This window comes from Spermophilus citellus, assembly GCF_964194105.1.
Source record: "Spermophilus citellus genome assembly, chromosome: 17".
NCBI lineage: Eukaryota > Metazoa > Chordata > Mammalia > Rodentia > Sciuridae > Spermophilus > Spermophilus citellus.
This window is the reverse complement of record NC_138199.1, coordinates 51,886,381-51,990,381: the sequence shown is the minus strand read 5'-3', so window position 1 is coordinate 51,990,381 and position 104,001 is coordinate 51,886,381. Positions and strand designations below refer to the sequence as shown.

At 43.7% G+C, this 104,001-nt stretch overlaps 5 protein-coding genes across 6 annotated transcripts; 4 read left to right on the top strand and 1 right to left on the bottom strand.

Annotated features, from left to right (window-relative positions):
• Positions 1–13,265: 13,265 nt before the first annotated feature.
• RPL23 (ribosomal protein L23) lies at positions 13,266–17,796 on the top strand. The gene is made up of 5 exons (XM_081271307.1): positions 13,266–13,336; positions 13,886–13,969; positions 14,267–14,395; positions 17,404–17,517; positions 17,657–17,796. Exons 1-5 carry the CDS (start codon positions 13,324–13,326, stop codon positions 17,737–17,739), a joined length of 423 nt encoding a protein of 140 aa, XP_081127433.1. The 5' UTR covers positions 13,266–13,323; the 3' UTR covers positions 17,740–17,796.
• Positions 17,797–20,684: 2,888 nt separating this feature from the next.
• SPMAP1 (sperm microtubule associated protein 1) lies at positions 20,685–23,297 on the top strand (the record flags this gene model as incomplete). The annotated part of the gene is made up of 3 exons (XM_081271306.1): positions 20,685–20,891; positions 22,231–22,330; positions 23,140–23,297. 3 exons carry the CDS (start codon positions 20,685–20,687, stop codon positions 23,295–23,297), a joined length of 465 nt encoding a protein of 154 aa, XP_081127432.1.
• Positions 23,298–30,620: 7,323 nt separating this feature from the next.
• CWC25 (CWC25 spliceosome associated protein homolog) lies at positions 30,621–53,936 on the top strand. Its single transcript, XM_081271284.1, has 10 exons — positions 30,621–30,789; positions 34,576–34,748; positions 42,185–42,421; positions 45,154–45,223; positions 46,072–46,199; positions 46,858–46,921; positions 47,911–48,122; positions 48,428–48,526; positions 51,404–51,565; positions 52,364–53,936. The coding sequence occupies exons 1-10, from the start codon at positions 30,772–30,774 to the stop codon at positions 52,476–52,478; spliced, it is 1,278 nt and encodes a 425-aa protein (XP_081127410.1). The 5' UTR covers positions 30,621–30,771; the 3' UTR covers positions 52,479–53,936.
• Positions 53,937–54,817: 881 nt separating this feature from the next.
• PIP4K2B (phosphatidylinositol-5-phosphate 4-kinase type 2 beta) lies at positions 54,818–87,647 on the top strand. Of its 2 annotated transcripts, XM_081271285.1 has the most exons (10): positions 54,818–55,125; positions 67,333–67,430; positions 69,163–69,259; positions 71,896–72,048; positions 73,112–73,258; positions 74,218–74,256; positions 74,777–74,890; positions 82,028–82,286; positions 82,835–82,938; positions 83,583–87,647. In XM_081271285.1, exons 1-10 carry the CDS (start codon positions 54,967–54,969, stop codon positions 83,661–83,663), a joined length of 1,251 nt encoding a protein of 416 aa, XP_081127411.1. In that variant the 5' UTR covers positions 54,818–54,966; the 3' UTR covers positions 83,664–87,647. The 2 variants fall into 2 exon arrangements, with proteins under 2 accessions (XP_081127411.1, XP_081127412.1); XM_081271286.1 differs by lacking the exons at positions 54,818–55,125; positions 69,163–69,259.
• Positions 87,648–92,931: 5,284 nt separating this feature from the next.
• PSMB3 (proteasome 20S subunit beta 3) lies at positions 92,932–102,299 on the bottom strand. The gene is made up of 6 exons (XM_081271303.1): positions 102,180–102,299; positions 101,663–101,847; positions 99,449–99,556; positions 95,758–95,935; positions 94,117–94,211; positions 92,932–93,049 (listed from the first exon to the last, which is right to left on the bottom strand). The coding sequence occupies exons 1-6, from the start codon at positions 102,180–102,182 to the stop codon at positions 93,001–93,003; spliced, it is 618 nt and encodes a 205-aa protein (XP_081127429.1). The 5' UTR covers positions 102,183–102,299; the 3' UTR covers positions 92,932–93,000.
• Between the last annotated feature and the right edge of the window lie 1,702 nt (positions 102,300–104,001).

Sequence of the window (104,001 nt, the reverse complement as noted above, 5' to 3'; positions counted from 1 at the left end):
CAGTGAGACCCTGTCTCTAATTAAAAATAAATAAAATTTAAAAAAGGGTTGGGGGTGTGGCACAGTGGTTAGGTGCCCCTGAATTCAATCCCCAGTACCAAAGAAAAACAAACAAACAAAAAAGAATGTGTTGGGTCAGTCAGAGATGGACAGAGATTTATTTAGGAAAGCAGAGACACATTCAAGGAAGAATGCAGTCTATCACAAGAGTGAGATGCAATTTGGGGGCTGGGACTCTTCTTATAAAGGAAACTTGATGCCAGGTATGGTGGCTGTAATTTCAGTTGCTCAGGATGCGGAGGCAAAAGTATTACAAGTTTGAGGTCAGCCTGGGACAATTTAGTAAGGACCTAAGTAATTTAGTGAGAACCTGTCTCAAAATAAAAAATAGCTTAGTGATAGAAAATCCCTGGGTTTGGGCTGGGGATGTGGTTCAGCGGTAGAACGCTCACTCGCCTAGCACATGCGAGGCCCTGGATTCCATCCTCAGCACCACATAAAAATAAATAAATGAAGATATTGTATCCAACCAAAAAATAAATATTAAAAAAAGAAAAGAAAGAAAAAAAAGAAAAAAGAAAATCCCTGGTTCAAGCCCCAATACTGCAAATAGATGAAAAAAGAAAACTTGGTTGGGTATGGGAAGGCATGTGGGAATATCAGTCTGGTGGTCTGTTCTCAGGATCTTTAGGCTGATATGGTCTCCATTATCTGCTGTAGATAATGTTGGAAAGATTTTTAAATATATTATGTCTGCTTTGCTTGATCTTTTTATTTTGTGGGCTAATTATCAGTACAGAAAGGTAATTTTCGTAAGTGAGTGAATTGATGGGAACTCTAAGATTTACTGATTTCCCAGAAATTTGGGCATGACAGGCCTGGGAGAAGAATGAACTTGAGGAATGACAGGCATGGAAAGGTATGCACAATTTCAAGTCAAAATTGTATTTCCTAGGAGAGAAATGAATTACAGTACATGGGGTAGAGAGAGAAGATGTGAGGGAAGGGGAGGGGGGATAGTAGGGGATAGGAAAGGTAGCAGAATACAACAATTACTAATAGGGCATTATGTAAAATTGTGGATGTGTAACCGACGTGATTCTGCAATCTGCATTTGGGGTAAAAATTGGGAGTTCATAACCCACTTCAATCTAATGTATGAAATATGATATGTCAAGAGCTTTGTAATGTTGTGAACAACCAATAAAAAAATAAATAAAAAACAACAACAACAACAACAAAATTGTATTTCCTGCAGGGCATGGTCACGCACAGCCTGTAATCTCAGCAACTCAGGAGGCTGAGGCAGGAGGATCACAAATTCCAGGCTGGCCTCGGCAACTCTGCAAGGCCCTAAGCAATTTAGCAAGAACCTGTCTCAAAATAAAAATATATTTTTTAAAGGGTCTGGGGATGGGCTGGGGATGTGGCTCAAGCGGTAGCGTGCTCACCTGGCATGCGTGCGGCCTGGGTTCGATCCCCAGCACCACAAAGATGTTGTGCTGCCGAATAACTAAGAAATAAATATTAAAATTCTCTCTCTCTTAAAAAAAAAAAAAAAAAGGAGTCTGGGGATGTAGCTCAGTGGCGAAGCACCCCTGAGTTAAATACCTAGTACTAAAAAATACAAATAAAAAATAGATAAAATTGCATTTTCTTGTTCTTCCTTTTGCCTCTTTTCTACTCCCCCCCCCCCCGCATCTTACCCCAGTAGTATGTGATGTCCTGGATTAAATCACCAGCACCAGAAAAACAGTTTGTTTTTAAAGTTCTTGTACAGAAAGTAATAAAGCACCGCCCCTGATCTTTATAGATTCCACACACTAGTATCACAGTTACCTTTATTTTCTTGCAGTGCTAGGACTGAGCGGAAGACTTCCCACAAAGTGAGGCAAATACACTACCATTGAGCTACACCTTTGGCCAAGGTACCTAGTAGACATTTAAGAGAAGAGGAATATGCAGCTGGAGCTCCAGGTAACCAGTGTTTATGGGAAAGATTCAGGTTGGAAGTAAAAATTTGGGGGTTGTCAGTGGATTGATGATACTTGCAGAAAGAGGTAGTTATCTCAGATGTGTTGGAATTGGTTCAAACTAGCATGGAAAAAACCAGTGGCTAAAATTTCAGGAAATTTTAAAAGTTTGATTTCAATTTGGTAACTTGAAATCAGCAGGGGTGTATATGCACCACTGGAATTGGCAAACACTAAGACTCAGGTTCCCCAGAGTCAGTTGGTAGGCATTTATCAGCACAATACTGTTTCCTCCAAAAAGAGGCAAGCTGTTCAGCTGAATGAGAGAGGAGGAGAGAGAAAATGTGGGGAGTTTGTGACAGGAGAACGTTCATGAGATGATCATTTAGGAGCGTGAAAAAGTGAACATATTTGAGCAGTGGGTCAGGAATGCTAAGCAGAGTCTGTTTGAGATTGGTGGAGTGACATAAACTTGTGTGCTTTTCTTCTACAAATGTCATCTGCTTGGGTAGGTGCCATATTGATGCAATCCATTGGTTGAATTTAATTAGGTTGTGGGTTGGTAGGGGAGTACAACCTGAGGCTTACAGTGAACCAGTCACAATGCCCAGTACTTTGGGGAATGCAAAAAAGAACGCAAAAAGATGCCTTCCTCAAGAGACACACTGTGTACCCAGCAACTCAGGAGGCTGAGGCAGGAGGATTGCAAGTTCAAAGCCAGTCTCAGCAATGTAGCGAGACCCTGTCTCAAAATAAAAAAAAATAAAAAGGGCTAAAAGGGCTGAGGAAATATATGGCTCAGTGATTTAGAGCCCCTAGGTTCAATCTCTGGAAGAAGAAGAAGGAGGAGGAGGAGGAGGAGGAGGAGGAGGAGGAGGAGGAGGAGGAGGAGGAGGAGGAGGAGGAGAAGAAGAAGAAGAAGAAGAAGAAGAAGAAGAAGAAGAAGAAGAAGAAGAGAAAAGAAATACACCGTTTGGTTGGAGAAATAAAGATACATATGCCAAGCAAACAAGCACTCAAGCCCATCATGGTGGCACATGCCTATAATCTTGGCAATTTTGGAGGCTGAGGCAGGGGCATGAAGGGTTCAAAGTCAGCAGTCAGCTTCAGCAATTTATTGATGTCCTAAGTAGCTTAAAGAGCCAGGGATGTGACTCCAAGGTTAAACACTCCTGGATTCAATCCTTAGTACCAAAAGAAAAGAAAATAAAACACCCAAAAGTAAAAAAACAAATGCAGAAAGCAGAACTTCTTAGACAAGTAGTTGATAATGGGGCTGGGGATGTGGCTCAAGCGGTAGCGCGCTCGCCTGGCATGCGTGCCACCCGGGTTCGATCCTCAGCACCACATACCAACAAAGATGTTGTGTCCGCCGAGAACTAAAAAATAAATATTAAAAATTCTCTCTCTCCTCTCTCACTCTCTCAAAAAAAAAAAAAAAAAAGTAGTTGATAATGAGAGAAATGAGAGTAGCTCAGTGGTAGAGTGCCTGCCTCCCTAGCCTGCTGGAGAAACTAAGTTGTAGACTTTCTTTTGCAGTACTAGGAATTGAAATCAGGGGTGCTGTACCACTGAGTTAAATCCCCAGTCCTCTTTTTATTTTATTTTGAGACAGTGTCTCTTTAAGCTGCTACCCTTGAACTTGAAATCCTCCTGCCTCAGCCTCCTAAGTAGCTTGGGATCATAGGTGTGTACCACCATCAGGCCAAAGTCATAGACTTCCTAAAAACTGAAAAAATGGGAGTTCATAACCCACTTGAATCAAACTGTGAAATATGATATATTAAGAACTATGTAATGTTTTGAACGACCAACAATAAAAAAAAATAAAATTAAATTAAAAAACTGAAGTGAGAAAGAAGAAATGGGCAATCACCATTGCAAAGAATTAAGAAATTTCCTATCTTGAATAAAATTTGATGTTTGAAGGAGCCAGCGGAGGGGGATTGATGAAAAATGCTGTAGAGAATGGAGAAAATGGGGACAAGTCTGCCTGGGAGCAAAGAGGGTCTAGGAAGGACAGGGAAACACTCCCTCTTGTGAGCACAGCATTGGGCTGGGTATTCAATACAGTTGAGGCTGCAGGCAGGGAGGAGAGAAATTAGACTTGAAGAATCCTCAGAAGTTGGAGGTAGAAAAAGTAGTAGTGATGGAAGAGAGGCATCCTATCGAATGTACCCATGGGACTTTCAAACCTTCAAGCCTGAATAGGATTCAACTTTCTCCTCTTTGGCTTGGGTCAGGCTTGCCTCTGCAATCTTCTCTTGGTTCTTTGGTATCACCCCAGAAAACCTAACAGAGTGTATCATAGATACTAAAATATCTTATTCACTGGAGGCAACAGCTGGTTAGTAAACACTGCATTTAAGATATAAGCTCCTCCTTTGAAGCAAAGGGGGTATAGCTCAGGGGTAGAGCATTTGACTGCAGATCAAGAGGTCCCTGGTTCAAATCCAGGTGCCCCCTAGTACCTTCACTTTTAAAATTGAAGGCGAGACCAAGAATACTACTTCATATTCTAGTAGTCAGAAAAACATTGGGACATTAATTACATATGTGATAGCACCTTCCTCTGAATCAGTGGTTTGTGGATTATGCCATGAAGACCCTCAGATGTCTGTGAGATCCTTTCAGTGCAGAAAAAGTGGGTTATTCTCACATTAAGAGTAACATGACTTACCTGTTATACTCTTTAGTCCATGAGAAAACAAAGTAACTTCCCAGAGGCTACATGGTATACATCACAATAGATTAGATGTTGAAATAAGGAAAAATAAAAACAACAACAAAAAGCCTGTTTTTCATTAAGCCAAATGTCAAAGGGATTTAAAAAATAAATAAGACAAAGCCACTCTTGTTACTGTATCATTTGTCTTTGGGAAAATACAATTACTTTTCATTTTTAAAGTGTTTATAAAGTGTTATTTAAAAGCAGGACAAGGTGATACACAACTGTAATTCCAGCAATTTAGGAGGCTGAGGCAGGAGATTTGCAAAATCCTTTTCTCTGCACTGAAATCCACTTTTTTCTTCACTAAAAGGGTCTCACAGTCATCCGATGGTCTCCATACTGGAATTCACCAGCCATTGGTTCAGAGGATACTCTTCTCAATATTATCACATTGTAGCTAATTTTCTTGCCCCGTCTAGGTAATTTAGCAAAACCTTGTCTCAAAATAAAGTAAGAAGGGCTTGGGATATAGCTCAGTGGTGGAGCACTTGCCTAGCCTTCACTGAGGCCCTTGGTTTTAATCCCCAGTACTGCAAACAAACAAACAAAAAACTTTTTCCTAAAAAAAGAAACTAAGTAGAATAGTTTGGGTGTATGGCTGAGTTGTGGAGTGCTTACTTAGCATGTACAAGGTCCTGAACCTAATCCATAGATTTAATATCCAGTAACAGGGCTGGAGTAATGGCTCAGTGGTAGAGTGCTTGCCTAGCATGTGTGAGGCACTGGGTTCAAACCTCACCACCACATAAAAATAAACAAACAAAAAATAAACAAGCAAAATAAAGGCATTGTGTCCATGTTCAACAATAATAAAAAAGTAGAAAAAATATCTAGTAACAGACACATATATAAAGAGATTTTTTTTTTTCTTTTTTGGTAATGGGTATTGAACCCAGGGGCACTCAACCACTGAGCCACATGCCACATCCCCAGCCCTCTTTGTTTTTTATTTTGAGACAGGATCTTGCCAAAATGCTTAGGGCCTTGCTAAATTGCCAAGGCTGACCTCAAACTTGCAATTCTCCTGCCTCAGCCTCCCGAATTGCAGGGATTACAGGCATGTGCCACCACACCTGGCTACAAATAAAAATTTTTTAAAAAGGAAAAAAAAAAAAAAGTTCCTCCATAGTCTTCCCCATCTTGGTTGAGTGTCATCTTCCAAATGCTCAAAACTGAGGTCTTGAAAAGATTTCATTTGGAGAGGAGTACATCCTGGAGTTTTAACCCAGAGGGGCTACATTCCCACTGAAAGGAAAGTGACCACAACACTCAGAGTGACCAAAAGATCTTTATTGCAGCAGTGCAACAAAGAGAAAAGAAGGAAGGAAAGAGAGAGAGAGAGAAAAGAAGAGATGAACAGGGAGAGAGCAAGAGCAAGAGAGAGACAGAGAGCGCGCGCAAGAAAGATAAAGAGAGCAAGAGAGAGAGAGAGAGAGAGAGAGAGCAAGAGAGAAAGAGCAAGAGAGAGAGGGGCCTGGCAGGAGGGAGTTTTTATAGCCCAAATCTAATGGGGCCTCTGGGTCTGCAAGCTGCCTTGTTGGCCCAAAGGGGGGTTGAGCGCTCAGCCTTGAGCGGGACTTGACACAAACAGGTGATAAAGGACCAGATAGAGGGGGGTTTGAGTGTGTGGGCTTTCTTGCAGCCAACATCTGTTCAGCCTGCCCTGCAGACAACACAGTTCAGCCTGCTCTGCACCCAACATTCCTCCCTTTTTGTTTTTCTAAGTGACATGGGGGATGGCGTAAAGTCCTCTGGCTACTTCGTGCTTAATGGTGGGCGGCGTTAGACCTAGAAGGGGAAGCGGAGGAATGTTCGGGGGACAGGTCTGAGAACACCAGGGCAGCCAGAAATAACACTCAGTGGCTACAGACAACTACTGTGGTAGGGGTAAAGTCCATAAAAGTTTCTTGAAGCCACAAGTCCTCGATGGCATCAAACCAGTCCTGGACGGAGGAGATCCTTGGTATCAGCCACTGGTCCTGTAGCAGGGACTCTAGGATGCATTGGAGGTGGCTTGGTTGAATCCAGTAATGTTAAGGGTGACAGACCGATTGCAGCCAGTGGAAGGGCAATCGCCTTGACCCCCATAAACTGGGAGTGGGTGGTGTCATCCTGGTGTCATGTCGCTTGGATGTAGAAGCAGTATCTGTGGTTTGAGATAAGAACTTGAGAGAGAATAATGATTAGTAAAAGAAGAAGAGGGTAAGCGAGAAATTTTGAGTTTGGTGGGTGTGGTAGAAGTCCAGGACTGGACATTTGGAACAAGTGCCTTTTTAAGACATGGTGGTACCAGGGGGAGTTTAGGTTTGATGCTTTCTTGTGGGGATACTGTAGAGCAGACAGAATAAGCAGAGTGGACGTGCTGGAGAGTAGTTATCATTCCTAGGAAGTGAAAGAGGGGTTGTGAAAACTGGAAAAAGGGGTTAGAAAGGGTTTTAGAAGGGCACAGAGTCTCTGGAACCAGAGGAGTTGGTCATGAGTCTCCATCTTGGGCATCCGGGCTGGTAGTCTTTTTTTTTTTTTTTTTTTTTTTTTTTTAAGAGAGAGTGAGAGAGGAGGGAGAGAGAGAGAGAATTTTTTTTTAATATTTATTTTTTTTTTTAGTTCTCGGTGGACACAACATCTTTGTTGGTATGTGGTGCTGAGGATGGAACCCCGGCCGCATGCATGCCAGGCGAGCGCGTTACCGCTTGAGCCACATCCCCAGCCCCTGGGCTGGTAGTCTTAAAGAAGTAGTTGATTGACCAGCTTGTTGGTGAATTTGTGTATCTAATCTTGCAGGAACTTCTGTAGGCAATTTAATAGACATGGTCCTATTAGGAGAAACATAGAGAGGACTAATAGGGGTCCTGTGAGGGGGGGGGAGCCAAGGCCATACTTGATTGAACATTCCCCATGGAGCCTGTTGGCTTAGTTGCTGTCTCCTCTTTTCTAACTGTTCTTGTCTTTCATTACTCCCAGGAATGACTGTGTTTTGGCTTAACTGGTTTTGATAGGTGTTTAGGATCAAGCTGGTCAAAACTGACTTTGTTTCTATCTATTGTTAAGAGTCAGCCGAGTTCCCATAGGGGTCACTCGTGGGGGAACTTGAGAGCAGCTTCTTAGTTCTGCTAGTGCCATTCGCGTTAGGATGGGTCCAGGTCTTGCTTGACCATGTGGCTTCCCTTGGAAGCATCAGGGATGTCTCCTGTCTCCAATGACCCTCCTATTCACAGCAAATGCACTGATTGGCTTTCCATTCTCCATTGGTCTCAATAATCTCCCTGATCAGGAGGTTATGTGACCCAGAGTTGCAGAGCTCTTTAGAGAAGTTCCCTGTTCCCTGGATTCAGACTGACTCAGAGGGCCAGAGCCAAATATTGGTTTTCTTGGCCATTTTAATTTAACTTTAAGTCTTGATCATAAACATCCAGCAAAGTCAGTTTCACCCTAAATTAAGAATATTGGGCTTTAGCTGAAGTCTGGCCTACTTTGGAGTCATTCTGACATGTAGTAAGATGGGAGGCATAGCCTTATCTCAGGTAAGCCAGGGCTCTTTATAAATCTTAGGTAAAGTGTTCTAGTATTGAAGCTGATCTTTTTTTTTTTTTAATATTATTTTATAAAGTTTACATATATGTTGTTGCTTGATGTCACATGAATACTAGGTAATACAGTATATTACATTTAAATTGTTCCCAGTGTATAGAACTTTATATTAATCTTATTGATAACAGGTCCAGTTATAAAACATTAAATGACATAAATAAATCTCCAATAAGTTATTTTTATAAGCCTAAAATAACCATGCAACCTTTTGGAGAACAGCAGCTTGATATAATTTTTTTAAAGCTTCTATCTTAATGACTTATATACCTGGAAAATATGAACACATTTAATATACAGAGAAGAGTAATAGTACCACAATTACTATTGATGTTTTTATATTAATCAAGTTTAGCTTTTAAAGAAATAACATATTACAATATTGCAAAATAACAGTTGTTGTTTAACCATAGTTGTATATACAGACCTTCTTTAGCACTTAAACTCTCTTATTTACTTAATAGACTCTCTTATCCAGAAACACATTTTCCTTCTATTAAATCCATTCCTAGAACCTTCTAATTTCTCTTTCCTATCTGTTAACTCTTTTTTTACATCTTTAAATAATCCTTGTAAATTTCTGAATTTAGGCAAGTTATTCCATTTTAATAAGAGATATTTTGTTATTTGCAGCACACAATTAATCACATCTGTTGACCATTTCATGAAAACATGAACAATGTTTAGGTATATAGAATTGTAGGGACAGACAAGGCAAGGCACCTAAGATAGCACCGAAGATAGGGAAACAGTCTTATTTGGTTGCAGCCAGATTCAGAGCGCACTGCTTCTGTTGTAATCAATTAATCCCCTGAACCCCAAGTTTAGGTTGTTTCAGAATTTTGTACCCAACATGTAAGGGAAGGGGCTCAGAAGTTCACAGTCTGCAGAAGTTCACAAAAAGCAGTTTTTTTTTTTTTTTTTTTTCCCCTCTGTTCTGGGCAAGTTAACCCTTCAAGGACACTTGGGAGGGGGAGAGCTTTTTCTTCCCTTTCTCTCCTCTTCCCTCCACCCTCCCTACCCCTGCTAGCTGTTATCATGGAGCCCAGTTGGGCTTCCTTATCTTAGACATGTAGCCTTCTCTGTGAAGCCCCAGCTCAAGGCCAGAGGCCTTGTTTTACATATTTTGTGAAAAACTAGTAAGGGGGTGTCCAGCTTTTTTTTTTTTTTAATATTTATTTTTTAGTTCTCGGCGGACACAACATCTTTGTTGGTATGTGGTGCTGAGGATCGAACCCGGGCCACACGCATGCCAGGCGAGCGCGCTACCACTTGAGCCACATCCCCAGCCCATGTCCAGCTTTTTGAGTGCTGATTTTTCCAGTGACCAAGTAAAACAGGGCAACATGAAAATAGGAAGTTTATCTACATTCAACTTTTTTTGTAGAGATTCTTTTGCTGAAAGTCCTAAAATCAGCCACGGTGAAGATTTCTGGAGAAGATCAGTTAAGCCTTTTCTGTGGGCCTGGGTAGGGAGGGGGAAGACAGGAAGGCGGGGCTGAGAGCAGCTTGGTGGATCTGAGAATGAGGAAGGAGTGATGTAAAAGAATAGGATTTTCCCTAGCAAGGAAAACTTGAGCAGTAGAACAGGTAGAGCAGAGGGGAGGATGGGAGTGAATATCCCAAAAAGCCTGTAAGGGACAATTCTTAGTAACCTGTTTTCAGTGATGACAAAGCAACTTTAAAGGCCATTTTCACCAGATCTCTGATAGGGGCCCAAGGGCTCTCTTCAGCTTGTTTGAGCTTTGGGTTTGCTGGTAAGAGGACCTGGTGGGACCTGGTGTGGGCGCTGACAGAAGAAGAGAGGAGTGAGTGGGTGAAGGGATTCCTTCAGTACCTGCTTCCTCAGAAAAGAGGCAATGGTTTGAGGAAAGGCGGTTGTTTAGTTTTTGATCTAGTGAGTGGAGAGGTGAAGTCAGGTTGTTCAGGTGGGGGAGACAGTGGAGGGGCTGGGGCAGAAGGTTGAGGGTGAGGACCTATTTGAGCCAGGCGATAGGGTGGAAATTCATCAGTAGGGTCAAAAGTAGTGGATGAGTCCGGAGGAGGAGAAGATTGGGGATCAGTGGTTGTGGGTGTTGGTTTGCAAGCTAGAAAAATTTGCAGAGGTCTGCAAGAGGTGCAGAGAGCAAAAGCAAGAAGAAAGCTTTGATGCAGCAGCTTTTTACCCATTTTTTCGAATGCTCACAGTAATTGTAGAGATCCCTTAGAATGGAGGGATCCAGGGACCCAAAAGGGGGGCCTCTACCACGCGGCCTGCGCAGTGGTTTCATTAATGAGGTTCTAGGCATAAAGTTAGTTAGAAGAGATCGAAATAAAACACACAGACCAGTTACCTTATTTATATTGCTAGGTCCGAGCCGGCTCCCCTCTCTGGTTCCCACCTCTAGCCACCCAGCAGGGCAGCAAGGATTACTCAGGGCTAGCAGGAGAGAGAGAGAGTGAACACGCCGGGGAGTAGCCTTTTATTGGGGAACAAGAGATTCAGGGAAGAATTCCATCCAATGAAGTTGGAGGGGGGGGCTGCACTCCAAGGTCAGGGTCAGTGATTGGGTCCCCCGGGGTCAATAGTCAGGCACACCCCCACACGGATGGGCTCTCTCATCAGGAAAGGGTCGGGAAAGCTTCGACACAGCCAAAGCGCCTCAGGCCCTTAACGGGAGCCACCCAATCACGTGTTAGAATGGCTTCCCACAGGGGCCATCTGCTTTGGTTGTCTAAGGGATAAGTAGGTCAGGCCTGGGTGCTATATTTGATCAATTTTGGGGGTTTGATGTCTGGTGTCAAGGAGAGGGTTTTGAGGTTATCCAAGAGGCATTGTAGGGGAGAGTTGACCGGCAGAGAGGACACATTACCCATGTCGCAAAGTAGTATAAGGAGGAGGGAAGGGGACGCAAACTTGGTATAGAGGAGAAGGAAGGAGATGCAACCGTAGTATAAGAGAGAAGGAGGTGAAGGACCCCAGCCCCATAACCTAAGGCCCGATTATGAAAAGTAGAAAGTATGCAGTAAACAGATGAGCTCACCACATAACCTGTTAGAAAGGGCACCCTGCCCACATCACAGGACATGCTTGAGCAAACTGGGATCATAAGCAGGAACAGGGAGGAAACACAATGTAAACCTATGAGATTAATGAGTTTTTCGGGAACCTATAGTGAAAAATAAGTTTATCATAGTGAAAAACAAGTTTATCATAGTGAAAAACAAGTTTACCCTTTAAGTGACGTGTATGCTGGATTCAAAAACACCTGTTATTGTGCTAGGTGGAAAACAACTCCTTTTTCCCTATAAAAGATCTGTACCCCAAAGCCCGGTGTGCCAGTTCACCAAAGCTTCGGCTGAGGTTTTGCTGTGCACCCGCAGGCGCCTGTGTATTAATAAACTTGCCTCTTGCTTTTGCAGCCAGTGTGACGCTAGTTCTTTTGGACGGGGGATTTGAGGGTCTGGGGGTCTTTCACGTCTAATATCTATTTGACTAGGGTTAGGATTTTCTGCCTCCACCTCCACCCTGTCAGAATGAAATCTCCGTAAAGGCAAGAATGTTGGTCTAGAGAACATTGAATCATGTGAATCATGTGAAATAGGTCTTGACTTCTTCATTTCTAGATAAATCATTGCATTTAAGATTTTTAAAAAGCCCTTCAATAGTCAATAGATGAATTGATAAAAAAGAAAACATGGCATATATACACAATGGAATATTACTCAGCAATAAAAAAGAATAAAATCATGGCATTTGCAGGTAAATGGATAGAGTTAAAGAAGAGAAGTTAGCCAATCTCAAAAAGCCAAATGCTGAATGTTTTCTTTGCTATAAGGATGCTGATTCATAGGGCATAGGGAGAGGGAGCATGGGAGGAATAGAGGAACTCTAAATAGGACAGAGGGGTGGGAGGGAAAGCTAGAGGACATGGGGTTAGAAATGATGGTGGAATGTGATGATCATTATTATCCAATGTACATGTATGAAGACACAAATTGGTGTGAATATACTCTGTGTACAACCAGATATATGAAAAATTGTGCTCTATATGTGTAATAAGAAGTGTAATGCATTCCGCTGTCATATATAAATTTTAAAAAAGCAAGAAAAAAGAAAAAAAAAGATTTAAAAAAAAAAGGAAGAAGAAAAATTTTGGTCTACTATGTTCCCTAATGTAATCTGATGTATGCCCTGGCCTGAATCTGGCATAAATTAAGCGTTCAATAAACATCTGAATGAATGAATCCATGGAAGAAAAAAAAGTCAAAGAAAACTGGAGGTTGAAGTTGTGAAAAGATATAGTTAATAAAGCAATACATGTAAAAATAGTATGATACCAAATACACTGAGACCCAATGATCTGTAGTGTGTTAGTAGCACATCTCAATTGTACTACATCCCAGTGAAACCTTTTGGAGCTTGCTTTTGCCTCACCCTCAGCCCTCTCCGTTCCTGGGTTATCCCTACACGACACAAACTGCTCTAATTTCTTCTTCTTCTTTTTTGGGGTTACTGGGGATTGAACCCAGGGGTGCTTAACCACTGAGCCACATCGCCAGCCCTTTTTAATATTTTATTTAGAGATAGGGTCTCGCTGAGTTGCTTTAAGGCCTAGGTTAAATTGCTGAGGCTGACTTTTGAACTTGGCGATCCTCCAGCTTCAGCCTCCCCGGAGCTGCTGGGATTACATGAGTGCACCACCGCGCCCAGCGCTTTAATTACTTTTGAATCCTTACTGTCCAGAAAAGTTCTCGGTATACACGAAGTGCTCAAAAGCTGAGTAAGCTAACAAATCTACGTGTCCGTGTCCTCAGCTACTTTGGAACTCCTAGACCGGATACCGGGTTTCACTGGCTCCTGCACACCTCAACCTCACCACTGCCCACTTATCAGCTAAAGTTGCGGAACTGATTACGTAATCAGACAGCGCCAGAGGGAAGAAGCTGGTTTAACTAGCCCTCACTTCCCAGGGCGGGGATGGGCGGGGCTTCGAGTTCATATCCCAGTGTCCTTTGTATCTACTTCCTTTCGGTCCTTTTCCGGCGTCCAAGATGTCGAAGCGAGGTGAGTTTTGGACTTTAAGAAATCCTATTCCATCCGTCTCGAGGCGGCTGCTGGCCTTTCCGGGAGCGGCGGCCTTGGACAGCGAGGGCACTTTGCTCTCCTCCCGGCCAGGGAGAAAGAGGCGGTGCGCCGCGAGAGCGCTGGAAGGGTCTTCTAAGTGGCCGGAGGCGGGGGGAGCTGGATCGTTCAGCTGGCAGGATCCGGACATGATTCTAAACCGAACCCGGTGGACTCGCTCCACGAACTGAGCTTAAGTAGTGGGGTGACAGTTGACTCGGGTTAGACCCGGGCTTAGGCGACCTGTGCAGTTCCTCGCCTTGCCGGAGGAACGGCGTGTTGAGAAAGGTGGAGCGAGGATTGGGTCGTCCAGGCCCCTTGGTCTCGACCTAAAGATGGTAATGGTGAGGAATCGGGCATGTTCCGTGAGAACCGGGTAGCACGTGGGGAGGGCGTAAGTGGAAGGAATCCCAGGTGAGAGAAAGTGTCAAGGGAACTCCGAAACACGTCTAGACGGGGACCACTTTGTCCTATTTCCCTTTTTATCCATAGGACGTGGTGGATCCTCCGGTGCGAAATTCCGGATTTCCTTGGGTCTTCCGGTAGGAGCCGTGATCAATTGTGCTGACAACACAGGTGAGGCCTTTGGCTGCGTCCCCGCTACACTCCCCCTTTTAAAAGCACTCACTGGGCCTTTTGATAATGACCCATTGAGCCGTCAAGAAGGGGCAGAATAAAACACCGCTTTTGGGTGAAGTGGCAGCGTGTTGTGTTGTTTTGCTTCAATCGGTGGTGTGACAAGGTATTCCACTTTGGGGACTGACTACTTTGGGAGCGTGCAGGGAGAATCTTTGGAAATACTTGAATTTTATATGGGTGGTTGTGCCCAATGGGCCCTCAAAAATTTGGCTTTTTGTTTATATCCTTTTGTAGGAGCCAAAAATTTGTATATCATCTCTGTAAAGGGAATCAAGGGACGGCTGAACAGACTTCCTGCTGCTGGCGTGGGTGACATGGTGATGGCCACAGTCAAGAAGGGCAAACCAGAGCTCAGAAAGAAGGGTGAGTAGATGTGGAGACTTACCTCTTTGTGAATAGTTGAGGTTCTTCACTTAACTGGAAAATGGAACATCAGTTTTATATTTTATATTCCGAAGGCCTCTAAATGCGTACTTTCCTTTCAGATACAGTTCTCGTCACTTTCCTACTTAAGATGTTTAATTTTTAATTTTTTTTTTAGTTGTAGACAAACACAATAAATATCTTTATTATGTCGTGCTGAGGCTTGAACCCAGGGCCTCACACATGCTAGGCGAGCACTATACCACTGAGCCACAACCCCAGCCCCTAATGGGAATAATGGGACTAACATTTTTCCAGGTGGTTGTGAGTTGCTGAGCATCTGTTACTATTACCAGCACTAGATGAAAACAAAATTTCAGCTATGCTTTACAGCCTGCTGCTTGAGTTGATTATACTTGATCATGGCCTGCTCTCCAAAATCTTTCCGCAAGGTGTAGGAATTAAAAGGACAGACCTCAGAGCGCTTTCCACTTGTGCTGTCTTGCTGTAGAACTTCTGATGGTCAGTGCACTTTCTTTCAGTTGTGAACTTTCTTTCTGTGTCACCTTAAGTCTGTCTGTATTCTGGATATCTTGCTCTTCCAGAGAAGTCCTAGCCATCCCTTGGTATCTGGTACAAATGTGCTGTGGTGGGTAATGGTAACATTTTATAGTTATTTCTTGTGCGCCTGCATCCATTCCTCCATAACCTCCAGTAGATCTGGGGGAGGATACTGGAGATTGAACCCAGGGGCTCTTTACCACTGAGTTATATTCCCTGGCCCTTTTTATTTTGAGTCAGGTTCTCACTGAGTTGCTGAGGCTGACCTTGAAGTTGGCAATCCTTGTGCCTTTGCCTACAAAGTTGCCTGGATTACAGGTGTACACTGCCATGCCCAGCTAGATTTTGTGTGTGTGTCTGTTGCTGAGGATTGAACCCAGGACTTTATGCATGCAAGGCAAGCACTTTACCAACTGAGCTATATCCCTCAATTTTTTTTTTTTAAGAGAGAGAGAGAGAATTTTAATATTTATTTATTTTTTCTTAGTTCTCGGCGGACACAACATCTTCGTTTGTATGTGGTGCTGAGGATCGAACCCGGGCCGCGCGCACCCTAGGCGAGCGGCCACATCCCCAGCCCCCAATTTTTTTTTTTTTTTTTTTTAAGAACTGTGAATACCGCTTGGGCATGGTAGCACTCAGGTTGTGATTAAGTGTTGATTAATTTTGGGGGACAAAGATGCATCTGCTAGGGCATTTTACTCTCCTCAGAACACTTCCTGGGTCTGACTGGTGGCCTGGGGAGCTGTCAGAGAAGAGCAGAGCATACAGCCCTCACTGGTTGGGTGAGAAGGCATCTATTCCTATTACTAGGTGAACACAAAATTTCAGCTATGCTCTAAAGTTTGCTTCTTGAGTTGATTCCTTGATCATGGCCTGCAGTAGGATATAATGTTGATCTCAAATCAGTGAGGGGACAAACCAGAGATGAGCACATAATGGTTTTTAACAATAATTGTGAATTTATAATTCTGTCAATGTCTTCTTTGATTATACACAATAGGTACAAAAATATAGAAATGGAGGGCTGGACTGGAAATCCAACTTCTTCAGTTTCTGGTCTTATTAAATGGTTTATAAGCAAAAGAGGCTCTTAATAAATAAATATTAATTTATCTTTGTCTGGTACTTGGCCTCAAAATACAGAATCTGTGTCTCATATTTTCAGTGTTTCTGATTGATTGTGGTACTAGAGATTGAATTCAGGGCCTAATGCCTGCTAGGCAAGTGCTATACCACTGATCTTCATCCCTAGTCCTAATTGTTCCTATTTAAAAAAAAAAAAATGAACTCTGGAATATTAAGTAATTTTAGGGACTGAACCCAGGACCTGATATATGCTACGCCTTAGTGTGTGTAGGTGGGTTTTGTTTTTGTACTGGGGATTGAATCCATGGTGCTTAACCACTGTGTAACATACCCCTTCTCTTTTTTTTTTTAATCATTCTTTTTGAGATAGTTTCCCTACATTGTTGAGGCCTAGAACTTGAGAGTCTCCTGAGTCACAGTTTATAGGCATGTGGCAGCCTAAGTGCTGGGGATAGAGCTCAATGGTAGTGCACTTCCCTAGCATGTATGAGGCCCTGGGTTACATCCCTAGTACTGGAAAAACACACACACACACATATATATATATATAAAATCTCACATATATCGCCTACAGTTGAATAGATACGAGTCATAGGGTAGAGTTTAGTCAGGATTCTGGATATACTTAATATGTTCAAGGAGTGTGTGCACGTGCACACTGGCAGTTGTAGGTTTTCTTTGGGATTATTGGGACTTAAATGAGTTTATATTTGTAAAAGCTGACACATGGTAAGTATATCTTTATTGCTGGGCACATTAGTAAATGACTAATACCAGCAATTCAGGGGGGCTGAAAATAAGCCAGGCAGGGTGGTACATGCCTGTAATCCCAATAACTCACAAAGCTAAGACAGGAGGATGGCGAAATTGAGGCCCTGTCTCAAATGAAAAGAATTGGGGATGTAGCTGAGTAGTCAAGTACTCCTGGGTTCTGTCCTTGAGTTCTTGGAAGCAATTTTTAGATCAAGGTATATATACATTTAAATTTATTTTGGGGAGACACACACACTGGAGTAGAATATTGTTTGATAAGGGTCCAATTGCTTGGACTTAAACTATATGTGTGTTGTCCCTGATACTTTTGATTGGGATCTAAATAGTAAACACAGGTTAGGTAAAGTATAGATAGCGCTTAACAAGTTTGTTACTATTTGTCCTCCCAAAAGAGTACAAATTTAATGTTTCGAGAAAATGCTGGCAGTTTAAAAGGGTGATTGTGTATGTACTGTCTCTTGCCCTTGCTTTTAGGAATTGGAAAGCTGATGATGGGTGATACCTTCTGCCTTGAGACATATATGGCTTCTGTGCTGGCACTGGGATTTGACAGGTTAATGACTGCTGTTCTTTCTCTCCCTTAGTGCATCCAGCAGTGGTAATTCGACAACGAAAGTCATACCGGAGAAAAGACGGTGTATTTCTTTATTTTGAAGATAATGCAGGGGTCATAGTAAACAATAAAGGCGAGATGAAAGGTAGGAAAACACTCCATGACATTCCGTAGACAGCTGAGGGTGGGATGCTGGGGGATTTAACACTGGTCTAGGCATACAGGCAAGGGACCCTCTGTCTCACCTGTTTTCTTTTCTTTTTTTTTTTTTTTTTCCAATGCAGGTTCTGCCATCACGGGACCAGTTGCAAAGGAGTGTGCAGACTTGTGGCCCAGGATTGCTTCCAATGCAGGCAGCATTGCGTGATTCTCCAGTGTGTTTGTAAAAATAATAATACCCATTAAACAGTGCTTTCTCCCACTGCTTGCTTGCCTGTTTATTTCTTTGCTTTTCTTGTCACCTTGTAAGAAGAAATTGTGAAGTTCAAACTCCTGGCATGTGTGAAGATGCAGTCCTTGCTCTCTGTGTCCTTGTTGAACTTCTGGCACTTTTCCAGTTGCTGTATTTCCTATTTTGTTTTTGAACCCAGGGACACGACTATCACTGAGCTACATATCCAGCTCTTTTCAGTTTCTACTTTGAGACCAGATACCACGTTGCCTTGGCTGTCCTTGAACTTGCTATCTTCTTGCCTCCCAAGTCATTTTAGATTATAGGCTGTTGGCATCACACTTGGCTTAATGTCTTTGTGGACTACTTGATTGTAGTTCTCCCATGTATGGTTTTATTCAGTTTTTGAGGTGCTGGGGGTTCAAACCCAAGGCTTTAGCACACTAGGAGCCTGATTTACTTCTGAGCTTCAGTACTCCTGACCCACCATATATTCTGCCACCACTAGGGATTGAACCCTGTGATGTTTGTTCTGCAGAGCTAATTACCTGTCCTTTTTTAAGACAGGTCCTTGAGCCAGTCTGGTGCATTCCTGTAATCCCAGTGGTTATGAAGGCTAAGGCAAGAGGATATCAAATTTAAAGCCAGCCTCAGCAATTAAGTGAAGCCTAAAGCAACTTAGCAAGAGGACCCTCTCAAGAGTGGGGATGGTGGCTTTAATTTTTTGAGGCAGGATCTCCCTAAGTTCCTAAGGCTGGCTTTGAGTTTCACAATCCTCCTGCCTCAGCCTCCTGTGTTTCTGGATTGCAGGCAACACCTTGCCTGTACCACTCTTTCAAAGTGACCTTTTTCTAATGTGAAAAGGGTACAGTGACGCATGCCTGTAATCCCAGCAGTTCAAGAGGCTATGGTAGTAAGATTGTAGGTTCAATGCCAGCCTCAGAAATGTACCAGAGCCTTAAGCAATTACTAAGACCCGTCTTGACAATTTAAAAAAGGCTGGGAATGTGGCTCTGGTTAAGCTCCCTGGGTTCAACCCTTGGTACCAGAAACAAAACCCAGTAAATGCATTCTTGTGTGTTTCATCCACCAAATGAGGTTAGTTAGCACCCTATGGGGCTGGTGTAAGGAGCAAAGAAGTTTGTAGAAGATGCTTTGATGCATGAGGGTTGGTTTGATTGGGGGGAAATTGGGGTTATTAAAAAAAGTATTATCGGTAGCAGAATACAACAGTTACTAATAGGGCATTATGTAAAATTGTGGATGTGTACCGACGTGATTCTGCAATCTGCATTTGGGGTAAAATTGGGAGTTCATAACCCACTTCAATCTAATGTATGAAATATGTCAAGAGCTTTGTAATGTTGTGAACAACCAATTAAAAAAAGTATTATCAGGGCTGGGGATGTGGCTCAAGCGGTAGCACGCTCGCCTGGCATGCGTGCGGCCCGGGTTCGATCCTCAGCACCACATACAAAGATGTTGTGTCCGCCGATAACTAAAAAATAAATATTAAAATTCTCTCTCCCTCTCTCACTCTCTCTTTAAAAAAAAAAAAATTTAAAAAAGTATTATCACCTGTAGTCTTAGCAACCAAATGTTTTTTTATATCCTATAAGGTGAAAAAATATGTCAATGTGTCCACATTGTTGTTTTGTCTTTTTGTACTGAACCCAGAGGGGTGCTTTACTATTGAGCTATACCCCCAAGCCTTTTATTTTTTGAGACCGTCTTCACTAAGTTTCTCAGGGCCTCACTGAATTGCTGAGACTGGCTCAGTACTTGAGATCTCTTGCCTCAGCCTCTGAAATCCTTGGGATTACAGGTATGAACCACAGGCCTATTGCCATTTTAAGAGAATGAATAAGAATAATTGGGGCCGGTTTGGGTGGCCCATGCCTATAATCTCAGCAATTCTGAAGGATGAGGCAGGAGGATTGCAAATTTGAGGCCTCCCTTTGCTATTTGGCAAGACCTTGTCTCAAAACAACTGGGGATAGAGCCCAGTCGGAAAAGCAACTCTGGATTCAATTCTCCCTACCAAAAAAAGTAATTGGGGTGCCAAGTGGATTAGCCAGAGGTCAGGAGACAGGAATTGTGGTCTGGCTATGGATTTGGAAAAAGCTTTTTTTTTTTTTTTGAGAGAATTTTAATATTTATTTATTTTTTAGTTTTCAGCGGACACAACATCTTTGTTTGTATGTGATGCTGAGGATCGAACCCAGGCCACACGCACGCCAGGCGAGCGCGCTACCGATTGAGCCACATCCCCAGCCCATTTGGAAAAAAGCTTTCTAAGCTTCAATTTGTTCCTCTGTAAAAATGAGAGTTGTAAGTAGATAGCTTTCTGAACACTTCTGGTCTGTTATGGGTACAAGCTTTGCAAGAGACCTCAGCTGGGGAAATAGTATGTTAATAAAGTTTGGGAGGGGCTGGGGATGTGGCTCAAGCGGTGGCGAGCTCGCCTGGCATGCGTGCGGCCCAGGTTCGATCCTCAGCACCACATACAAAGATGTTGTGTCCGCCAAAAACTAAATAATAAATATTAAAAATTCTCTCTCTCTCTCTCTCTCTCTCTCTCTCTCTCTCTCTCTCTCAAAAAAAAAAAAAAAAAAAAAAAGTTTGGGAGTAGAGAACCTACCTACACTTAAAGCTTAGGGAGCTAGTACCCTAAACCTCCCAAATCCAAGCAATATTCTCCCCACTTCGGTGTCCATCTCCTCTTGCATAATCCATGCTAGGGCTATGCAAGCAACTCTCCCCACTGCTCAAGGACCTACACTGTCAACGCAGGGTGAGGGGGACAATAGGGTTTGTGTCGCAGGGGTAGTCCTTGACACCACGTAACAATGCGCAGGGCAACCCCCATCAAGGGCCCTCATCTCCACCAGAAAGACCTTCAAGAATCCACGGAGGTTGGCATGGCTCACTTTTGCGAGTGTCCTCTGCGATTGGAGAAGGGCTTTATATTGGATGGGGTAGCCGTGAGCACCGTGGCCCGTGCCTATGGCTACACTAGGCCCAAACTCTGGTCGGCTATTCCGCCCTACAATGCACAGCAGGACTACCACACCCGCCGGTACTTTCAGAGCCACGTGGTTCCGCCCATTTTGCGGAAAACTCAACAGGTACGAGGACTTCTTGGAGGAGCCCTTGATTTCAGCCCACGTGGCGCACTGACTTTCCAGATTAGCACCTCGGCAAATCAGGGAGTCTTATTGCAGCGCGCTCAGCCCAGAGGCGGCCTCCGCTTCCACCCCTGGGCCTGTGCTAGCCAAGTAGTCCGAGAAGTGGACAAGGGGAAGGCAGGTACTGAGCTGCGAGCTCGCTGAGCTCACAGGACCTTCTCCTACCCCTGAGTCGCAGGATGGTCTCATTTCAGGTGTCTGACTAGGGGCTAGGCCTTTCAAAGTCTTCCTCTCCTCAGTGAGTCCATTTCACTCTTTTGTGACTCCACAGGCCCATCCTTTAGAGTGACCTCAGGTTGCAAATCCTCCCAAACCGCAAAAAACCCTTGTGACCTGTGAGCAAGACAAAGGGAACAGTCTTGACCAGTGGGCAAGGAGGCTGTGGTCCTGGGGTCACAGTTGCAGGGATGGGACTCACTCTCCTGACCTTTGCGCAGAAGGAGAGGAACACCTCACCCCCACCCCGTGCATTCTGAGGACTTGTTGCCTCCCCAAGTCTACCGAATCAGCAGTGATTTCCAGGGACAAAAGATTCTTAGGCAGGGGGCTGATAGTTCCATTTTTTTTTTTCCCAGCACTGTAATTTTGAGGTGGGTGGGGCGGGGCTCCTCACTCACTATGTTTCCTGCTGAGCATGTTTAATGTGTAAGGTATTCTTTAATCATCAAAACCACCATTTGTATGCCGGGTGTGATGACACACACCTGTAATCCTAGTGGCTCTGGAGGCTGAAGCTGGAGAAGGATCACAAGTTCAAAACCAGCTTCAGCAACTGAGAGAGATCCTAAGTAACTTAGTGAAATCCTGACTCAAAGACTGAAAGGACTGGGGATGTACCTCAGTGGTAAATTGCCCCTGGCTTAAATCCCCAATACCCCCAAATAAGCTAAAAACCCCCACCATTTGTGGTTGGCATTATTTTTATTTAAAACATAATATGTATCAAGTCTTTGTTATGCCAGGCTATTTACTTTAACTAAATAACTTAAATTTCATAGCAACCCTCCTTTTAGTGATAAGAAAACTGAGGGTCCTAATGAAAAAGCTGCATAATTGACCCAGGGTCACAGCTTGCTAGTGGCCAAGCTAGAGTTGGAATCCAGTGTATGGCAGCACACACTGAGCCCTGCAAGCTGTTGCACGGCTTATTAACTATATTTAATCTGTCTCCAGTTACCTCGGGCTCTAACGTCTTCCCCAACAAGTCCCAGGGAGTTTGCACTGTGTACTTCTAGATATGGTTTCTGACAGTCTTCTATATTTTCTTCCTCATTTTCAGGATCATGGCGGTACAGGAAGGGATGGCTGGATAGTAGATTATTTCCACATTTTCGGGCAAGGACAGAGATATCTCAACAGAAGAAATTGGGCAGGGGCAGGCAAGTGCCATCTCGATGTCCAGTCTCACATGATCCCACTAAGGAAGAATAGTATGCATCTCACAATTTAGAGAAAGAAACCAGGCTGCAGGGAACCCCAGGAACTGCATCCTCCCAGGTTTTCTTTTCCTATGTGAGCACTTCCTCTATACCAGGTGCCTTTTTCCCTCATACTATCCCCAGGTTACTGCTGGGGAAACAGGTATGTTGCATGAAAATGATTTGCTGAGAAGGGCTGAGCTGGATTTGAACTTCCTCTCTGTCCACCCAAATGCCCAAGTCCCCCAGATGCCTCCCGCACAGACTGTGTCTCATTGTCCGGGCTTAATTTAGCAGCAATGGGAAGACCTAAGAGATTTTTCTGGCAGTGTGCACCCTACCTCCACCCCTACTCCACCATCCTTTGGCCTCATGCTGCTCACGTGATCCTTTGCAACATTTGGCTAAATTGACCTCATTCATTTTTCTCCATATGGGTCAGAGGCAAGGATAAAAAATTCTCGCATCTCTGGGGAGCAAGGCAAGTTCAGCTAAGCTGAGAAGTTTCTGGCACTTCCTGTCCCAATACATATAGTCATGATCTCTTCCTGTCAGTATTCCTGATGTAGGGCTTGATTTCTAGAAAGCTGCTGTCACCTGGACTTCACCAGTCCTTGTCTTTTCAATCAAGAGGATCAGGACCCTTGAGAAGTGAGCATTTAGCTCCAGGCATGGGGAGTGTAGTGACTATGGGCACCCCTTTCAGCCTGTGGGAATGGGGAAAATGAGAGGGTGTTGCATGCTGGCTCAGCCTCTATCTCTGCCCGAAGGGCATTCCATCCAACAGGTGACCGGGCATGACCACTACAATGTTGATTTGAAGCCAACCACAGGGTTCAACGGTAGGTTTGGCTACCGCCGTAACACCCCATCCCTCCGTCATCACACATCCGTGTTTGGGGAGATCACTCAATTCCCTCTCTTCTGACAACATTGCTTCCTTATTACAGCCATTGGCCTGAATTTCTAAGAAAGGTGTTTATATGAATTCTCAATGATATTTTATATTAAAATTTATTTGTGTCTCCAAGTGTGTAGTTTCTCCCCTATTGTCAGGGACAAGTGAGCTTTTCTACCCTCAGTTTCTCTACCTCTGGAGAGAAGAGGAGCCACGGCTTCTCAGGTCTACACCCTAGCACTCCATGCCAGTGAGGGGCCTCAGTTCTCATTTGTTCGCATGATCCGAAGGAACTACATTAGGTTTGTTTTGGAATAACCCAAGTGTCCTGCACATGCTAGACCAGTACTCTGCTACTGAGCTACCCACCCCCATCCTGGGAACTTCACTCTTTTTTTTTTTTTTTTTAAAGAGGAAAGGGAGAGAGAGAGAGAGAGAGAGAGAGAGAGAGAGAGAGAGAGAGAGAAAGAGAGAGAGAGAATTTATTTATTTATTTTAGTTCTCGGCGGACACAACATCTTTGTTGGTATGTGGTGCTGAGGATCGAACCCGGGCTGCACGCATGCCAGGCGAGCGCGCTACCGCTTGAGCCACATCCCCAGCCCCTCTTGGTTGATTTTTTAACCCAAGGATTCTGACAGAGAGTATCCAGAATGCTTTGCTTATGCTCTGTCACTTTCCTTTTCAGCTAGTTTGTAGGATGTCAGTTTTAAAGGTCTCCACTCAGTTTACTGGCTTTCAGAAGTCAAATCAAATGATGGATTCTAAGAAGGTGAGGCTTCAGAACACAAAGCTTGCCAGAGTTCTAGCATGGTGGAACCCCATTGTACTGAGTCACCATAAGTGGATAAGGAAAGAGAATTATGGGGGCTGGGGATGTGGCTCAAGCCATACCGCGCTCTCCTGGCATGCACAGGACACTGGGTTCGATCCTCAGCACCACATACAAATAAAATAAAGATGTGTCCACCGAAAAAAACTAAAAAAAAAAAAAAAAAAGAAAAAAATTATGGTAGGGTGTGGGGATATAGCTGAGGGGTAGAGCACTTGAGTGGAGATGAAGAGGTCCCTGATTCAAGTCCGGGTGCCCCCTTCCTTCTCTAGTATTTTATATCTATAAGTGAGACTAAGAGCCCATTCTTGTCCTGAGATATTTGTTTTTTCCATTTTCCAAGGGACTGCTAAGAGGAATTCCTCAGAAACTCCCATCTTGGGCTTCAATTAAGACAAAGACTCCAAGGAAATTCTAAATCTCAGATTAGGGTTGACACTGCATGCAGGGGCGAATGCCTATAATCCTGACAGCTGTGGAGGCTGGAAGTAGGAGGAGTGAGTTCAAAGCCAGACTCAGCAGCTTAGTGAGCCCCTCTCACAAAACATAAAAAAGCTGGGGATGTGGCCCAGTTGTTGAGCACCCCTGGGTTCAATCCCAGGGCTGACAGCTGTGAACACAATTTGTCAATATGAGTGACAGATAAAAGGCAAAGATGTACGAGTAACATATTTTTGAAAGCTTAGTGCATGCAAAGCTGCTGCAAATTAAAAGATGAAAGAAAGGGCTGGGGATGTGGCTCAAGCAGTAGCGCGCGCTCGCCTGGCATGCGTGCGGCCCCAGTTCGATCCTCAGCACCATATACCAACAAAGATGTTGTGTCCGCCAAGAACTAAAAAATAAATATTAAGAATTCTCTCTCTCTCTCTCTCTCCTCTCTCACTCTCTCTTTAAAAAAATAAATAAATAAAAGATGAAAGAAGGTTCCTGTTCTCAGGGAGCCTTCAGTCTGGCAGAAGCTGACTCATTCATATCAGTCAGAGGATGAGTACTTGTTTATAGCTATATAAAAATATATAAAATTGTTCTATTTCCCCTTCTTTGGTACTAGGGATTGAACCCAAGGGATGCTTGACCACTGAGCTACATCTCCAATTCCTTTTATTTTTTATTTAAAGATAAGGTATCTGTAATTTGCCCAGGCTAGTCTTGAACTTGTGATCTTCCTGCCTTAGCCTCCCAAGTAGCTGGGATCACAAGTGTGTGCCACTGCTTCTGGTTTATGGTAGAAAATTCAAAGAAAAAAATATATGGGAGGTAAAAAGTTTTGAGTCCTTGCATGTCTGAAAATACTCTATGTTGCCTTTGAGCACATAAGAGACAGTTTATCTTAGAATCGATTTATCATTGAAAAATGTTTAAGGGGGGCTGGGGATGTGGCTCAAGGGGTAGCGTGCTCGCCTGGCATGCATGCGGCCCAGGTTCGATCCTCAGCACCACATACAAACAAAGATGTTGTGTCCGCCGAGAACTAAAAAAAAATAATAAATATTAAAAAAAATGTTTAAGGACTTTAAGAATTTCCATTGTCTTCTGGTTTCTGTTAATTAGACTTAATGTCATTCATATTCCCATGTGTGATCCATTTCTGTCTTAGGATTTTTGTTCTTTTTTTTTTTTTTTTTTTTTGATATTTTTTCAGTTGTTGGCAGACCTTGCTGAGAATTGAACCCAGGGCTTCATACATGCCAGGCAAGCACTCTACCACTGAGCCACAACCCCACCTTGCAGGATTTTTGTTCCTGATGTTCTGAAAATTTTCAGAAATGTTCATGGTGATCCTTTCCAATATAGACATTAAAATTCTATTTTGAAAAGTTTTGGACTGAAGGTATAGCTCAGTGGTAATGTGCTTGTCTAGCATGCATGAGGCCTTGAGTTTAATCCCTAGTACCCTTTATGCAGAAAAGAAGTTTTCTTGTGTCTTTGATAATTATTTTTCCATTATTTGCTCATTTGGGGACTCACATTTTCTCTCCTGTTCACTTGTGTTTTTGCTGTACTTTATGTTTCCTTACTGTCAACTTTCAACTTTTTCTTTTTTAAAAAATTTCTAAAAGATATTTGTTTATATTATAGACCTAAGAGGTTTTTCTCACTTTTATTTATTTATATGTGGTGTGGAGGCTCGAGCCTAGGGCCCCACTTTGAGCCTAGGGCCCCACGTGAGCTAGGCGAGCGCTCTACCACTGAGCCCCTCTCCCAACTTTTTCATTGGTTCTTTTAGTTCTCTCATGTGTGGCAATTGCTCTTTTGCCTACCTGCCTTTCTTTCTTGTACTGGGAATTTAAGCCAGGGGTGTTCTATCACTGAGCTACACCCCCAACCCTTTTTTTATATTTATTTTGAGACAGGGTTCACTAAAATGCTGAGGCTGGCCTTGAATTTGCAATCCACCTACTGAGTAACTGGGATTATAGGCATATACACTACCATGTCCCAGTTGTTCCTGTTCTCACATTCTGTTTCATTCATTATATTCTTTAACTCTTTTTTTTTTTAAAAAAAAAGAGAATTTCAATATTTATTTTTCAGTTTTCGGCGGACACAACATCTTTCTTTGTATGTGGTGCTGAGGATCAAACCCGGGCTGCATGCATGCCAGGCGAGAGCACTACAGCTTGAGCCACATCCCCAGCCCTTCTTTAACTCTTATTTAATTAAAATTATGATTGCTGCTGGGCGTGGTGGTGCAAGTCTATAATCCCTGTGACTAGAGAGGTTGAAGCAGGAGAATCGCCACGTTCAATATTAGTTTAGCAATTTAGTGAGGCCCAAAGCAACTTAGTGAGATCCTTTCTCAAAAAATAAAAAAGGCTGGGGATGTAGCTATTGGTAAAGCCCCTTTGGGTTCAACCCAGTAGCAAATAAATGAACAAACAAATGGCTAGGATCGTAGCTCATTGGTAGAGCTCTAGTCTAGTTTGTGGGAGACCCTGGATTCAATCTCCAGTATAAACAAACAAACAAACAAACTGCACTTCATGGTTAATTCTTCTGCCTCAGCCTCCTGAGTCACTGGGATTACAGGTGTGAGACACTGTGCCCAGTCAGGGAGTTGTTTTAATTTCCCTTCCCTTCCCTCCCTCAGCTATGGAGAAGACACTTCCTTACAATATTCAGAAAGTCAGAACAGACAGATCATCAGTGAATCAAGGACTGGCGGGGCGGGCGGGTGTGTGTGTGTGTGTGTCTTAATTCTGTTTTGAAGCATTTCACTATAGGGCAGCTAGTCCCTGCACTAATTTGATGTTTCCCCCAGCAATCCCCCCCTCTATTTCTAATAGACTTCTTAAATCCAATTGACATCAATTTTAGGGCTTTGTAGAAATTGGATTTGTGGGGTGAGGATAAAGATCAGTGGTAGAGTGCTTGCCTAACATGTGCAAGGCCCTGGGTTTCATCCCTATCACCACAAATGTTGGATTTCTGAAATGTTTTTATGTCCCTTCCTTTGCCACTTAATAAACATTGCTTTCATGGATGGGTCACAGGTACATTCCTGGGGGTACTGCAGCTTCACATCTTGTATGTCAGTTTGCCCCAAGTGTTGGGGATAGGTACTTAAGGAATTTGCAAGTTGAATATAGCTATCAAACAGGCCATGAAAAACTCTGAACCTGAAAGTAAAAAATATGTTTTCGTTTTTCAAGTCTCTCTCATTCCTGAATAACTTAAGGAAAAGATTTTATTTGGTGCCAGTTCCTTAACATTTTAGAATCTCCCCTTTCTCAATCAAAGGAACTTATGTAAATATCTAGCTAGTGTTTAATAATATTATATTTACTTTTACATTCTTTTTATGGCAAGTGATGTGACTTTTTTTTTTGCTGGGGGGTTCCAGGGATTGAACTCAGGGGCATTTGACCATTGAGCCACATCCCCAGTCCATTTTTTTGTATTTTATTTAGAGACAAGGTCTCACTGAGTTGTTTAGTGCCTCACTTTTTGCTGAGGCTGGCTTTGAACTCATGATCCTCCTTTCTCAGACTCCTGAGCCACTGGGATTATAGGCATGTGCCACCACGCCTGGCATGATGCCAATTTTAATACAGCCTTATTGATCTAATTCATGTATCATGTAATTGGTCCATCAAAAGTATAGATTTCAAGCCTCCGGGTATAGCTCAATGTAGAGCATTTGCCTAGCAAGGCCTTGGGTTCAATCTCCAGTCCCACAAACAAAAGTGTAGAAATCAGTGTTTTAAAAAGTATATTCTGGGGCTGGGGTTGTGGCTCAGTGGTAGAGCGCTCGCCTAGCATGTGTGGGGCCCTGGGTTCAATCCTCAGCACCACATATAAATAAATAAAATAAAGGTAAAAAAAAGTATATTCAAAGTTGCACAACCATCTAAAACAATTTTAGAACATTTTAATCACCCCCAAACCAAACTCCATACCCATTAGCAGTAACTCCCCATTTCCTTCCAATGGACTCATGCCTAGGCAACCAGTGTTCTTTATTGATTTGCCTATTCTGTTTATATTCAGACATTTCATATACATGGAATCATAAAACATGTCATCTTTTGTGGTTGGCTTTTTTCACTTACCATGCTGCTTATTTAATATTATTATTATTTTTTGTGGTACTGGGGATTGCCACTGAGCTACATCCACAGCCCTCTTTTTTCTTTATTTTGAGACTGATCTCACAAAGTTTCTGAGATTGGCTTTGAACTTGTGATCCTCCTGCCACATCTTCCTTAGTCACTGGGATTACAGGCGTGCTCCACCTCACCTTGCTCCAAACTGTTTTTAAGGCTCATCCATATTGTAGCATGTGGCAGGACTTTATTCCTTTTTATGGACAAATAAGAATCCATTGTGTAGATACATTACATTTTATTTATTCATTTATCAGCTGCTGCACATTTTTTGGCCATCATGAATAATACTGCTGTGAAATTAATGTACAAATTTTGTTACATATGTGCTAAATAAGTATAAAACAACTACAAGATCTAATAAATGAATTTCACAATGTTATAAAACACAAGATTAATCTAAAAATTGAGTCTTATATGCCAGCAGGAAACAATTTATAAACTAAAAAATATTCCATTTAAAATAGCATCATAAAAATAAAATATTTAGGAAAAACTTAATGAAGTTGTGCAAAACTTCTAAAGTTACAAAAAAAATGAAGAACATCTAAATAAATGGGATAATGTGTCATCTTCAAATTGTGAAAACTTATTAATGATAGAGAAGCCAACTCTCAAATTCATAGATTCAGCACAAAACCATGAAAATCTTAGCAGGCTTTTAAATTGGCAAGCTAACATTTACATGAAAATACAAGACAGACTATTCAAAATAATCTTAACAGAAAGGGACAAAATAGAAGGACTTAATACTACCTGCTCTCCTTACTTTCTATAAAGTTAAACTAATAGGTGGGGAGAAAAAAGTCTTCAAAGAACTGAGCTGGAGCTGGAGGTGTGGTTCAGCGCTAGAGCACCCTGGGTTCAATCCCTAGCACCAAAAAGGAACGAAAAAGTCACGCGGGAGTAACTGTGTTTGCATATGGGAAAAGTGAATCTCACCATACACAAAAGTTAATTTGAGAAAGATTATAAACCATGAAGCTATTAAGAAAACAACAGATTATCTTTCGGAAGCTGGAAGCTGGAACCGCCCCAGCTGTTTTTTTTTTTTTTTTTTTTTTTGAAGGCTTTTTCTCCCCATTGAATTGTTTTGGTGGCTTTTTGAAAATCAAATGGTCACCTAAGTGTAGATCTGTTTCTAGGCCCTCTATTCTCCTCCACTGATCTACCTGTCAATCCTTATGCCAGCACTATTTGTCTTGATTAGTATAGCTTTACAGAAAATATGGAAGGCAGGCAGTAAGTCCATAGAAGAGAAAAAGCAATAGGCATAAAGGAAAATATTGATAAATTATACTTCACCAAAATTTCAAATATTTGCTTATTAAAAGACACCGTTAAGAAATTAATAAGCAAGCCACAGATTAGGAGAAACTATTTGCAAAATATGTATCTGACGAAGAACTAGGGTTCAGAGTATGTAAACACCTCTTATAATTCAAAAGTAAAAACCCAATTAAGGAAATGGGGAAGCTGGCCGACTTTTTAAAGGTTTGGCTCAGTAAGATAAACCTGGAGTGAGGTTGGCCGGGAGTGAAGGTTTGAAGAGCGCGGGATCGACAGTCAGTCGACAGAATGGGGTGTGGGCCTGGGCGCGGGGGAGGTACCTAGGCTGTTCCACACAGAGGTCCAACCTGGGGGATGCAGACTGGACCAGCTAGGACCCTGGCACGCTACCATGGCCACAAGCCGTACCGGAGGCCGGCCGCAAGCTGTAACTGCACTCAGAAGCGGTATCGGGACCTCAGGCGAAGTGCCGAGCCGAGGTAGCCAAAAGGAGACCACAGAAGATAAGACTATGAATCCTGAAACTTTGAGGAAACGGCACGATAGGCCACCGTCACGTAGCGCGACAGCTAGGATTAAACGTCATGACTCTGCGACGTCGACGCGGCAATATGACGCCACTCCCGGAAGTGTCCTCGACCGGGCGATGAAAGTGGCCGCCAGTGCCGGTCAGGGCCAGGTTCGGAGAGGTCGTCCCTGAACTCTTCCCCTACGTTTTTTCTTGATATTCCCTGAATCTTCCACATCCGCGTAGCGAGAAGACGTCTCTGTCATCATGGGAGGCGGAGACCTGGTGAGTGGAGGGAGCCCGGAGCCCGACTGGCGCTGGGGACGGAAATTGGCAGGGAGTCGGGTGGGGGCGGAGAGGGTAACTGTGGCGACGAAGCCTCGCAGTGGGGGAGGAGGGGGCGGTAACCCTGGAGAGGGGAGGCATCTTTAGGACCTTGGAGTGAAGAATTCGAGGTGTGTCGCGAATGGGGCTGGTGATGTTTGTGTGCTCGTTGATGGGGGCTCTCTGGGCTGGAAATTCTGGGTAGACTGGGAAGAGGGAGAGATGTTTAGGAAAGAAGGCAGATATTGAGGAATGGCACACAGATTTGTTTGTATATCTTGTCTTGGGACATGTCTCATCTTCTTACCTAGGAGTTCAGAGCCCTGCCCTGGGCTGTAGTGTGAGTAATTTGTGCCTGGTTCTCCCTGTTCCTTAGCCAGGCCTTTTGAAGGAGAGCCATTTTAAGCCTGAAGGAATCTTCATGTCCACCTCTCTTTCATGTCTCTGTCATTGCTCATTCTGATCTGTAGTTACAGAGCTTTGGTTGGATTCATAGCACTTATGTAAGTTAAGTGGCAGTTTCTCCTAAGTTGTGTCGTTGATTTGCAAGGGACTAAGGCCTTAAATAGGGCAAAGGTATCCAGAATTCTGGGCACAGTGCAAGATTAGGAAAGTACCAACCTCCTGAAAGTGGAGCTAATTGAATCAGCAAATAGGTCAGCTTAGACACCTGTTCAGTAGCCCTAGTATTTTTCAAATGTTCTCAGTTAGACTGAGTTCCAGGACTCCATCAAGCTTCCTGTGAAAATTTAGTGTATTCTTCAGGTAACTGAAGGAAAACTCTAAGCCAGTGTTTCTTAATCTCAGAGCTCTTGACAGTTTGGGCTAGATAATTCTTTGTAGATGGGGGAGCAGAGGGGACTTGGATTGCCCTGTGAATTGTAGGATGTTTAATAGCATCTCTGACCTCTAGCTGCTAGATGCCAAAAGCACCGTCTTCCCTTCATGTGACAACTAGAAATGTTTCCAGACAATTCCACCCATCCCTTGAGGGTGGGGTACACATATGGTTGAAGCAGGGAGGAAAGGGATAACTAGTAGGGTAAGTGGGGGAGATGAGGAAGGAAGGATGGATGGATAGACTGAACAAAGGAAAGACTGAAGAAAGGAAGGAATGACCTGACACAGGGGAAAGGCACTTAAGGAAGGAAAGAGAAAAGCAAAAAATAAGGGAGCTCTCATTGATTGCACATTTTCTACCTGCCAGGTATTTTGTGTACATTTTATCTTTGTAACTGGTCTTCAGTCTTGGCCCTCTGTGGTCCACATTTCACATGATAGCGGGTTATGCCTCTTTCCTGCATATAACTAAGTGTTTCCTGCCATTAACAGGATAAACTCTAATCTCTTCACATGGCTTGTAAAGCCCTTAATCTTCTGTTTTTTTTTGTTTTGTTTTGTTTTTTTTAAGAACTGGAGATTGAACCCCAGGGGCATTTTACCACTGAGCCATATACCTAGCCCTTTTTATTTTTTATTTTGAGACAGGATCTCACTAAGTTGCTTAGGGCCTCTTTGAGTTGCTGAGGCTGACCTTGAACTTTGACAGTTCTCCTTCCTCAGCCTCCCGAGTTGCTGGGATTATAGGTGTATACCACTGCACCTATTGATCTGCTTCTTAGTTGACTTCATCTTGTACCCCTTCTCCATCAGTTTGCATCCCACCTCTAGCTACACTGAATTATTTGTGCTGTGTTCTTTCTCACCATTGGGGCTGTAGTTGTTGAGTGCTGTTTCCTCTGTTTGAAAACCTGCCCTCCTGCCAGGCACAGTGGCACATTGCCTATAATCCCAGTGGTTAGGGAAGCTGAGGCAGGAGAATCACAAGTTCAAAGCCAGCCTCAGCAATTTAGTGAGGCTCTAAGCAAATTAGTGAGACCATGTCTCAGAATATAAACTAAAAGGGGCTGGGGATATTGCTCAGTGGTTAAACATCCCTGGGTTCAATCACCAGTACCAAAAAAACAAAAAACAAAACAAAACAACAAAAAAAAATCTGCCCTCCTATTGCCTACTTCCCACTCCATCAGGCTAATTTAGAATTGTCCTTAGATGTTACATCCTTGGAGAAACTCCTGATGGGCAGTTGCTAGCTAGGGGAATAGCTGATGGAGAGAAGAAAGAGAAGTAACATTCTTTGAGGATAAAGGATTTTAGTTTTTTTTTTTTTTCTTTTTTGTGGTGCTGGGGATTGAACCCAGGGCCTTATGCATGCAAGGCAAGCACTCTACCAACTGAGCCATATCCCCGACTCCTCTTTGAGGGTAAAGGAGAAGATCAGAACCAAGGGGAGTTTCCTGGGAAGGAACATTGAAGGAAGTCCTAGGTAGGTTATAAAGTAAGTTTAGGGATTTGGGTTGTAAAATAACTGAAGAAAAGGAATGTTGTATTCCTAAGAAGGAATGCTTAATGCCAGTGAGTTCTGTTGCCTTTCTAAATACATACCATCCTCCCTCCCTCCCTGCCCCATTCCTCCTGTCTTGCCTTCACCAACTCCCATTTTAGGGATGGCCAGTGAAAGTACAAGATTAAAACTGTTTGAAGGGAACTCAGGAGGGGCCAGGTCCATCCTGCACAACTTTATGTACTGTTAGAAATATTGGGGTGTTACAAGAAATCTGATATGTGCTCAAAAGCTACTGGGCAGCCGGGAGTGGTGGCTCACATCAGTAATCCCAGCAGTTTAGGAGGCTGAGGCAGGAGGATGGTGAGTTCAAAGCCAGCTTCAGCAACTTCCAGGTGTTAAGCAACTCAGTGAGACCGTGTCTCTAAATAAAATGCAAAATAGGCCTGGGCATGTGGCTTAGTGGTCAAATGCCCCTGAATTCAATCCCCGGTACTCCTCACCCCCCAAAAAAATGCTGCTGGGCAAAGCAAACTTTACTTCTTCAGAAGGGTATGCTACCAGAAAGAATCTGGCAAACAAGCACATTGGGTAGGAAGTCTGCCCAGATTTTTATCCCTAATGCAGCACTGCCCCTTACTCTGATAATAGGAGTTCGGGGTTACAGTCTGTGTGATTGACTGATTTAAAATTGGGAAGTGCAAGGGGAAGGGATATAGTTATGTTTGGATTACCTACTCAACTACCTGCAGGCATTATGATTGGAAGACTGAGGACAAAGGGAGATATATTGGGGGGGGGCTCTAAATGGCTACATTGCAACCTCATAGTTTTGTGACTTAAAAAGAGCTCCACCTAACTACACACTATGCAATTTAAGTTTTAAATTACAGCAAACACATTTTTGTTAACTCAGACTATAGGTTTAACTTTGTTTTTTTTTTTTTTTTTTTTTGATACTGAGGATTGAACCCAGGGGCACTCAACCACTGAGTCACATCCCCAGCCCTAATTTTTTTTTTTTTTTTTTTTTTTGTATTTTATTTAGACACAGGGTCTCACTGAGTTGCTAAATACCTCACTTTTGCTGAGGCTGGCTTTGAACTCAGGATCCTCCTGCCTCGGCCTCTCAATCCACTGCGGGTATATAGGTTTAACTTTGACAGAAAAGAGAACATTAATCTTACAGTACTTAAACACCCTCTCCATGTGAGAAATTATTGGATGTAAATCTTGTCATTGCAAAATATATCTTCTCCCCCACTGTTTTTTTTTTTAATTTTGGGGGGGGGTGTTGGGGATGGAACCTAGGACCTCATGTATGTAGGCAAGTACTCTACTATTCTACCATTGAGCTATAACCCCCAGCTGAATTATTTTCTCCCTACTTCCATTCACCACAGAATTTGAAGAAAAGCTGGCACCCACAGACCCTTCGCAATGTGGAGAAAGTGTGGAAGGCCGAGCAGAAGCATGAGGCAGAGCGGAAGAAGATTGAGGAACTGCAGCGGGAACTGCGAGAGGAGAGGGCCCGGGAAGAGATGCAGCGCTATGCCGAGGATGTTGGGGCTGTCAAGTAAGTGAGGAGTTGGGTGTCCTGATGTACAGAAAATTGCAGGACTGACTGCAGATGCCTAATCCAGATGTTGCATGATGGCTTAATGATTAAGTGCATGGGTTTTGGAGTGGGACTGACCTGGATTCTAAGGTTGGCTGTGCCTTGCTGTGAAACCGGGAGCCTTGGTTATTTTAGTAGAACCAGTTCTTAAGGCTTATTGAAGATCAAATGAGATTACATATTTAGGACTTAGTGTAGGCCACATTCCTGGTAGACTGTTGACCAACAAGCATGGCTGAGGATGGTTGTCTTTTCCTTGTTTCTTTTTTTTTTTTAAAGAGAGAGAATTTTTTTTTTTAATATTTATTTTTTAGTTTTTCGGTGGACACAACATCTTTGTTTGTATGTGGTGCTGAGGATCAAACCAGGGCCGCACGCATGCCAGGCGAGCGCGCTACCGTTTGAGCCACATCCCCAGCCCTCCTTGTTTCTTGATATGTGTCCACATCTCAGTCCTGCCTTTGTGTGCGAGCTCTTTTTATTGGGGCAATGAGGTCCCATGGGAGGAGGTAGATGGTGTGTCTGTCAACCAAACCTGTGTGGTTGTGGACAGTCCTACTGGATCAGTCAGTCAGTTTCTTATATAGTACATGCTAGGAATAACCGACATCATAAAAGGAAATGGGAGTAAATTTATGTTTTGAGACAATAAAAAGCATAAAACCTGCTATTCATTCCTAAATCAGGATGACATTAAAAATATCAATAGAATAAAGTGAGTAATCTGTACTGACATTCCCCTTGTTCGTGTCTTCATGGACAAAGTTTTCAGAGTAGTCGGTGGCTCACTTCTGTTATTGGATATGTGGGCTTTTCCTTAATAATCATGATAGGTTTGTGACATTGATGATTGTATGCATATGGTACCAGGTGCAGTGGTGCATACCAGGGGCTTGGGTGGCTGAGACAGGAGGATTACAAATTCAGGGCCAGCCTTAGCAATTTAGTGAGGCCGTAAGCAACTTAGTGATATCCTGTCTTGAAATAAAATTTAAAAAGGCTGAGATGTGGCTCAGTGGTAAAGTGGCTCTGGGTTCAATCCCCAATACTAAAAACAATAACAATAACAAAAAACAAAATAACATTGATTATAAGTTTCATATTCATATGAAACTTAGTTTCAGTTTATGGAAATGCTGTGATGGAACTGTAGCAGGAAAATAGATTGGGGAAAAGGCTGTTCTGATTTTTTTTTTTTTTTGGTTGGTTTTATTTTATTTGGAATTGAACCCAGAGGTACCATTGTGCTCATCTTGCCCAGCTCCTGATATTTTTTGATCCCCGCCCTTGTGTCCTTCAATATTATAAAAACAAAGGTCAGCATGTGGGTCCCTTCCCTCTTTTTTTGGTCTTTAATGAAGATATATTTAGATAATCTTATCTCCCTTACCATTTGGCTTATTTGTATAGTTTTTACACAGTTTCATGCTTTTAATGTAGCCAGTAAAACATCTTTTCTATTTAACGATTCACTTCTGTGGTTCAGGTAATCTTTTCCATGTATGAAATGCATCTCAGAATGAAGAAAACCTTTAATACTTAATGTGGATCTCAAAATACCTCTCTAAAATAGAATGTTTCTTTAATATTTACTGATAATATTGGAAAATTACATTTCCTAAACAATGGTCTATACTGGTGTTTCTCAACCCTTGCACTTTAGAATGGGCTTGGAAGATTAAATAAAGATGGGATGAGGGGCTGGGGTTGTGGCTCATTGGTAGAGCACTTGCCTTGCAAGTGTGAGGCACTGGGTTCAATCCTGAGCGCTACATAAAATAAAAAAATAAAGGTATTGTATCCCTCTACACACACACACACACACACACACACACACACATATATATAAAAGAATGATAGGTTTGTGACATTGATGATTGTATGCATATGATACCAGGTGCAGTGGTGCATACCAGGGGTGCTTGGGAGGCTGAGACAGGAGGATTACAAATTCAGGGCCATGTGTATGTATGTGTGTGTGAGTGAGTGTGTGTGTGTGTGTGTGTATATGTATGTATGTATATATAAAAATAAAGATGGGTTGAGTTCCACCTAAGTCTTTTCCCTTGGAATATAGGGGTTGTGTGAAGCAGGGCAACTATGTGTTTTAAAAGGCCCCCTTGCACAGTACACTGGCACATGTCTATAATCTCAGCAGTTTGGGAGGCTGAGACAGGAGGATCACGAGTTTAAGGCCAGCCTTCGCAACTTAGCAAGATACTGTCTGAAAATAAAAATATGAAAAAGGGCTGGGGATGTAGCTCAGTGGTAAAGTGCCCCTGGATTTAATCCCCAGTATCAAAAGTAAATAAATAAATAGTCCCCTATTGTTGTACAGCTTTGATTGAGAATTGGATCTGTGTCCTTAATGATAGCAACAACAGCAGAAACTTTGTTTTCACATGCTTTGCCCCCCAAATCTTTCCTTATTTAAAAACTCATAATAACAGTTTGACAACAGTAACTGACTACATTTTAGAGATGAGGATATAAGTTATCCAGCTGATTTCTGGTAGAATCAGATGCCAAGCTCTGTGCCCCTGGATTCTAACTCTACGTGTTCTCTTCCCAGGGCCTGAGTAAGGCTGATATGAATTGAGTCCTTTTGAGATTAGGTGGAGCCAGGCAGTTACTACTACTTTATATAAGTATCTGCCTTCATTTTTCATATCCTTTCTTCTATATTTGGCCCAGTTGCCTTTCCCCTAGAAGCTCTTGAATTTTATCTGCAGTCTCCTCTTCTTCTTTTTTTTTGAGTACTGGGGATTGAACCCAGGGGCGTTTAACCACTGAGCTACATCCCCAGCCCTTTTTTATGTTTTATTTAGAGACAGGGTCTCACTGAGTTGCTTAGGGACTCACTAAGTAGCTGAGGTTGGCCTTGAACTTGCAATCCTCCTGCCTCAGCCTCCCAAGCCAGGTATGCGCCACTGCACCCAGCTCCTCTTACCTTTCTTTCTTTCTTTTTTTAATATCTTTATTTTTTAGTTGTAGATGGGCAATGCCTTTATTTATTTATTTTTATGTGGTGCTGAGGCTCGAACCCAGTGCCTCACACATGCTAGGCGAGTGCTCTACCACTGAGCCACAGTCCCAGCCTTCCTCTTACCTCCCCCCTCTTACCTTTCTTTTTTTTTTTAAATTAATTAATTATTTATTTTTTCTTTTTTTAAGAGAGAGAGAGAGAGGATTTTTTTTTTTAATATTTATTTTTTAGTTTTCGGCGAACACGACATCTTTGTATGTGGTGCTGAGGATTGAACCCGGGCCACACGCATGCCAGGCGAGCGCGCTACCACTTGAGCCACATCCCCAGCCCCCCTCTTACCTTTCTTAATTTCCCTTCTCCTTTCTTCCCTTACATAGCTCCTTGCTCTCACTCTGTACTGCCCATGCTCCCTGATTCCCTCTATCTGAGCTCTTTTGTTCCTCTAGTACCAATATTTGCTTCATGCTGATGACCCTTAAACTTATCCCACACAGACTCTGTGTCATTGTATATTCAGCTGCCTAACAGGTAGTTCTACTTTTTGACCCAGAAGTTCAAGAGTCACCTCAACACATACTTAGCTCTCATCAGCCCCATTTGGTGATTTGTAGACCTATGGGCCTTACCAGTAGCCAGTGAATCTACTTCATCCTTCTGGCCTTTTCATCTTTCTGACACATAGGAGATATTTTTACAGATTAATAAATGAGTCTTTATTCCCAACTCCTCCTCCTGTTAGTGTCAGGTACACACAGGCAAACTTCTGATTATCTTTTTTTTTTTTTTTTTTAAAGAGAGAGTGAGAGAGGAGAGAGAGAGAGAGAGAATTTTTAATATTTATTTTTTAGTTCTCGGCGGACACAACATCTTTGTTTGTATGTGGTGCTGAGGATCGAACCCGGGCCGCACGCATGCCAGGCGAGCGCACTACCGCTTGAGGCACATCCCCAGCCCTCTTTTTATTTATTTATTAATTTATTTAGTTGTAGTTGGACACAATACCTTTATTTTATTTATTTATTTTTATGTGGTGCTGAGGATAAAACCCTGCACTTTGCATGTGCTAGGTGAGCACTCTAGTGCTGAGCCACAACCCCAGCCCATTTATGTTTTATTTTAAGGCAGGGGCTTCTAAGTTGCTGAGGGCCTTGCTAAGTTGGCTGAGGCTGGTCTTGAACTTGGGATCTCCTGTCTTAACCTCCTGAGTTGGGATTACAGGCATGCCGGGTTTCACTATGTCCTTAATTTCTGTCAAAAAGTACTTCCTAGCTCAAGGTTCATTGACTATGAAATTGTCAGACGTTGAATCCATGATTGTTGGGCATCTGTCTAGGAGACATAGCCATAGTCCCAGCCATTTAGGAGTTTAAAACTTGATGAGAGAGAGAAACACATACATAAATAACACAAAGAACAACCAGCATTTATTGATACTTACTTTGTGCCATGACTCTGCTGAGTGACTTAAAAATCCATTAACTGGGCAAGGGATGTAGTTCAGTGGTAGAGTACTTGGCTAGCATACACAATGCCCTGGGTTCAATTCTCAGTACCATAAAAACAACAACAACAAAAAAAATCTAAAAATCCATTGACTTGACTTAATTCCCAGCAACCCTGTGAGGTAGATAGTATTATATCCCCATTTGATAGGTGAGGACACCAAGGCTCAGAGGACTTACTTGGCTATAGAGCCAGGATTCAGGTCCATGTTGCTTGACTCCAGAACTTATCCTCTTTTTATTTATTTATTTTTTCTGAGACAGGGTCTCACTACGTTGCCCAGTGGTTTTGAACTCCAGGACTTAAGCCATCCTCCTACTTTGGCCTTCCTAGTAGGTGGGATTATAGAACTTGTACTCATAATTGTCATGCTATATTCCCTATCAGGAAATGAGCCTCTGAGAATATTCTAGTTACCATTGACCTTCCTGCTCAGACCTCCTTATGATGTGATATGGTCTGCCCTATACAATCAGTTCTTTTCCTCTCAGACCCAGGAGTTTTCTATTGTTTGGATTATAGAATACACAAAACTAGGCAGGGGCTTGGAGTTGTGGCTCAGCGATAGAGAGCTCGCCTCTCACATGCGATGCTCTGGGTTTGATCCTCAGCACCACATAAAAATAAATAAATAAAATAAAGGTTATTGTGTTAAATAAATATTAAATAAATATTAAAAAAAAAACTACACAGGAAAATTCCCAAGGAAATGATGTTCATGTTTCATTGTTATTAGCCTTTTGGCCCTTTATCTTCTAAGCATTTATGGTATTTTCTTGTAATTTTTTTTTTTTTAAAGAGAGAGTGAGAGAGGAGAGAGAGAGAGAGAGAGAGAGAATTTTTAATATTTATTTTTTAGTTCTCGGTGGACACAACATCTTTGTTTGTATGTGGTGCTGAGGATCGAACCCTGGCCGCACGCATGCCAGGCGAGTGCACTACCGCTTGAGCCACATCCCCAGCCCCTATTAAACATTTATTTTGATCACAACTGCAATAAAAATATAAATAAATAAATGTATTATCTTCAGATACCTCCCACTTCCCATGCTGTTTTAAATAAAAAAGATTGTTTAATGTTTCTTTATAGATTACTTGATCATAGTTGTCCCGCCTATAATTTTATTTATTATTTTTTTGAGGTGCTGGGGATCAAACCCAGGGCTTTGCACATGTTAAGTGCTCTGCCCCTGAGCTACTGGTGCCCCTAGCTCAACAGTATGTTTCCCTGCTCCAGTACTGGGTATTGGATCCAGTGGTGCTTTAATATTACTACTTCCTAACCGCCCCTGTCTTCCCCAGATAAGGTCTTGCTAAAGTTGCCCAGGTTGACCTCAGATTTACAGTCCTCCTGCTTCAGCCTCCCTAGTATCTGGGATTACAGGTGTGTTACCTCACCCAGTGCCATATACAATTTAAAAACAGACTATAACTTGTTCTAAAATTCTTCTTGAATTGGTGTCTGGTCCATTTTGTACTGCCAGTTTGGCTCTTGTAAGACACCAGGGATCTTCTTTCCCTCTAACTTGGAACATGACTTCCCAAACTGCAAAGTTCCCTCCTTTCCAGGAGCCCTGATATATCCAGGGCCTTGTATATGCAGGGCAAGCACTCTACCAACTGAGCTGTATCCCCAGCCCTCTGGAGCCCTGGTTTTAATAGTTGTCAGCCTCCTTCCTGGTCTCTGATTTATTTACATGAGAGATTTAGGAAACCCTTTGTTTACATGAAAGACACCACTACCTGTGGTATTCCTTTTAAAGTCCCACTATAGTCTTCCATTATCCACCAGGGTGCAGCTCTCCCTTGTGCTCCTAACTCCAGTGGTGTGAGCAATGCCAGGCAAACCACATGGAACCTGACCCATGACCACAATCGTTTCTTAATTATAGACTATAATGTTTCTCCAACCAGTGCTTTTATTTTTTTACTAATTTTTTTTGTAGTTGTAGATGGAGAGCATGCCTTTACTTTATTTATTTTTATGTGGTGCTGAGGATTGAACCCAGTGCCTCACGTATGCTAGGCAAGTGCTCTACCACTGAACCCCACCCCTAGCCCCATCAAACCAATGCTTTTAATAGGAAAACATTTTTCTAAAGTGTTGTTGGTTTATTCTTATTAAAAATGTCCGTGGGAGTGGCAGGGAAAGAGTGGCAGAGCACGTGCCTAGTATGGGCAAGGCCCTGGGTTTGATCCTTGGCGCTGAAAAAAAAAGTCCAAACATGCAAGTAAGAAGATATCCTCCCAGTTATTATGTAACCTCAAAACAAACAAATACACAAATTAAAGTCATATTCAAAGCACTTTGAGCATTTTGAGTTTAATGCTACAAATAATACTGTTTGGATGAAATGAATTGGCTGTGAGCTGGTATTGGCTGCTTCTATACACCTTTACTATTTGTGATATGAGGGTCCATTTTCTCACCATGTTTCTCCCTAGAATCACAGGGAAATATTTGCTTGACATGATACTATGACATCATTTGTGCCCTGTGCCATGCTCTACCTTTGGCTGAAAAACATCATTTATGTATTAGGTTATTTTTGATCTTATTATCTCCTCAAACATGTAGTGTTATTACTGGTTCTAATGTGTCAGGCACCAAAACAAAATAAATACGAGTGATTATGTGATCACTGACATTATTTTTGGTGATAAGACAATGATGTAGAATGAGCCTATTAATTGTTTTAGATTATCTTTTGAAATTATGCTTTAAGTATATGAAAATGATTTCTCCACTTAATGGTAAGCTCCACAAGGGCAGGCACCATTTCACCATGCTTGCCATGTGGTAAGCACCTATAGATTGAGTCCTGCTCTCATTGGGTTTTCTGTGCAGGTTTGCCGGAATCTACATTTCCTTTGAATTGTATATATTGTTTTCTTCAACCAGGAAAAAAGAAGAAAAGTTGGACTGGATGTACCAGGGTCCTGGTGGGATGGTGAATCGTGATGAGTACCTGCTGGGGCGCCCCATTGACAAATATGTTTTTGAGAAGATGGAGGAGAAGGAGGGGGGATGTTGTTCTGAGACAGGACTCCTTCCAGGCTCTATTTTTGCTCCGTCTGGTGCCAATTCCCTGCTTGACATGGCCAGCAAGATCCGGGAGGACCCACTCTTCATCATCAGGTGCTGCTGAGGGTCTGGGAAGGGGGTTTGTTACAGGATGCTTGGAGACCCTGCAAAGGCAGTGGGTTGCTGACTTTGCAGTTGGTTTTCCCTTGACTTTTATCTGTCAAGTAAAAGGATTTGTCTCCATTTGCGCTTCCTGATGTTGGGAAGGAGGCTCCATTAACATTGTCAGTTCTTGGCTGTACGGGAAGGTATTAGCAAATGTACCAAACCAGACCAGATTTATTCATTTGTCCCTTAAACAAAAATAGGAGGTTGAAGCAAGGTGACAAAGATTGGCAACTTCTTGGAAAACTGGGGATCTGTGTGAAGTTGGCTAAGTGGGTGAACAGGCCTTCTTATCTTCCACTTCTTTTTTGTGAGGTGGGCAGCAGCACCCTTTAAAAAGAAACTTCAGATGGCAGATGGGTGCGGCCCGGGTTCGATCCTCAGTACCACATACAAACGAAGATGTTGTGTCTGCCGAAAACTAAAATGTAATTTTTTTTTTTTAAAGAGAGAGAGAGAGAGGAGAGAGAGAGAGAGAGAGAGAGAGAGAGAGAGAGAGAGAGAGAATTTTCAATATTTATTTCTAGTTCTCGGCAGACACAACATCTTTGTTGGTATGTGGTGCTGAGGATCGAACCCGGGCCGCACGCGTGCCAGGCGAGTGCGCTACCGCTTGAGCCACATCCCCAGCCCCAATATTTTTTAAAATATTAAAAAAAAAAAAAACACATTACAGATCAGGGCTGAGAATACAGCTTAGTCAGTAGAGTGCTTATTTATTTATTTTTTTAAAATTTATTTATGTTTTTTTAGTTTTTGGCGTACACAACATCTTTGTTTGTATGTGGTGCTGAGGATCGAACCCGGGCTGCACGCATGCCAGTTGTGCGCGCTACCGCTTGAGCCACATCCCCAGCCCCTAGAGTGCTTATTTAAAAACAAAAAAGAAAGAAAGAAAAAGAAACTTCAGAATTTTGAAACCCCAATGTGTGACAGATAAAAGTAGAGCTACTTTTCGAGTGTTAAATGAGACCATACTATACATATTTATTTTGGTTTAGTTTGCATTATTTTCTTTTCAAGTGTGTAAGAATAAACATTGAAAAATATTTATTTTTATTTAAAAGTTTTTCTTTTGCAAATTTTCTTTAAAGTTATTTATCTATTAAAGATATTGTATGTGTTACAAATGTTTTGTCCCATATTGTTAGCTTCCTAATTTATTATAGTAAAATATAGGTAATAATTTACCTTTTTAGCCACTTTTAAAAAAAATATATTTATTTTTTAGGTGTAGATGGACACAACATAATGCCTTTATTTTTATGTGGTGCTGAGGATCGAACCCGGGTCCCACCTGTGCTAGGCGAGCGCTCTACCGCTGAGCCACAATCCCAGCCCCTGTTTTGTTTGTTTTTATTGGTGTATTTATATTATCATTTTTAATGTCTCTGTTGAATGGTTCTGCCATGACTTATCTTGTTAATATTCTATCATTGAATCCCTAACTTGTTTCCAAATTTTCATTGTTATAAAATGAAAACTTCATAGCGACCTTCCCTGATTTTTCCTTATAGTAATAAATTCTTTCTCTCTTTTTTTGTACCAGGGATTGAACCCAGGGGCGCTTAACCACTGAGCGACAGTGCTTTTTTGTATTTTATTTAGAGATAGGGTCTCATAGAGTTGCTTAGAATCTTGCTAAGTTACTGAAGCTGGCTTTAAACTTGCAGTCCTCCTGCTTCAGCCTCCTGAGCCACTGGGAGTACAGGTGTGCATCACTGGGTCCAGCTAGTAGCAAATTCTTGAATTTGAAAATACAATTCTAGAATTTCTGAAATGAAAGAGTATGAGCTGACCAGGCATGGTGGTGCACACCTGTAATCCCAGCTACTAGGGATGCCAAAGCAAGAGGATCACAAGTTTGAGGCTATCCTGGGCAATTTAGTGAGATCTGTCTGAAAATAATAAGAAGGGTTAGGGATATAGCTCAGTGGTAGAGCATTGGGTTCAATACTCAGTACTACCAAAAAAAAAAAAAAAAAAGTTTGTGTTGATTGTGATAAGTGTTGTCAAATAATCTTTCAGGAAGGTTGATCAATTTACCCTCCTATTGAGAGTATATGAGAGTAAAATTTCTTAAAAGAAGAATCAGGGTGGGCATGGTGGCACACGCCTGTATCCCAGTGGCTTGGGAGTCAGAGACAGGAGGATTGTGAGTTCAAAGCCAGCCTCAGCAACAGCAAGGCGCTAAGCAACTCAGTGAGACCCTGTCTCTAAATAAAAGTACAAAAGGGCTCGGATATGGCTGGCTCAGAGGTTGAGTGCCCCTGAGTTCAAGCCCCAGTACCTCCCCTACAAAAAAAAGAGGAATCAGTGCATTGACTTTATTTTCCAGGTGATTATTATGATAAAAGATGGAGGTAGTTTTTGAAATGTTGCAATCAATCAATATATAAGGTGACACCCATTTACTTGACCAGGTGGGAAGCCTTGAGTATGATGCCCAATGAGAAAAAATTTTAACTCACTGTCTTGCATGGCAGTGTCCCATAGTAGACTTTCCCCACAATATACAGTCTCTTATGCAGATTTGGGGGAGATTTTTGGCTTCCATGCCATCCTGTAGATTTCAACAAAGCATTTCTTACAATGGTGGTTATATAGAATTTGGAGAGGAGAATGATTTAATCTTCCTTCTAAGAGAAATATTAATGATTTTTATAATGTCTTCCATTTAGGAAGAAAGAGGAGGAGAAAAAAAGAGAGGTATTGAACAATCCTGTGAAAATGAAGAAAATCAAAGAATTGGTAAGTCATGCATCAAATAAGCATAAAGTTGCCTTTAGGTTCTTTTTTGTTTTGTTTTGGTATGGGGGATTGAATCCAGGGGATTGAACCACTGAACTACATCCCAACCCTTTTTTAAAATTTTATTTGAGACAGGGTCTTTCTAAGTTGCTGAGGCTGGCTTTGAACTTGTGATCCTCCTGCCTCAGCCTCCCAAGTTGTTGGTATTATGGGAATGTACCACCACATCCAGCTGTCTTTTAGCTACTTAATATAAGATCTTCCCTCTGTTTCTTCCTACCAGGGAAAACAGAATGATGTTTAAGACTTTTCTTTTAGACACCATCTCTTGGTGATATTTATGCAATCTTAATAAGTTTAAGTAAGCTCAATTTCCTTTTTTGTCTTCTGGTTGGAAAAAGCACCCCTGTACTCACATATTTTCAGGAAAAGAGGGGTGTAGGCCATGCCTATGGAATCAGGTATGTAGTATGCACAGGGGATTGGAGTGTCCTCTGTTATGGCTCACCATTCACATAATGTATGGTTACTCTTTGAGCAGTTGGTAATTTTTGCAGTCTCTGATTACTTCCAAAGGAGTTAGAGTTTCTTTGAGTGGAAAGAATGGAAACTCCTAGGTAGTGGTTCTGGGGATGTTTAAAACACAGATTCCTAGCACATTCACCAGAGGTTCTGTTTGGGAATCTAGGGTGCATTGTGTACAACCAGGTTTGTTGACACGGAGCTCCTGAGAATGCCCTGGACCCCTGTAGAGGCATGGCATCAGTTTGTACATGAACCAGTCCCCTCAGAAGGGACTGACAAAGGTTTCAGTAACCTTGAAAGTTTATGTTCTGGACACTTTTTAGTTGCAAATGAGTTTGGAAAAAAAGGAGAAGAAGAAAAAGAAGGAGAAGAAAAAGAAGCACAAGAAACACAAACACAGAAGCTCGAGTAGTGATCGCTCCAGCATGGACGACGAGCCCAGCCGGGGGAGGTGAGCGAGTCAGGCATCCTCCAGCACTGACTCACTTGCCCATTCATTCTTTCATTCCACAACAGGAACTGGAAACTGCCCTGCACTGGGGTTTCAGTGGTGAACACTTGGACGTAGGCTTTGTGCCAGTTTGTTTTCTAGCATTAGAATTCCCTGGAGATGCTATATGTGGGTGGGTCTCCTGGTGTGCTACTGGAGAGACACCCCTAAGAGAACTGATCACAGATCTTAGGTCGACTTCCTGGCATGACTGTTTCATCTTAGCTGAGTCCTCAGGACTGCCATGGGATTCACATAGGGTTTTTTTGTTTTGTTTTGTTTTTTTTAATGGATGAATGGGCCTATGACTGCCCCTTCTGTGTCTTTCCATCTTCCCTGTGGGAATAGTCAGCTCTGCTCCTGCTGACTCACCATGAGTCTCTGGAATAGAAACATGAGGTGAGAGGAGAATGTGTTTAGGCATTGGGGCTGAGAAGCTAGGCCCACGGCTTTTCACAGGGAAAGCTTAACTGTGCTGATGCATCTTCCAGCAAAGATAGTCCAAATAGAAGTGGGGAAGGTCACACTGGAACCAGGACGCATGTTTCAGCATGAGAGATTTGAAGTGCACCTGTATGCATTTTCTTTTTCAATGAATGTGTGTTTTTTAATCTCTTAGATCTCAAAAGAAGATGGCAAATTCCTTTCCTGTTTTGTCTAAAGTCCCTGGATATGGCTTACAGGTAGGGATGTGGGCTTCTCAAAGGGAGTGACGGTGGGACTGTGACATGTGCCACCTTGTCAACTGCAGATAGCAGGGAAATTGGACAGTGGAGGCTGGGGTTGCTGGGGAACAGGCCCACTTCTTATCCCTGAGCTTCTTACATGCCTGAGTGTTCTCTAAGCAAACAGAATCACTTTAGATATTCTGCCTATCTCTCTGCAGTCAACATGAAATATATGCATTTTAAGTGTAGAGGTTAATGGCTTTTTACCTGTGGACATCCCTTCGTGTTTTTAACTTTTGATGCTGCCCTCCCTGCTGTCTCTTACTCTTCCTTAGGCTCTAGTGAAGACCTAAGCCAATTTAAGTGGTGGGGTGGGTACTTTCTCTTAGGAAGTTTTTTTTTGGTGGGGGGTGGCGGGTGGTGGCGGTCCTGGGGATTGAACCTAGGGATGCTCTACCACTGAACTACATCCCCAGCCCTTTTTATTTTGAGACCAGGACATGCTAAGTTGCAGAGGCTGACCTCAAACTTACAATCTTTCTGCTTCAGCCTCTTGAGTTGCCAGGATTACAGGCATGTGCCACCATACCTGGCTGTTTTAGGGGATCCTGAGATAACTGTTCAAATATTTTATGCTTTTCTGTAATTATTGTGAATTCCTTACAAAATTGATTATTTCATTTTTAATTTTTCTTGGTCCTGGGGATTAAACCAAGGGGGTGTTTAGGCGTTTAACCACCAAGTGACATCCGCAGCCCTTATATTTTATTTTGAGACAGGGTCTCACTAAGTTGCTCAGAGCCTTGCTAAATTGCCTAGTTTAGCTTTGCACTTGCGATCCTCCTGCTTCAGCCTCCTAAGTTGCTGGGATTTCAGGCATGCGCCTCTGCGCCCAGTTGATTTTATTCTTTTCCTTGTTTTATTGCATTGCCTTTTGAACTACTGGATTTTCCTATGAATAGCTTTTTTTCACGCCCCCCCTCTTCCTTCTCTTAATGATACAGGTCAGGGACTCTGACCGTAACCAGGGACAACAGGGTACTCTGATGGCTGGGCAGAAGGGAGCGTATGGGATGAAGAACCGTTCCCGGTCTAGAAGCTCCTCGAACTCACCCCTTAGAAACACCGGCAGGAAGAGCAATAGGGAAGCAGGGTCCCGGGACAAGAGGTCTCGATTCCTAGGCAGAAGGTCACAGTCCCCAAGGCCCAGCAAACTGTGAGTGTGGAAATTCATTGTGGTATAAACTGTGACTGCAGGGGCCTGGTCACAGTGGTATTTTCTTTTGGTGATGTCCACCCATCAGCTTTCCTAAATGTCTTTGCTTTATTACTTCCTTCATACTATTTTTTAAACTTTAATGTAAGCTTTCAGTCCCTACAACCACATATTTATAGGAATATATTACACTGGTACAATATCATCTCTCTCATCTTTCTTATGGACTAGTTTTAAGATGGCTAGCTCTTTTTTTCATTATTTGAAGAATAATCTCTGGAAAATAATCTCTGTGTCCATTACAGGCACAACTCTAAGGCAAACAGGAGAGAGAGGGACCAGACTAAGAGCCCATCACCTAAAAAGGAGGTCTATCAGAGGCGGCATGCTTCTGGATATACCAGGTAAGTTATGAGGGCAGTAGATTAACTTCATATTCTGTAGGCCCTAACCTAGGAGTGGCCCACAGCAGGGCAAGTGGGTAATCTATATGACCTGTTTGCCACACCAACTCTTATTTATCTGGTCAGCTTTTAATAGTCTTCCCCCACTCTCTCATACCTTGTTAGACACATTGAAAGGACAAAGTCAATAGTGTTGATCTAATAAAAACTTTAAGTGAGAGTCTTTCATCATATATTGGTCTGGCAGTACTCATAGAGGTTTTCACCTAGAAGTCTATTTTTTAGTTGTCAATGGATCTTTTCTTTTCTTTTCTTTTCTTTTCTTTTCTTTCTTTCCTTCCTTCCTTCCTTCCTTCCTTTCCTCCCCCCCTCCCTCCCTCCCTCCCTGAGGATTATTGAACCCAGGGTCTCATGCATGCCAGGCAAACACTGTACCATTGAGCCACAACTCCAGCCCTCACCTAGAAGCCTTTTTAAATATTTTGGCTTTTTTACTTTTCTTTTCTTCCTTTTTTTTTTTTTAATAACACGTTTATTTTATTTATTTTTTATGTGGTGCTGAAGATTGAACCTACAGCCTCGCGTGTGCTAGATGTGCACTCTACTGCTGAGCCACAACCCCAGCCCGGCTTTTTTACTTTTCATACTGGGGATTAAACCCAGGGCATTTTACCACTGAGTATCTTCCCAGTCTTTTTTTTTTTTTTTTTTTTGGTACTAGGGATTGAACTCAGGGGCACTCAAACACTGAGCCACATCCCCAGCCCTATTTTGTATTTTATTTAGAGACAGGGTCTAACTGAGTTGTTTAGCACCTCACTTTTGCTGAGGCTGGCTTTGAACTTGTGAGTGGAATTACAGGCATGCACCAATGTGCCTGGCTTTTTGAGACAGGGTCTTGTTAAGTTGCCAAGGCTGGCCTTGAGCTTGCAAGAGGTCTTTATGTTATTTGATTGTTCCTTGTTTCTCGTTTTTACTTTGAAGTGCTGGGCATATAACCCAGAACCTTGTGCATGCTAGACAAGAGCTCTACCATCCACCTCTGATTGTCTCATTTTAAAAACCTCCTAGCCTCACTAAATGCTGTAATATATTTTATCTGAGTGAGATTTTATTTTATTTTTTTTTGCAGTACCTGAATTGAACTCAGGACCTCACTCAGGCTAGGCAAGTGCTCTACCATGAGCTATATCCCCAGCTCGAGTGAGATTTTTTGGGGTATTAGGGATTGAATTTGGGGACATTCAAACATGGAACGACATCCCTTGCCCTATTTTGTATTTTTTAAATTTAGAAACAGGGCTGGGGATGTGGCTTAAGCGGTAGCGCGCTCGCCTGGCATGCGTGCGGCCTGGGTTCGATCCTCAGCACCACATACAAACAAAGATGTTGTGTCCGCCAAAAACTAAAAAATAAATATTAAAAAAATTCTCTCTCTCTCTCTCTCTCTCTCTCTCTCTCTCTCTCTCTCTCTCCTCTCTCTCCCCTCTCTCTCTCTCTCTTAAAAAAAAATTAAAAAAAATAAATTTAGAAACAGAGTCTCACCGAGTTGCTTAGCATCTCACTTTTGCTGAGGCTGGCTTTGAACTCTCAATCTTCCTGCCTCAGCCTCCCAAGCTGCTGAGATTACAGGCATGTGCCACCACACCTGGCTTTGAGTAAGATTTTTAAAAGTTTTGTTTTTGCTTTGTCTTTTCCTAATTTCCCTTTTCTGTTTGTTTTGGTGTCTGTCATTCATTTTTTTTTTTTTTTGAGGCTTTCCTGAACTGTCTGGTGCTATTTCACTTTGCATTCATATTTAAGAGTGAGGTATAAAAAACTGAAACACTGCACCTACAGGGGTTTGTCTATTGGTAGGTGATTGGGTAGAGTTGAACTGTTTTTTCATCTGGGACTCTCAGCTGTCAGTAACTTTGATTCTTTTGTTAGGGACTGGTAAATTTCTCCAGAAAAAAAAAAAAAAATCCTCTAGTTGCCTGATCCTGGCTGTTGGCATTCTGAAAGAGGCACAGATCCCATCAGGGACTGGGAGTCTCAGTGTGGAGCATGAGGGCTTCACTTCATCCTCTTTGCAGTATGGTGGCCTTGCCAACTTTCTGTGCTGTGCCTGATGCTTCTGAATCTTTTTTCTCCTGTATGGTTCAGTTTCTCCAGAGGGTAAACCACAGGGTCTCCTATAGATGTTTGGCAGAGTAATCTCCAGCTTCAAGTTTTGCTTGGGAATCCAGGGATATCTCAGTTGCCTCTGGCAAACCTTTTTTGCAGGGGGTTGGGGGTACCAGGGATTGAACCCAGGGGTGCTTTACTACTGAGCTATATCCCCAACCATTTTTATTTATTTATTTATTTTGAGATAGGGTCTCGCTAGGTTGTTTATAGCCTCGCTAAATTGCTGAGGCTGGCTTTGAACTTTCAATCCTCCTGCCTCAGTCTCCCAAGCTGCTGAGATTATTGGTGTGCACCACCATGCCCAACTGCCAAGATTGTGAGATTCTAAAAGTGTTTAAAATTTGGGTGAAAACACCTAACCAAGATGTTAAGAGGAGCCAATGCTTGCCTGTAATCTCAGTGACTTGGGACAATCCTAAATTCAAGGCCAGACTTGGCAATTTAGACCCAGTCAAAAAATAATAAAGGGCTAAAGTTGTAGCTCAGTGGTAGACTAGCACCTTTGAGTTCAATCCCCAGTACCTCTGCACCACACTATGTTAGTAGGAGGGAAACTCATGCTGGACATGGCACTGCTCTGGCCATTTCCTTGGAGAAAGCCATGGGCTGGAGAGCTTGGGTCCTGCTGACCTTTATCTCCCTGTGCTGCTTCTGGGATTTTTGCTAGGAGTGAGGTAGAATTGATGGGATGGTTTTTGTGTTCAACAGAAAACTCTCAGCAGAGGAACTGGAACGAAAACGGCAGGAGATGATGGAAAATGCTAAGTGGAGGGAAGAGGAGAGGCTGAACATCCTCAAAAGGCACGCTAGGGAGGACGAACGGGAACGGAGGCTGGAGAAGCTAGACTCCCGGGATGGGAAGTTCATCCAGTGAGTACATTTCTTCCCGCCTGGGGCTCCATGGGATTGTTCTCAAGGAGAGAGTCTAACAGTGGGGTTCAGTGTGTTCCAGGTGTCACTGTGTCTGCAGGGAGAATATGGAGCTCAGCTTTAGGACCACCTTTTTTACCACTCGTAGCTTCTGGCCAGATAGTGGGAGGTTTTGATTTGGAAGAGGGAGAAGTGAATTAGTATTTTCTCTAAATCTCTGAAATTCTTTGGCATTTCTTATTTATTTATTTATTTTAGTTGTTGAAGGACCTTTTATTTTATTCATTTATTTATATGTGGTGCTGAGAATCAAACCCAGTGCCTCACACTTGCTAGGCAAGTGCTCTACCGCTGAGCCATGACCCCAGCCCTGCATTTCTTTCTTTTTTTTTTTTTTAATTTTAATATTTATTGTTTAGTTTTCGGCGGACACAACATCTTTGTTTGTATGTAGGGCTGAGGATCGAACCTGGGTTGCACGCATGCCAGGCGAGCGCGCTACCGCTTGAGCCACATCCCCAGCCCCTCCCTGCATTTCTTTTAAATAAGAATTAATGGCTCAGAAAGTCTTTTTTCCCAATGAGACTTTGACTTATTTTCAAAAGCAGATGAACTTTCTCTTATGGACATTTAAAAAATTTGGTTCCAGATGGATTAACTTGAAAATTTTCTATGTGGGTTTAAAAGAGCTTGTTTCTACAGTTGCTTTAAGACTAGCAACCTGTTTCTTCTAATTCTGCCAGACCTGACCAATTGACAAATGTTTTTAATTTCCATTCCCCTGTCTTCTCTTCCTAGCCGCATGAAGCTAGAGAGTGCATCTACTTCCTCCCTGGAGGATCGGGTGAAACGGAATATCCACTCTCTACAGAGAACCTCAGTGGCTCTGGAGAAGAACTTTATGAAAAGATGAAAACCATTCTTTTTCTTATTGGTTTTCCTGAATTTTTCAGGGAGGCTGCTAACCCCTTAAAAATTCTCTTTATAAGAGTTCAGTGACTTCTTCCACAGATTTCAAACCACCACTGTTCAAAGTGACCCTCGTCCATCAATTCCTGAAATACTTTGCTTCCTTTGTGAATCAGTGTGACCTGATTATGAGATCCTAAGTAGCTTTTGCAGTATGCAGAGTGGGTTTTGACTCTGTTTTAATGGGCACTGAGCCATACCATTGGGAATATTCATCTTACTCTGGAAGGCAGCCTGCTGGGTTTGTGATGCTCATGACACCTCTTTCCTCACACTTGTGTGAATAGACCTATTTCACTGCCTCAGGATAGATCATACCATTCTGATCTCTCTCCAGAGCCACTTGGATAGATTGTGCTAACTGGGATACATGAATTTATTTGATGTAGTAAATAATATAACAGAATGATGTCAGATTAGGGAACAGCCAAGAGAGTGACAAAGGACCTGGAAGAGAATACAAAAAGCTCTAAGTGAACTGTTAACTATTTGGTTTGTAAAAGTATAATGTGTATATGTACAAATGTATATTTTTTTTACATGCTTTTAAAAAAAAGTTTAGCTTTGTGAGAGTATCTTGTTTGCTAAGTGATTTTATTATGTAATATAGTACAGCCACATTGAACCTTGTGAGTGGCGCAGTAAGGTAGGTCAGCTTATTTTTCTCTGAATAGGGCACATTTAGGAGAAGCCTGGGTTTATCGATAGAATCTAGTTTATCTGTCTGATCTCCCTGCTCGAGTCTCCCCTGTGTGAGCAGTGCAGCAGTATAGGTAAGTTTTTAGGAGTCAGGACCACATTGCTATTATGTTCCCTGCTCCTAAAAGAAAATAAAATGGAAGCTGTTTATTACATGGCTTCTTTTTTTATCATGTACAATGCTAGATTTTCAGGGGTTGTTTCCTACTATTTTGTAGCTATTTAAAAAAAAAAAAGTTCCCCCAAACAAAAACAAACTCAAGTGGCCACTTCCCTGTTTTAACTGCTTTTCCCTTTATTCCTTCACCAGAAGCCCTCATTTGACAGGGATTTCCTAGACAATTTTTTGTTAAACTTTTTTTGTTTTTATTTGTAAGTGAACACGATATCTTTATTTCATTTTTATGTGATAGATCGAACCCATTGCCTCACAAGTGCTAGGAAAGCGTTCTCTACCACTGAGCTACAACCCGCAGTCCCTCCTAGGCACTTCTGAGTCACAAATTAGCTGAGCTATTTCTTTGTTCTTCTAACTTCTAATTCTGGTTAAAATGTATTTGGATTTTTATTTTTGAGCACTTATGATGCCAGACACTAATGCTTTAAAAAAGTTTTGCCCAGAGAGAATTTAACATACTTTTGTTATTCATTAATCACCTCATTCTACTGCCCTATGCTACAGTTAATTATGGTTTTTATTACTTGGTAATAAAGGTTACATTTATTTTTGTAACTGTCAAGAGTAGCCACGTGGATCACCGAGTTTTCTTACTCCTGTTATAGAAAGAATGTTGACCCGTGGTTTGTGTCGAATATATAGAGATCCTTGTCTTATGTAACAGAACGTGGGCCGTTTACTGAGATTTCACGAACTAAGCCAGAAAATAAGACGATTATTAGGGTATGTGTCTGAAGGTGCCCACAGGTTCTTGACCCTTGGGGCGCAGGAGAACTAGAGGCAGGTGGGTGGGCGCGGGGCCCATTCATAAACCCAGGGTTCCCAGCTGCCCCTCTCATTGGCCCTGGGGGAAAGGGGCGTGCCCCACGGGTGGAGTGCGCCCTGGGCCTTGGGGAGTGGGAAAATCCACGCTTGGGTGGAGCGAGGGGGCGTTCCTTGGTTTTCCAGGCTGGACTTCCTTTTCCCCTTGCTGTGTTCCTCCTCGCTCCCCCGAGGTGGGGGTGGTACGTCCCACCCTCCTCGCATTCCCGCCCCTCCTCCTTTCCCGAAGCATTGGCGTCGCCGCCATCTTGGCACCTCAGGTTGAGGGAACAAGCCAAGCCCGGGCTTTTGAAAGGGGGGGTTAGGACAGGGAGTTCCTCCCTTGGTACACAGTGAGACCTGCCCATCCCTCCTCCTCTCCCTGCTCCGGCCCAGGGTTCTGAGGCTTGCGGAGGCCGGCGGGATTCCTGTCAGGCCCGGGGAGGAGGGGCAGCCGCTGCCTCCCCGGGACGGGCGGTACCACCCGGGTGGGGAGGAGAGGGCCTGGTGACGACGGGGCGGTGGCACCGCCTGGGGGCGGGGTGCGGGAGCGGCCAGCTCCCTGGGGCGGGGCGGGGAGGGCGGGGCGTGGGGCGGACGGAACCAACGGGGTGGGGTGGGGAGGTAACGGGACGGGCGCGACCATGGCGCGGTGAGGCAGCGGGGGTGGGGATCGGTCCGGGGGAGGCCTGGGGCCGCTGGCTTGTGCGCTGTCTTCGCCGCCCCCCCTTTCGCCGCCGCCGCCGCCCCGGGCATGTCGTCCAACTGCACTAGCACCACGGCGGTGGCGGTGGCGCCGCTCAGCGCCAGCAAGACCAAGACCAAGAAGAAGCATTTCGTGTGCCAGAAAGTGAAGCTATTCCGGGCCAGCGAGCCGATCCTCAGCGTCTTGATGTGGGGGGTGAACCACACGGTAACCAGCTCCCCCGCTTGTCCCCTTGCCCCTGGCCCTCGCCCCGCGGGCCCTGAGGGTGACGCCTGCAGCCCCTGGCCAAGCCACTTGCACGCACCCCCGCCCACCCTTGCTTGCCGTCCGGCCGCGGTGCACTCCCCGAACGCCACACGAGGCCTGGTGTCTCCGCGGTGTGCGGTCGCGGTCTTCCCTCCAGCCCCTCTGGCTTCCTGCATCCGTGTGCTCGTTTCGGGCTACCCCTGGAGCTCAGAGGGAAGGCCTGGCTGCAGCGGAATCCCTTTGGTCCCCTCTGACTCGCTTCTCATCTCACCCTGTTAGTTACATGTGTATTCCTCCTTGCCCCTCGTAGCTGGCTGCCGGATCATTGTCCCGTTGACAGGGCAAGTGGCACTGGCCTGCATGAATATTCCTCTGTGTATAGTCGTTTGGTTGGGGTGGCTGCTCAAAGTTTCCCATCCTCCAGGCCCTACTATGGAAATCTCCCTGGATTTGGTTTTTTCTTGAACGAGATGTATCGACTGGAGAAGCACAGGTTCTTTGGAGTACAGACACGGTACTAGGGTCCTTCTGGAAGAGGGAGGAGAGTAAATGTAACAGTCTTGAGAGTAGTAGAGGCCTGATTATAAGGACTATTCATAATTTAAATAATGTGTCTTCCCTATTCTGTGGTGTTCATTTCAAAGACTGACTTTTCTACTTTATGGTTCTCAAGGATGTACTAATGGTGACTGTTGTCCATCAGCTTTGGATCTTGGGGTGTTTTGAGATTGTCCATCAGCTCTGCCAGGAAGTTGGATCTGGATACAGAATTTGAGCTGGGTGACTTTTTTTAGAGCTGTTTGTTTAGGGTCTGTCTTCTCTTCTAGACACTTGCTCTTTGCCTTCTGACCATTTCTTTGTGAGTTCCTACACTGGGAATGAGTAGGGGAAGTAAAAAGACCTGAAGTACCACCTTTGCCAGTTATAAGTTTGGAATGAGGAAAATGAAGCTTTGGGTTTTCTGTGGACTTCAATTCTTTAGATTCCCTGGTTTTTCTGAACTCTTGAAATTAGACCAAATGATGACCAGGGATCCAAGACTTTGCTTTGCTTTGGTAGAGGAGCTAGATGTGGCTTTGGCTGGAGGTTGATGAACCATAGCCTGAGCCATGGTTTTATGTGATACATCTGATATAGAAAAGCACATGTTATATGTGAGGTCTTAGTTGGTCATGGGTAGATTGCCTTTCATTGTCATTACTGGGATTAGTGAGGGTCCTGGCAGGGTAGTGAGTACACTGGTTTAAAGTTCAGACCTCTAGGAGCCGCTTTGGGCCAACAATCCAGCAGAATTTGCTCCTCCTGCTTCCTGCTGCCACCAGGGTCATCTGGCAACATTTTGTGGGAAACTGGGTCATCAAAATGTGAACCCTGTGTCCCTTTCTGAAAGTCATTCCTTGATTTTATTCTCTATCCTGCATCTCATTAGAAAGTGTTATGTCTCTGTAGAGAACTGGGAGAAGCCTAAGTTTGAAATAGCTGGAAGGAACTTGGGTCCTGTGTGAAAGAGTAGCTTGCCTGTGATTACAGCAAGAGATGGAGTTCATTGTCCAGCACCACAGGGCTCTGTTTTCTTTGCCTCCTGTTCCTTTTCCTCACATCCCAGGATAGATGGGAGCTATAGTCTTGCTAGAAAATGTGCTCTGGGGTGTGTGCTTATGCATGCCGTTTCCTGAGGGTGGTGCTTTGTCTGCTACTAGATAGGCATCGAGTCTGCCCAGGCAATGAGATGAAAGCCTTTGAATGGCAGATGGACACGGTATTCACCTTCTTCTTTGCCAACTTTAAAACAGTTTGATGCTGGATGTAGTGGCACATGCTTGTGATCCCAGCAATTCAGAAGGCTGAGACAGGAGGATAGCAAGTTGGAGGCCAGCCTGGGCAACTAAGCGAGACCGTATCTCAAAAATTAAAAAATAAAGGGTTGGAAGTGTAACTCAATGATAAAAGTGCAGTTAAGAAAGTTTGAGGAGCTAGCTGGAAAGGCATTGACTTTTAAGCAAGAGCCATGCATCTAAATATGAATGAGTATACCTGGGTGGGATGGATATAGAGCACCACTACCCTGGACAGGTAAGCTTTAGAGGTGAGTTAATCTCTTGTTTTATTGCTTCATTCTAATCTACAAGAAGGTGTAGTAATTTAGTGTCACCATCTGGGAAGTGGAGACACATGCCCAGAAGAATATAAAATCTTGCAATTCTCTTGGGGATCAGGGCCACTTGGTTTTGGTGGATCAAGCCTTTCTTGGAGGTTCCCTTCCTTCAGAAGCCTGATGTCACAACTTTTTTCCATCTGAGTTTTCAGATATCCTCTCTTCTTTGATTCCTTACCATTTAAGCATCTAAGTATACTAGTCTATGGTAAATCAAATATTAAGGATGGATGTCATTTCTTCTGCTTTTTTTTTTTTTTTTTTTTGGTGCTGGGGATTTAACCCAGAGATACTTCTACTGAACCACAGCCTCAGCCCTTTTTATTTTGAGACAGGGTCTTGTCAAGTTGCTTAAGTCTTCACTATATTTCTGAGTCTGTCTTTAAATTTGTGATCCTCCTACCTCAGCCTCCTGAGTTGCTAGGATTATAGGTGTGTGGCACTGTACCTGACTGGTTATGTCTTTATTTAAAGCAAAAGCCAATTATCCTCTCATGAGACAGTTGGTTTATCTAGGTGGAAAAAGAAAGGTCTTTGAACTCAGTGGTTTTTTTAATTGTTTTTAATATTTATTTTTTAGTTTTTGGTGGACACAGCATCTTTATTTTATGTGGTGCTGAGGATCGAACCCAGCGCCCTGCGCATACCAAGCAAGCGCATTACCGCTCATGGACAAGAGATGCAGCTCCTGGACTTTGTGTAGGAAGAGTGTAGTGAAAACAAGGTGAAAATTCAGAAGACTTTGGACCTGCCGGGGGAGAACTAGTAAAGAGAGAAACCCAGTTTTAGTGGATGAAATAATGGTTCAGAGGGTCTGGAATTAGGGAAGAAATATCTGGGAAGAAGTATGGAGACCAGGAAGGCTGATGTGATCTAATGCTTTTGGGCTTTTTAGGAACCAGATATGGGTGTAACTTTACCAATATGATCAGAGGAGTAGGAGCAGTTGATGGTACCCATTTGAGAAACTGCAAGATTTTTCTCTAGAGCAGCTACACCAGTGTATATTTCTACCAATAGTATATGAGGGTTCTAATTCCTTCACATCCTTGTCAACACTTGTTATTGCCTTTTTTTAGTATAGGCATTTTGGTGAGTGTGAAACTATCTCATTGTGATTTTAATTTGCATTTCCCTGATAACAATGATGTTAAGCATCTTGTGTGCTTCTTTGGAGAATGTCTATTAATCCTTTGCCCATTTAAAAAATTTTTTTGTATAAATTCTTAAATTGGGTTGTCACATTTTATTGAGTTGTGAGAGTATGTATTCTAGATATAAATCCTTTATCAGATGAATGATTTACAAATTTTTCTCCCATTCACTCTGGGTTTTTAAATTTTCTTCATGGTATCCTTTGAAGCTTATGTTTTAACTTTGATAAAGTCTAGTTTATATATTTTTCTTTTATTGCCTGTACTTTTAGTATCATGTCTTCGGCTTTGTCTAACCAAAGTTGTAAAGACTACTCCTGTATTTCCTTCTAAAAGTTTTATAGTTTTAGCTCTTTTTTTAAAAAAAAAATTACCGTGATCAAAACACTTAACATGAAACCTACCCTCTTAACAGTTTTTAAGGGTATAATATATTATTGTTTATCATAGTTACAATGTTGTACAACAGATCTCTAGAGTTTATTCATCTTGCTTGATTGAAACTTTTTTTTTTTTTTTTTTTGTGGTGCTGAGGATTGACTCTAGGGATATGTGCATGTGAGGCAAGTACTCTCCCAACTGAGCTATATTCCCTATGCCCATTAATTACCCAATTCTCCTTCCTCCCAACCCCTAGCAATCACCATTCCACTCTTTGTTTTTATGAATTTGATGATTTTAAATAACTTGTTAAGGGAAATTATACAGTGTTTGTCTTTCTGAGACTGTTTTCATTTAGTATAACGTCCTCAAAATTATCCATGTTGTTGCATATTGCAGAATTCCCCTTTTCAAGGCTAAATAGTATTCCATTTTATGTATTTCCCACATTTTCTTATTCATCTACCCATGAATTTAGGTCATTCCTCATCCTGGTTCTTATGAATAGTGCTGTGTGTGTGTGTGTGTGTGTGTACACATACACTAGGGGTTTTTGGTGGTTTTGTCTTTTTTTTGGTGGCTTTGTTTGGTTTAGTTTGGCTTTTAGTTCTGGGAATTTACCATTGAACTACATCTCCAGCCCCCCTTTTTATTTTTATTTTTTTGGGGGTACTGGGGATTGAACTCAGGGGCACTCGACCACTGAGCCACATCCCCAATCCTATTTTGTATTTTATTTAGAGACAGGTTCTCACTGAGTTGCTTAGTGCCTCGCAGTTGCTGAGGCTGGCTTTGAACTCATGATCCTCCTGCCTCAGCCTCCTGAGCAACAGGGATTACAGAAATATGCCATGAGCCGGGTCTTTATTTTTTATTTTAAGACAGGGTCTTGGGCTGGGGATGTGGCTCAAGCGGTAGCGCGCTCGCCTGGCATGCGTGCGGCCCGGGTTCGATCCTCAGCACCACATACCAACAAAGATGTTGTGTCCGCCGAGAACTAAAAATAAATATTAAAAATTCTCTCTCTCTCTCTCTCTCCCCCCCACTCTCTCTTTAAAAAAAAAAAAAAAAAAGACAGGGTCTCACTAAGTTGCATAGGACCTTGCTAAGTTGCCCCAGCTGATCTTGAATTTGCCATCCTTTTGTCTCAGCCTCCCAAGTCACTGGGATTACAGGCATATGCCATTTGGCTGTCTAGTTTTAGCTTTTAAATCTAGATCGTAATGCATTTGGTGTTCATTTTTATTATTGTGTATGGAACAGAGTCATTCTTATATCTGCTCAATTTTTCTCCTACATCCCATAACCATTCTGTCCACACTTTTTCTCTGCTTAATGCAGACCCAGAACCTTCTTTCCTTACTTTTTTCTCTTTTCCTGCTGCTTTAGAGATCTTCAGTAAATATTCTTGCTCTGGTCAGGCCTTTGGGTAAATTTGCCCTTCAGCAGGTGTTCCCTTCTTGCAGAGAATAGGGGGACTCGAACAGGAGAAGAAAAACCAAAATGTAAAAAGGAATAAACCCAGGGGTGGAGTTATTGGCTCCCTGAGCTTTCTGTTCTTTTTCTTTTCTTCCCTGGAGTTCCAGATCTTGCTTGGACTTCCTTGGTCCTAGGAGTGTGTTAGCTAGCACGTTGTGTTTTCTATGGTGGCAGGTAACAGATAAGCCATTGGTGGCCAGCCTATTGCTGAACTGCTGTCAAAGCCCTGGGACATGTCAGGAAGCCAGTGTGGCTAACCCATCCCTCCTAGGTAACAATTCCTATGAAGGTCATACCCAGGGAAGTGGGGGCTTCTGGAGTCAGAAATTCACAGGATTAAAAGTTGTGACTGGATTTTTTTTTTTTTTTTGTACTAGGGATTAAAGCCAGAGGTGCTTTACCACTGAGCTACGTCCTCAGTTCTTTTTATTTTGAGACAAGGTCTCGCTAGGTTGCTGAGTCTGGCTTTGAACTTGTGATCTTCCTGCCTCAGTCTCCCCAACATGCCTAGCTGGTGACTGTATTTTTATCTCCAGTAGGATCAGCACAGAGTGAATGCTCTGTTTCTAAGTTCTTTCTTTTTTCTTTTTTTTTTTAGATTATTTTTTGTAGTTGTAGATGGACAGAATACCTTTATTTTATTTGTTTATTTTTATGTGGTGCTGAGGATTGAACCCAGTGCCTCATGCAAGCTACAGCCCCAGCCCTCTCAAGTTCTTTCTTATTCAGTTTGTTTAGCTTTCTCATTATTTATGCTGAGAGTTTATGGACTTGATATGTGGATAATCCAAAAACTACTTATGTGACATGACATACAACAGACTTACCTTCCTAATGTGTTGTACTGAGCCTGATACTTGGATGAGTTTGCATTCCACAATGTACCCCTGCTGCTGCTGAAGGTGAACAAGATTGGCCTAGGAATGTGCAGAAATAGTAAAGCAAAGCCACATCCTCCTAACATGTTGCATTACGCAGGACCTTCTATGCTTCAAAACTTGTAATTGCTCCCTTTGTCAACTAATTTTTTTCTTCTCTCCCTGGCATTTGAAACTTCACAGTCTCTGGGACTGGGGTTGTGGCTCAGTGGTAGAGCACTTGCTTAGCACGTGTGGGGCCCTGGGTTTGATCCTCAGCACCACATATAAATCAATAAAATAAAAATATTGTATCCAACTACAACTAAAAAATAAATATATAAAAAAAAAGAAAGAAACCTCACAGTCTGGTCATAGCTTCAGTAGCTGATGTTAACCTTCTTTCCTGTCCTCCAGACTATGAGCCTCTGGCATAGACACTCTAGCCTTGCTGTCTCTGTTCTCCATTTATCCTAGTACTAGCCATTCTTCAGTCCCCACCTCCGTCCTCCTCTTCTGTCCATCCATTCTTCTACTTAATAACTACTATGTACTAGTCATTTTCTTTTTTTTTCTTTTTCTTTTTTCAAAGAGAGAGTGCGAGAGGAGAGAGAGAGAGAGAGAGAGAGAGAGAGAGAGAGAGAGAATTTTTAATATTTATTTTTTAGTTCTCGGCGGACACAACATCTTTGTTGGTATGTGGTGCTGAGGATCGAACCCGGGCTGCACGCATGCCAGGCGAGCGCGCTACCACTTGAGCCACATCCCCAGCCCTATGTACTAGTCATTTTCTATGGACATAAACATGCATAAGATAGAGTCTTGCTGGACACAGCAGCTCAGGCCCATAATCCCAGTGGCTCAGGAGTCTGAGTCAGGAGGATTGCAAGTTCAAAGCCAGCCTCTGACTTAGCCCCTAAGCAACTTAGCAAGACCCTGTCTCTAAATAAGATATATTTAAAAAGGGCTTGGGAATGTGGTTCAGTTTTTAAGTGCCCCTTCAATCCCTGGTACCCCTCCCCCCCAAAAAAAAAGTCTCTTCTAGGGACTCACAGCCTAGTAGAGAAAACAAACATATAAAACAAAATTATTACCTAAGTGATTGTGATATTTAGGACGTAAAGAAAGCACAGAGGAATGAGTAATTAATTCAACCTGGGGGAGATAGGGAACCTCTCAGACAGGAACTGTCATTGAGCTAGATCTTAGCTGATTCTGTTGACTTTTATCCTTTCTATTCTTAGGTCTGCAGTCTATCATCTGAACAATTGTATTAAATAAATGGTCTGTAAATGGTCTTACTGCTTCTTTGCCTTTTGCAGTTCTTACTTGGTTTTCATTCCTTTCTGTGTTGCCCAACTTGCGAATCCCCAGACATAACTTGAGAGGGCTTCCCATTGCTGCATAATCAAGTCTAAATCTATCACGCAGTAGGCAAGCCTAAGTTCAAATCTAGGCTCTGCCAGTTATTAGTGGTGTGCTTTGGAGCAGTCATATTTTTCTTTTCTTTTTGCTAGCTTCATTTTTATTTCCTATAAAGTGGGCATAATGCTTTTTCCTTGAGACAAGGAATGGAAAACACAGCCTTAGGCAAGGTGGCCATCTGTAAGCAGGATTGCACAGCATGGTATAAAGAGCCCAGACAGACAGACCTGGCATCAGACAGACCTGGGATCAAATCCTGTTTCTTCACATAGTGTTTGTGTGTTTGATCTTCTCTTGCAACATCAGATTAATAATATGTGGCTACTAGTGTTAGAAATCATAGCACAGAATAGAGAAAAAATATATATATATATAAATTTTTTTTGTGGTGCAGGAGATTGAACCCAGGGTGTTGTGCATGCGAGGCAAGCACACTACCAACTGAGCTGTATCTCCAGCCCTAGAATATATATTGTGTATATGTGATTTATAACGATAGAAAGAACCAACCTCTCATAGGCATTTGACCAATGGAAACAGCTATCATTTATTAATATTTGTAATGTGCTAGATGGTTCACATATTTTCCGGTTATCCCCCTGCTCTTCTTACTACCTCTGACCTGTGTTGCTGCCCTCTGTTTACCCAAATGCCCCTGCATAATGTACTCGCCGTTCTTAAAATGGCAGTATATTTCATAACTCTAAGGCTTAGTTTTCACTGTTCCCATGGCCTAGGATTCCTTTCCTGTCTTTTTTTGTTGGGGGGGGGGAACTATGATATTAGGCCTTTCTCAAATTTATTTCTCCATAGTTTCCTTTAGCAATCAGTTCCCTCATTCCTACTCCTGGGCAGAAGCAATCCTTTCTCTTTTTCTTTTATTTTACTTCTCTGTCTTTTCCTTGCATTGCTGGGGATCAAACCCAGGGCTCTCACATGTTGCAGTTAAATAGCTACACCCCTACCCCAGAATCAATCATTTCTTAATCTATTTTTTCCATCTCCTAGGCAATTATAGCACACGTCAGATTGTATTAGTTACTGTTGTCTGTCTTCACAGCCAAACAGAGGACATCTTTTGTTTTTTGTCTCTCCAGTTTCTGAGACAGTGCTTGGATGTCATAAATTGAGTAGAAGTTTGACATCGTCTAAGCCAGATCAGAAAAGGTGTTGAATGCCAGGTTAAAACTTTACACTGAGGTTGATGAGGAGCCATGGAAGATTTTTAAGCAGGTGTATAACATGATCTTGTAGATTTTTCCAGTTTTGAGTGCTCTTGGCAATACTGGGAAAGACCTAGGTGCCGTTTGTAGCCTGATGTGTGAGGGCCAGGGGGTCTGATCCTCTGATCATATTAACCTTATCCTCCTCTGTGTCCCATGTTCTTAAGATTGTTACTGCTTTGACTCATTTCCTTGATTAGAGCATAAGCCTCATAGTTCTTTAATGTACATAACCCTTTCTCCTTGGCACCCCTCCTCACACACACACACATCATCCACAGAATGAAGCATATAGTAGCTTTTTCAGTAACTCCTGTTCATATGAAATTGAACTCTGAGGATATAAAATTTAACACAACTAAGAAATGAAAAGTGAAAAATATACAGTGATTTGGGAGGCAGGAGCAACTTAGGGAGGCTTTAAACAATTTAGCCAGACCCTTTCTCAAATAAAAAATAATAATAATTTTCAAAAAGGTCTGGGGATGTAGTTTAGTGGTTTAGTGTCCCTGGTTTTAATCCCTGGTACAAGAATAAAAGTATAACTAATCCCTAGAGTGAATAATCTACATGTGGCCCATTGGAAAAAAAGGGGTGAGTCTATATAGTTGAGGTTCATGGGTTGTCCACCAATATATTATTTGAATTTAAAAATTTCTATTATTAGACTTATAATCAAGAGTAAAAATGAGCTGGGTATAGTGGCACATGATTGTAATCCCAGTAACTCCCAAGGCTGAGGCAAAAGGATTATAAGTTCATGGCCAGCCTGGGTAACTCAGCAAGACCCTGGCTCAAAATAATAAGTAAAAAGAGCTGAGGCTATAGCTCAATGGTGAAGTGCCTCTGGGTTCAATCTCCAGTACTGCCCCCCCCAAAAAAAAGAAAAAAAATTTACACAGAAATAATGAATAGAGAGATAATAAATGATTAATAGGTCCTGTGAGACTAATTCACCCTGGCTAAGGAACAGTTGACCTCTCTCAAAAGTGTTTTAGTCATTTCTGGTTCTCCTAGTATCAATCCCTGACTTTGGTACTAAATTTGGATCTTGGACTAACTAGAATCAATTTGTAGCAGATTCTGTAATGTTTTGGTGTGAAGCCATACTGTGAACCAGTGGGACAAGCTAGAAAAGGTGAATTGCTTAAGAACCTGGAATCTCTTTTTCTCTTTTTCCCCTTTAACTCTCAGAGTCAGGCTTGATATACCAGGAAAAAGGAAGTGGTACCACCATCATGAATTGTTTCTGTTGACAGAAAAATAAGGAAGTGGAATGGTTTTCTCTGTAGGCACAGATTTGACAGTCAAGCTCTGTCATGATCACCTCAGGAATGAGCTGGCATGGTTGTTTTATTTGACTGTTGGGAGGGCTTAATGATAAAGGTCATTACAGATTGGGATGTTGGAAATTTTTTTTAATAATTATTTTTTAGTTGTAGTTGGAAATAATACCTTTATTTTATTTACTTTTATGCGGTGCTGAGGATCGAACCCAGGGCCTTGCACATGCCAGGCCAGTGCTCTACTGGTGAGCCACAACCCTAGCCCAGGATGTTGGAAAATTTTAAATCACTTTTTTTTTTTTTTAAGAGAGAGTGAGAGAGGAGAGAGAGAGAAAGAGAGAGAATTTTTTAATATTTATTTTTTAGTTTTCGGCAGACACAACATCTTTGTATGTGGTGCTGAGGATCGAACCCGGGCCGCACGCATGCCAGGCGAGCGCGCTACCGCTTGAGCCACATCCCCAGCCCCTTAAATCACTTTTATTGATGAAAACTTTACATACAATAAAATACACACATTTTTAAAGTGTACAATTTACAGATTTTTGACAAAATAATAAAAGTATAACTAATCCCTAGAGTGATTAATCATATAACCATCACTCCAAACAACACATGATCATTTTTTTTAATATTTATTTCTTAGTTGTAGTTGGGCACAATATCTTTATTTTATTTATTTATTTTTATGTGGTGCTGAGGATCGAACCCAGGGCCTCGCACGTGCTAGGCGAATGCTCTACCGCTGAGCCACAGCCACAGCCCACATGGATCTTTTCTATCACCTTATACTTCTCATGTCCTTTTACACTTGACAACCTCCAACCTACCCAGACAGCCTCTTAGGTGATTTTTTTCCTGTAGATTCCTGTTCTGGAGTTTCATGTAAATGGGATCACACTCATTGTCTGGGTCAGTCAAATTTGCCAGCAGTTTGTTGTCTCCTCCACACCCTCAACTTATATTTCTATCCACTGTCCCTTCTTTGTATACATATACTCCTCCACCTTCCTCAACTTCCCGATGAGTGAACTGGCTTTTTTTAAACCAACTCTGAGAAGATATGGTTCCCCATACTGCATTAATTTGAACTTTCTATATCCTCTGATATTTCTAAATAAAAAAAAGTTTGAAACATAAAAAGGGCAGCAAATTAAATGCCATTTTCCCCATTTATGCTCCTGGAGGAGTCCTAATGACTGTAGGTTATTCCCTCCCTGCCACATCATTGAGATAATAGGATTTGCAAGAAAGGTATCTGGGAGACACAAGGCTGTGCCCCCCAACCCCCAATCCATTAAGTCAGGACTAAGGTTTCCTCTATAAATTCTGAATGCATTAATGGTAACTGGGTTGAGAGTCAAATGTCAAATACTCTTTAGTGATGGAAGAGGACATCTGTGGCTAATTAGACCACTAATAGGCTAAATGGGATGGGGAAGAGCAGGATCTGCCCACTCAGCTCTGTACCAATGGGAAGCCAACTCTCTGAAGGGGGATGAAAGACACTGAGAAGGTTTGTATACAGTAGGGGCAAGGGATCCTAATCCATCTCCCCCAGTTCAGCATAAGCAAGCCATTCCATAGGGAACTGGCCCTGCTTTTTGCTAGAGGGCCAGAGTGAACCAGTGGTGAGATGTCTACCTCTTTTGTTCCCTTTAAGTTTAACCCTTTACTTTGGAGATACAAAGTTACACACCTATACAAACCCACCCATGTTTTTTCCTGCTTTGAATAGCCCACAATTTGCATGAGGATGTTCAAAGGCTTTAATTAATATGCACCTAGATTGGAGGGCATTTATTCATTGATCCATGTATTGCATTTGACAAATACTGAGTAACTGCCATGTTTTAATTTGTGGTGCCAAGGATTGCATAGCCCCCAAAGATCAATAACAGTATTGCTTAGCTGAAACTACAATATATAATGTCTGTGAGATGGCCAAAGGAAGCATATATACAATGCTTCAGGAATTCCAAGTCGGGAAAGAGTATTTATTTATGGTCTGGAGTACTGTGGAAAGCTTCATGAAGGAGGTACCTTTTGAGCTGTACCTTATTAGAGGGAGAATTCCAACAGGTGGACATAAGGTTGGGAACTTGAGAAGGGCAGAAATAAAGACAAGGAAGGAATCTGTAGACGGATGGTGGCATTCCACATGATAGCATATTATCTCAAGGACCTCCCTCTTCTTTTGCTTTACAGATCAATGAGCTGAGCAATGTCCCTGTCCCTGTCATGCTAATGCCAGATGACTTCAAAGCCTACAGCAAGATCAAGGTGGATAATCATCTCTTCAATAAGTAAGTTGCTTACTGAGTGGGCTCAAGTTTTATGAGTATTTTTTTCCTTCAAACCTCTGTGGCCTCATGCATGGTGGGCCACGCCAGCACCTGGCAGAGTATAATAGTGCATCTGTCTCAGAGTTGATAAGCTGGCTGGGAAAATTCATTTGTAATGACATTTTCTCTCCATGGCATTCTCTGGTCAATGCATTTCTTTATCTGCCACCTCCAGTGTCTCTTGGGATGTGTGGCTAGATCCTGGGTGATTCATGGAGGGCTAGCTCTGGAGAGATGAGCGATTTGGGAGCTGGGGTATCTAGTATGTGGCTTCAGTAGTGGCCCTATCTTGATCTTAGTCTGAGGCAGGAACCATCCAGGCATTTTCCTGGCCTGCAGTGAGCCAAGAGCTTTTCTCCCTGACTGGTGTGTAAACAGGCTAAGCATAGTGCTCAAGGGCACTACCCAAAGTAACTCTTCCTATTTTTGTCCCTTGTAGCTTCTTGGAATATCACCAGTGTCTGAAGGTTGTCTCAGACATTGTTGGAGACCCTTCAGTAGCCATCTCACCTGGTACAGTTGGGAGCCTGCTCTAAGTCCTATTGAGGCCTTGTTTTTTCGTCCTACTGTTTCCCCAGGGACCCTTTGCTATTTACTATGTTCCTTTCTTTGTGTCCATCCTGGTTCTACTCTCCTTTGTCCTAAAGCCTTTACCACATTACCAGGTAGGCTGTCACCCCACTATTCCCAGACTGTAGGCTCAGAGGAAAAGCTTGATTTCAGAATATCCCTTAGTGGCCTTTCTCTCTTTGCCATCGTTAATAATAACATCTTGTTCTAGAAGCCATCTGTCTTCATAGCTGCCACCTGCTAAGTGGCCACCTAAGGAAGGAGAAGCAGATCTCCACTCAGGTAGAAAAAGAGGTGATTCTAATTCAGAAGCCCAGGGCTCCAGAGGTGGCAGTGTACCACCAGCCATTTCAGGATCCAGTCCTCTGATCAGTCTAAGGAGTGGAAAGGGTATAGATTGGTGCCAGAAGAGAGCAAACATGGCTTTAAAAGATGGGATCCCAGTTAACTGAGTGGGGATCTCTTCATACCTCACTTTTTCCTACATCCCAGTAGAAGCCCAGGGCAGGATGTCTTGAATACCCATTCAGGATGTTTCAGTAGGAACATCCCCAGAGGAGAGAGGCCTTTGGTGAGAGGGGTCTTTCCCTATAGACTGATATTGCCTCACAGCAGAAGTTCACATGCTGTGACCTGCGGTAGCACTTACAGTGCCTGTGAGGTACGCCCTACACACAGTCTCACTTCACAGGGCTAGTTTTTTTTTTTCTCCTTTAAATTTTATTGAAGGACACATACAGAAAAGTACACAAGCCATAAGTATATGACTATATTAATATTTACAAAGTGAATAGAGACGTAACTTTTTTTGTTGTTTTGAGACAGGGTTTTGCAAAGTTTGCTTCAAACTATTCATCTTCCTGCCTCAGCTTCCCAAGTAGCTGGGGTTATAGGTGTGTACCACTGGGCCTGGCTTAGGTGTAAAAATTTCAAGTTTATAATGCTTAGAATCACCAGCAGTGTTTATTAAAAATGCAGATTTCTAGACTTACCTCCAGAGTTCCTAGGACCTAGAAATCAGCATTTAAGTATGAAAGATTGTTCAGGTTGGGGCAGTCTGTGGACCACAATTTGAGGAGTTCTGATGTCAGAATGAAGCTGAGTGATGCTCTACTTTCCCTAGGGAGAACCTCCCCAGCCGCTTTAAGTTTAAGGAGTACTGCCCGATGGTGTTCCGAAATCTCCGTGAGAGGTTTGGGATTGATGATCAGGATTACCAGGTATGGGCTGTCTAGTAAAACCTGGAAGGTTTGGGAATGGAGTGGGGTCAGGAAGCCACAGGACAAATAGAGGAAAAAGCATCAGCCGTCCTTGTGTCCCCCCTGTCACATCTTAGTCTAGTTCATGCAGTCTTTCCCAGGACTGCTGGGCTCTTGGAGGGACAGGGGCTTTAGATGTGCTTCTGAGGATGCCTCAGCTCACGTTCCTGTCCCTGGGAGGGTGAATAGTGGGAGGGAGAGGGATGTGTGGAAGCTGCTTCATTTCAGTCTGACATTCCCAGTCTAGGCTGAAGAACCCTCTCCTCGTAGTTTGACTTAAAAGAGAGAATTGTTGCCAGCGAGAGATGAGGCCTCTTAAAGCAGATAAGACAGATTAGAAAAGGAAGACTTCAAGGGTAGTGTAACCTCTTCCCAGGTATGAGTGTCACCTCTTAAACTTGTCCCCTATCCTCGTGGTGGGAGTGGGGTAGGCATATCAGGGCAACTGACCCTTTCAGGGGGTGATACTGTCTTAGAAGCATGTTGAGAGGAATCAGTCCCCAAATCAGAACATGATAGTCTGACTCAGAGTCCATTCAGTCTGGCTTCAGTCCCTTCTATACCTTGCCCTTCTCTTTGGACCTTCTTCCCCTAGCAGATAGCCTAGAAGTAAAGGTGGGAGAATTTTTCACTTCACCTTATAGTTTTCAAAACATAGCTGACTTTCAATCATTTGTGGTGGAAAAAGGGGAGTGTACAAGCACAGTAAAATCTAAAACGGATGCCTACTCAATCCCAGTAAGCCACTCAATCCCAGTAAGCCTTTCACAGAGTTCACAGGAGCAGAGTGGGCCTCAGGCACAAATGTCCCTCCCTGCCTTCACTCTGAGGGCCTGCTATAGACACAATATCCTGACTAGGAAGCTGGGGGTATGTGAAAGGAGGAGGAGATCTCAGGGCTTTGAGCACCCAGGAATATCCACATCTAAGAAGTACTGTGAGGTCCCTCCATCTGCCTCTTCTAGGATTAGACCCTGAACTAAATCATGACCTGTCTGGAGCCTGAGGTTTCCTAAAAACTTCTTGCCATTGTTGGAACCCCAAATTGCTGGGACACCTTCTTTCTCCTTTGGTTCCTTCCTCATCCCTGGACTATCTCACCACATTATCCCATGTCTGCATTTTGCCTCTAAAAGCCTGATGGGCACATGACTGCTCAAGACTGAAATGAGGGCAGCAGGGCTGACATTCTGGGCAGGGCCTCTGCTCATGAGCTACCAGTGATTTAGTGGGAAGAAGCTGCCTGGACCTAAGGCAGGCGGAGCTGCACCTCCACCTGGGCTCACAGCTGCAAGTCTAATTGGCAGAGGCACAGGCATGGAGAGAGGTCACTCATTCATGCAGCCTGTTCAGCATTTCTGGGTTGGGGATGTCCTATTTCTGGGGAGCTCCTTTAATTTAGCACCTTTTCCAAGGAACATAGAGAGCCCATCAACCCTTCAGACTTACTTTCCTCCATGAAGATGGCGCTTATCCCCCCCATGTTTTTTTAATATTTTTATAGTAGATGGACACGATACCTTTATTTTATTTTTATGTGGTGCTGAGGATCAAACCCACACGTCTCACACATGCTAGGCAAGTGCTCTACCAACTGAGCTATAATCCCAGCCCCCCATATGGTTTTTTGAGGAGTCATTGGGTGACAGTAGAAAGTAGAGTCCTCAGTAAGAGATGGGGCAGGGATCTGGAAAGGAGGTACTTCTATGAGTGGATCTCCATGTTCTTGGGGACAACTGGGGTCTCCCCTCAGCCTTGTCTCCCAAGGGTCTACTGTGTGAACACATGGCTTTTGGTCAACTCACATTGTCCTCCATCTCTCCTGCTCTCTGATCCTAGTGGGGACTTGAGATTGAGTAGGGGCAGAGCCAGAAAGTCTCCCAGAACTGCCTTCCAGTCATTCACAGAAGAGCAGGAAGCTGAGATGAGGGGGCAGGTTGATGACCAGAAGTTGAGGATCAGCCTCCCATTTTGGGAAGGGTTTTTGAGCCTCAGGGTTAATACAGGGAAAAGAGGTGACTGTGTCCATTGTGTCCTTATGCTAGGCCCATTGCGTTTTTCCTAAGCTTGGTCTTTGTCACTCAAGAGATTGGAGAAATCCACTTGATCTGCCTCCTAGTATTTCAGTTGAGGAAACTCAGGGTGAAGTATGGCTCACTTAAGATAATATGGTTTATAGGGTCAGCCCCCTCAAATCTGAGGCTGTTTTAGTTTGTAGGTTAGCTCTCTAGGATCAAGATGAAATGACACTTCATAGTCAGTCTTCTTCCTATTCTAGTCTAAGATCAGGGGCAGATTGTAAGGGTCAATTTATCATTGTAGAGGAAGATTTTAGGAAGGGTTATGAATACCTCAAGAACAAATAGGTGGATAAGGTCCCATCTGGGAACCCTCTGTTGTAGTGTTTTTGACATTTGAACAATCCAGCCCATCAGAGAAGATTCAGAATCAAAGTCAGAGTCCTAGGACTATAGTGTAGCTTGCCTAGCATGTGAAAGGCTCTGGGTTCATCTCCAGTACTGCAGAAAGAAAGAAGAAGAAGAAAAGAATCTTTATGCCTTTTTCCAAAACCGGCTGCTTTTGTCTTGGGCTCTCAGAACTCAGTGACACGCAGTGCCCCCATCAACAGTGACAGCCAGGGCCGGTGTGGTACGCGTTTCCTTACCACCTATGACCGACGCTTTGTCATCAAGACTGTGTCAAGTGAGGATGTGGCTGAGATGCACAACATCTTAAAGAAATACCACCAGGTATGGTGAGTCCCAAGCCTGGGCAGTGGAGAATGGGTTAGAAGAAGGAGAGGGGACCCCTGGTGGGCTTCTCAGGAACCCGGGCCATGTCCTCTCTAGTAGTGGCAAATGCTTCCTGATAACCAAGCAGTAGCTTCTCCCTGTTTCTGTGAGGTGAAATGCCTATATTATTTTTTTGTGGTGCTGGGAATTGAACTCAGGGCTTCATGCATACCAGGCAAAGGCTTTAACAAACACTGAGCCACAGCCCATGAAAAGGAGCCACAAAGGCATGTTGCTGACTCAGTCCCAGTTAAACAGCTTTTTGTTGTCTGAGTTGGAGAGTTTTCATCCTGTGGCATCTGCCTTGCTTCTTCTGAAAGAGGTGGGGCAGCAGGGTTGATTCCTTCCCATTCCATCTTTCCACTCCTCTGGAACCTGCCCAGGGAGAAAGCAGGGAGTACTGTGGTGCCATGTGGGTGCCTGTCCTAAGCCTGCCTGGGCCTTCTCTCTGTGACACCAGAGGAGTGGTGAAGGGAACTCTGGTCTTTGGGGGTTTCAGCAATGAGAGCTTTGGGTGGGACCACTCTGTTCTCCCAGACGCTGGGTCCCATCCCTACCTCTGCAGCTCCTCTCTGCCCTTTGGCCTTCCTACGTTAGGCTGACAGAGGAGAGCAAGGCCTGGATCCATGATTGTCCTACTGTGGAATCCTATTGCAAACAAAATCTTAGGTGGCAGGCTGGGGATATAGCAAAGTTGGTAGAGAGAGTGCTTGCCTTGCGTGCAAAAGGCCCTGGCTTCGATCCCCAGCACCACAAAAAAAAATCTTAAGTTGTCTCCTGGAGGGACTCTGCACTGCCTGCTCGACTAACCCCACTCTGCCATGCCAGGTGGATGTGGGGTGGCTGTCGCTTGTTGTAAGTCTGAGCAACCCCTATTATTTCACAGAACTCACTTTAAAAAACCACTAGTTTAGAAGTAGAATCCAGGGAGCTGGGGAACATTTTAGCCTGGTAGAGCCCCATTCATGCTCAGCACCTTCGTGTTCCTTAACCTTCCCTGTCTTCCTGCTTCCCATTCTAGTTCATAGTGGAGTGTCATGGTAACACCCTTCTGCCACAGTTCCTGGGCATGTACCGCCTGACTGTGGACGGCGTGGAAACCTACATGGTGGTCACGAGGAATGTGTTTAGCCATCGTCTCACTGTACACCGCAAGTATGACCTCAAGGTAAAGGGCTCTGTGTTTTCCAGCAGTGTGGCCACCTTATGTCTGAGGCTGTGAGAGGCCATTGCTCTGACTTCTGCCTGGTTGGGAAAGCTAGAGCACATGCATTGGCATGACAAGTGACTCGGAGTTGATGTGCCTGCTTCTTACAGACCATTCTTACTTGAAGTCCAGAATGCAGTGACAAATGTACCATATGTACATAACAATAGATACTCTTCAACTCCTGTCTGTGAGTTGTGCACACCCAGAGTAGCAGAGCAGGGACAGGCCACGCTGATGCTCATACTCTGACATCTGTCCAGGCCCTGTGGAGTGACAGTGCAAGTACATTTTTAAGCTTTGAGAAGGATGCACTTGGGGCTGTGAACCAGGGTGCTCCACTGTTCTTGAACCAGGCTTCCTGACTTCTGTCACCTCATACTGCTGTCCCCTCCCTCTGCTGCAGCCACACTGATTTTCTTTGCATCCCTGCAGTGCCTATGCTCCTTCCCATCCCAGGATTCTACATATACTGGCTGAATAGGTTCCCTCTCAGCAGCCCTGCCCTTCCCCCACCTTAGGGCTGCCTCCTTAGCTTCAATTCACATGCTGCTGCTTCCAGCAAGTGGGCTCTGGCCACTGCTCCTCCCCATTCCAGGAGCATCCCCTGCATTACATGCTCTCATAGTGTCAGAGTGTCTCCTCCCCATACCACTTAGCACCATTATAATGAATTGATGAATTGTGTACTCACTGTTTAATGTCCATGTCCCCTGTTAGACTGAAAGTTCTGTAACTGTAGTCAGAGCTCTGTAAGTGGGCTATGCTGAGTGAGTGGACAAGTTGCTGCCTCCTGGCCCCTCTAGGGTACTAACCAGCCTATTTCCATTCACCTGCCAGCTCTCCCCAAACTCTAGTGCATGTTTGCTGAAAGGAGTTTGCCTCTGCTGAACTTCTCCTGATGGCTCTTATCCTTTCAGGGTTCTACTGTTGCCAGAGAAGCAAGTGACAAAGAGAAGGTATGCTGGCGCTGAGCAAGTGTGGAAGGGTTGCTTGGAATCAGAAACACCTTCTGTTGGCCATCTTGTCCTTCCCCCTCCACAGCCCCTAGCCTGGTTCCCAGACATGCAGCTGTCACCAGTACATTTCTGTTACTAAGCACCTGCTTGACCTTGGTATAGGCCTCAGTCTCCAGCCTTTTACTTCTGCTCTCTCTGGGTTCTTTATGGTCTTGCCGGGATGGAGACGGTTTACATATTATAGTTCAGCAAGAGTCATTCTGAGCTCTGGCATAGTCCAGATTCAGCATGAAAGGATCCTTTGGTCAGTCCTCATTGTCTGACATATGGCACATATTTGCCATTCCTGCCTATCCAAAGCCTGGGCCTGTAGGCTCCTGTGCTGCTAATGAGCAAACTGTGCATCTTGTGTTAAAAAGAAACCCCTTCCCTTTTCACACACTGCTCTCAGCAGAACAGCTCGTTCTCCCTGGGGTAAGTGAGTGAGCCCACCTAACCTAATGCTGCTGTTGCTCTTCAGGCCAAGGACTTGCCAACATTCAAAGATAATGACTTCCTCAATGAAGGACAGAAGCTGCATGTGGGGGAAGAGAGTAAAAAGAACTTCTTGGAGAAACTGAAGCGGGATGTTGAGGTACTTCCTAAAAGCCTTGTCTTCACCATGACTAGACAGGGTCCCTCATTTACTCAGAATAGGAGCCTGTTCAGCCCTCAGAAAAATAGAATTTACCCCTTTCCAGGAGCACAGACAAAAGAAAGGTGGTGATGTGAGCAGTGTAGGCAAATGTTTGCACCTAATGGTTGTGCCTGTGGACAATTATTGGAAACCCACCATTTGTGCTGTGAAATGTTGGGAATGCTTTTCCCTGTCTCTCTCTGTCCCCATCTTCAAACTCACCTTCTGGTGGTGTCTTCATAGTAGAAAGGGCATCTAGCATTAGAACAGTGGAAACCAGCTGTTAAGATACACCACCATTAGGGTTGTGGCTCAGCAGTAGAGCACTCGCCTAGCACACATGAGGCACTGGGTTTGATCCTCATCGCCACATGAAAAAAAAAATGAAAATAAAAATCTATTTCATAAACAACTGAAAAAAAAAATGATCCATCAACCAGATCCAAGAGTAGTGTAGTGGTGCACACCTATAATCCCAGTGACTCAGGAGGCTGAGGCAGCAAGAGGATCACAAGTTCAAGGGCAACCTTGGCAATTAAGTGAGACTCTATTTGTTGTTATAGCTCAATACTAGAGCATCTCTGGGTTCAGTCCCCCTAGTCCTACCCCCCGCTCCCCAACACACACACACAAAGAGGCTCTCTCTGGTTCTGATTCCCTACCTCCCCAGCTACTCCTAATTGTAATAGGACTTCCAGTGGAGGAATTCCTCCAGTGGAGCCATGTGCTCAAAACTGATTCTGTTGTCTGGACCACAATAACACATAGTGCCTCCTCTGTGGATTTTTTTGTTTTGTTGTTGTTGTTGTTGTTTTTTGTGGAGCTGGGGATCAGACCCAGGGCCTTGAACATGCTAAGCAAGTGCTTTACCACTGAGCTATATTCCCGTCTTTTGGTGGATGCTTGGTGTAATAGAGTCTTCCAGATAATTTCCCTTTTATTGCTTTTTTTTTTCCTTTTTTTTAAGAGAGAGAGAGAGAGAATTTTTTATTATTTATTCTTTAGTTTTCGGTGGACACAACATCATTATTTGTATGTGGTGCTGAGGATCGAACCCAGGCCGCACGCATACCAGGCGAGCGGCTACCGCTTGAGCCACATCTCTAGCCCTTATTGCTTTATTTTGAGATAGGGTCTCACTAAGTTTGTTGTATAAACTTTATTTTATTTTGTTTTAAGTTTTTGTACTGGGGATTGAACCCAGGGGAGCTTAACCACTGGGCCACCTCCTCAGTCCCTTTTTTATTTTATTTAGAGACAGGGTCTTGCTAAGTTGCTGAGGCTAGCCTTGAACTTGAGATTCTCCTGCCTCAGCCTCTCAAGCTGATGGGATTATGGGTGTGTGCCACTGCACCTGGCTGGTTGTTATAAACTTTGTAAAAGTTAAAGGTGCATACTTGGGGCTGGGGATATGGCTCAAGCGGTAGCGCGCTCGCCTGGCATGCGTGCGGCCCGGGTTCGATCCTCAGCACCACATACAAACAAAGATGTTGTGTCCGCCGAAAACTAACTGACTGAATGACTGACTGACTGACTAACTAACTAACTAACTAACTAAATAGATAGATATTAAAAAACTCTCTCTCTGTGTCTCTCACTCTCTAAAAAATAAAAAATAAATAAAAAGATCTGTGCCATTCATTAAAAAAAAAAAAAAAAAAAAGGTGCATACTTGTCATCCTAGTGATATGGGAGGCTTGGGCAGAAGGATCATAAGTTCAAGGCCAAACTCAGCATGTAGTGATAATCTGCCTTACAATTAAAAACAACAACAACAAAAATGTCTGAAGATGTCACTTAGTGGTAGAACACCCCTGAATTCAATCCCCAGTACCCACCAAAACAAAACAAAAACAAACAAACCAACCTTTTTTTATTGTCATAAAACATTCATAGGGGCTGGGGTTGTGGCTCAGTGGTAGACTGTAGTATGCATGAGGCACTGGATTTAATCCTCAGCACCACATAAATATAAAATAAAGATATTGTGTCAACCTAAAACTAAAAAATAAATATTAAAAAAAAAAAAACACTTCATGAGCTCTGTAATGTTTTAAATAATCAATAAAAAAAAAGAAAAAAAAACAACACTTATAGATAGTCCCTTGCTTATGGTGGTTTTCGTATTGGTGCAAAAGTGAAATGCACTCAGGAAAAACCATGTTTTGATTTTTGGCCTTTGCTCTTTTCCTGGGCTAGCAGTGTGCAATAGGTTACTCTCTTCTTTTGCTGGGCAGCAGTAGTGAGCTCAGATTCCCACACAGTCATGCAGTATGAGCATAAACAGCTGATAATTTGTAGTGTATTATATAGTATTTAATAAATTACATGAGCTCTTCTGACACTTAATATAACCTTTGTATTAAATGATTAAGTCACACTTAATTGCTGATGTAAGTGTTCTGGGCATGTTTGAGGTAGGTGAGGCTAAGATATAATGTCTAGTAGGTTAGCTGTATTAAATGCACTTTTGACTTAGATATTTTTAACCTGTGATGGGTTTCCTGGAATATTATTCCATTGTAATTAAGGAGCATCTGTATAATAATACTCATCATCTTAATTTTTTTTTAAAGAGAGAGTGAGAGAGAGAGAGAGAGAGAGAGAGAGAGAGAGAGAGAGAGAGAATTTTTAATATTTATTTTTTAGTTCTCGGCGGACACAACATCTTTGTTGGTATGTGGTGCTGAGGATCGAACCCGGGCCGCACGCACACCAGGCGAGCGCGCTACCGCTTGAGCCACATCCCCAGCCCATCTTAATTGTTTTTAAGTGTATAGCTTATTGACATCAAGCATACTGACGTTGCTCTGCAAACATTTCTACCATTTCATCTTCCCCAGCTGAAACTGTATCCCCATTAAACACTGACTCCCAATTCTCTCCTTCCTCAAGCCACTGGGAAACAGCATTCTCCTTTCTGTCCCTATGAAATCGATTACTTAAGAACTTCATATAAGTAGAATCATACAATATTTGTCCTTTCGTGACTGCCTTATTTCATTTAGCATAATGTCTTCAAGGTTCATCCATGTTGTAGCATGTATCTGAACTTCTTTTTTTAAGGCTAAATAATATTCAACTGTGTTATATACCACATTTTGTTTATCCATTCATCTGTTGGTGGACACTTGGTGTATTAGGGTCTTCCAGAGAAGCAATCAATGAGATTTATAAAAAAGATCTCTTTATAAAAAGAGATTTATTATGAGGAATAGGCCCATGTGAAGATGGCAACTGACAAGATTTATAGTTGGCAAGCTGATAATAGCCAGGAGATGGGTGAGAATGGTGGTTGGCTCTGTCATTCTTATGTGGTGTTCCCTTTTCTTTCTCTCCACTTTTACCTTGAGTTCAAAAGCCATGAGGAAGTCAGGCAGGGGTTCCTCTTGCTCATGGGAAGAGTCTGTCAGCCTTTTTATTCTATTCAGACCTTTACCTGATTGGATGAAGTGTGAAAGTCTACACTGGATAGAGCAATCTGCTCTATGCAGTTTACTGATCCAAATGTTAATGTCATCTAGAAACATGCTCACAGACTCTCCAAAATTAATGCTTTGACCAAATGTCCAGTCCAGGATACTGGGTACACAAGTTGACACAAAACTGCCCATCATGCTGGGCATGTTGGCACATGCCTGTAATTCCAGCAGCTTGGTAGGCTGAGACTGGAAGATCTTAAATTCAAGACCAGCCTCAGTAGTTTATTGAGAACTTGTCTCAATATTTAAAAAGGGCTGGCGATATAGCTCAGTAAATTGCCCCTGAGTTGAATCTCCAGTACCTATCCCCCAAAAGAAAACTGGCCATCATACTTAGATTGGTTCAACCTTGTAGCTATTGTGAATAATGCTACTGTGAATATGTGTGTAATAACCTTTTTGCTAGGAAGCTTTTCCTTACCCTCATGTTTGTTCCTTCATTCTGTCTTTTATGCTCTGATAACTCAGTTTGTTCTGAGTCTTTTTTCCTCTTTCCTGGTTCTAATATGAATTTAAGGCAGTTTACTCGGCTAATTTGTTTTCAGTGCATGTTGCTCTGTGATTATTCTTTGGTGGGTGGGGGTGGTGTTCATGGATTCTGTCCTTCTTGGAACCCTTGCTCCTCCTTTCCCTAGTCTTGAGAAGACCTTGTCCAGGGGTGCTGTGGTTATGCCACCTATTGATCTTCTACTAAGAAGATTCTGCTGATCTCCCAGCCTTGGGGCTTCTTGTGCTTTGGGTTGTGTTCCAGACTGTGCTTGGAGTCATTCTAGTTCTCTGAAGGTGCTCCTCCTAGACCCCTAGCACAGTGGTTGGTCTGACAGTTTCCTGGTGCTGCAGGCTGTTTGTAACCATGGCACAGTACCTGGCACATGTCTGATGGTGACTAGACTCTCATTCTTGGCTGATTTGGAATGCCGGCTGGCCAGTTCCATCCAGTGTTGTTCCCACAAGCTTTGTTACTCTAAAGCTATGAAATCCTAAACGAAGAACTGAAAACACCATCCTGCTCACAGCACTCATCATGCACATGAGGAAACTGAGATGTGGCAAGGGGAGGCCTATGGTACCAGGGGCGGGTCCAGGATTCTCCCCAAGCTCCACACAGCCGGGCCTGCCTGCAGGAAATGGGTGAGAATGGTGGTTGGCTCTGTCATTCTTATGCGGTGTTCCTTTTTCTTTCTCTCCATTTTTACCTTGACTGGTAAAGAAGCCAAATTATATAGTTTTTCAAACTTTGCCTGTTACCCCTAGTTAGAAGTACCTTTTATTGTAGCCAACAAAGTACACACACATACAACTGGAGCACCAGCTGCTCTTTTTTTTCCTCTTTCTGTATTTTTTTATTGGTTCTTTATAGTTGTGCATAATGATGGAATTTGTTGTTATATATTCATATGTGGACACACTGTAACAACATAATTTGGCCAGTGTCACTTTCTAGCACTTCCCTGCTCCCTCCCTTCCTTCTACCCCCTGGTCCCTTTCCTCTAACTGATCTCCCTTTGATTTTCATGAGATTCCCACCCCCATCTCCACCCCCACCCCCGCATTTCCTTTTCCTCTCTAACTTCCATGAGAGAAACATACAATCCTTGACTTTTGAGGAGTTTGGTTTATTTGGCTTAACATATGATCTCTGGTTCTATCTATTTTCCTGCAAATAACATAAATTTCATTTTTCTTTACAACTGAATGAAACTCCATTGTGTATATATACCACATTTTCTTTATCCATTCACCCATTAATGGACAAATACACTGGTTCCAGAGTTTGGCTATTGAGAATTGAGTTGCTCTAAACATGGGTACGTATCGATCACTACAGTATGAAGACTTTGATCCCTTAGGATACATTCCAAGGAGTGGTATAGCCAAGACGTATGGTGGTCCCATGCCTAGTCTTGAGGAACCTCCATACTTTCCCGTAGTGGTTGTACTAATTTATGATACCACCAACAGTGGAAAGGTATTCCTTTTTCTCCACATCATCTCTAGCATTTATTATTGTTTGTATTCTTATGACTGTCACTCTAACTGGTGTGAAATGAAATCTACTGTAGTTTTGATTTGCATTTCTCTAATTCCTAATGATGTTAAATATTTTTTCATATATTTGTTGCCATATGTATTTCCTCTTTTGAAAGTGTTTGTTTAATTTATTTTTCCTTTTATTAGTTAGGTTATTTGGGTTTTGGTGTTAACTTTTTCACTTTTTTATATGTTCTAGATATTACTCCTCTGACATAAGAGTAGCTAGCAAAATTTTTCTTCAATTTTCTCTACTTCTTTCCTCTCTTTACAGTCCTAATTATTTGCTGTGCAGAAGCTTTTTAATTTGATGCCATCCCATTTGTTAACTTGTTAACTATTGGTGTTATTTCCTGATCTTTGTGGTCCCACTGTCTCTATTTTTTTTTTTTTTTTGTACCGGGGATTGAACCTAGAAGCACTTAACCTCTGAGCCACATCCCCAGCCCTTTATTATATTCTATTTAGAGACAAGGTCTCACTGAGTTGCTTAGGGCCTCACTAAGCTGCTGAGGCTGGCTTTAAACTCATGATCCTCCTGCCTCAGCCTTCCAAGCTGCTGGGATTACAGGCATGTATCACTGTGCCCCACACTATCTACTCTTATTTCATGTTATGCAGGCTGATACACACACACACACACACACACACATTTAGTTATAGATGGTTACAATACCTTTGTTTTATTTATTTATTTTATGTGGTGCTGAGGATCGAACCCTGTGCCTCACACCAAGTGTACTACTACTGACCCACAACTGCAGTTGCACGCTGATATTTTTTATTCTATTTTATCTTATTTAATAATTTTTGGTGGGATACTGGGGATTGAACCCAGGGGCACTCGACCACCGAGCCACATCCCCAGCCCTATTTTGTATTTTATTTAGAGACAGGGTCTCACTGCCTTGCTTTTGCTGAGGCTGGCTTTGAACTCATAATCCTCCTGCCTCAGCCTCCCAAGCCACTGGGATTACAGGTGTGTGCCACTGCACCCGGCTTATTTCATAATTTTTTAAAAAAAAATATTTTCTTAGTTGTCAGTGGACCTTTATTTTATTTATTATTATGTGGTGCTGAGAATTGAACCTAGTGCCTCATACATGCTAGGTAAGCGCTCTACCACTGAGCCCCAACCCCAGCCCCTTATTTTATAATTTTTAAAAAGTCCTAGTTCCAGCCCACTACATTGGGTTCATAATGGGTTGAGACTCGTAATGAGAGCTGCACTTGAGAGACTCTGCTGTGTTTCATCTGCCTCTCTAGCCTCTTTCATAGTGTAGCACACTGTTATTTTTTTCAACTCATGGCCTCAGTGGGTCCCAAACCATCTGGACTACTGCTTCATTCTGCAGCCTTAGTGCCTTTCCTCAAGGAAGCCCTCTAGCCCCTGCTGTCAGTTTCCACACCTCTTTGCCCCTGTGGGGTAGCCATCCCTGTTAAACATGAGCTCACCAGGGCAGAGTCAGTGTCTGTTTCATAACTGTGTGTAGAATTGAGTTGAAAGAAACCCTTTTTCCCCCTTTCCAGATGCCATTGGGATGGCCTGTGTAACACCTTCCATCTTTCTGTCCCTCCCTAGTTCCTGGCCCAGCTGAAGATCATGGACTACAGCCTGCTGGTAGGCATCCATGATGTGGACCGGGCTGAGCAGGAGGAGATGGAGGTGGAGGAGCGGGCAGAGGACGAGGAATGTGAGAACGACGGGGTGGGCAGCAACCTGCTCTGCTCCTATGGCACACCTCCGGATAGCCCTGGCAACCTCCTCAGCTTTCCCCGGTTCTTTGGTCCTGGGGAGTTCGACCCCTCTGTTGATGTCTATGCCATGAAAAGCCATGAAAGTAAGTAGGAGCCTATGCTGGCCTGCCCGCTTTTCCCTCTAGGGCAAGATGTCTGGGCACTGGTGGTGGATATCCACCCTTCACCTCATTAACTTGAGGCCGACTTTGGCCTCTTTCTGCTTGAAGACTTCTTTAGCCGTCACCCACAGGAATTTGGATCTTAGGGTTCTATTTGTCAGGCCTGCCTTCCCCTCTGCACTGGTCTTGAGTGACCGAGGCATGCCCTGCTCTGGCCATAGGATGGACAGACCTTAAGCATTCTGAGTAGAGCCAGGACATGAGACATGTGAACTGCTTCCTGAGGTGGCCTGCCCAGTCTGGGGGGCTGGTATTCATCTCTGATGCTAAGTAAGAGGTCCCTATGGGGTGGCTGTGAGGATCAAATAAGATTAGAATGTGAAAGCTTCTGAGAAGGACCCATTGGTCTCTTAGTCAAAGTGATAGGGATAATGTGAACCTCAATTGAAGGATCATGGGTGTGCCCTAGAGGCTCTTGGCTCTACTCCCTACCACTTCTTCCTCCTCTCCTGCTTCTACTCACATTTCAGGTGCCCCCAAAAAGGAGGTCTATTTCATGGCCATCATTGACATCCTCACCCCATATGATGCTAAGAAGAAAGCTGCACACGCTGCCAAAACAGTGAAGCATGGGGTGAGCGCTCTCTTTCTTCCTCCAGGGCCAGCCCAGTGGGATACATCTGTACTCACCCTTGGACCCCCAGGAGGAAACCTTGGGCCTTCTGCTCTAGAAAGTGCTCTTCCACCCCATTCCTTCCCAGAACAGAGCTCCCTTGCCTTGTGTCCCCTGCCCATCCATACCCCACCCCCACCTGCCAGTTCTGGGTAATAAACACAACTTGTTTTTTCTCCAGTTCTCTGGCCCTCTGGGCCCTGAGCCCGCCAGCTTCTTTCCCTGGGGGCTGCTGGGCATGTTGTGCATCTTGTTGAATGGCCAGGAATAGCTTTGTTTACATGCCCACACTGCTCCCCATTGGCCTGTTTCCCCACAGCTTGAAGCTACTGTTCTCCACACAGGGCCCCCCACAGAGAACCAGGCCTTCTCTGCCACCTCCCCAGTGCCTTTTTTCTACTTCACTGCAGACCTGAGTGTGTAAATTAGAGGAGTGGAGCCAGGGATGTGACACTTTGAACTGCTTCCTGAGGTGGCCTGCCCAGTCTGGGGGGTGGTATTCATCTCTGATGCTAGTAAGAGGTCTGAAGACCTGGCTCCTCCCAAATGCAGCCTCCTGGTTAAGGGCAAGGAAGTGACCTGAATGGGCCTCTTGTGTGTTACAGGCAGGGGCCGAGATCTCGACTGTGAACCCTGAGCAGTACTCCAAACGCTTCAACGAGTTCATGTCCAACATCCTGACGTAGTTTTCTTCTGCCTTCAGCCAGAGCCAGAGAGCTGGATATGGGATCGGGGATTGGAGACGGAGAGGATATATTGGGGCTAGATGGGAGGGTAGGGAACAGAGTGGGGGGCCTGGAAGGCTTTAGTATTGAGACTGTAGCCTGTGACACTGAGAGCAGATTTAGCTAGGGAAGAGGGGGATGTGCTGTGTATGCACATGCTCACAGGATATAACCTCACCTTCTGCTTACCCTTGATTTTTTTTCCCCATTTGACCCAGGTTACAAAGGTGTTCCCTTTGGTATCTTGTGACTTGGTGGGTTTATTTGGGCTTTGTTTCTGAAATTTCATTGCTCACCTTGGCCACCTTCCCATCCCTGCCCGGCTCTCAGTTTCCTTCAATTAAAGAGGCACCTGGTAGGCCCAGCACAGAGGTCTCCTCCGAGCAGGGTGCACTGACACCAGCAAGGAGAAGAGGTCAGACACCTCGCCCTGCTGCATTTGATCTTACTTGGATTAACTTTTTAATTTTATAGAGTATTGTGCATAATTTCTTCTACCTTTCTACCTTGGATCCAAGTGAAATGTTACGTTTTTACTCCTCCGTTCTATCCTCCAGTGCTGTCCTCCCAAAGGAGCACTGAAGGCCAATGCCTGACATCTTGGATCAGAGTTGGAGACCTCCAAGGGGAACAGGTCCATCCTCATGGGATGGTAATGGGTGAGGGAGCTGCTGGGCTCTTGGACAGCTGGTTCTCAGAGAACCCTGTGGTCATCATCCAAGTCCCAGGCTCGCTTGGTCCCTGGAGTTGAGATATTCTGTCAAGCCTGCTTCATTGGCTCAAGAGGACCTAGAAAGCACCTTTGGATATAACAGAACTCTCGTGTTTAAATGGGAACTTCCTTTGGGAAGACCCCCAAAACTGATGTATGTCAAATAAGGTCTTGTGAACCTCATCTGTTCCTTCCTACTGACCTCCAGGCACTCTCACCTGTGGTTGGCTTGTCACCGAGGACAGAGCTCCGAGAACCTGGGTGCTCTTTGGAGAGACACCTCTTTAAGCCTCAGGCCCACCATGTAGATGTCTGGCTCTCTGTACTCATGGTTTTTCACCTGCACGGTTATAGCAAGCAAGGTGCCCACAACAAGGAGTATAGCATCGGAAACTGAGGTTGCTTCTGAGTCACTTGAGGATGTGACTCAGGAAATCCAACTTGAAAACCTGAGTGGGGTTTGACCCAGCCCCAGCATTGGGGCTGTTTTTCTTTTATTGCCTCTCTCTAAACCTGTGGCCCACAAGACTCTGGAAGAAGTGGCATCCTACAGCTTCCTTCAGGATTTCTATCCAGTCTCACAGCCTGCCTCCCAGGCCCTCAGAAGTGAGCCACACCTGTTTTGTTACCATCAGCAGCTGGTCCGCCAGGAGGGAAAATGGCTCCATTGTTCCATGTTGGGGGTGGTACATTCCTATATCATCCCACCCCCTCACCAATAATTGGGAACTTGGGATGAAAGATGGTAAAATTTGTAGATAACCCCAAAGATGTGAAGTTGGTTTGTGAATCATTTTAAATGAATAGGTGGTTTCCTGTGGCTTCCTCCAAAATGGCCAAGCTCGGCTTCTGGAGCAGAAACCAATGCTGTGTGTGTCTTGCCCACAGCATTCAGGTCAGGAAGGAATGGAGGCAGCATTCTTGGGCCTAATTGGGGCCGCCCCCTTCTGGAAGGGCAGAGCTAGCTCTGAACAATTAGAGCAGGGCCATGAAGTGACTCGGGGAAACACTTGGAACCATGTGGCTCTGGAAGAAAACAATTTTGACTTAGGAAAGGGATTATGTAGGAATAATGTTTGGACTTGATTTCCCCACCTCATAATCAAGAGTGAAATTTTGGATCTGTTCCCAGTTAGGCCCAGCATCTCCACAGCTTGGAAAGCTGTCTTCCAGCAGCCTCCATAGCCTCGGGCCCCGCCAGCTTTTCTGCATTGGGTCTGCTGATCATGTTGCCATAATGTGTATCAAAAAGTGTCACACAATCTTATCAGTTAAAGCAACTACCAGGTATCTAACTTGTTTAACATTGAGTTTTTGTGGATTTTTTTAAAAAATTATATATATATATATATATATATATATACACACACACACACACATATATATATATATGTGTGTATATATATATATTGTTTACATTTTGAGAGGTAGCATTCTGTTTCAAATGCTTTTTGTTTTCCTGACAGTATTGTTGATTGGGTCGAAACATTTGAGCTGTGGTTTGGTGGATTTTAGATTTTTTTTTTTTAAAGGTCATTCTCTGTGCTATCTTCAAAACCTTGGGTTTGGCCCTCTAATTCCTTTGGCATTCAGATGTTTAAAACCTATTTATCTTGGTTTATACAAGTTTTCTTTCTCTTTTTTTGTAATGATAAAGATGTTGTTTGGCTTGCAGTCTGAAAATGAATTGATCCTGGCGTTCACCTGCTCCCTCTTCCTTCCCAAGTCCTGCCATTCCCTTTGTGGGCGGTAGGAGGCGTCTTAGGGGAAGGGACTATTCCCAACCTACCTCCCCCAGGCCGTGCAGAGAAGCTGAACAGTCTTATGGCACCCCAGAATAATTTGGGGACTCCTGGAAACAAAGGTATAGGAATAAGGACTAGGCTGAATGGTGAGGCCTGGGTGAGATAAGGGCAGGGTTCCTTTCCATTCCCTCATTCTCCCCTTTACTGGGTAACATCTACTCAACTTCTCTGTCTCTGTCCCTGTCCCTCTTTTGAAATGTCACAGCCGAGCAATCATCTCCCAGTCATCACCAACAACAGCATGGTGGGGGGTACTTGGAAAGATGTGAGGGGTGCTTAGAAAACCACACTGGCAGACCCCTAGACGAAAGCCTGGCCTTGTGTCCTTGTTCATTAACCACGGGGTCTTTCCTCCAGGACACTTGCCTTCTCTGAGGCTGGTGGGGTTGCAGGGCATCCGGGAAGCCAGCAGTTCTAGGAGCAGAGTTCCAGAAGCAGTGCTCCGTCCTCATCTAGCTCAGGGGTCACTGGTCTGTGGCTTACCCATGAGTGGCCCCTGTGGCTGTTCTCAGTGGCACTCAAGTTTCCACTACAGGCAGCTTTTCCTCCTTCCCCCACTCCCTCCTTCACAACTCTCCCTGCTCTAGGCCTGAGCAGCTCTTGGTAATGCTCAGGGTGTGAGACAGAGACTTGAGACTCCTGCCCCAGAGATGTTCCCCCTTCACAGTCTGCCCGGCCAATTCTGGGGCTTTCTTCATAGCCAGTCCCACCCCCTATTATCTTTTTTACCAAATCAAGTCTGGAGAGAAAAACATTAGCACTCTCTAGCATTTGAATGTTGAGGGCTAGAAGGACAGTGTGTTAACCCTCAGAGCTCTGGCCTTAGACCTGTGGTCCCCTCATGTCTAGAGACCTCACTTAATGGCAGTAATGTAGGAAGGGGGGTCCTCAAAGGGAAGCACATTCAAACAGCTACCCTCAAATCGACCTGCCGTCTGCAAGGGGCAGTGATATGACACTAGGCCTCCTTTGATAAATGCCACTTATGAAGAGTAGCCCTTATGGAGAAAGGAAAGGAGACTCAGCTGTTCCTTAGCAGGTTATGCTGAGATCCCAGGAAAGAGGCTGGGGAAGAAATTTTTAGAACACTTGGACTTACAGCCATTTTTGTGACGAAGGTAGGGGCGGCAGGCCTGGGGAAGGCCCTGTGCTGCTCAGCACACCACATCAGGTCAGATCATTGTAAACAAAAAATATGAAGTTTGGAGTCACCTTTTAGGGAAGCAGGATAAACTACCACCCCACCATGGGTGAGACTTTTCAGCTTCCCACTGCAAGTTCATTTTTTTAAATAGGAATTTTCCATCCCCTGTGCTTGTCTAATGTCCACTCAAAACAGTTCGAGACCCCGTTACTGTTTTAAAATGCATGCATGTTAAGATGAATCTCCAACCCAAGGAAAAAATAAAACTCAAAAAGCTTTGTGTACATCTGGTACGTGTGAGTCCTTTGGCAATGTCTTACGCCACATATACTCCCCCCCCCCCCCGAATTAAAAGTTTTGGTCCCAGTTTTAGGGGCTGCTTGGGCAAAATCAGTGTATGGCTTGAGTCTGAAGAAAGAATGTGGTCAGTGACATTCCACTTATAGATACAACTAATAAGCAATGTTAATTAAGCAGGGTCTGGTGGTGCACACCTGTAATCCCAACAACTCTGGAGGAGAGGCAAGAGGATTGCAAATTTGAGGCCAACCTTTGCAACTTAGTGAGGCCTAAGCAGTGTAGCAAGACCCTCTCAAAAAATGAAAGGATTGGGGATGTAGCTCAGTGGTAAAGTGCCTCTATATTCAATACCTAGTACCAAAACAAAACAACAACAAAAAAGGCAATGTTAAGGGCACAGCACCAGGGCTGGGGCTGTAGCTCAGTGGCAGAGCGCTTGCCTAGCACATGTGAGGTACTGGGTTCCATCCTCAGCACCACATAAATAAAAATATTGTGTCATCTACAAAAAAAAGCACAGCGCCAGTGCAGGCTGCCTGCCCACTGTCATTGCCACGCACCAAACTGGAAGACTGAATCACTGCCCCCTCCCTCACTTTTCCAGCTGGGGAGGAGGGCCACTGGCTAGCAGCCCTGTTCTACTGGCTGGCTATGCTGCTGACTGAATGAACATAGAACCTCTGTACCTCAGGTTCTCCTCCTGGATACTTTTTAGCTTAAAATCTAGTGGTTCTCAAAGTGTGGACCAATAGTATCAGCACCTGAAAGTCAACTGTAAATTCTCAGGTCTCATCCCAGATCTTATGAATCAGAAACAAAGAAAGAAAAGAAAAAGCCAGGTATGGTGGTGTGCACCTACAGTCCCAGCGCTCGACACTTGCTCAGGAGTTCGGACCAGCATGGGATGTAGCTCAGAGGTAGAGCGCTAGTGGGCAGGCACAAGACCCTGGGTCTGCTTCCCAGCACCACAAAAAGAAAAAAGGAACTTGTTTCCCTCTCCTCCCCGTAATAACAGATCAATTTTAATTTCAGCACCTGAATTGTTTAAAAAATCCACAGAAAACTATCTGTATGCCAGGCATGGTGGCGCACACCTGCAATCCCAGCGGCTCAGGAGGCTGAGGCAGGAGGATCGTGAGTTCAAAGCCAGCCTCAGCAGAAGCAAAGTGCTAAACAACTCAGTGAGACCGTGTCTCTAAATAAAATACAAAATGGGGCTGGGGATTGGCTCAGTGGTCGAGTGTCCCTGAGTTTAATCCCCAATATAAAAAAATAATAATAATCAGAAACTTTCCACAATTATAGTAGTAGTTAATTACAAATTTTACAATTAATACTTGATATTAACAATCAATATTTAGCAGGAGATATTGAGCGTGATTTTTCAGAGTCTCATCCAGTTGTATTCTATTGGAAAGGTTTCTTAAGTAGGGATAAAAGTGGCCAAAGATAGATACTACCAGTATCAGACCAGCAAGTAAAAGTTCTCCCACAGTTTCTATCCCCCCCCCCTTTTTTTGGCATTTAAAAGTGAACAGTGAGAAATACTATATATTTACATGTACACAATGTATACTGTGAAAGCATATTTGTCTACAAACATAAAAATACTTGTTAACTAGTTTGATAAGTAATATAGAAAAGTATGTAGCAGAAACAGTCATCATCTCTGACTGTGAAAGATCAATTTTATGTTTTAGATTACACCAAACAAAGCTTTAGTTTTTTTCACATCCCTTAACCAGAAATACTTGTAAAGGAAGGAAGATTCCACTCTTAGCATGGCTGTGAAAGGAGTTAAATTAAGAAAACAAATATACATTGACATGCCTAAGTCCAGAATGAGTTCAAATATTTGGCCACATAGAATAGTATCATCTTCAAGAACAGTAGTAATAGCTGGGTAGTGTGGCGCACGCCTATGATCCCAGTGGCTCCAGAGGCTGAGACAGGAGGATCGTGAGTTCAAAGCCAGCCTCAGCAAAAGCAAGTTGCTAAACAACTCAGTGAGACCCTGTCTCTAAATAAAATACAAAATGGGGCTGGGGATGTGTGGCCCAGTGGTCAAGTGCCCCCGAGTTCAATCCCCAGTACAAAAAAAAAAAAAAGTAATAACAGGCTTGATAAGCAGTTTTTAATACAAAAGGCATTTTGGTATTTTAGCCACTGGAAAACAAAAGCTGTAGCACCAAGAAAGTTCTGAGATAGCTCACTTTTGAGATTCCATTTAGTGTATTTAAGGTTAATTAGAGTTGACATCAACATTTTTAAAGACAGGCAAAAATTCACATTAAAACAAACAAATCCTCCCTATACTTCTATTTAGAGTAGGTAATATGATTCCAAGAGTTAAAAATTATTTCACAACCTATGACTTCAGCTTGGCAAACAGATTCCAAACTGATTCATCCCTATTAAAATGTAAGCTCTTAAAAAAAAAAAAAAAAAAAAAAAAAAAAAAAAGAATGTATCCCTGAATAAGTAGACATGTATTTTAAGAGAATCAGACAATCTTTGAAGCAGCCTTGTGTTTCCTTTAAATTGGTCTGGAAAGAACCATTATATTAGCTTCATAGAAAGGATTAACTGGCTTCTTGGTCTAAGGTTAACACGGTGATCATCTGTTTAAGGATAGAAAGGTGGGCTGGGGATGTGGCTCAAGCTGTAGCGCGCTCGCCTGGCATGTGCGCAGCACTGGGTTCGATCCTCAGCACCACATACAAATAAAGATGTTGTGTCCGCCAAAAACTAAAAAATAAATATTAAAAAATTCTCTTTTTTTAAAAAAAGGTACCAACATTATGTAAACCCGTAAGGAAAGGAGGAGGAGATGAGGGCTTCCCCTGGCAGTTGGGAGCTAAAACTCAAGGGATTCTTAGAAAAATGACATGATGGCAGCAGTTCTTGTTTCTTCTGAGTTAATTCTAGTGAGGGAAGGCATTATTTTCTTTCTTTTTTGGTACTGGGGATTGAATTCAACCCCTGAGCCACATCCCCAGCCTTTATCTATCTATCGATATATATACATTTAGTTGTAGATGGACATAACACTTTTATTGTATTTTTTATTTTTATGTGGTGCCGGGGATCAAACCCACTGCCTCACACATGCTAGGCAAGCGCTCTACCACTGAGCCACAACCCAAGCCCCTCTTGGCCCTATTTTTTTTTTTATCTTAGAGATAGGGTCTCACTGAGTTGCTTAGCGCCTCAAGGTCGCTGAGGCTGGCTTTGAATCTGTGATTCTCCTGTCTCGGCCTCCCCAGCCACTGGGATTACAGCATGCACCACTGCATCCGGCAGGGAAGACATTCTTGCTCTTGAAATTTCCTTATACCCTGGACAAGTTCATGGAAATCTTGATATACAATCATCCTAATCTTTGCTGATGTTCCATTTTTGTTACTTTAGTGGCCATGCTACTTGCTGTCCTTCAGTGTTACTTGTCTTTGATGATCTAGGTCAGCTTTATTACCAATTAAAAATCATTGGATCCCTGCGTGGTGGTGCTGGCCTGTAATTCCAGCCACTTGGGAGGCTGAGGCAAGAGTATTGCAGATTCAAGGCCAGCCTCAGCAATTTTGTGAGGCCCTATGCAACTTGGTGAAACATATCTCAAAAGAAAAAATAAAAAGGACTCAGTGGTAAAGCACCCAGGGTTCAATATCCAGTACCAAAAGAAAAAAAAAAAAATCATTGGAAACGCCTCATGATCCTTTACTGAGATTTCTTCACAACTGTCTCTGCCTGGGTGCAATGGCACATGCCTATAGTCCCAGGGGCTTAGGAGGGAGGAGGATCGTGAGTTCAAAACCAGCCTTAGCAAAAGTGAGGCACTAAGCAAATCAGACCCTGTCTCTAAATAAAATACAAAATAGGGCTGTCGCGGTGGGGTACTGGTGATATAGCTCAGTTGGTAGAGTGCTTGCCTTGCATGCACAAGGCCCTGGGTTCAACCCCAAAGGATGTGGCTCAGTGGTCGAATGCCCCGAGTTCCATCCCCAGTACAAAAACAAGACAACCCCCCCCCCCCCCCCCCCCCGGCCTCTATCTATGACTGAAAAGACCTGCAGGAAGCCCTCAAGAGCCCTTGTGTACTGTTTTCCCATGGCTCCACTCTTCTTTTCCAGCTGTGTCCAAAATCTCTAGCAGGGATTTTGCTGCCAGTGATGTGTGTTGCAGTGGGAGGCATTCTAGGGTGGCTATTTGGGATCCACTGTGCTAAACAAATGTCCCTTTGTTTTCTAAGGCATCTACTACAGCTTGCAAGCTGGGCTCAGGGTATCTTAGAAGACAGATAATTGACCCTAAAAAGTCAATTAAGTCAGCACCTCAAGGGATGAGATCCAGTGTGTTTTGTGAACTCCCCAGGTTGTTCTAAAACTGAAGTAGAAAACCTCTTGTGGGGGCTGGAGTTGTGGCTCAGTGGTAGGGTGCTCGCCTTGCACGTGCGAGACCCTGGGTTTGATCCTCAGCACCACATACAAAAATAAACAAGTGAAATAAAGGTGTTATATCCAACTACAACTAAAAAATAAATATTAAAAAAAAAAAAAGGGCTGGGGATGTGGCTCAAGCCGTAGCACGCTTGCCTGGCGTCCATGTGGCCCGGGTTCGATCCTCAGCACCACATACAAACAAAGATGTTGTGTCCGCCAAAAACTAAAAAAAAGAAAAGAAAAGAAAAAAACCCCCAACCTCTTGTGGGTACTTGGCTGAATTTCTATCTTAAACATTTTTTATAAAAGATTGAGGATCACAGTTGGAGGCTGGCCTCAGCAACTTAATGAGACCATGTCTCATAAAATAAGAGTACTTGGCAATGTGTAGAGCACCCTGGGTTCCATCCTCAGTACCTTAAAAAATAAAAATAAATAAAGTAGCCTTGGACAAGTTCTCTATCTGCCCTTTATCTCTAAATAACTAATCGCAACTGCTCTGGCTCATTATGATGATTAAATTCTAGAAGGTGAAAGCAATTTATTCAAGGCCAAGCCCAGAGCAAGCATTCCACAGTGACTTGTAGATTATTCTCCCTGATGGATCAGTGGAGCAGCACACATATCAAAAGGAAAACCTGAGCACAGTCTGAGCTCAGTAGGGAGCACCTGCTTATTAGCATGTGCAAGGAACTGGGTTCCACCCCACCACACCCATCCCTAAGAAAAAGAAAGAAAAATCTGAGGACCAAGCTAAACCTTAGTAGCTCTTTGTACCTGCCTAGTTGGGGACAGAGAGTCGTGGGGAAGCACCAAAGACAAGCAGTAATGAAAGAAAGGCTATTTTATTTTTTTAAAAAAAGGAAAGAAAGAGAAAAACTGGATTCTGTGAACAGGGTCAGTCCATTCGGGCCTTCAGTGTCCTAGTGGTGATCTTGTCCTTCTCACTGTAGAGGGAGAAAATGACAGAAGACATGTATACCACCAGGTAGCTACGCCTCCTGCCCCAGCCTCAACACCGGGCTCTGGGCAAGGAGAGCTGAGGGCCACTTACTGCCCCCAGGAACTGTCCAGCAAGCCTCAGCTGGTGTCAGCCTGTGGTGAGAAGCAGGAGGATGAGAGGGGAACTGGGAAGACTCCACAGGAGAATCACCTAGGGGAGCCTCTCCCAGAAAATGGTGGACTGAGATGGCCTCCAAAGAACAAAAGGCACTCCCGAGCTGGGCGCACACTATAATCCCAGCTACCTGGGAGGCTGAAGCAGGAGGATCTCAGGTTTGGGGCCACCCTCAGCAACTTAGAGAGGCCCTATCTCAAAATAAATTTTTAAAAAGGAGCTGGGGTAGGGCACTTGTCTAGCCTGTGTAAGGCCCTGGATTTACTCCACACTATAGGGGGGGGGGGGGAGGTTCCTCAGGCCTAGAGATCCCCTTGATCTCATCCCAGTGAACGCAAGAGGACCTTAGGGTGGTAAATTCTGTACTTGCAGGAAGCTAGCAGGCTACCCCAAGAGGAAAAGGGCCTGAATGCTGACTGGACTGCAGAAAGCAGCTGGAAGCACACTTTCTACTTTAGACAATTAGGTTCTGGTCACAGTCCCAAAGAGGGGTGTGTGTGTGGCAGTTAGAGAGCTGGAAAATGGTTCCCCAGAGCTCAGCACATCCCATGGTTCTGGGCTCTGGACTTGTGGGGGTCAGGAGAAAGAATGGGGAGCTGCCCAGATGTTCAATTTGCAGTAGCTTTGCGGTGGCTCCTGCCCACATAGCTCTCTGAGATCTTAGGGTTACCATTAGGGAAGAATATGAGCAGAGGAGGCAGCTCAGGGTCATGGAGCCCCACCTGGCAGAGGCCAGGGGAGGTGGAATGGAAGCACTGACTTCTGCTCCGTGCCTGCCACAAGCCCAGGCTTTTTCTCTTCATGCCTGCCCAGCTGGCTGGGAAGATGGAGTGCTCGTGGGGCAGCAGACAGACAGGTATCTGCAAAGTGTCCAGACTTCTCCCAACATGTACTCACATGATGTGGACAATGACTCCCATGCCTGACACTGCGTCCCGGTCCACAGCATTCAGCATGGCTTGGGAGATGGTTTCAAACAGGTGTTCTGGATCCTGCGGCAGAGCAGAGCCCTTTCAGACTCCTGACTTAGTTTGGCTCCTTTACTTTCTTTTCTTCTAGCCTCAAGGTCCCAGTTCTGGCTTCTGCCATGCTTGAAGTGAGGCTATTCCCTGAATGTGGGAAGCCTCAACTCCTTCCTTGGCAGGGAGCAGCACTATGTAAAGATGTCACACTCTGAATTCCCTCCAGGAGCCAGCAGCGTGACCTGAGCAAGTACCGTGTCCCTTCACTGAACCTTAACTCCTCTTCTATAAAATGTGGAAAACAATCTCCACTTGGCTCTGATGTGCTTTCTCAGTTGCTGGATGAACTTTCCCCCTGGATATCCCATAGGCACCTCAGAATTCAACCTGTCCAACCATGTCCACCCTCTCCACCCCAAAACGACTCCTCCTCCCACACTTAGCCTGGCTAAGCTAGGGGGAGACTCAGCCTCTTCAGCGACTGCCTTCTCCCCTGCTTCCTTCCCAGAAGTCCCCCGGACTGGCTGCCCTTCTGCCCCCACTGCCACCGTCTTTGCTCAGGACCTCAGTGCCTCCTGTAGATGACAATAACCTGTCACATCCAGTTCCTTACAGTGGGGGTAAAGTGTTTTAAATTCCTTTGGGTGGTTTGAGGCCCTTAGAAGTCTCATTCCAATCTCCTCCCACCCCATCTCAACCCGCATTCCGCCCCCATGGCCACCCTGAGCTCTAGTCACAGAACACACGGAGCTCTGCCTGTACCTTGCCCAGGCCCGTCCTCCTGCCACCAGGTCCTTTCCTTCCTCCTCTTCCCAGCACACTGCATTTTAACAGGTATTTGGGTGTCTGTCAAGCTTTGGTAGGTGACAGTAAGCCCTTCAAGTCACACTGTATCCAGGTCCAAGCCTAGAGGGCTGGCACGCAATGACAATAGCTACCCCTTCCAAGAGGCAGTATCCTGAGCTCTCTTCATGAGCTTTCCTAAAACCACACCTAAGTCAGTCTCTGTCAGTACCCTCTTTCCCAGCTGAGGGGACGGAGATAAAATAACAGAATCAAGAACAATAACCAGGGGCTGGGAGTGTAGCTCAGGGTCGCACACTTGTCTAGCATGTGTGAGGCACCGGGTTCAATGCTTAGCACCGCACATGAACAGTAAATAAAAATAAAGGTCCATCAACAACTAAAAATACATTAAAAACAAATAAAACAATAGCTAAGTGGTAGATGGACCCAGGTTTCCAACCCAGACAGCCTGGGTCCAAACCCATTCTGTCAGCTGCCATTAATGCTGCACTGTGTTAAATATTCGTTTGATAATGGAAATGAGAACCCAATGAATCCAACTCAAGGCTGTGGTAAACAGCTGACCTGGGCCTCCTAACAGGGGTGCTCTCCTCCAGAGTCTGCTGGCCCCAGGGGATGATGCTCCTGGAAACCCTCCCAAGGAGCAATAGCTGTAGTCTACCCTCGGGCACTCCATTCTCCCCACGACTTGCCACACAACCACATTTTGTTCCTGATGGCCACGGGTACCTACCCCAGAGCCCAGCTCCCCTCTCTGCCACCAACTCACCATATTGGGCTCCCAGAGGGACTCGCACATCCCGTACATTTGTTCAGCGCAGGTGCCACTAACTACAAAGTCGTCAGTCACCATGGGGCAGCCAATGAGGTCTAGAGAGCAAATGAAGGGCTTAAAGGTCTTCGGGTCCAACCCAGCGATAACTGGCTCTGTGTAGTAGGGGCCAAACCTGTAGGACCAGGACCAGAGAGAGAAACCAGGGCTCAAGAGTACTCACTTTCATGTGCAGGCCTATTCAGACAGACAAGGCTCTGGTCCAGCCCTGGGAGGAAAACTCAGGACCTGCTTGGGAAGATCTTCTCCCCGTGGTCAGCTCTGCCTAAGCCTCTCCTAGTAGCTGGCAATGCTTGAAGACCTCATCCTTACCACCATCAACTCGTGATCCTCCTATTCCAGCCTCCCGAGTTGCTGGGACGGCTACAGTGCCTGGCTTCATCTTCTTTTCTCTGACACTTCCCTTCACATCCATCTTACCCTGGCCCTCACTTCCTCTTCCCTTCTTTGGGAATTCAGCCTTCTTCCCTATCCTAACCCAAAGTTCTATCATTATTCAATTCTCTAAACATTAATACCGCTATGCCTTTAGAAAAAGAATTTGAGGCTGTTTACTGAAAAAAAATAAAACAAATCAAGTACAAGTCATTCAGACTGAACACAGTATTGCTCTGAGCCACCTGGCAAGGCAAGGCAAAGAGGGAGACTCAGTGAGCTGGGTTATTTCTCACTGCCTGCAAAAGGAAATGGCAGCTTATTGGAAATTTTTTCTAGATCTCAAACTCTGAGCATAATCAATTTGTTGGGCATAGTTGTACATGACTATAATCCTAGCAACTCTGGAGGCTGAAGTAGAAGGACCCAAGTATATAGCCTCAGCAACCTAGCGAGACCCTCAGCAACTTAGCAAGACCCTGTCTCATATTAAAAAATAAAAAGGGCTAGGGATATGGAACAATGGTAAAGCATCCCTAGGTTTAATTATCCCCAGTACAAAACAAACAACAACAACAACAAAAAAAAAAATTGAGAAAAAAATCAGTCTTGGGCTGGGGATGTGGCTCAAGCGGTAGCGCGCTCGCCTGGCATGCGTGCGGCCCAGGTTCGATCCTCAGCACCACATACCAACAAAGATGTTGTGTCCGCCGAGAACTAAAAAATAAATATTAAAAAAAAAAAAATCTCTCTCTCTCTCCCTCTCTCTATTTATTTATTTTTTTTTTTTAAAAGAGAGAGTGAGAGAGGATAGAGAGAGAGAGAGAGTGAGAGAATGAGAGAATTTTTTAATATGTATTTTTTAGTTCTCGGCAGACACAACATCTTTGTTGGTATGTGGTGCTGAGGATCGAACCCAGGCCACACGCACACCAGGCGAGCGCGCTACCGCTTGAGCCACATCCCCAGCCCTCACTCTCTCTTTAAAAAAAAAAAAAAATCAGTCTTACTTTTTTTGGGGGGTGGGTGGATGAGTAGGGGGCCTTATTAAATTGCCTCAAACTAGTGAGCCTCTGGCCTCAGCCTCCCAAGTACCTGGGATTAGAGGTGTGTACCACCAGGCCCAGCAAATCTTAGGGATATATATATTTTTAAACTCAGGGGCCCTCTACCACGGCACCTCATCCCTAGCCCTTTCCATGGTTTGAAACAGTGTCTCACTAATTGCTGAGGCTGACCTCAAACTTGGGGTCCTCCTGCCTCAGCTTCCTTAGTCACTGGGATTACAGGTATATGCTAACACACATGGTGTCTAGTTTTTTTTTTTCCAGGACTTACATTTTTCTAAATTTTACTCTATATTTAATTGATACATAATAATCGTATATATTTATGGGGTACAGTGTGATGGTTTAGATACATATATACATTGTGTAATAATAAATTCATTGTGTTTAACATCTCTATCACTTCAAAGATTTGTCATTTCTTTTGGTGAGAACATTCAGAATCCTCTCTTCTAGTTCTTTGGAAATCTACACTACACTGCCGTTAACTATCATGGTGTCTAACTTTTATTTTTCCCTTTGCAGTGCTGGATGGAACCCAGAGCCTTAATCTTAGGGATTTTTACATATAAAATACTTTTTAACTAATGGACAATATTCTCAATAGAAACAGTAAGTATAAAAGTATTATCCTTGTGTCTCATTGACTTGTAGTAATTTCTAAGAGCATGACCTTCAGTAATAGCTCTATGAAAAATACTTTAGGGCTGGGGGTAGAGCTCAGTGGTAAAGCACTTACCTAGCATGTGGGAGGCCCTGGATTCAATCCCCAGCACAGAAAAATAATAATTAAAATTGGTAAAGCAGAAAAAACAAAGGTGTGTGTATGTGTGTAACATGCTTTAATCCAGTTTCTCAAAAAGACCCCCTGGGTAACAATTTCTGTAAAAAGTTGAAATTTTTATATTTTCCTCTCAATAAACGAAAAAAAAAAATCCTGGACTATCTGGATAATGAACTTAAAACCAAGGACAGTCATGGAGCTCAGGGCTTATGTTTGGGGTCAGGCTCATGCTTTGCCAAAGCATCAGCTGTAAGTCAGTTTTAACTTTTACTGCAGTCTTTTCACAGAGGGGCCTGGGCTCATGAAAAGTGTTTTTCTTTAGGAGGTCCAGTACATGCTACAGCATGCAGATCACTGTCTCCACCTATTCCAATTAAAAAAAAAAAAAAAAAAAATTCACTTGGGCTGGGGAATGAAGCTCTGAGCTATAGCAACTAAGAATTCAGAATTTTTCATGTGAGTCTTACTGTATTTTTATTCTTTTTAAGAAGCACAAGCCAGGGCTGGGGATGTGGCTCAAGTGGTAGCGCGCTCGCCTGGCATGCGTGCGGCCCGGGTTCGATCCTCAGCACCACATACCAACAAAGATGTTGTGTCCGCCGAGAACTAAAAAATAAATATTAAAAATTCTCTCTCTCTCTCTCTCTCTCTCCTCTCTCACTCTCTCTTTAAAAAAAAAAAAAAAAAAAAAAAAAAAAAAAAAAAAAAAGAAGCACAAGCCATTAAATATACAGCTAGATGTAAGTGAATTTTTATAATTTTATAAGACTTGCCCCCTTCCCAATATAAGTCAATCTAAAAATTTTTCTGTTGCTGGATGTGGTGGTACATGTCTGTAATTCCAGCTACATGGGAGGCTGAGGCAAGAGGACTGGAAGTTCAAGGCCAGCCTCAGCTATTTGGCAAGATCTTGTCTCAAAATAAAAAAGAAAGACTGGAGATATATATAGCTCAGTGGTAGAGCACTTGCCTAGCATGCATGAGGCCCAGGGTTCAATCCCTAGCACTGAAATAAACAAAAACAACCACAGAAACAAAAACAACTTAGGGTTTTGTTTTTGTTTTTTTTTGTTTGTTGGTTTGTTTTTGTTTTGGTATTTTGGATCCCACTGAGCCACATCCCCAGTCTTTTTTATAAAATTTTTTTATTTTGGAGACAGGATCTCACTAATTTGTTCAGGGCCTTGCTAAGTTGTTGAGACTGACCTCAAATATGGGAATCCTCCTGCTTCAGCCTCCTGAGTCACTAGAATTATAGGTGTGATCACCACACCTGGTTTCTGCAATGAGTTTTCCTCACAAAAACTAATACTAATAATGAGAAATGGGAGGACAAGGAGGACTGCCTGTCCCTCCATTCAACATGCCTACTTGGCCAATCAAGGGCTGTACTTCCACTCACCGTTTCTCATATAAGAGGTTAGCCACCATGCTCATGAGGGTATAAGGCTTAATCTGCCGACCTTCCTTCAACTCATACAGGTTCAGCCGGAACTTGAGGCGTTGAGCACTACAGTGGGAGGAGAAAAAAGTAAGTGAGTCATTGCTGGATGTCCCTTTGAGTCTACCCTGTGGTAGTCAGGAGGAACTCAAGGAGACATACAACCTCTTTCCTGTCCAAGGGATGCTGCAAATTCTTAAATGTACTCAGAAGCAACAGCTTTGTGCTGATGGACAGGAAGGTATCCAAGAAAGAAGGCCATACTTCCCCTAGGGCCATCTCAGAGTCCACCAATGCCATGCCTGGTTTCTGTAATGAGTTGGAGGCACAGCAATGCTTCCAACAAAGACTTAGAGACAACTTTAGTTCCATCTTACAGGTGAGGAAACTGAGGTCTAGTGAAGTAACTGTTGCCCACAAACAAGCAAAGTCAGTGAGAAAATCTCCCAAAGAAAAGGAAGCAGCGTGAGGAGAGAGCAAGGCTGCTGGGAGCCTGCACACTGACAGGAACCTGAGCTGTGGTTCTCTGACTCCAACAGGAGAAAAGGGTGAGCTGGGTCAGAGCTCAGGAAATTCTGTGTTCTTGAGACATAGGGGGCTTTAAAGGAAATGAGAGAGAATATTTTCTGACAAGCGTCCACCCTATCCATGAACTAGTCTTTCAGCCTTTTAGGACAGAAGTCCAGAGCTGCTGCTCCTTAGGCCACCAGTTTCCTGCAGCCCCTGCCACCTGTGACCTCATATTCCCGCATGGAATATTTTCCCAGTGCTTTTCCTCTTTTCTTCTCTGACATCTCTTCCTCCGCCACTGCTAAAATAAGATTCAGTTCTCAAATTGCAGCCTATTCTTTTTCCCCTCCACATGCTTTGTCTCTCCAGAATCTTCTCCCATGGATTTAACACATCACCAGGGCCTCTCCTGCACTCAGCCGGTAACTTTAAAACCCTAATTGCTTGCAAGATATTTCTGAATGGCTTGCCTTGTCCTTAAAATTGGTGTCAAACTCAAAGTCATCATCTTTTCCCCAAAATTAGTCTTCCCAGCTCCTATATTTTAGTTAACATGCTCAAAATAAGAATCATTTTTGGATCTTAACTGTGTTGCTTACGTGCCGGATACTAATTTAGATTTTAGTACAGTTGTCCCTTGATATCCATTAGGGACTGGTTCCAGGAAACCTCCTCCCCCCATACCAAAATATGGTGGTGTAACAGGTGTCATGGCACTCACCTGTGATCTCAGCAACTCAGGAGGCTGAAGCAGAAGGATTGAAAGGTCAAGACCAGCTTCAGCAACTTATTGAGACCATGTCTCAAAATAAAAAATAAAAAGAACTGGGGATATGGCTCAGTGGTAAAGCAACTCTGGGTTCCATTCCCAGTAACAGAAAAGGCAAAGCCCCAGATCCTTCCATTGTTTTTTTACACCACCTTCTTAGGACCATAATCTTCACACTTGGACCATCACAAAATTGACTTGGCTTCTCTTCCAAACTCTCCCTTTTCATACAAATAACCACTGTCAACTAGCTAACTTACAGGTGAGGAAATATGCACCAACCCATCATGGGTTGACTATCTCTGTATACCTGCTTTGTTTGCCAACTAGACATGAAGTTCTTTAGGAACTGGGCAGACACCACTCTGACCTTAAAGAGACCTGCACTGGGCTGGGAGGTGGTGCACACCTATAATCCCAGACTCAGTAGGCTGAGGCAGGGGGATTGCAAGTACCAGGCCAGCCTCAACAACTAAGTAAGACCCTGGTCTCAAACATAAATAAATAAAAAGGGCTGGGAATGTAGCTCAGTAGTAAAGCTCCTAGCTTCAACCCCCTATTGCCCTCCACCCCACCCCCCACACAAAGAGATCTGAACCGGGATCCTGGCTGATACCCATTAACTTGCATATTGGACAAGACACTCTCTGAGATTCTCGGATTGTTCATCTGCAAAGTGGGACAGCAACCTGGTAATATCTGAGATTAAATGAGTCCATGCACAGTAAGGTGCCTTCCAGAGCCCCACAGAGTAAATGCTGGTCTAGGTTGTTCAGGACATCTGTACCCTGGGGTATCGGAAAAGCCTCAGACTCACTGATGGTGTTTGGCAGACGACCAACATCCAGGTTGGTCCAAGAAAGTTCTGGGTGTGGGCAGAGACCCCTGACACTTACACCGTCTGGACATCTGTGGCGAGCCCCGCCAGGCCAATGTATAGCCGGTCACCCATAGGAAAGATCTTCTGGAAGTCCGTGGTCACCATCTGCGCTTGGATCCCGAAGCGCCTGTCTGCAGCGATGGCCACACAGTTCTTCCCCTTCATGGCCATGACGGCCCCTCCATTATAGGACATAATAGACTGGGGAAGACAAAGTGGAGGGCCTCAGCGTGAGGAGCCAAAGGCTGCCATAGCCCCCAGCCCAGCCCCCGATCTGAATGCTCCTGTGCTCCCTGTCCTCCAGACTGGAGGCTCCTGGACGCCCAGAACTCCAGCTCTTTAGATGGGCCCTGTGCGACAGCTAAAAGCCCCACTCAACCCCTAGGTTCTCCCCGCGGGGTCCGCTTCCTTCGAATTGAAGCTGCTTCCTTCCATCAACCCGGAGATACCCTCTCCGCTCCTAAGCCTGATCTTACCCCTCCCGGCTTCTCAATTCCTACCCCATGTCCTTTTTCCTCACCCTCCTTTCTCACCATGATTGCGGTATACTAGGACCCCCGATCGCCGCTGCAATTCCAGTAAACCGGTCCTAGCTTTCTGTACGCCAACGCTTTTGCTGTTTCCTTTCCATTGGTTGATAGACCAAGTCCTTCTGGCAACTTGGGATTTCTATTGGCTGTCCATCCGTCAATCATCTTCATAGGTTTGGTTGAGAGGTCAAAACCGGGGCGGGGAAAGCGGAAAGTGAAAAGTCACTGTGAGTACGGAAGCGACCTGCGTCGGGTGCATGCTGGGATATCGGCGGACCCCAATTCAGCCTTAGGGACTAGAGAAGGGGCGGGGCCGGCACGCACGTGGGCTGGGAAAGCAGTGCTGGAGAGCTGCACCCCGAGCTGCCGGGCTTCCGTGGAGCACGCTGTATAAGTTACTTGTCCTCACTTTATTTCTCTGTCCCAGAAATCCCAGAAAAGCTACTTGTACCTGGGCACTTTGCGAGCTTCCTATATTCTCTGTCTTTGAACAGTGCGTGGTGTATGGAAGACTCCCATTAAGTCCTAGTTATAAAAATGCGAGAGGGAGGGGAGCACGTCGCGGGTATTCTGCGGCTACAGGGGTTCAGCTTCAAAGGGAGTTTTGGAGAGCAGAGGTGGGTCTACTTTTTGGGACCTCTTCGACGGGTCGTCAGTGTAGCCCTAAGACTCAGGTCACCCTAAAAAGGGACAGTTCGGACCTCTCCACATGTAAGTACAACTCAAGATTGGTCAGTGCCGATCTCTAGCAGACAGACCTCTAGCAATCGAAGAGAAGCGACCACGTTCTGCGCCTTCCCCTACCAAGCCCTATCGCCCTTCCTCACGGACAGGACCTTTTCTTTTCTCCCAGGATCTGCTTTCCTTCGCTGGATTTCAGAGCTCTTGTTACGGTTCCTGCGCCATTCCAGGCTCCTTCCTATTGACTCGGCTCTCCGCTACCCGAATAGTTATCGCAGTCTCTGTGGCGCAATCGGTTAGCGCGTTCGGCTGTTAACCGAAAGGTTGGTGGTTCGAGCCCACCCAGGGACGCAGTCTTTTTCTGATGGGATTCTTTTTCATTTTTTAACAATCACAACCTCCTAAAAGCCAAATTTTGTATTGAAATGAAGAGGCAAAAAAAGAAATGAAGAGGGCTGGGGACGTGGCTCAAGCGGTAGTGCGCTCGCCTGGCATGCGTGCGGCCCGGGTTCGATCCTCAGCACCACATGCCAACAAAGATGTTGTGTCCGCTGAGAACTGAAAAATAAATATTAAAAATTCAAAAAAAAAAAAAAATGAAGAGGCAACGTTTGTTTCTGCAACTAATCAGAGGACTGAAAATTTTGTTGTAAAAGACGGAATAATTTCTCTCGCTCTTCTCCATCATTGCCTTCCCACCGCTATGCTCAAACTGGATTGCAGGAAAGCAGACCAAGGCTTTTGTATCACGAAAATAAAAAGGCGATTTGTTTTATGATGCATTTTTTCCATCGGATTAAGAATGAATTTGCAATGGAGACAGTTTTCCATTGTCTCCATCAGTGGATGGTACAAACCCTAAATACTATGTCTGGAAGGGAGGACTGTGAAGATAGAGAAGGAAGGGCAGACAAGCTGAGGGATGAGGAGAAAGGCGCCAGAAGGGGAACCTAGTTAGGGTTAACAGAGAGACAGAAAAAAGGGACATGACAGACATAGGATGAGTGGGGAAGCCCCCAAGAAAATGGAGAGAAGGAAAAGACAATCGTTTTAATATGACATTATGAGAAGCACAGAAGAAAGAAGAAGAGGAAAAGAAAGAAAAAATAAGATGTTAGAGATACAGAAGTGGGGAGGAAAATGG

Bases quoted from the DNA above. Each gene is read 5' to 3' on its own strand.
- RPL23 (XM_081271307.1), top strand. The intron at 13,970-14,266 runs GTGAGGCCTTTG...ATCCTTTTGTAG, and splicing joins CAATTGTGCTGACAACACAG to GAGCCAAAAATTTGTATATC. The intron at 14,396-17,403 runs GTGAGTAGATGT...TCTCTCCCTTAG, and splicing joins ACCAGAGCTCAGAAAGAAGG to TGCATCCAGCAGTGGTAATT.
- CWC25 (XM_081271284.1), top strand. The intron at 42,422-45,153 runs GTGCTGCTGAGG...TCTTCCATTTAG, and splicing joins GACCCACTCTTCATCATCAG to GAAGAAAGAGGAGGAGAAAA. The intron at 46,922-47,910 runs GTAGGGATGTGG...TTAATGATACAG, and splicing joins TCCCTGGATATGGCTTACAG to GTCAGGGACTCTGACCGTAA.
- PIP4K2B (XM_081271285.1), top strand. From the start codon at position 54,967: ATGTCGTCCAACTGCACTAGCACCACGGCGGTGGCGGTGGCGCCGCTC. The intron at 74,891-82,027 runs GTACTTCCTAAA...GTCCCTCCCTAG, and splicing joins AACTGAAGCGGGATGTTGAG to TTCCTGGCCCAGCTGAAGAT. The intron at 82,287-82,834 runs GTAAGTAGGAGC...CTCACATTTCAG, and splicing joins TGCCATGAAAAGCCATGAAA to GTGCCCCCAAAAAGGAGGTC.
- PSMB3 (XM_081271303.1), bottom strand. The intron at 95,936-99,448 runs GTGAGTGGAAGT...CTGGTCCTACAG, and splicing joins AACCTCTTATATGAGAAACG to GTTTGGCCCCTACTACACAG. The intron at 94,212-95,757 runs GTGAGTTGGTGG...GCTCTGCCGCAG, and splicing joins CCCTCTGGGAGCCCAATATG to GATCCAGAACACCTGTTTGA.